At 40.9% G+C, this 144,179-nt stretch overlaps 1 protein-coding gene across 2 annotated transcripts; it reads left to right on the forward strand.

The window, feature by feature from the left end:
• The first annotated feature begins 13,669 nt into the window (after nt 1–13,669).
• Nucleotides 13,670–116,138, forward strand: LOC148020510 (DUF21 domain-containing protein At4g14240-like). 2 transcript variants are annotated; one of them, XM_087698278.1, is made up of 14 exons: nt 13,670–13,856; nt 14,234–14,403; nt 48,005–48,081; nt 48,312–48,395; nt 61,757–61,870; nt 94,882–94,968; nt 95,159–95,230; nt 95,348–95,415; nt 95,533–95,620; nt 95,764–95,837; nt 95,948–96,311; nt 115,079–115,125; nt 115,375–115,435; nt 115,553–116,137. In XM_087698278.1, the coding sequence occupies exons 1-14, from the start codon at nt 13,804–13,806 to the stop codon at nt 115,685–115,687; spliced, it is 1,494 nt and encodes a 497-aa protein (XP_087554404.1). In that variant the 5' UTR covers nt 13,670–13,803; the 3' UTR covers nt 115,688–116,137. The 2 variants fall into 2 exon arrangements, with proteins under 2 accessions (XP_087554404.1, XP_087554405.1); XM_087698279.1 differs by lacking the exon at nt 13,670–13,856 and adding an exon at nt 13,990–14,077 and having other exon boundaries at nt 115,553–116,138.
• The last annotated feature ends 28,041 nt before the right edge of the window (nt 116,139–144,179 follow it).

Genomic DNA, 144,179 nt, shown 5'->3' on the forward strand with positions numbered 1-144,179 from the left:
AAGGGTAAGACACACTCTTCCCCATATACCAACTTGAATGGCGTGTGGCATATTGCTCTCTTAAATGTCGTGTTATAAGCCCAGACAACCACATGAAGTTTCTTATCCCAATCAGCTCACCCCTGGATACTATATTGGATAAAATCCCCACAAACTATTTATTGGTACTCTCTACTTGTCCATTTGCTTAGGGATTATATAGGGTAGTTCTATTGTGTTTAATTTTAGTGCTTCCTTCAAGGCTTCTATAATCTTGTCTAGAAAGGGCTTCCCACGATCAAACACTAACTCTTTTTGTAGACCAAAACGGTAGACAATTTGTTCCATGATAAAACTAGTCGTCTCCTTGGCATTATCCCTCATCATAGCTCGAGATTTAGATCACTTTGTAAAGTAGTTGATTGCCACAATGATATAACACTTCCGCGTAGTGGACAAAGGATGTATAAGTCCAAAAAATTTGATACCCCATTTCTCAATGGTACTATAGCCATGATAGGAGTCAGTGGGTGCTTCATGTTCTCCCTACTATTGTGTCTCTGACATGCATCACATCTCTTGACATACGCAAAAGCATCCTAGAAAATGGACAGTCACCAATATCTAGCTCTCAAAGCTTTCTATGCAATCAACCGTCTAGCAAAGTGCCCTCCACAATCAAATTCATGGCACTCCTCCAAAACAAATAGGACCTCATCAAGCAGGACACATCGGCAATAAACCTCATTGACCCCTTGTTGATATCGTGTTCCTACAATCAAGGAAAATTTCAAGGCTTGTTACCTTATTTTCCTTTTTTCAGGATTTGATAAAGCAACTCCAACCTCTCCAATAATAGATAGATAATGTGTTATGGCAGCATACCAGGATGGGATGGAAGCTGTATCAATTTTGAATAAACTCCCAAGGTCTCTACCTTTAGCCAAGACATCCTTCGGCTCCCCAAAATCCACAAGATATTCAACGATGCCCTACAAATTTTGTGGCTTGCTCCTAATTTCATAGTCAAACTCCTATAAGGTGATCAACCGTTTTGCTAGATCGTCTGATGATTGCATCTTATTCATCAATAGCCTCAGTACCTCCTCCTTTGTATAAAATACCACCTTCTCATAAAGGACATAATGCCTAAACTTCTTTGTCGCAAATACCATCCCAATGCACAACTTCTCCATGTAGATATAATTAATCTCAGATATCCCCAATATACAGCTAGCAAATGCAATTGGATGATACCACTTCTCCTCCCAATTTTGGGCTAAACAGCCAGCTAATGCTATGCATTGTGGCTGCTAAAAATATATGGAAGACCTCACCCCTTTTGGGTGCTTTCAAGATTGGCATTTTTTCGCTAGTTTTTGCATTACATCCTTAAAGGATACTTGACATGGGTCACTCCAAACAAATCAACAGTTAAAGGACAATAGATTTATCAATGGCAATGTCCTCTCTGTTAGTGCATTGTTAATCTTCAATAGTATCCCATTGATGATGACTAAAGACCATGTACTTCTTTAGGAGTACATGACGGACTCATAGCGACAATAGCCTTTATCTTTTCAGGATCAATTGCAATACTAACCAAGCTAACCATATGGCCTAATGGAAATCCATAGGGTACTCCAAAGATGCAATTTCTTGGATTAAGAGCAATATAGAAGTTCCTACAACACTCAAAACATTTTCTTAAAATAATTAGTTGTCTCTCCCTTTTTGCGGTGGCTACTCCGAGATCATCAATAAAGATTTTCAACTTCTATAGGGGAAATATCACCAAAAGACTTATTAGTTGTACGTTGCCAAACAAACTTAGCAGATTGCATAACCCAAATGCCATAACATGATATGCAAAGGTACCAAATACAATAATAAATATTATTTTCAACTTACCTTCCTCTGCAATAGCCATTTGATTATATCTTGCAAAGCCATCCATAAATGAATAAATATCTCTATCCGCTAATAGTTGATCCAAAATTTGGTCAATAAATGGCACGATAGTAATATTTGATCATTTTCTTATTGAGCTCTCTAAAATTTATGTAATGTCGTATTTGATTATTCTTCTTTTTCCTAATAACTATAGATGAAGACCACTTCATGTGTTGTACAAGAAATATCAGGCCAACCTTACACAATTTATGCAACTCCTCAAATAGTCCATTCCTTAGCTCAAAAAGTATAGGCCTCGCTTTTTATCGCATAGGGTGGCCACCTTCCTTCAAGGAAACAGTATGCACATCTAAATTGGGAGGAATACCCCTCAGCTCATCATAGCTCCAAGCAAAAATGTCATGGAATTCTTGGATCAAGGACACATAGTCCTTCCTTTCTTCCAAACTAAGCATATATCCTAATTTAATTGGTCGTGGATCATCCAACGTACTGAGGTCCAACTCAATCACATACGTGTCTCTTATTCTATCTTGAGCCTCTATCAGCTCATTTAGAGTCACTCGGTAGACATCCTCTATAGTGGACCCCTCTTTTGATTTGTCACTTACCGAAGTTCCACTACTAGATGGATCCTCTAATGCATCTTATTCTGACAAAGATAAAGGTAGTCTCTCACTTTGAGGAGATTCAAGATATGCATCCATTATCACACATTAGACACCTCTGCCAAAAATGAAATGACCAGTAGGTATATCAACTTGACAATCGAATTGCAAGATCCATGGCCTTCCTAACAATACTTGATACCTTGGCTACCTTGCAAACCTAATAACCCTAAAGTCCACAATGCATTCCACATCAGCAACAATCACGTGGACTTTGGTAATGCAGCCCTCAAGTTGCCTTAAACTATCATCAGCCATTCGCAGAATTGTGGAGGTATCCTTTTGGATTTCCAGTCCTAATCTTTCTACCAATTATGAACTCATAATACTGACGGAGGATACCATATCCATAATGGCATGTTCCACTAATATGCCATCAACGTATGCTGCTACCCTTGGGCAATGCTTTTCAACATGTTCAAACCAATTATCTCCCACCCAAGCTATTCCCAAGGGTTCAATGATATATCCAATGCAAAGAATCTTCTTGAACTCTTTATACACTCCTGGAGATAACTTGATAAAGTGTAGGAGATTCACATCAGGCTTTACCTCACAAAGAGAGCTTGCTAAATCAAATGCATGATAATTAGCGATGGTTCTCTTTTCCTGCCAAACCATTCTTTCTCTTGGTCGCTAAATAGGCTTCAGTGCCTCTTTCTTAGCTTTTATCTTCTTCCTTGGAAGCACCTTATTGACGTCAACTTTGCCATCGGTAGCTTTTAGAGGACCGGCTTCCACATCTTGGTTAAGGGCTTGTGTCCCCCTTATCATCTAGTTTAGGGTTTATCTCAATAGGTTTTACATTATCCTTGTCACCTTATTTAACCTTTTTTCCTCATGTAATGGCTCGCAATTTGGAACCCTCAATGCATTAATATGCATAGCTTCGATAAGGTTAATACCACTATCACTGGATAGCTCCTCTATGCTAAGTTTTTCCTCTTTGCAGTATTTGTTTTGGTCCTTCATCTCTCTCAAGGTTGTTCTGTTGTACTTGATAATTAATTGAACCTGGCTGCTTACTCCCTTGCTAAAGAGAGATTATCTTACTACTATTTAAATGGCCAGACTTCCAACACATGTCACATTGGGCAGTCTCTCAAAAACTGCTGACCGCCGCACCACTTACAATTGAATCTTGATGGACCACCCTCTTTTAGGGCGTTGACTTCCTATTAATTTTTTTTGCTTCTTTAGGAAATTAACATCCATGATTATTTGTTTGTACTTCTTTGTTATCATATCAATATAATGTGTCATCATGTCCTTGACCTCATCAACATCATTTGATGCACTAAACGCATATAGCTGCGGTTATCTACTTGCCATTCAGTTGATCTACCTAACCAACTAATTAGGGATTGGATGTTGCTACTGTTGGGTACTGATTAATTAGAAGGATATTAGGGTTTATCATTTGGCTTCCATTATTTAGTGGATACATCTAGCTAGGTATCGGCATGGTCACATTAGAAGGAGTTGGTAGCATGGACACACTCTGCATTATGCTTCCTCTCCCATTCAAATTGGTCATGGGTGCCCCTTGACTTCCACCAGTCGATTCCAAATTCTTTCCAAGCCCTAGACTCGAGTTCAAGCCACTTGTAATCTCAAATCTACCTCCTCTCATTGTGTAATAGTAGTATCAATGTTAGCAAGAGCAACACTACTCAACTACACCTAGATATTAAAGTCAAGCCCATGTAAAAAGTACTGCAGTTGAGCAACATCTGGGATGGGAATATAGGTTTGCAATTTATGAAACATGTATTTTAGTTTTTAGTATACACTCAAATATTCTCACGAGGTTCTTGACGTGTTACATTGAGAACACATAGCCAACACTAATCGCCTCTCTCAGCAGCAAACTCTCTTTACAAGGCCACAAAAAATAGATCAATTGTAGTTATGGTTCTAGCTTCTAGGCTATGATACCATACTGTAGATCTTTCTTTCAGAGTCATATTAAAGAACATCATTAGATGTCCCTCGTCTTGGATTTGACAATTGAACATTATTTTTTGGAACTCACTAATGTGAAGCTCCACATCTTCCTTTGCTAAGCCATTAAAAATGGGTAGAGGGAATCCTAAGGTTGGCAGATCCGACATCCCTATAGGGATTGCAATAGGTTGTGCCATGACAACAATCGGATTTACTAAGGGTCTTTGAACTGGTGGAACTACTAACCCACCCAAAGTGGGCTGACCTACTGGGAGAGGGAAAGTGCTAGAGGTTCCTTCTCCTCCTAAAGAATTGCTCATAGAATTAGGGTTGCTAAGGCCCCTCCCTCGTAGGGATATCGGGCCACTGTGTTGAGAAGAATACCTCTTAATGATTTTAGCCCATTGTCTAGCCCTTTCAGCTCTTTCTTGCTTCTGAACCTCAACTTGATGGTCTTTTGGATCTATTTCACTACCTTTTGACATACACTGAACAAGTGGTCCCTTTCAATCAAGATTCAAAAACCGCCACATGTTAGGACCAAAACTAGGTCCAACACTGGCTCTAAGCCTCTAGCTGAGCTTCTATGCTCAGCCAAAACACCCCACGGCCTTATGGCCACCCTAAGAGCATATGGAGGATACACTCTCTAATCTAACTTATACACACGTTTGTACCATTCATAGTCCAACGGATCCCTTCTCAACTCCTCACAGAGAATATCCAAACATAATGGTGCCTAGCACCTCGTAGCACATACACAAGGAGCACCCCTCAACTAATTGTCGCAACCCCACTACGGCTTTCCTATATCTCGAGGATTGGCCCCAATATATGCCTTCCAAACATAAAGCACATACGACACATAGTCCTCTCTTTATAAAAATTGTTCTAGGAGATGAAGTATAATCCTCACTAAATCAATCCCCAAAGAGACGAACATACTAAACCTATAGCTTGGGACTTCTCACGCTCTCAATGTGGGTTACCATTTATGAAACCAAGTACTATGCAATCCAAGAGATATATATGGAATGCAATGCAAAGGTGAATGCCCACGAGCACAGAAACAATTTATTTAATCAAATCAACATGGATGTGCACAACCAATTATTTTCATGAATTTCATACTACTAGCATTTTCGCTTTGTTGCATAGGGGACAACACTAAGCATACTCGTGCTACTAAACCCTTTAACTTTTAAAAATCAATGCATCCTATATGTAAACTGCATTATAGAAATCAAATTTCATCGTATAGTTAGCACTCATGACCCCTCCCCTCCCTACCGTTTAATGTTATACTTGCGGTGGTAGGTGTAGAGAATGTTTTCATTTCATTTTCTTATCTAAAAATTAATAAATCATGTACTATAACATGAAAACGAAGCTAAGTAGAGGCTAGCTATCATGTCTTAGACCCACCATACATACACAAACATATTTATAATTTTGTGTAATTTCTTGGCGCATAAAATCTAAAATTTTCCATGTAAATCCACTTTTCTTGATTTATTTTAAATAAATTGCTATATTTCTCTTGATTTTTTAAAGTCAACAAATTAAGTCACACTCTAATCCATCTTGATATTCAATTTTACCCCACACGAACACAATTTGATTGCCCGAAATGATGAAAACATCATTTTTCCTTTAAAAATAAGCTTTTCGAGTTTTCAAATATTAATGACTCATGATTACGAGTACGAATTCTGAATTTTACAACACACAACCCTCAAACATATTGCAACCAAGCATTAAACAAATTTTTGTTGCACATGAATAAGAATTGCATCATAAATTTTCAAAAAATTATTTAAATTTTCATTGAAAAAGATATTACCGCCTTTTCTTGGGTTTCAAGAACTAAATTTTGCATTTTTGGGGAGCCATCAAAACTTCCATTGATCCTTAAACCATGTCGGCCACCATCATGCCTTAGCATCCACATGATCTCATCATCACGATCTGGTGCAAGTTGGACAACTAGTATTCATTCCAACCTCTTCCCATTTACTTAGGCATGAACCACCTTCAAGAGGAGAGAGAAAGACTAATTTCTATTCTTCTTCTTCAGGACATCATTTCCCGCGCGGAGACAGGTGATTGAGAGCAAACTTTTTGAGAAGGAGATTGGTATGATTAGACAATAGGCTTACTTTTGGCCCCACACCCCCCTCCATGAAGGATCGACATGATGATGACGCCTCTTCTGCTCGTGTTTGTTCCAAAAAAAACACCCCCCCCCCCCCCCCCCCAAGTTGTCTTTTTTTTTTGGGAGGCACCTTGAAAAGTTATGAAAAATCTTGAAAGCAGTTTCAAATTTTTTTGGGAGGCACCCTAAAAAGTTATGAAAAATCTACAACCTTTGCAAAGTTTGGCTTTTGAAGCAATTTGATTTCTCATCTTCCATGGCCACTTAAAATTGTCGGGATCAGCATCCTTCGCTTCCATCGAGCTTTGAATTTCCCCTTAAATTCTCGTCAATTGGCACTTGTTTGGCATGTCCTTAGTGTTTTAATTCTGCTCTCAAATGAAAAAAAATCAAGATTCTTAGTCAATAGAGGCTTAGGCAAAGAATAAATTATGGGATCCCTACATCAATACTTTGCATACATACACAAAACACTTGGTGTATAAATAATCTCATATTCATTCAATTAGCAACCATTGGAATCTAGTAGATCATGTCATATGTATAACTTTTACCACTAAAAAACTCAAAAGCTGGTATTACTGCCATAATAAGTAGTCACCCTAAATGAAGACGTGGTAGTACAACCTTTGTTATAGTCATTGACCTACACTCATTTGCCCTAAATGAGGCCCCCTAAATGAGGTCATGGTGCTATGGTGTTAGTTAATTTTCCTTGAATGAGGCCCCTTGAATCATGTTGTGGTGCTATTCAAAGGAAAGTGACTAAAACCATAGCATCATGACCTCATTTAGGGGGCCTCATTCAAGGCAAATGAGTGCAGGTCTATGACTATAATTAAGGCCCATTAGTAACTAACACTATGGCACCATGACCTCGTTCAAGGGCCTCATTCAGGGAAAACAAGTGTAGGTTGATGACAACAACTAAGGTCGTAGTACCTTGTCTTCATTTAGGGCGGCTACTTGTTGTGGCACCAACACTAGCTTTTGAGTATTTTAGTGGTGAAAGCTATACATATGACATGAACTACTAGCTTCCAATGGGTTGCTAATTGAATGACGATTAGTTGGGCTCACTACAGCACTAGTAAAGCTTAAAGCCTTAATTTATTTTCTTAAAATTAAGAAGAAACATCACAATTAGCATTGCTTAGTTCCCATCATGTGAGCATAGTGGGTTCATCATTAAGGATATGGCGCATATGATACACAATGGAAGGGGAGTGATTGTTGTATCGACGACCTATGTAATGTGCCTAGAGCCTTAATTAAGTTACCAATTTTTAATTAAAAAAACGGCTATCGCTTGTCATGCTGTGTCCACTATTTTCTAACATCTCCTCATGGATGTTACAATGCAAGCTGTGTCATATTGGGGGGGGAGGGGGCGGGGGCAAGGAAGGGGGGGAGAGGGGGCTATGCTCACCCATACATGAGGGGAGATTGTACCCAATCTTGTGGCATGCACTCTTTATCTATTTCCCTTCTCTCTTGCAATTTGTCAGTTCTAGTAGTTTGTTTTTAATTAGTGTTATTATATGACGAAGGACTACAACATTAGTATCAAAGTTTTACTTATTTGTGGAATGGTCATTTTCACCCATTTTATCCCATGCATGAAGCGTGTCATCATCAACATCAAGAAGTATCCTTATGTTTACTTCATTAATAGAATTGGACACTAGTTAGTGGATCAAGGTTTTTTCTCTCTCCTTCAATCACTAGGTGAGTTCTCTTTCTAAATCCCAAAATTATATTCTTCTTCTTCTTTACCACGTACATGTCAAATCACCTTGAAAAGGTTTTGGATCACTCAATTTTACTAATGCTTAAATTAATGATTTAGCCTTCTTCTTGTTATTGTTGATGTGCTCTTCAACAAAGGGGAAGCCATTAATTTTAAGCCTTTAAGGCTTAATTGAAAGTAAGAGGATCAATATAATTCAATGACTCATTACAGCCCTAGTAAATATTAAATCTTTATTTATTTTCTTAAAATTAAAATGAAAACATCACAATTAGCATAGCCTGGTTCCCATCATGTGAGGATAATGGGTCCATCATTAAGGATTTGGCACATATGATACACAATAAAAGGGGAGCACTTGTTGTATTGACACCCCATGTAATGTGCCTAGAGCCTTAATTAAGTAACCAATTTTTAATAATTATATTTTTATTTTTTAAAATTATATGTTTAAAAAAGGGCTATCGCTTGTCATGCTAAGTCCACTATTTTCTGCCATCTCCTCATGGATGTCACAATGAGAGCTATGTCACACTAGGGTGAGCAGTGCTCCCCTAACGCAATTCTGACGCAACCTACCCCCAATAGTTTTGTGCTTGTGCTAGGGTGAGTGGGGGTAGGTCGTGATAAAGATGGCATGTCATCAAGCTATAACCAACACCAGCCTATGAAAGAACACAAATTTCCAAAAAATTGATTGTCTAGAGTCTAGACAATGATCTACAAACTTTTAACTATAAAAAGCCCACCTATTGCCCTACACTCCTCTACCTCTTCTCTCAGTTCACATCGTGTCTGCCAAAACCTACATGCACATCTCTCTCTCTCTCTCTCTCTCTCTCTCTCTCTCTCTCTCTCTCTCTCTCTCTCTCTCTCTCTCTCTCTCTCTCTCTCTCTCTCTCTCTCTCTCTCTCTCTCTCTCTCTCTCTCTCTTCTGATTACTAATTGAGTGAAAGAATTTCCTAAATGTGTGTGCAAGATGTGCATGCTCAATAAGGTCACGGTTTCTCATGCATGTGCATCTAAATTTTTGTTGTGTATAGCCGCAATGAGCCTCATGGCATGCAATGCATAAAGAAGGTGCATTAGTTGCTTCATCCCCCCTTGGTATGAAAGTAAATAAACCCTAGGAAGATAATCCATTACCCTCACATGTAATGAATCGTGACATGCTCCTAAATCCAATTCCTAGTAATGTGCAAGTGAAAGGCAAAGAAAATTTACCTAATCTCCACAATGTTTGGAAGCTACAATGAAGTTCCAAGTTTCTTGAAAAGGCAAACAAAAAAAAAACTACCTAATAAAAAACAAGCCAAAGCAAAGTCAACAACTAAGTTAAGGTCACAACCAAAATTCCTATGACTATGGAAACACAAAGTGAGCAACCACACATGAAAACAAGCACAGTAATCCTTCCTAGGATGTGCAATCCTAGAATCCTAGAGGGTTTTGTGTCTTTGCAATGATTCATAACAAAACTTGTCAATGATTAGTAAGGGCCACATACATGGAACTACAAATGCTTATCTAGATGCTCATGTGGGGTGGTTCCATGTGGCAAGACTCAAACGGAAGTATTCCTTATCATTCTATGATTAGTAAGGGCCACATACATGGAACTACAAATGCTTATCTACATGGCAAAACTTGTCAATGATTAGTAAGGGCCACATACATGGAACTACAAATGCTTATCTAGATGCTCATGTGGGGTGGTTCCATGTGGCAAGACTCAAACGGAAGTATTCCTTATCATTCTATGAAGCTTCAAGATAGCAATGCTTGTGGATCTATCAATCGGGGTGTAATGTCATATTGTGGTAGCCCACTTTAAGTGGTTGCCCATACTACATATATGTGGATTTTCAAAAGCATTATGTGCAAATCACATCTTGGATTCAAATGTTGCACCCATCCCCTCCCCATCCCATTCTAAAGCACATTAAGTTGAACTACATGTTTATTTCAAGGAAATGGGATTCATACTAACAATGCTAAAACAAGTGATCAGATAGAATGGGATGGGACATAATAATCTATGATAGGATATTGTTGTAAAATTACCAAAGTAGAAAGATGAGAGAATGAATGTTCAAACAGACTCCCCCACTCTTCCATTACCTTATTATTTTTAGTTCATGGTGTTGTACATGGGTCTCTCCTTAGAGTGTAACCAACATGCATATTTGTTACATGTAAGTATCCCTTGTGTTGGGCAGTCATTCCTAAGTGTATTAGCCCTTTATGTACATTGATGACGTCAATTAACTTGGGAAATTGGGGAGTCCTCTTCACACTCCCTCCAAGCCCATGTAGCATGGTTTTTGCTTAGGTATAGTGTTGATTTGCATCTTTATGTCATTTTTTCTTTCCTTGCATCTTCATTTCATGCATTGCATCAATCATTATATGTGAAAAGTGTTCCTTGATCATTTTTATATGTTTTATTATTTTTTCTTCACAAGTATTTTCCTTAATCTAATTGTTTTTGTTTAAGTGCGCACGCTATTTTTAAGCTAGTATGGATAACTAATCTTATGGGTAGATCCTTTCATGTTAATTCTAAGTACCAAACCCACTACATCTTTATATTTGTTAGAAATCTCTAATAGCAAGATTTTTGGAGATAAAATTGGATCTTGACCATACATAGCTTTGAAGAGGCTTACTCTAGTTGAAGCTTGTACTACATAGACATCTACAAACATGTCATCCACAAGGGAGAATCTCATCCCAAAATTATTATTAAACTTAAGTATTTCATTAAGCCACTTAGTTAGACCATTTTTTTCAGGGCAGTGTGGGGATGCAAACATGTGTTTCACTTCTACACATTGAATATTCTTTTAATAGCATATGATTTTAATTTGTATCCTTAATGTAGTAAGATATGGGATGCCCATGAATATCAGACTATTACATCTTCTAAAGGAAATTTGGTTTTGAATTAGCCATTGCATTGAATAATGCTTTGACTTCACACCAACCTATTATATATTCTATTAGAACTATAGTATATTTATTTCCTCAATATATATCACATAATGGTCCTATGATATCCCATGCTATTAGTCCAAATGGTATTGTTACTTCCTATGATGAAGAACCACTTGCAGAAGAAGAACCATCAATAGGATCATCGAAGGCAAAAGCCTCATCAAAGATCATGTCCTTGCTCACCTCAATCTCTATTTTCTTTGGGTCATAGAGCCGATGGCCCTTCATGGTTGTGTTGTAGCCCACGAACATAAGCCTCTTAGACTTAGAGTCAAGTTTACTCCCTCTCTTCGTCTTTTCCACATGGACAAAAACATTGCATCCAAAATTGTGAAAATGGGAAACAAAAGACTCTTTGCCAAAGAAAGCCTCATAGGGAGTCATATCTTGTAGCATAGATGTAGGAGACTAGTTGTGGATGTCAATCGTTATAGCCACTGCCTCACCCCAAAGGGAGTGAGGAAGACCCATATGCTCTGGGCCATTTCTAGCACGGTCCTATTGGCACGCTCCACCACACCATTCTCAAATGATGTGTTCAGATGGGACTACTCCATTTGAATGCCATTATCCCTACAAAACTTAGGAAAAATGTTAGAACCCACTATCATGGTTTGCTCGAATGGCTAAAACCTTAAAAGGCATTTGCATTTCTACGAACACTTTCCAATCACAAAATTTGAAGTACATCGCTTTTTTCCTCTTGAAAATAAGGCCACACATATTGGATGTGCCTCCCAATCTTGCCATAGTGCATTCTATTTCACAACCTTATAAGTAGTATACATCGAATTTGTACAACCCTCAAGTTTCTAAGGTGACAACATAACATACATGTATAAGCACCATTGTTTCATTTGTATTTATATATACTTGACAAGGATGTGAAAATGTTACAGAGGCTCAACACAAGACACATTCCATGTTTACTAGAGTTCTAACTTCATCATTAGTCATGAAATGAGAATTGAAAGAGGAACATGTAGTGGACTATGCCTTTCTTTTTAACATGGATGCAAGAAGGTTTCCATCCTTCAATATGAGCTAGATACAAAAGTCCTCTCATGTGAACCTTTATTGTTTGCTTTTGTGCTATAGAAAATAGAAGTGTTTGCACATGACATGCATGCTTTAAAAAAAAGGAAAAACCGATATCTAGGACCCATCAAAGCCTGAATTGACTACTTGGAAGTTCTTGTCCCCACGCACTAAATGACATCAAAACTATAAGTCCACCTTTTGTGGGTTACTTTTGACATGTTACTAGGTCATTTGCTTGATACTAAACCTTCTTTTTCATAAACAGTTTCTCGTGGCATGGGCACTTCCACTCAATTTGAACATTGAAGGGTAACTTTGGATTTCATGTTGAAGCATCTCAAGTAATTTGCTCTATATTAAACCTTTTTTTCATTAACACTTTCTCATGGCATGGACACTTCCATTCAATTTGAACTTTGAAGGGTAACTTTGAATTTCATGGTGAAACATAAGTTTGAGTCGCTCCTCAAGTAGTTATAAACGAAAGCTATCAATGGAATTTTATTGTGCAATGGTCCTTTTGAAGGTAATATTTGTTTTTTAATATGAACAAAATACGTTAGATAAATTGCTATTAGCTTTGAGCTTATTAGGAAGGGTAAAAGCCCCTTCGAGGGCGTTGCAACTTTCTAAGTGCGTGCGAGAAAAATACTATTGTGAAATGTCCACATATCCCATTGGACTCTTCTTAAACTTGCAAATCAAACAAATTGATCATAGGTTTTCAAGCAATTACACCCTATTTTTACAATCTCACGTTAGTTTAATTTTTTTGGACTCTTCTTAAACGTGCAAATCCAACAAATTGAACATACGTTTTCAAGAAATTACACCTTATTTTTACAAGCTCATATTAGTTTGATTGTTTTTTGGGGCTTGCGAAGACTTGCTTGCAAACATCAAAATCAAGCGCTAGAGAGATGCCAATACTTGAGTAAGGTTGAAACTTGAGACTCTCCACGAACCTTAACTAGAGACAGTGAGTCATGTGATTCTCTAACCCTTGTGTGGGTCCAAACCGAGGGCCAAAGTTTTTGGAGACGGTGGTGATGTAGACTCTAGAGTGGATATAATACATATGGAAAGCTGTCTCGAGTGTGAACTCGCCAGGGGCTTAAAGTTCCAAATCAACAGAGGGAAGAAGTGTCCACCTGGGCGGACACTTGGCACGTTTGCACGTGAAACCCCTGCCAGGCAGTGAAGAAGGATGTGCTGAGGCGCCAGCTCCCCGCCCTCGCTCCCTCCTCCTCCCTCCCTCCCCCTCCTTTCCTCCCTCCCTTCCTTTTACCCTTTCTCTGTGAGCCGTATGCGTACGCTGCTCCCCTTGCAGTCATTCCCTCTCCTCGCGCGCCATGATCATTCCAGCGATGGTCGCCACCATGATCAACATCTCTCTGAATCTCCTGTACGTAAGTGCTGTAAAGCACATTTCTTAAAGACTTCATTATCATTTGAGCCCTGCAAAGGCCACCTTCTTTCGCCCCCCCGCCCCCCCCCCCCCCCCCTCCTTTCTTTCTTTCTCTCCTTTGGTTTTTAAATATTAATGTTCTGCTGACCACGAGCTTCCATGAATATAACATAATGGAGCATTTTTAAGCTTGATGAAGAACGGAAGCTGTCTTATAGGTATAGTGGAGCATTTTTAAACTTGGTAATAAATGGAAGTTGTGTCCTTGTCATACATTTCGGGATTTCTCTGGCAATATGGTACAATACTTAGCGTCTTCTGTATTGGCCGTTGGCTTTTCTTCTGATTGAGCTGCAAATGCCTGATGCTCTCAGCAAGCAAGCACGGAGGCAGTCGGGGTCGTTGGAAGACGCATTCATATCGGTGTTTCTGGTCCTATTTGGGGGCTTGATGTCTGGGCTTACCTTAGGGCTTATGTCTCTAGACCTGGTGGAACTCGAAGTCCTTCAACGAAGTGGTTCTCCCAAAGAGCAAAAGCAAGCAGGTATGCCATTCTTTGACACATAAAGTCCCTTCATCCTTGAGAGAGTTGCAAGAAGATATACTGTACATTTTTTTTTACATGATGTAGTGCACCAATCTGAGCAAAATAGTCCCGAGGTAATTACATACAAGAAACCTTCACTTGACATAACAAGAGAAAGACACAAGAAACCTTTGTTCTTGTATGGCCTTTTATTCTTTGTATCATTCGTATCTCTTGCCATAGAAAGCTTCTTATCTAGTAGCACTGAGGAGAGATGCTGGACAGCAGGAGAACCTGTCCATGACTAGTGGCTTACCGTGTTTAGCTTCTTTATTGGAAGAAGTTTTTTTCTTTTTACCATGATTCACAATGCACATTCCCAGGATATTCCACAATCCAGGCATTCAAAACATAGCAAGAAGAGATCAGAGGTGAAGGGTCCCTTGCTGTCCTTCCTAAACCTGTTGGAAGCCCAATTTTGTTTAACTTGAAGATATTCTTCATTTGAAGCAGCGTCAGCATGGCTCTAGTCTAGCAATCAGCTTATAAACAACTTAATTTAGGGATTTCCTTGAACCTGATATAAACTTTCAGGGAGTTAGAGCCTTGTTTTAGCTGGTGCGTTTCACCTTTCATTGGCGACCCTTTATTCAAATTTCTCAAGTATGCTGGATTTAGGCATTCTTCTAGGTGATTTTCACCAAAACTTTGGCATTTTTGTAGCTGAATCATGCTTGAGATTTGGGCACAATTTTGGAATCCATGAAGATGCATTAAATAAATGCATGAACTTGTGCATTGGGCACTAGGCATTCTTCTAGGTGATTTTCACCAAAACTTTGGCATTTTTGTAGCTGAATCATGCTTGAGATTTGGGCACAATTTTGGAATCCATGAAGATGCTTTAAATAAATGCATGAACTTGTGCGCTGGGCACTAGGCATTTTTTTAGGTGATTTTCACCAAAACTTTGGCATTTTTGTAGCTGAATCATGCTTGAGATTTGGGCACAATTTTGGAATCCTTGAAGATGCATTAAATAAATGCATGAACTTGTGCGCTGATTCTAGTGCCTAGGAATATTACACTTTTAATTACAATCCAAGATTAATTTCCCAATTTTGGAAATTTGTGCTATTCTCATGCAATTGATGCCAACCTTGAAAGCTAGACACTTATGGGTGATCTTGGAATCAAGGCATTGTGAAATCCAAATTTGGAGATGCCCTCGGGTCTAGAAAATTGTTTTTGTAAGAATGAAAAGTAAATTTCCAAATTGCTATCTAACATAGGTAGAAAGTTTAGGTATTTTCCGAATTTCAAAACGTGAGGGGAAAAATTAATATGATGGACATTTTGTAGATGCATATGTCGTGAGTAATCAATTAAGCAAGTAAATTAAAGGTTTCAATTAACATCAATTTTGGCTAAATTCAACTCCACAAAAATGTTCCCAAAAAATATCACTTACGAAAGAGAGCATTTATTGGGATAGTAGGACAAATGCCTACAAATCCCTTTATGAGCATGTAATCAATGATATAGTCATTGCGTCTACCAAGGAGACACCATTTGAGATGGTTTATGGTTGGTTGGTTAGCTATACCTTCAATCATATATAGTTTATGGGTGGTAGGTTAGCAATACCTTCAATTGTGTTTTGGAGAATTCTAGTGGGAACCATGAGATAGATCAATTGATTCTGGATATGGATTAGCTGTAACTTATTCAAGCAGGTCCAAGAGAATATCCAGTGGGCATAATATTAGCAAAAGGAGTAGGAGGCTGACAAGCATTGATATGAGTGGATCTATTGGGAAGGTCAGTGGTGATATAGAGGATGTAGTAGCAACATTTTAAAGTAGTTTTGAGAGTCTTCACCCATGCTAGCACCATGGGAAAGAAGGAGCCTTTCTGTATCATTAAGAAGCTAAGTAATATGACTTATGAGTTGGAGGCGTCGTGGTTGGATCATGACCAGCAGATACGCATTCTTCCCTTCTATTCACGCTTGTTGCGAGGACGGATGAAGTGATCTCTTGTTGGTGAACTAATGTCCTCTTGAGATTGGGAGATCCAGAGTCTTCACGGCTAAAGATTAATCAAGGCTGAGCAATGTGAGCATCAGAGGAGCCACACACATGATGGAGACCATTAGGGAGGTGGTCCTTGGGGTGGATTGTGTTAGAGTGCAGCGAATGTGGAAGCGTATGGACAAGATTGAAAGAAAAGCAAACATGAGAGAAAGGGAGAGAAAAGAAATAGAACGCATAAATCTGCAGTCAATGAATGCTGAAATGAAGAGGGTAGATATACAGGGGCTGTAGACGTATCTCCTCGAGCCGTATCTCTCCCATTGGCGCCTGAAAAGCAAGTGAAGAGGTCATGCTGCCAACTGGGATTAAATAGGAGAAAATGATGTGATAAAATAATGTAGTTGGCCAGCAAAAAATTGGCTGACTTGATAAAAAACCTTCCGATTGTTGCACAAATGAATAAAATATGCAGCGATCAGTCCTCCAGCTGTGCCACGTGGCATCATCACCTACCTGATAAATTGCTCGTACACTATGACTGCTGGACATGCCCACAAACTGACAGGAATAATGAATAATGCCCTCCAAGAGTACCTTTGAGAGAATTGATTGCACCAACGGTAACTGGAGAAATGCTAGTCCAGGGGATGACTAATCTCTAACAACAGTAAATGACATCAATGTTCTCATCCAAGATCTTCTGCTGAATGAAATGGTACTGAATCTCAATGTGCTTTGACCTAGTATGAAACACTGGGTTTCATGCCAAAGCAATGCAATTCTCATTGTCGGAATGAAGTGTCGTAGGACTTGTTTGAGGACAATCAAGGTCTCCTAGTAACCTTTGAAGCCATACTGTCTTACATGTGGTAGAAGACGTTGCTCAATACTCCACCTTTGTGTAAGAAAGGGCAACAATGGGTTGCTTCTTGCTACTTCACGAGATAACATTTGCACCCAAAGTAAAACAATATCTTGTCGTTGACCTCGATGGTCAACAACTCCGGTCCAATTTGAATCCGTCGAGCTTGTAAGAATCAAAGGTATACCATCTTGGGTTTACTTATGAACTTGGCTAATAGATCTATAGGAAAGCACAAATCAATTGGAGTGTTTAGAAGCCAAATCAAGGACCCAATCAACTGCCCGTAGTAGTGGGTAGCATCCGTTGCTGGAGAATCTACATGGGCCATAGCCTTCTAGTTCGAATCCATAGGAGTAGAAATGGCCTTACATTCCTCCATCTCAAATGTAGCCAAAAGCTCGTGTACATACTGTAGTTAGGAGAGATGAAAATCCCCTTCAGAGTTTGGTAAATCTCATGGCCTAAAAAAGAAATGAAGGCGGCCCATATGTGTCGTCTCGAACACTTCGTGTAGTGCCGCCTTAGTCTCCTTGACTTTTTGAGCATGGTTACGTGTCCAAATAAGATTATCCACGTAAAGTACGAGCAATGTGCCCTCCAATTGAGGTGTGGACATACAACTGGGGAATTGGAAGAGGAACGGCGATACACCAACTTCCCTTCAAGGAACGAGTCTATCTTCTCATTTCAAGCGTGTGAAGTTTGTTTGAGGTCGTAAAGGACCTTCTTCAGCTTGTACACCTATTCATCTGATGAGGAAAAGCCAAAAGGCTATTCGATATAGATCTTCTCCTTCAAATCACCATTGAGGAAGGCAAACTTCACATCAAGCTGATAAATTGGCCATCTCCTATGGCTAGCCAGGGCAAGAACAGATTTAATGGTAGCCATCCAAGATATAGGTACAAAGGTGTCATGGAAATCCACCCCTGGCTGCTATGCAAAGCCCTTTGCAATGAGCCATGCTTGGTGCTTATCCAAAGTACCATCACTATGATATTTGGTCTTGAAGACCCATTTCACACCAATCACCTTCCTATGAATAGGCCGAGGCACAAGATCCCAAGTTCCATTCCGTCCAATAGCAACCAACTCTTGCTCCATAGCTTTCTTTCAATGATGTGATTGCAAAGCCTCCTTCACGGAGGTGGGTTCCCTATCTTGTATGGCATGGGTCATCAAACAATACTTAGTACAAACAAGCTAAGTAGCACATGCTTGGTTCCTTCGAGAATGCCGCAGTCCATCCTGTGGCTGCCACTCCTCAAGGACTTCCTCAAATCCTTGAATCATGGAGTGTCTCGTGCCCAACGAGAAGGCCAGACAGATGTGCACTATTTGTTGAAGTCCTTGGAACGTCCATCAATGATGGCTCAGTCGGGGAAGCTAGGAGGAAAGTAGTATTCTTATCCGAAGAGGAAGCATCTCCACGAGACGCAGGCTCCAAAGGTACAGTTGCTGGTGCCTAACTATCTCCCAGATCTCACCCTTGGAGTTTTTTTCTATAGATCTGTGTGGAACTATGAGGACGGAGTCCCTTAAGGTGAGCTTGTATTTCATGCTGATTGTGGATGATTGTAGCAAGATGACATGGGCTTATTTTTTGCAGCTAAAGTCGGAGGCTTTCTCCCACTTCAAGGATTGGTTACTCTTTGAGGAGAATCGATCACGCCAGAAGCTAAAGACATTACGATCGGATAAGGGAGGAGAATTCATTTGTAATAATCTTGCTAGGTTTTGTGCAAATCATGGTATCCACCAAGAGTTTGCAAACACAAGCACACCTCAAGTGAATGGCATATTGGAGCGGAAGAACCAAAGTCTGATTGCGATGGCTCGCACCATGATGAAGCATAGACAAACACCTCAGTGTACTTAGCCGAGGTTGTGGCTACTCCAATCCACATTCTTAATCAATCCCCCACTTCAGCCATTGTTGATATGACACCCTATGAGGCATATTTTGGGTCTAAGCTTGATGTTTCTTATTTTAGGATTTCTGGGTGTGACGCCTATGTCCACATCCCGAAGACACACTGTGACAAATTTGAAGCGGCTTCTCGAAAATAGGTGTTTGTGGGCTACAACTCACAATCCTAGGGTTACCGATTGTATGATCCCTTGAAGGGAGATGTCTATACGAGTTGAGATGTTCGGTTCGCAGAGGTTCCAACCTTGGGGGGGGGGGTGAGGAGCACCCTGTGCTTGAAGACCGCCTCGAAGCCTTGTTGGAAATGGCATCACGATGCTATTTTCCACAAATGCAAGATACACACGGTTGCTGGCTCACCACAATGCCTTGCATACCTCAAATAAGCTGTCCCCTAGAAGCCTTCCGAAGGTAATCATAATGGAGGTGGCCAAACCGAGCGTGCCAAAGCTCGGACTCTGTCTAAGAGGTAAGAAGAAGAGAGGTCAAGGTAGGAGAAGACTTGAGCTTGTAGACTCCATTCTTCTTGTAATCGGAAGTAAGTACCTGTCTTGATCCACTATCAAGAATTCAAAAGGAATCCTTTTCAAACCTAACCAAGAGGCCAAGGGCACAAATCTTGTGTACCGAAAGCAAATGGTATAACCCAAGCTTGGCTCATAAAGCACCTCTGAAGTATGGGAACCATTTTGCCCATTTGGAAAAAGTTGCATATTACCCCTCCCTTGAATAGGGACAGAAGAGCTATCGCCGATGAGAATCTGTCCATGCGAAGGCCGCAAATGTGAAACACATGCTGCAAAAGGCGTCGTGTGTTGAGAGGCACCATTGTCAACAATCACTCACAAGGGTGTGGGGTTGTCAATGCAGCATTGGAAGCCCTAAGGGTCGATGCCTCAATTACCTCCAAGTGGAGGAATGTAGTTGATGAGGGAGCAACCATCGCTCTTGAATCCTTTGAAGACTTCTCCTTCTCCTTGTCGGTTCAATCCTTCTTCTAGTGACCTGTCTTGCTACAGATATGGCAAGTGGAATCCTTCTCTTTGTCCTCCTCCTCCTTTTGGTCCTAAGAGGATTGACGTGCCAATCCCTTTGATTTGGAAGCATTTTGTCCTTTCAATTGCTCCTCCTGGTCCAAAACCATAGGAACCAACTCTTTCCCATTGAGTCTTTAACCACCTTGAAGCAATCAAGGCGGGGTAAAATGCACTGAATCGGGGAGGTAACTCAGAAAGAAGAGTTATTGCCATGTCCTCTGAGGTAATCACCTTCCTTGTGTTTTGGACTTGCATTTGCAATTGCCGAAGCTTATTGACATTCTCCCGCATAGAAGAAGACTTGTTAGGACTCACAATCCTCATATGAACCTCGTCATGGTCATCCAATTGAACATTTGATCAAGCTCCAGCCATATATCTTGAGCCATAGTCAAGTGCTCAATGTGAGCGATGACGGTTGGAGTGCAGGAGAGAGAGAGGAAAGAACAGATGCGGGCATTCAGTTTATCTCAATGTGCCTAGGATTTCATCAACTCGGCTTTCTCATCTAAATCTTAGAGGCATCACGAGTTGTAGGATGGTCTATAGCTTTAGTCATGAGCTCCGCCAAATCATAAGACTCTAAGATGGCTAGCATCATTACGTGCCATATGCGATAATTCTCCCCTTCAAGCTTTTGATTTGAAGGAAGAGTAGGTAACACAGGGACCTTACAGTCTATAATAGCTTGAAACTTTGCATCAATTCTAGTTGACATTGTAAAGAGAATGACGTGCACAAAAACAAGGGTAGCCTCCTCTGACTCTGTGCACTATGCTAGTGTCTGTTAGGGCTTCCTCTGCTCGTCCTCAAAGAGTTTCACCCGCAAGAGGTGATGAAAACTCTAAATCTACAGCAGAAGCTTGCCTGAAAACGCAGCCTTTCCTCCTTCATGAACAGCAAGGACCTGCAAGAAACAGCAACTTCGCACCTTCTTTGTGCACAACTTGTTCACTGCAGCCTCCAGAGGCTGAAAACTCAAACTTTTGTTGCGAAGAATCCTCCTGATCAGGTCTGCCCAATCAATCAGCCCTTCTACACTGCTTTGATACCATGTTAGAGTGCATCGAATGCTGAAGTGTATGGACAAGCAAGATTGAAAGAAAAGTGAACACAAGAGAAAGGGAGAGAGAAAAGAGATAGAAGAACGCAGAAATCTGCAATCAATGAATGCTGAAATGAAGAGGGCAGGTATACAAGGGCTGTAGATGTATCTCCTTAAGCCATCTCTCTCCCACCAGCACCTGAAAAGCAAGTGAGGAGGGTGGGCTGCCAGCTGGGCCTAAATAGGAGAACCTAATGCAGTTGGCCAGCAAAAACTGGCTGATCTGATCCAAAACCTGTCGATTGCTGCAAAAATGAATAAAAAATCGGTGATTAGTCTTCCAACCGCCACGTGGCATCATTGCCTGCCCAAGAAACTGCCCCTACACTGCGACAATTGGACATGCCTACAAATTGACAGGAATAATGAAGAATGCACTCCAAGAGTACCTTTAAGAGAATTGATTGCACCAATGGTAACCGAAGAAATGCTAGTCCAGGGGACGACTTATCTCTAAAAGATTGATATTGAGACCTCTTAAGGGTGGATTGGCTCTTTATCAAAGGAGACATTTTTTTTAATGGTGGTGGTTATCACTAAAAGAGGAAGTGTTTAACTTTTCAAAACAAAGTTCCTTTACTTTTTTAGTACTTAAGGATGGTAGACTCAAAGGAGAGGATAGAATCTTAATGTAGTGTAGGGACCTCATCAAGAATGCCAAGGTTTGCCACTAGACAGCGTAACCAGAGAGCCTCCTTGCAAGTCTGAGTGGCTGCAATATGCTCGGCCTCTGTAGTAGATAGGGTTATGTATTTCTGCACCCAAGACATCCAAGAAACAACACCTCCAGCAAAGGTGAAGACATAGCTAGAGGTAGGCTTGGACGTTGCCCCCAGACCCCCGCAAGGGGGCGTTGCCCCTCGGACCCCCCGTTGGGGGCGTTGCCCCCGAACCCCCACCGGGGGCGCTGCCCCCGAACCCCCGCTGGGGGCGTTGTCCCCAGACCCCCACAAGGGGCCGTTGCCCCCAAATCCCCACCGGGGGTTTTGCCCTCGAACCCCCGTTGGGGGCATTGCCCCCAGACCTCCACAAGGGGACACTGCCCCACCCCCCGTTGGGGGCATTGTCCCCAAACCCCCACTGGGGGCACTGCCCCTGGACCCCCACTAGGGCGTTGCCCCCAAAACCCCATCAGGGACACTACCCCCAATCCTCTACTGGGGGTGTCTGCATGTCCTCTGCATAATGAGTCAGTGTATCCCATGACTCCTGTATCCTGGCCACATAACAGATGCACATAGCTGATGTGCCCTTTAGGTACCTTATGATACCCTTGACGGCATACCAATGCGGTCTGCCAGGTGTAGCCATATGGCATGCAACAACTCCCATTGCAAATGCTATGTCAAGGTGAGTAGCCATCATGGCATGCATCGAACTGCCATTGCGACCTTTGTTCATCAACTGCGGACAGTCGGCCTGACTAACCTTCACATGAGAAAGTAAAGGATAACCAATAGGCTTAACATCCTACTGATAAAATCGCTCAAGGATTTTGTAAAAGTACTTAAGGATGTCCCCTTCTTTCAATAGTAAATACGTTGCCAAATTGGGAAGGAGGATATAGATGAGGCTTGAGCAAGGACTAGAGTTATGCCATTGGTGATTCAACATTGGATTATACATGGTATCACATTGATTGGTCAAGGTATCACTCCATCTTTTCTTGTTGACTTTCAGGCAGATTGGAGGATAGCTTTAGACCTAGAAAGATCGCTCTCTTTTTATGGTTATTAGTGCACAAGAGTCTAGTAGTTGGCACTTGGTGTAGTTATCTTAGAGATTTAAGTTGCTTGTGTTAGATGAGGGGGAGCCAGAGGAGATAGAGAGATACATGCCACACTAGTTTTTTCATAGTTAGGGTGGACTTGAGAGGTGCTCTTATATTATTGCTTGGTATATCGGACCACTAGATATAGTCATGCTATAGATCTATTGGATATATCCATTGTAGGGAGAGACTCCAAGATTTGGATAGAGAGATTGTATTCTTTGCAAGGGATGAGAGAGGATCAATGGTGGTTTGGAAGAGGAGTAATACTTTTTGCAAGACCTAGGATATTGATACTTTTTTTCACTTTGAACCACAAATGATTTGGCACTATATAAATCTTCTAATTGGTGATTTACTCATGCCTTGTAATAGACTTTTCCTTTGTTGTATATCTTTTGTTTTGGAAGTCCCTTAGAGGGCTATTATTGTACTTTACTTTGGGAGGCTTTGCTAGGACAGGATTTATTAATCATTCTTCTTTTCTCTTAAAAAGAAAGAGAAAATTTCGGAATCCTTCGACTCCAATCACTCTTGGGCCAATAATGTGAGTTGGCTCCAAAACCAAGTGTAAAACACTAGGTCCTAAGGTGTAGAACTAAAGAAATGAACTTTTTGCTCATGCTCACTTGCAATCTTGGTGTGGAGTCATTGGAGTAGCTCACAATAAATCCACATCGAATTCATCTCCACTCGAAGACTAAAATGATTCTCATATCTTATACAACAATAGTAATAAGGGTATGTACGAGGTATCCATGCGCTATCTAGCACATTCCTACACTCTTGACTATGTAGAGCACATCCTTGCCCAATCCAAGTATGGTCTCTCAATCATTCACAATCAGCCTTTGTTGGGTCTTCGTTGCAAACACTCCAACTTGAGCTCCTTGAACTTTTTGCTCATGCTCACTTGCAATCTTGGTGTGGAGTCATTGGAGTAGCTCACAATAAGTCCACATCGAATTCATCTCCACTCGAAGTCTAGACTCCTTCCATTTGCTGATGTTGATTTGTTGCTTATCTTCAAGGCTGCTCCCAATGAGCATGACACTAATATAACACATCATTTTCTATTTGGCCGACCACTTCAAACAAGAGCAAAGGATGGCTATGGTCTTGCCACATCACGTGGACAAGCATTATGAGCCTTAAAAACAAGAAGTAAAAAATAAAATGTAAGCAAAGAAAAATAAGAAAATTTAGTAAAAATCATTTTTTGAAGGAGGAGAATAAAAATATGAATTATCACCTTTATATATCAGAGCATTCAATGTTAAGCTTACATGTAAGCCTAATGGTTACCATTTTACATGTAATAACCCTCATTGTGAAGCCCTATATGTAAGAGTAATGATTATGATTGTGTTTAGGTATTTCTAAAATAACTAAAATTCCAAGAAGAAACCACGAGTAAATGGAGAAAATTAGCTAAATGAAATTCAAACATGTTTGTGCCATTTTTATGCTGTTTATGTATTCATGTTTAAATTTTAAAGTTTTAACTTTATTTATGTTCATGTTATATAATTTCATATATATGAATTTACAAAAGTTTGGAAAATCTAAGCATCACATATGGTTCAACTGGGGGTAGTGAGCTATACTTATTCCATACTTGCATACTTGATGTGTTTTTTGTATAAAAAGGGCATCCTAGATAATTTCTTGCTATGACAGTTTGAGGCCTAGGAAGATATCCCTCTTCCTATGGCTATTAGCTTGTAGGACCTTAGTAGCTGGTACATGGCTTGGATATGGCAAGGACAGAGTGGCATATGTGAGATGTGGTGAGCTAAAGGAGACACAAACACTGGCTGTGGGATTACCCTAGAGCCTAGGTGGAGGAGAGCCATCAGGATGATATTTCATGGCATAGCAGAGACCATGCTAGTGACTTGGGGGATTGTAGCTTGGGTCATAGACAGATGCCTTACATGTGGATATGAGATTGTTCAAGGGAGTGGCTTTTTTCTCATAATGGGTTGGCATTTGAGTAGAATCCCACTCTAGATTACTTGTTTGTAGAGTGAAGCTAGGGACACTATCATAGATGGGAGATGATTGCTAGTATTATTGCTTGGTACATTTGGGGATGTGAGTTGTAGTTGTGCTTTAGACATTTAGGATGTCTCCATTGGAGAGACTCTTTTGAGGATTTGGACAAAGATCATTTGTACTCTCTGCCTAGCCTTGAAATTGGCATTCTCTTTGAGGGAGATGGGATAGGATGCAGGGTGGCTCTGAGAGGATGAGGAGTAGAGATGCTAGGACTTTGAAACGTTCTTTCATAGATCACTTTAGTTAGTCTGGCATTATAGCGCTTTAGATCAGTTGCTCACATAGCCATTGCATTTGTGATATACTTGGCTAGTCTCTAGAGGGTTCTTTGTTCTATGTGTTTTACCTCACGGGGGTCTTCTCCAAGGTGTAATTATTAGAATATTCTTTTCTTTGGTCCCCTTTTGTTGGAAAATCAATGTATGCTATCTTGCGGCTCATGAAATTGAAAAGACAATACATTGGAATTCTCTATGCAAATCTTTTGTTTTTTTGTTACATTCATAAAGCCTAGCTAGCCTAGGGGGCAGTCCCAAGACTAGTGCCCTTTTTGTGGTGTTGGTAACACAGCTAGTTCATTGCGACATGCTATAATCCAACTATTGTACAAAATCATAAGCTTATGAATGTATGCTTTGAGTTGCTTAATTATAACTTCTTAAGTAAAACCCCAACTAATTATCAGTTTTAATGTTAGGTCACAGATCCATTAATGGAAGTTGTATAGGGTTGTTTCAAAGTCTCATTGTTGTTGTTCTATCCATTTTTCCATTTTGTTTCATGAGCCATTAAGGGCTCATTGCATGTGTAACGGATCCATTAATGGAAGTTGTATAGGGTTGTTTCAAAGTCTCATTGTTGTTGGTCTATCCATTTTTCCATTTTGTTTCATGAGCCATTAAGGGCTCATTGCATGTGTGAAAGTAATCTCATTAAACAATACAAGCTTATTAGTTTTACATGGATCCGCTAAGAATGAAGGTTTGTACAAAGGTCATTTCAAAGGGTCATTCTTGTTGGTCTCTCTATGCACACCATGCTTGCTGGGAATCTGTATTATTGTGTTGAGCTAAAAATGCATTATAAATTGATTAGCTCTTGATTACAGCCCCAAAACTCAAATTAGCAAACTTTTATTAAAAAAGAAATGCATTCCTAGAGAGTCTCTATCCCATAAGTCAAGCCATAATTTGGGAGGACCCATCCATCTGTAAATAGATAGGCTTCTCACCACCCAGTCCAATCCTATTTTCTAGATTGCTGGTGCCTGCCTTTGCTGTCTACGCACTGTTCACGAAGGCTATTTCAGTTCCAGCTGCTGTTTACACGTGGCACTTGCTGCCTAGCTACTTCCACCTGTTGACAACTGTTCTCAGCCAGTCCATATCAGTCAACTGGCTGTGTTTACTGCTGTAGATCACTACCAGCATGCATTTGACCCAGATTTGCTGCCGCCTAGTGCTGATGTCAACTTTCACTGCCGTGTTTACTGTCCAGCCTGGTCTTACAGCCTGCCATGACATAAACAGCTGCATTTTGCAGCTGCAGCTGTCGCTTGATTGTTTCAGACTGTTTCTCACTGTTCGGTTGACACTAATCCAACTTCACACTGCTGCGTTTGCTGCTGTGAGACATCTGTGGAGGTTGTTAGCTGCGATTCGGGATCCGCTAGAGTATGACAGTCTCTCTAGTTCATACTCTTTGCCCCAGTCCTAGAGACAGGTGTTCATTGTCTCTGAGTTACCCTAACCCTAACTTTGTTCTTTATCAGTTTGTGCGTTGTTGTATGATTGTGTTTGTTACTTCTTTACATGGTATCAAAGCTAGGTACTCATTGAAGAAACCTAGGCCTTTGATTGAAGAGCTCGTCATTAGAAACAAATTCACAGAGAAAAGATGACTTTGAAGAATTTTCACCACTTGAGTTTCTTGAATCCTCTATGCAAAGACCTGAGCAAGAGTGGGCTTTACAAATTACTCCACAAGGATGTGACATAGATGGACAGACATTAGACTATCCATAGACCTTACAAGATCACACGAGTAGAGTGCGATCGACTTATGCATTGGGCTTAGCAATTTATTGGAAGGTAAAATTGCTTTATCCCCTTTAGATTTGGTGCACAAATCTAGTGATTTTACATGAAGAACGGACACTCCACTTGGGATTGGTCATCCTATTGGAAAAATCGGCACAAAGTATAAGCCTATCTTTTCTTCTTTTCTATCTCCTTTTGTGTCAACTATGCCTATTTTTGCTTCATCTTCTATTGTCCTACTTCTCTGCAAGTTTTTGGTGATAATTAGGAGGAAGAAGGTATTGTTCAATTAATTCATAATAGCTTAAGTCTCGAAAAAGATCGATATGTGTATGTAAACACACGACGAAGTGCTTATAATAAAAAATCTGTAAATCCTTTTGTAACTTTTTATTCTCCTTCTTTTCCTTCAAGTTTCGATTTTCAAGGTCATTTTGAAGTTGGTGAAACATCTTATTCTTTTTTTTTCCATCTTCATCTACATTTCAATTTAAAAAATTAAATTAAAAGAATCAATTTAAGCTCAATCCATATCATCATCTCACTTTCGATTCTCACTCAATCCATTCACTTTGTTTGCTGCTTCCCGGTTCACATCATTTACATTTGCTTACCATACACCACTGGTGACATTTCACGTCATACCAAGGGGTTCTTTAAACATGGGTATAACCTTTAGGACCTCTACTTTTTCGGGTGGTACATGTGTATCAATGGAGGAGGCTCTCGACCTCCATCTCACATACTTTTCAACTTTATGCATGAGAGATCCTTCCAATCTTTTGTGAGTGGATGAGGTCATATCAGAGTTGGTATATATAACTCTACCTAGTAGACCTATTGGTTATGTTTCTAGTAGACCTACTGATTATGTTCCTATGCTTTAGCCTATAGTCGGCGGGCAGGGCTATCGAGTCTAGTGCCTCGTTTAGCGGCATCTTTTGGGCACTCTCAGTACATTTTTACTTTACTCATCTTATTCTTTCTATTCTTCTTACCCCCCATTATTTGACCCCTCACAATTATTCTTTTTTGTTAGCTAAGCATGCATTCACTGACAATATCCGTTTCAATGGGTCTAACTATACTATTTGATTAACTTGATGAGGCATGTCCTAGACTCACAGAACTTGTGGGACATTGTACAAGTGTTGGAACCCCAACCAGACCCTTCCCTTGTTCATACGAGGTTGTGTGTTTTTGGAAGGCTAGAAACACCTTAGCAATCATTGAGTCGATGTTGGGATTACTCCTAGAGTTTAGGTCAAGTTTGCTGAATATTGGTGATTATTCGCTGATTCCTCTATCACTAGAACACCCAAGTCTCTTGACAATGAGGTCACATTGTTCTCGAACAAGTCCCAAAGAAATATTTTCACTTTATTTAGCAAGTGATTTCACAGCCCATCGTGCCTACGTTCTGTGAATTTGATAACTATTGTGTTATGCTCGGTTATTGACCCATTTTATAGTACGATCAGGAGTGTTGAATCTCGATCAAAGGCAAGAGTCACATAACTAAAATCAACGAATCAAACCCCCATATAGTAACCAAAATCAGGGGCAGTAGAGGACTCAGACCCACATTACCACTGGTGAGCCATCATAGCTAGTTTTGTTCTCAACTCTACAAGGTATGTGTGATTGGTTTGTTGGATCACAGGCCCACCTTGTCTTTGTAGAGATATCAAAGAATGTGATTCTCTCTCTCTCTCTCTCTCTCTCTCTCTTTCTCTCCCGTCCATATTCGCAAGTTCTCTCTTGATGAGGTGGCTGTAGAGGCCTACTATCACAAGGACGTGATATTTTATTGCTTTGCTTAGCATTTGATTAAAAGTTAATCAAATGTGCTAATGTCACTTGGACATGTAAGGTGCAAGCTAATTATTTTGCAGTGTGAGACCCAAGACCTTGAGATATTAGTTGGTGCCAAAGGCAAAAGTTGTAATGAGTTATGCGTGACAAGTACTAGGTGGTACTCGGTGTCAGATTTGGACCTAGATTAATTTATTAGCCACTAATGTAGTGATATTAGAGACTAGGTGTTAATTAATTGATTAATACTAGTCTAAGGATCAATAACTGCTTAGGGATACTTGGAAGACAAATTGGCCTAGTCAATTTAATTATTGGCCAGTGGGCTTATTTTTTTAAGCACTAGAATAATTATTAAATTAAAATTTAGAATTAATATACTAAAAATTAATTTAATAATATGGATAATTCTAAAAAATGAGATTAGAAGGCTGCCACTTGGCAAAACTTTTCTATGCAAAATGGGAAAAACGTTTTTTGAGGTTGGTGGAAGTCTATTCTAGCCATTGTGAGAGAGAGAGATTGTTTTGAGAGCAAGAAGATGCTATTGATGTGATTTAGAGTCACCATGGATCAGTCCTACAGCAGGCAACACTAGTTTTGGAGCCTTCTAGGAGTAGGTGACAACAACCCAAGGTTCTTTGGGTGCAGGTGATAGCATGCAAGAGGGGGCAATAGTCTTTCTGGTAGTCTTAAGTTGTAGGTAATAGCTTCCATGGCTATTTGAGCAGGGTAGCAGTAGTTTTTCAGCATCTCTTGCGACCCAGTCATCTCTCAAGTTATCTCAGCATTTTTTAGTAGTTTGAGCTATGAGAGGAAGAGATTTCAGTCAATCTCTGTAAACCGTAATTTACAACAGAAATTAGGGTTTCATAGCCACCTTGGGATATATGCTTAGAATTGTTGGCTTAGGGTTTAAATTCCAGTAGCCGAAAGTGAGGAATTTCAAGGAGATTTAATAGGCCAGCCGGCCAATATCAGATTTGGGGCTGAATTTGTCTTTCAAGGAGCAGGGTGAAGGTAAATCCCCAAGCAAACCAAGGGCAAATTGATTTGGAGGTTTGTTGGTCAGTTTTGATAGCAAGATGCACTTGGATTACTGGAGTTGTACTCATTCCATTTGCAAGATAAAATAAAGAAATACCTCAAGGGATGCCAATTTTTTGGTCAACAAGGTATCAAATATCTAAGAATAAAGTGGTAGAGTGTGCATTTTCAATTTATGTGGATTTTTATGCTTGCTGTAATGGGTGCTTAATCAGGTTCTTCACTACCCTATTTGAGAAGGAAGGTTGGTTTCATGGTTTCATTGTTGGGATACCATCAATTCCCTTGAATTGGCGGGCCCGAGGCACTTGATTGAAGGTCAGAAGCTTTGCTCTAGTGTTGAAATTGTATTTTGTTGAGCATTACAGCAAGAATCACTAATGCCTTTGGATCTGAAAATTCACAGTGTTGGAAAAAATGCAATGCTTGATCTTGGATAAGGCATGTAGCATGCATAGCAAGCTAATAATGTTGGTTTAGACCAAAATATGGGTCCTTCTAGGACTTTAGAAGCTAATGATCAGCAAGAGGAAGAGGAATTTGATAACCAGTTTAAAGATCAGCTGAGGACAACAACTAAAATGTTTATGCAATTGGTAAATGATTCTCAGTTCATGCACTTTTTGAACCCCTTGAAGGAGAGTGGCAAATGCGAGAAGAGGAAATGGTCTTCAAGAGCTTTGGAACAATAAGATGCACTGAAGGAAGAGCCAATACAACAACATGATGTTCCAAACGTGAGTAGTGAGCATAAGCAAATGATGCTAGTGGGGCAATTGATGCATATCCAAGGCAAACTTGGAAGTGCCAATTCAATGTTTTTTTGAATAGTAGGACATGCATGCAAGTATGGGGCAGTTAGGTTACTTTGGTGGTGATACTAGTTTCCATGCTATGGTGGGATTGGGATTGCATACATGGATGTATAACACAACTCCTTATCATATGTAGCAACTAATACATGGTGTGCAAGGCTCAATGTATGTGGGTATGGTTGGTAATATGGATAACCCCATGTATACCAATGTTGGCATGATGCTGGGGCACAAAGTGGTAAGTTTGGCAATGCATATATGCAGCCCACTATGTTTGGGACTCATGGTATTAATGCTGGTTATGCAAATGTTGCATATAGTGTATTACGAGGAAAAATGCAGCTAGTAATGCATGCAATGTATGGGAAAATGTGTCAACTGGATGCAATGTTGCATATTAGTTAAGTTGGAATTGCAGCAATTGTCATGAGGACATGTATTTTTGAAACCTCACTTAACACGTAGATTAATTTTTAATCACATGATTAAGTAAATGATGCACATGTGAGGTGCAACTGGGGTTAAAGTAAATTTACGAGCCCGGGACTTGAAGAAATCACGGGATGTCAAAGGCACAAGTTGCTATAAGTTATGCCGCATAAGTACTTAGTGGTATCTGGTGCCAGTTGTTGGCCTAGGTCATCCATTTGGCCATAAGTGTCAGTTGGTGACACTAGAGAAGTGGCGTTTAATGGTACCTAACGCCAATCTAATGGTCAAAGATGGTGCAGAGACACTTGGGAATGGAAGTTGCCTAGCCAATTTAATTATTGGCCAGTCAGATTATTTTTCATGGCATCGAAATAATTATTAGATTAATTTTTTGTATTTTAAGACTGAAAATTAATATTTAATTATAAAAAATGCTGGAAAAACCATTTCGGAAGGTTGTCACTTGTCAAAAATGCCCATGCAAGACTGAAAAACGTCTTTGGAGATTCGAGAGAGGCATTTCTATAAATTCAGCCTACAAGAGAGAGGGAGGAGAGGTTACTGGTTTGATTTGCAGCCATTGGAGAATCTTCTGAGGCAGCCAGGGGCAAAAGAAGACCAATCAACAGTAGGAGACAACATCTACAGGCTGTTGAGGCAGGGCAACAGCAATAAATGACTAATTTTCTTCAGTTCTTTGCATCTACATGTTGTTGTGGCAGGGCAGCAGCTGCACTTGATTGATTTTCAGTCATTCTTGGTGACAAAACTCTGAATTTTCTCTCTCTACAGCTTTCCCTCCCATCTCCCAGCCATTTCACAGCCTTGCTTTGAAGATCTTAACATTTGGACCCTTGGAGGCTGAGAAATTGCAAATTTCTTTGTTGTAAACCCTAATTTACAGTAGGAATTAGGGTTTAGTAGCAGCCTTGGGAAGTGTGTTAGAAATTGGAAGCTCCAAGACTTGGATTCAACAAGGCTGAATGTGAATTTCAGTTGAATTCAGGTGGAGGACTAGCCAACCATTGAATTTGGGCATTTCCATTGTCTATGAAGTAGGTGAAGGCCAATCGAGTGCCCGAATCAAGGGGCAAAATAGATTGAAGACTTGCTAGTCACTTTGGACAGCAAGGGGAGTTGAAATTCTGAAAGGGATTAGGAGAATCCCATTGTAAGTCAACTTTTTCTTCAATAAAGCTAAAGAAATATCGAAAGGGGCGACAATTTTGGGGCCAATCGGGTGTGCATTGTCCAAGATCAGTAGGTAAATTTGTATTTTCAGATTTGCATTTATTGTTTATTGCTGTAATTAGGTTGTAATCAGGGATTTACCACCCTATCCGAGGGGAAAGGTTGGTTTCATGGTTCCATTGCCGGGACACCACTCAATCCCTTGATTTGGTGGGCCTGAGGCGCCTGATTGCAAGCCAAAGCTTTGTGCTAGTGCTGATTTTTACTCTTAGCTGAGAAATTACAGCAGTGTATCTTCATATAGTGAGATGGACTCAAGCAATGATGATGCCTCTTAGTATGAACGTTCACATGGGAATGAAGGAAATGCAATGCCTTACCTTGGACAAGGCTCAGATTATGGACAACAAGCTGAAAATGTTGCTGTTGGGCAAGATGCACAGCCTTTAGGGCGTAAGGAGGCTGATGACCAGCAAAGTGAAGAGGAATTTGATGACCAGTTTAAGAATTGGATGAGGACGGCAACAAATCTCTTTGCTGAATTGGCAAACGATCCTCAATTTACCCGATTTTTGAACGCTCCAAAGGACATCAAAGGCAAGAAGAAGAAGACGTCTTCTAGACCTTCGGGATAACAAGATGCATCGAAGATAATGCCAAACCCTTCATTTGAAGCTCCCAAAGATGCTAATAAAATAAAACAATTGGTACCTACGGGGCAAGGAATGCAAATGCAAGGCTATCGCGGAAGTGCCAATCCAATGGATTTTGGACAGCCAAGCATGCATGCTATGATGGGGTAGCCAGGATATTTTGGTGGAAGCACGATTTTTCATGCTATGGTTGGACAAGGATTGCATAGGGAAATGTATGGCACAAATTCCTATGGTATGCAGCAACCAATGCATGGAATGCAAGGCCCAATGTATTCGGGTATGGGTGGAAATATGCAAAACCCTATGTATGGCACCATTGGCTTGATGCCTAGGGCACAAAGTAGCATGTTTGGTATTGCATTTGCACCCCCAAATGCTTATGGGGCTCATGAATGTTGGTCATGCAAATGCTCCGTTTGGCGTTGGTTTTGATGTAAATTCAACAAATGCACCCTTTTTGCAGCAGTCAGTGTATGACAACTTGACACCCAAAGGGGCAGCAAAAGACTATGATGAGGGTGGAAAAGGAGCGAAGTTTGAGTCCTTCAGTGGTGCACAAGATAGGTTGAAAGTTGTAAATGCCCCGAACAACGTAGTATGCTTAACAATTATGATATTCGCTTGTTTTTGAGATTTAATATAAAAGAGAATGAACACTTAAAGCTGAAAATGAAAATTACTCACAAAATTACAGCCATGAAAATGTAAAAGTAATGGGGACAAGATTGAGGGTTGAAGATGGCAAAAACCCCTCCCCCCCCCCCCCTTCCCCCCCCCCCCCCCCCCCCGAAGGAATGTATTTCTGCTCAACCCAAGTCCCTTAGGGAAGAGCTCAGTTACAATCAACCTGAGAGTGAGGAGAAGTAATTCTCAGTCTCACAAGATCATGCAAAGATGTACAAACACACATGCATTATCTATTATGCAATGATAAGAACTGCTTTCTTTACAGTATGAGAGAAGAAAGAGGGGAAATCAGCCTTTCTCCATCGTTGATAGCAGTACATGGATAGGGCTTGCTTCTTGTTGCTAAAATGGAAGAAAGAGCTCGAGAAGGAGGTTCTGTAATGAATTTACAGGCTTGCTGTCCTATAAAACAGCAGTGATAGAAGAGGGAATATGGAGGAATTTGATAATGGAGAAGTGGGGGATGATGATGGGGATGGATGGGGCCAGTTTCTGGCTATCTGTGGGTGCTGTACATGAGTTCACAGCAAAGAAAAATGATGCTGAATGAAGAAAAACGAGCTCTTATTTATAGGAGGGGGAAGAGCTAGTACAAAAGGGGAAAGTGGAGTAGCACAAGACAAGTGTCCAGCCACATGTCATGAGATGTGACAAGTGGTGGGACACTTGGAAACTTGTGTGACAAGTGTCTTGACACTTGTCCTCTTCTCTATGGCCTTCCTTTTTGGGCTGAATACTGTCAAGAAGAGAAACAGCCAAATTTAGTAAGCACAGTCAGAGTACAGAATTTACATTTTTTAGAATGACATCCTTATTTTTTAGGACTAGCATTTTTAGGCTAATTCGAGGCTCCTAAAATTTAGGGACCTCCTAAAATTTAGGGACCCCCCAATATGGGTGCCATATGAAAGCTTTTTCCGTGTACATCGCAAAAACGGTATCAGAATCTTCATGTGACTTTCCTATGCAAAGAAATGTGCAGTTTAAGCTTTTAGCCCACACATGCACATTGTACAAGCATTTCATGATCATGCCATCTGGTTGATTGTAAATGTCTGTTCTGGCGGATCTAGCCCATACTTCAAGGCATCAATCCTTTCTGTGTGCGAGTCTAACCCTGATATGCGTGAGTTCTAGTCACAGGCGCTCAATCGGGCCATATAGGTGGAAGTGTGAACTATCTTTTCTCTAACCCACCGCATGGGTCCACCATAACCTGTGACCACTCATCAGTGGCTAGCTCCAATGCACTTTTCTTTATATCTAATTAGTACAAAGGAAACAAATTTTTAATAAATCATTATATAGACAAATCAGTGAAAAAGGATACAAATTCTGTTTCTATAGAGTTGTGACAGCCCTTTGGCTTTTATTCAGCTGTCCTCAGCTGAAAAGCTTCTTGATATGGCTGAAGAATGTCTGGGTAATCCTTCATGAATTTTTCATCTATCCACTGTGCATCTGTTGTGGGTAGATTTTTGAATTTTAGTAAGAATTTTCGTGTCACAAGGCCACTTCTCGTGGTTCGATCCTTGTGAAACAAAATCTGTTCAGGTTCCAGGAGTTGCTTTGTTTCTTCAACTTCTGGGGGATCTTCAGTAATGGGTTCCTTTGGTTCTGGTCCTATGTAAGGTTTTAGCAAACTTACATGAAAAGCATTGTGTATTTTCCAATGAGCAGGAAGCTCAAGTCGATAAGAAACTTCATTTATTTTCTCAATCACTTTGAAGGGTCCAAAGTATCTACTGGAGAGCTTTGGAAAAGATGAATTTTGACCGGAACCTTGTTTGAGCCTGCTTTTATCAAACTTTAGCAAGACATATTGACCTTTTTCAAAAGCCAAAGGTCTTCGTTTATTTGCTTGCTTCTTTTGTCGCTCTTGGGCAACTTTGATAGTGGCTCGAACTTGATCCATTGCTGTTTTTAAATCTGAAGCAAACTCATCAGCAGCAGCAAAAATCTTATCTTTAGTGCGAATAATTGGAGGAGGAATCACTTTACCCTGTACTATTTCATTTGGAGCTTTCCCTGTGGATGAGTGCACTGTATTGTTGTAAGCAAACTCCAATAATGGAAGATATTTCTCCCATTGTGACTTATGTTCACTAACATAAGCTTTCAATATATCCAAAAGAGTGAGATTCATCACCTCTGTTTGGCCGTCAATTTGAGGATGAAAAGCTGAGGAGAATTTAAAGTGGTTCCCAAATTCTCAAATAAAGCACGCCAAAAGTTACTTGTGAATTTGAAGCTTCTATTTGAAATGATCTCAGAAGGCATACCATGTAATCTGAAGATATGTTGAATGAAAAGTCTTGCAGCTTGTGCGGATTTCAATGTTTTATGATATGGAATAAAATGTGATTGAGGTTGCAACAATCATATCATGACCTTGAGGTGTTATTGGAATACCTGAGATGAAATCCATTGTGATAGATTCCCATGGATCTTTGGGCACTGGAAGAGGTTGCAACAATCCTGGAGTCTTCTGCCTATCATACTTGGATTTTTGGCATACTAGACAAGCCTCAATGAAGTTATGTGTATCTCTTCGTAATGTTGGCCAATAAAAGTAGCGCTCAATTGCACTTAGAGTGGCTGCCCTCCCTCTATGCCCTGCATAAGGGGGTTCATGACTTTCTTTAAGCACCTTTTGTCGAACAGGAAGAGTGATACAAAGGTGATTGTTCATGAGAAGGTAACCGTCTTTGATGGAATAATCTGGATGAGAACCTCCTTGCTGTAAATTTGATCAAATTGCTGCAAAGTCAGTATCTTCATCATAAGTATTCTTCATCCTTTGAAAATCTTCATGATGAGCCACTGTAATAGTTGCAATGCGAGGCACTCTAGAAAGTGCATCAGCAACTACATTTTGTTTTCCTGGAGTGTACATAATTTAAAAATGAAACATAGACAAGAATATTTCCCATCTTGCATGTTTCTCTTGCAAATGCTTTTGAGTCTTGAAATACTTCAAGCTCTGATGATCAGTTTTAATAAGGAATTCATTGCCTAAAAGATAATGTTTTCATATCTTCAAAGCATGAACCACTGCTAAGAGCTCCTTTTCATAAATGTCATACCTTTTCTCCACATCATTTAGACGGTGGCTTTTAAAGGCTACGGCATGGCCTTCTTGATTTAGCACTGCACCAATACAATCACCGCAAGCATCTGCTTCCACCACAAATGGTTTTACCAAATTTGGAATGATAAGAACAGGTCCAAAAGTAAGAGCTATTTTCAGCCTTGTGAAGGCTGCCTTCTCTTTTTCCTTCCATTGGAAAGAGGTCTTCTTCTTTGTAAGGTCATGAAGTGGAGAAGCCATTTGTGCAATATGCTTGATGAAGCGGCGGTAATAAGAGCATAAGCCAAGAAATGATCGCACCTCATGTACATCATGAAGATGAGGCCATTCTTGGATTATCTTGATCCTTTCAGGATCCATCTGAATCCCTTCAGAAGAGATGACATGCCCAAGGTAATTTATTTTATGCATGAAAAATTCACTCTTTTTACCATTTACCAAGAGTTGATTTTGTTGAAGTAATTGTAGAACAATCTCCAAGTGTTGATGATGCTCCTCTTCATTCTTGCTAAAGACAAGAATATCATCAAAGAAAGTACCGACATATTGTCGATGCTCTCTAAAGATGCGCTCCATCATTTGATTAAAGGTGGCTGGTGCATTGGTTAATCCGAAAGGAACCACCAAGAATTCATAAAGACCGTATGAAGTGCGGAAAGCAGTTTTGTGTACATCTTGTGGTATTACCCTAATTTGATGATAACCACTCTTTAGATCAATGTGGCTGAAAACCTTTGAGCCTCCTAGACGATCCAAAATGTCGTCAATTCTGGGAATAGGAAACCGATTCTTCACAGTGATTTTGTTGAGGGCTCGATAATCAATGCACATCCTGAATGTGCCATCTTTCTTTTGAACAAGAAGAACCGGTGAACAAAATGGTGAGCTACTTGGCCTAATTAGCCCACGGTTGAGTAGGTCTTCGACTTGCTTTCTGATTTCTTCTTGTTGAGGACGGCTCACATGGTATGGTGCTATATTAGGAGGAGAACTGTCCGGAATAATATCAATATGATGGTCTTCTGGCCTTTCTGGGGGAAGCTGATAAGGAAGATCTTCCGAAAAACAATCTTTATACTTTTCCAAGAGCTGAAGTCGCTCTTGGTTTTCAGCATTCATATTATCTTTTACATCAGTGACATAAAGCAAACAACATTGAACACAATTCTTAATTGCTCTAGAGACTTGCAAATGGCTTACCATAGGTATGGTGTCTCCAGAAACTCCAGCTTGGATCTCGTACTTCTTGCATTTGTTGGTGAGTTCTACCTTCTTTTTTTGAGAGAAGATGGTTGAATCTACTCTATGATTCCAGGGCATGCCAAGAATTACATCGGAACCATCAAGGTCTCCGATACAGAAGGTATCTTCGTCACTGTAGCCTTGAATTTGAAACTTGAGCTTGCCAATGTAGGGTGTCACAGTCTTCACTGTGTCACCTTCATCGGTATTTGAAGCTTGGCGACCTTCTGCCGGAGTGTCCATCTCTTCATTTTTTAATCCAAGCTCTTTAGCTAATTGCCAGGAAATGACATTTTCATTCGCCCCAAGATCTATCAAGAATAGTGCTTGCTTACCTTGCAACTGTCCCCAAGCTTTTAATAATTTGCATATCTCTGGAGTGTGAGTTGTGTTTGCAACTACATCACTGATAGCATTGATTTTCACTGGTGACTTAGGCTTCTTGTCAGAAACCTTGCTTTGTCCTTTGTTTGGACATTGCTTCGCTATGTGGCCTGTTTGTCCACATTTAAAGCACTTCCCTTCTTTTATGAAGCGTTGCTTTTCTTCTTCGGAAAGTTGCTTTGCTTGTGGGTATAGATTGGAGCGAAATTGAGGAGCATTAGGAGGTGCATAGGGCTTCATCTTCTTTTGATTTGATGGCTGCTTTTGTCGTTGTTTTTGTCCTTCATTTGGGGCTGAATACTCCTCATCATCAGCTACTCTCTTCTTATCATTCTTTTGGAATGATTTGTTGCCATTGTGCTCCATTTCCCATATCTCAGCATGGTCAATGAGTTCCCTGAGACTAGAACAATGATAATGATTAAGAGCAGTACGAAGTTTAAAATGCAAACCTCCTTGAAACTTCCTGAGCTTTTCCGAACTGTTGATCTTCTTGAAATGTTGGACCTTCAAAAGTAGCTCCCAAAATCTCTTGGTATAGTCACCAAGTGACTCATTTTTCCTTTGCCAAAGCCGATCCCATTCCATTTTTACATCTCTTTTGAAATGAACAGGAAGAACAAAATTACAGCCATGAAAATGTAAAAGTAATGGAGACAAGATTGAGGGTTGAAGATGGGCAAAACCACCCCTCCCCCCTCCCCCCCCCTCCGCGAAGGAATGTATTTCTGCTCAACCCAAGTGCCTTAGGGAAGAGCTCAGTTACAATCAACCTGAGAGTGAGGAGAAGTAATTCTCACTCTCACAAGATCATGCAAAGATGTACAAACACACATGCATTATCTATTATGCAACGATAAGAACTGCTTTCTTTACAGTATGAGAGAAGAAAGAGGGGAAATCAGCCTTTCTCCATCGTTGATCAACAGTACATGGATAGGGCTTGCTTCTTGTTGCTAAAATGGAAGAAAGAGCTTGAGAAGGAGGTGCTGTAATGAATTTACAGGCTTGCTGTACTGTAAAACAGCAGTGATAGAAGAGAGAATATGGAGGAATTTGATAATAGAGAAGTGGGGGATGATGATGGGGATGGATGGGGCCAATTTCTGGTTATCTGTGGGTGCTGTACATGAGTTTACAGCAAAGAAAAATGATGCTGAATGAAGAAAAACGAGCTCTTATTTATAGGAGGGGGAAGAGCTAGTACAAAAGGGGAAAGTGGAGTAGCACAAGACAAGTGTCCAGCCACATGTCATGAGATGTGACAAGTGGTGGGACACTTGGAAACTTGTGTGACAAGTGTCTTGACACTTGTCCTCTTCTCTATGGCCTTCCTTTTTGGGCTGAGTACTGTCAAGAATAGAAACAACCAAATTTAGTAAGCACAGTCAGAGTACAGAATTTATTATTTTTAGAATGACATCCCTATTTTTTAGGACTAGCATTTTTAGGCTAATTCGAGGCTCCTAAAATTTAGGAACCTCCTAAAATTTAGGGACCCCCCAATATGGGTGCCATATGAAAGCTTTTTCCGTGTACATCATAAAAACGGTATCAGAATCTTCATGTGACTTTCCTATGCAAAGAAATGTGCAGTTCAAGCTTTCAGCCCACACATGCACATTGTACAAGCATTTCATGATCATGCCATCTTATTGATTGTAAATGTCTGTTCTGGCGGATCTAGCTCACACTTCAAGGCATCAATTCTTTCTGTGTGTGAGTCTAACCTTGATATGCGTGAGTTCTGGTCACAGGCGCCCAATCGGGCCATATAGGTGGAAGTGTGAACTATCTTTTCTCTAACCCACCGCGTGGGTCCACCATAACCTGTGACCACTCATCAGTGGCCAGCTCCAATGCACTTTTCTTTATATCTAATTAGTACAAAGGAAACAAATTTTTAATAAATCATTATATAGACAAATTAGTGAAAAAGGATACAAATTTTGTTTCTATAGAGTTGTGACAAAAGCACTTGTTATTCATTTAGCGGTTTGATGCAGCGTATTGTGGAGGCAACTTCATAGAGGTATCTAAGATACGCAAGGCAGCCACATTTTTGACGGGAAATGCATTGTAGTGGTAGTCTACACTTCTTATTCAAGGGAAGTCACCTACCACTTGGGTCCAGTTCAAGCAAATGTTTGCTTCAAATTTGTTGACAAGTACTTTTGAAGTAGACATTATGACAACTTGGAATTAGTTGAATTCCAAAGATTGCAAGAACTTCGATCAGTATAATAAGAAGTTTTGGGATGCATTGTTGTCGTTTACTTCTTATTGCACATAGTACCCCTCCATGGGCAGGTGGAGAAGTATATTTGTGGTTTGCCAAAGGGTATTCGAGATTTTTGCATTAAGTCCACTGTTTCCAGCATGTCTCAGCTTATAGAAACTGCTACTATAGCTGACACATTGCTGCGTGGAAAGGATGCAGGATTCCACAATGATGATGCCAAGTCACTTGTCAAAGAGGCAAAGGCTGAGAAAAAGGGTAAATCTGAAAATAAAGCTGAAAATCAGGGCTGATTTGAAAAGTAGGGCTAGAAAGAGAAACAGATCGTAGAGAAAGAGTGGGAAAAGTGATGCATTGTTACGTAAACCTCAGTTGTGCGCTGTCAATATGGTTTATCACACTGAGTTGGATCCCATGAAAGAGCAATATGTTGTTGATTCAAACTTTGCTAATGTTTATGATCAGCTTTGCAATGGCCAAAGGCATGAACACTTTGCGCTAAGAGATGGATTTCTGATGATGCATGGACGACTATGTGTCACAAAGCAGTTAAGGCCTAGAGTTATCACTGAAAGTCATGTTCCTCCGTATGTAGGACATAGAGGTATTGATGCCACGGTCAAGGTAGTGGAGCATTTCTTCTATTGGCCAGCTTTGAGGCAAGATGTAGAACAGTTTGTTAAGACATGCATCGTATGCCAGAAGGTAAAGCAAGATAGGCAAAAGATGTTGGGTTTATTGTAGCCCTTGCCTATTCCAGATAGGCCTTGGCAGAGCATTGCAATGGAATTTATTTTTGAGCTTCCTAAGACAGCTATAGGGATTATGGACCATCATTTGCAAGTTTAACAAAAAAGCCCATTTCATTCCGGTAAGGAAGAAAATAAAGGCTGATCATATGGCACGATTGTTTTTGTAGCACATATTTAAGTATCATGGTATGCTAGAGTCGATCATTAGTGATCGAGATCCTCGGATGACCAATTTATTTTGGAAGGGCTTGTTTGGGAATATGGGTACCACGCTGAAATTCTCATCATCCTTCCATCCGTAGACAAATGGTCAGTCTGAGGAAGCAAATTCCAGTGTTAGATCTTTTGAGGTGCTATGTTTCAAACCACAAGACATAGTGGGAGCAGTATTTTCCCGTGGTTGAGTTTGCTTACAACAACACAGTGCACAGTTCTACGGGCAAAGCTCCATTTGAGGTGGTTGAGGGTGGTAAGAAGGTACCACCTATTCTGCAAACAAAGGATAAGATCTTTGAGGCTGATCGTTATGTGGAAAACTTGGATGTAGCCTATGCAAAGATAAAATATGTACTTCAGAGATCACAAGAAAAGCAAAAGAGGGCAGTTGATCGCCTCAGACGTGTTTTGCAGTATGTAGAGAGTGATTATGTATTGCTACGTTTTGAAAAGGCAAGGTTGAAAAAGATGAAAGGAAGAGAGAGATTGTATTCAACGTTGAGTATGAGATACTATGGGCCTTCTAGGTGTTGGAGAAGATCAGCAATGTGGCATATTGGCTGAAATTAACTCCACATTGGCGGATACACAATGCCTTTCATGTGAGCTTGCTTAGACCTTTTCATGGAAATATGCGAGAGGATGTATCTGCTGAAATTCAGCCGAAGGTTTAAGAGCTCGATGAAATACTGGTACCCGAGCAGATTTTGGCACACAAGGAAAGAAAGGTCAAATGTAAAGTTTCAAGGAGATACTTGGAGAAATTTAAGAATTATTCACCAATGTATGTCAAATGGATGGAAGAGGATGACTTGGCAGACCATTCTCAGTTGTTGTAGCTTTACCTAGATGCCTTTTAGTTAGAGCCGACTTTCGTTCGAGCTCCGTTAGGTTCAGCAAAGCAAGGGTCCGGAGTATTGCCTGATGCTCAAGGGGGAGGTAGCATGGGTCATCATATAGGAACTATGAGGAGTGATAGCAGTGGTGAGTTCCACAAGTTTTCAGAGTTCTTATATGAGCATGCCATCTCTTGTATCTCACCTCATCCCTCTTCTCAAAATGCAGTCATAAAGCATAGGAACCGGACAATGATAAACATGGCACATACTATGCTGTTCCAGTCCATCATCAGGCCGTTTTTGGTGTTTTTGACAGTTTGACTGATTTTTTGACTTTGTGCAGCAGATTTTGGCTTATTTTGATCAGATTTTGGGTTATACTACATGTGAACTCTTGTTTTTTGCAGTCTCTGCTCGTGGTTTGGCTGTGTTTCCTCTCCCAATCCCTTCTTTTCTCTACTTCTTTTCTAAATCCTCTCCAGATGGTTCCTCCATGCACATCCACTGATGACAAACTCCATGGACCTGATTATTACATGTGGAGTGCGGTGATGAAGGGTTGGTTTATTCAAAAGCGGTTATGATACGTGGTTAACGGAGCTATGGCACGTCCTCGACAACCTTTTCCAGCTCCATTTGATTTTGATGAAGACAACCATGAGGAGGCTATGCTTACATGGGATTCGGATGATGCCCGTGCTTATTCAGCATTATTTGATGTACGAGGCTCCTTCCACCATGAGGGCCGTTACTCTATATGGTCAGCTCTAGCAACTGAAGTTTGAATCCAAAGATACGATTCAATCCTTCCTACTTCGTGTTACCCAACTCCAGGACTAGCTTCATACTATGCACTCTACCCTATCAAAGGCACATCTTGTTGGTATGGTACTCTACAAGCTTCCTCAGGAGTTTGATGGCGTGGCGAATGCTTTACAGGCGCAGACATCTACGACTCTTGTCAGTTTTGTTCACATGTTCTCCACGCTACTTGAGCATGAGGCTACTTTGCAACTACAGGTTGCGACTATAGGGGAGGCTTGCGTCACATTATGGAGGTTCAGGTGAGGCTTTTGTAGCTTCAGAGAGGGGTTCAAAGATGAAGAAGTCGAAGGCCCAGTGTTACCACTGTGGCAAGAAAGGTCATTTAAGGAAGGACTGCAAAGAGTTAGCGGCTTCTAAGAAGAGAAAGGAGCGGAAGAGGAAGCGGGATGCGGACTCCTCCGACGAGTCATCATGTGCCTCAGATTCCGATTCCGATCCTCCAGCTAAGGCGAAGTCCAAGGTGCGGAAGGGATCCTCTTCCTCGGATCGCGGGAAGGGCTGAGTGGCCCCTTCCTCAGCTGCTTTCTAGTGGTGGTGATGTGGACATCCCTCACGACTCTCCAGTGCCAGAGAGGGAGTGTGAGAGGGTGGTGAGATGGAGCAACCGTGCCTCATCTATATGTCTATACAGATGCACAGGATCCAGAGAGGGACATTCCTTACGCATCGTGCGAAGTCTGGCAGGTACAAATCCTAGAGCTAGGATTGCCATCCAGGTTCATGATGGGCTGGTTACTTGACAGAGAGCGGGAGGCTTTCGTCTGGAGCTCACATGAGGGTACACTTTAGCGGTTTTGGCCGAAGGCGGGGATTCCATGGTCACATGTTTAGAGACATGTCTGGTAGATTGGTCTTGTATGTCCTGCGTGACATAAGTGACATAACACAGAGAGCTACTATGATTCTTCTCTATTTTCAGGTGGTGCTGTTATGATCAACATCGACGTCAAATATTCTCCGAGGTATCTTGGTGGTGGGCTGGCCACTCACTGCTTGGATATCCATGGTTCTTCTGGTGGTTCTATGTTGTATAGTTTTTGATTCCCCATCATTGTACTATTGTGTTGTATCAGCTCACCCCTGATCTGAGAGGTGTTAGCAGATTAGTCAGCTCAGGGTGAGTTTGTGCTGCAAGGCCTGTGGTAGTATTTTTTTTGGCATTTTGTGGTGCCCTTTTTAGGGCTAGGGAGCATTTAATGCTGGCCGACCAGCATTAAATGTTGGCCGACTGCACTTAATGCTCCCCTCATTTTATGCCTATATATTTCTAGGACTTCTCCTCCTCTTGTGTACTTCAGCCATCATTTGTGGATTCTTTTGAGGAGAGAGGAGCCGGTGCCAGGGTGTGCCCACACAGCCAATGACTCACTGTTTTTTGCTGCTGTCTCGTGTTCGATATGGATTCCGTTTCCCGGGCATACATCGAAGTTCTCATCTGTATTTGTGTTTATTTTTTCTCGTCTTGTGTTTCAGCAGTTTATTTCAGCATGTTGTTTATGCTTCTGTTTGCTGCACCACTTTTGACATGTGTAGCTATGGAAAAGAACTTGAGAGCATTGATTGGAATGGAACTTGGACTTTGGTGGATTGCCTCGAAGAAGGTCATTGGGATGAAGTGGATCTTTAGGACCAAATTGAATGTTGATAGGACTTTGGACATATACGAGGATTGCATTGTAGTGCAAGATTCTTGACAAGAACATGGCATTGACTAAGAAGAAACTTTCGCACCCACACCACCGTTTTGTGGAGATGAAGATAGTTTGATTTGGGGATACCGTTTTTGTTTCACAACAGAAGTTATGGTTGTGGTTTGGATTTGTAGGGTTATATCGACTCTGTCCGGGTGCGAGATCCCAACATCTTGTGTTCCCATGGCAGTTAAATCTTCTCTTTGGGTATGGCTCCCATTTCATAGTCCAGCCGTAAGCAGGAGATGGTGGCCATTTCCATGGTTGAAGCAAAGTATTTGACACACTCGATGGCATCACAGAGGTTGTGTACTTGAGGAGCTTATTGGTGGCACTTCATTTCCCATGTGCCACTTCGAGAGTTATTTTTTGCAATAACTAGAGTGCTATTATACTAGTTGGTAATCCCATCATCAATTGGTAGATGAGACATGTTGGCATGTATTACTACTTCACCAGAGAGTAGGTTGAACTAGGCATCATTTGCCTAGAGTTTGTACCATCATTAAAAAACTTTGAAGATATCCTGACTAAGCTGTTCAACAGATCGATTCTCCAGTACGTGTTACCTCGAATCGGTGTGGGTGCTTTCTTTCCTTCTACTTTAGATTGATGGGGGAGAGGGGTTTTCCCTTGGCCTTCCCTTTCAATTTGAGAGGAGGTGGGTTTCTTCTTTTGGTGGTGACATGACTTTGATTATGTTTTGCTTTAGAGAGATTATTATTATTATATATTGTATCATAGTCTGCATCATCAAGATTACATGATTGCAAAAGATGCTTGGGCAAGTGAATAACTCCCATACAAGGGTATTGCCCAAGTTTCACTGTTGTATAGCATTTTGCATGAGCATGCTGTCTTGCATTGCCTTTTGCATTATCCCCTTCATTGACATTTTGTTCTTGTTTATAAACATGATTTTGTGCGCATTTATCCCTTTTTGATTAGAGTGTGGTTGGCTTTGGATCCACCATATTTGCGGCAACTCTACTTGTAGTCACCTAGGGCAGCCTTTCTTGTTTTTTACAACATGCTTTCCATATCTTTTTTTCCGTTATTGATACTCATGAGTGGTTGGTGTCATGGAGACATGAAATTTTGAGATGCTCCAATCTTGCCAATAACATTTGATTAAGATATTAATCAAATGTACAAGGTTGTTTATCACATGTGATGCACATGGCGCTTATTTCATGGTAATAGGCCAAGGACCTCGAGATATTAGTTGGTGTCAAAGGTAAAAGTTATAATGAGTTATGCTTGATAGGTACTAGGTGGTACCCGGTTGTAGATTTGAGCGTAGACCAATTTATTGGCCACTAATGTAGTGACATTAGAGATTAGGCATTAATTAATTAATTAATGCTGATCTAAAGATCAATAATTGCTCAAGGATATTGGGAAGACAAATTGGCCTAAACAATTTAATTATTGGTTAGTGGGATTAATTTTTTGAGCATTAGAATAATTATTAAATTAATTTTTAGAATTAATATGTTAAAAATTTACTTTAATAAGATGGATAATGCTGAAAAATGGGATTAGAAGGCTGCCACTTGACAAAACTTGCCCGTGCAAGTGGAAAAAACGTTTTTAGGGGTTGGTGGAAATCTATTCTAGCCATTGTGTGAGAGAGAGGTTGTTTTGAGAGCAGGGAGATGATGATGTGATTTACAGCCATCGTGGACCAGTCCTACAGCAAGTAGTAGTAGTTTTGGAGCCCTTCAAGAGTAGGTGACAACAGCCCAAGGTGAGCATTTTCGAGCAGTTTGAGCAATCGGTGGAAGAGATTTCAGTCAATCTTTGTTGTAAGCCCAAGGTGAGCATTTTCGAGCAGTTTGAGCCATCAGTGGAAGAGATTTCAGTCAATCTTTGTTGTAAACCCTAATTTACGGTAGAAATTAGGGTTTGACAGCCACCTCGGGATGCATGCTCAGAATTGAGGGCCTAGGACTTGAATTCCAGTAGTTGAAACTAAGGAATTTCAAGGGGATTCAAAAGGCCAGCCAGCCAATATCAGATTTGGGGCTAAATTTGTCGTTGAAGGAGCAGGGTGAAGGCCAATCCAAACCAAGGGGCAAATTGGTTTGGAGGCTTGCTGGTCAATTTTAACAGCAAGAGGCACTTGGACTAGTAGAGGAGGTCAAAGGATCTGAGTTGGATTCCATCCATTTGCAATAAAAGTTAAAGAAATACAGCAAGGGGCACTCATTTTGGGGCTAACAAGTTGTCCAATGTCCAAGATTGTATGCTGAAGTATGCATTTCAGTTTTGTGAATTTGTTAATTGCTGCAATTAAGTGCTCACCCTATCCAAGAAGGAACCCCCATCTGTTTGGGATACTGGTTTTCCTTCACAATGAGTTCCTACAGATTGTCTTGGATATGATGTGCACATGACATCACATCATTGAGAGCCGGTTGGATACACAAGATGCGAAGATTCATGGAGAAGATATTCACCTTCCATAATTAAGATGATCTAAGCTAACCCATAACCCAAATTAAAAAATAAATCAGTGTTACTTTGGAGCGGGACATGTGATTCTGCAATAGTCTAATGTATCATGTATCAAAGCTTTCAGTGTCTAGTGGGCTTTCAGTGTTTGGTGAGTTGACCTTTATAAAGGTAAGTTTGACATTTCAAGTCATTCTCTACTGTGATAATTTGAAGAGGCCCAACTTGATGGGGAAAGTTAAACGGTAGAAGAATGTGTTATCAGCATAAGAGCATTATTCTTGTATTTTCTTTGTCATTCACCTTTGTCTATGAAATTTCAGAATATGAAGGTTTAGTGAATAATTATAGCTGGTACTTCATACAACTTACAAATATTATTACCTTCTGCTGCAGCGGCAATACTTCCAGTTGTGAAAAAACAACATCAACTGTTAGTGACCTTACTGCTGTGCAATGCTATGGCAATGGAGGTGAGGCCTTCTGTCAATCATTGAAAAATTTTTAGATGCCCTCTGCAGCCTATACATGTAAAGTTCTAATATCTTGTTACACAGCATTGTTAATGGGTGTATACAGTTCTATTCTGGCGGTTATACTATAAATTAAGGGAAAACCTATGGCTATTTCTACTTACTTCTCTGTCAGTAGTAGACAACATCAAATGGATTGTACATGTAACAACTGGTTGTGTGCTATGTAGGCTCTTCCGGTTTTCTTGGACAACATGTTTAGCACCTTGGTGGCAGTGGTTCTCTCTGTTACTTTCGTGCTTGCTTTTGGAGAGGTAAGAAAAGACTAATTTACAACTTGAAGTCCTGCTGAAGATTCCATTACAGCATTTAGATTGCACTACATGCAAATTCAGGGAGGCGAACAGGCCATAGTCTCTTATTCTCGTGATCTGTTGTCTTGTGTGTCTCTCCCATTTGTGTGAAAATCCCTTAAGATTGGGTGGTGCATCACATTGTCTAAAAGCATTAAAGTATTGCAGTGCATCCTGGTGGAATACTTTATTCACCTTGTGTTATGATTAGTTTACTAATATACTATAATTATCAGTGCATTTTAGTAGCAAGGTGCCAAAAGAAGTGTTGAAGTCCTCCACCAATGGTGACACTCCACCATTAGGCCTGGAAAGAGAAGGGTAATAAGATTCCGAGGCTGTTTATGCTACAAACTAAAGCTTTCTGTGAGCCATTGTACCATGGAACCATGTAGATAATGCCTTTCTCAGAGATCATAGTTGAGCTGTCAACTATTTCTTGAGTTTTCTTTGTGGAAGCTAGGCAAACTATGAAGACGGTCTCCTCATACTCTTTCGTGACCTGGACTGTTTGTAGTTGTTTCTTCGAAAGAATAATGCACAAGTCAAAATAATTGGATGCAAGGGTGGGTTGTGCTAGTGTGGGACCAGAGGTTTCCATTGCATGCAAATGGATAGTTGTTTTCCTCAATGATGTACTCCTTTCTAGTAAGTCATTGAAGGAACACATTAGTCACTTGCTCATCATGTTATGCCATTTAAGATGAGAGTTTTGCAAAACTATCTAAGGGTGTGTTTTCTACATGGAGCTTTTGTACATGGGACATGTCATCTTCACTCATGGCAGTAGGATTGACCCTAGAAAGGTAAGAGCACTACTTCATTGGCTTGTTCTTTGCAATATTGGGCAAATGAAATCATTTTAAAATTTTAGTTGTTTTTTCTAAAAGTTTGTTAATGACCATGCTAAAATTGTTGAACCTTGGATCCATTTGCTCAACAATATTCAAATTAAGTAGTAGCATATAAGTCTGCTTGTTGTGTGGTCCATAGTAAAAATTTCAATTTTAAATTTTAGTGGGTTTTTCCAGAAGTTTGTTAATGACCATGCTAAAATTGTTGAACCTTGGATCCATTTGCTCAACAATATTCAAATTAAGTGCTAGCATATAAATCTGCTTGTTGTGTGGTCCATAGTAAAACATTGTTTCGGCTTGACCATTGGCCATTTTGAATGCAAACGGAAAGTCTAAAAGGCCATCTTAGCTGGTCCATCCTATGATATATCTTGGTTTGTCAAGAGCTTTTTTTTAAAAACCAACAGTTGCTTGTTGTCCACATTGCTTTTGCTCAGATTGCAGCGTGTGTTTTTGCTCTTGTCTCTCTCTGTGCATCTTGCCCATCCACATCTCTCTCTCTCTTTTTTTTTCGTAAAAGGTAATTGTATTAATTACGAAAAAAGAGTACAAGTTTTCATGATTACAAGATACATGAGGGCTCTAAGCCGACGTGTAAGATCCCAGTACTAAGCCACACAAAAGTTACACAAGTGATGGCAAAGACCCAGAGGAAATTGCCATATGCCAGGTAAGCAAGTCCTCCCGAGGGAGCAAGTCCGAGTGCCGATTGAGATCTATCTGCCAATGCAAGAGACCTTTAAGCCGGGCAATGTGTTTCGGTACATTAGAGGCGGAATCAAAAAGAAAGGCATTCCAAGTGGTCCAATTGTGCCAGCATCCCCAGAATCTGAAGAAGTGAAACAAGATCTTCATATGCGACTGTGGCGGTGTGGGGTATTTTGGTCGCACAAAAACCCAATCGAACGGGGTGAGCGAGGACCCCACCACTGTACGCCAAACCTGTGACAAGAGCGACCAGATCCTCTTGGCCAGCGGGCAAGAAATAAATCGATGCCGGGCCGATTCGACAGTAGTGGTACAGAAGAAACAATTGCCATTCGAGATTCGACGCTTGGAGAGGGCTGAGGCAAGAGGAAGACCACCAATCATCACCCGCCAAAGAAAGACCTTGCACTTGAACGGTGTCTTATTCAACCAGCCCTCCATCACCGTTGCCTTTCACCATGACTGAGATTTCCGCAAACCCCATACAAAATTAGCTTTAACAGCCAGCCATTGATGATCTTTCATCAGAAGATGATACACCTGATTAGCAGAGGCCTTTTCCAGACTCAACCGGCCTGCAAGGTCCCAGTCCTGCCAAGGACGATCCACCGCAAGGGCAGGAAAAGGTTGCCTGGCCTGAAGTACTAGCAAAAGCTGCTCCCATAAGTCATGGTAGCCACGCGGGATTTTGAAAAGTCTCCTGGCCGTACGAAACGATGCGAAGACATTATGACTGGCAAGGGTGGCGTCCGCAACTGAAGTCACCCCCAGACGGGCCATGCGGTTAAATTTTGGTCGAAGCTCATGTTTGTCTTCCCATGAAAGTAATCTTGAGACTGCCAACAATTCCAGTTGAAAGGAGTTAGCATGCAAGCGGTCCTTCGCTGGATGCCAACTCGCCTTTTGGAGCACCGCTTTCTAGGAGCCGACCAAATGCAATAATAGAGAGGAGGCGGAGCTGGAAAACCGAGAGTCTGCATTAAGGACATGCCACCAGGAGCCCCGAATTTGTGTATTGCCATGTCGAAGCCCGTTGTCCTCCAGAAAATAACGGGCTATAATGGTCCACGGGTGATGATCCACGCACATAGCGCGAAAAAGTGACCAACGAAGGGCCAACATATGAGTTTCAGCATCCAAAATAGCCCCACCACCCAAGCGTTTGGGGGTACATGTATGTGACCACGAAATACCTGCGTGCAATGAATCCTTCTTCCATAACATGAAACGAATAGGGCGCGTGAGAGCCTTCAAAGTAGTAGGAGTCCAGGGCAGCAATGGCAAGAAATATGTGAGCATTGGCAGCATAATTGTTTGCGCCACTTTGAGGCGGACATGAAAGGGCCACGCTTGCGACTTCCAATACATAAACTTAGCTGCCAGTTTCTGTGAAATCCACTCCAGTAGCTACTTTGGCCGAACATCAACACCCAATGGGTACCCAAGATGCCTAACAATGGAGCCACGGGGAACAACCTGACCCTGCCAACCCAATGACTGTAAATCCGACTCCGTGCAGTTGAGAATGGCTGATTTGAAGGCATTGATGCGAAGACCCGAAGCATGACCAAAGAGTGTCCAAACATGTAATGCCTTGCGAATGTTGTCCTTGTCTGCACGCAAAATCATAAAGCTATCATCAGCCAAAGATTGGCTAATGAAGTGCTGCCCCAAAGGAAGAGACAAACCGGCCAGCTGATCAGAAGCTGCCATTGAAGATAACATTGAAAGAACCGGGTGAGTCGCCAGGGCAAAGAAGAGAGGACTCAAAGGGCAACCTTGTCTCGCCGCGTGTGCAAGGACAAATGGCTCTGTAACCCCACCATTGAGCATAACACGCGAAGAAGCCTCAGCACTAATGGTGTAGATCAATCGGGACATCCGCGCACCAAAACCCATAGCGGACATAAGTTCGGCAAGAAAGACCAATCTAAATAGTCAAAGGCCTTTCCAGATCCAACTAAATCAATACCACTTCTTGGCTAGAGTGCCTTGCATAGTCAATGGCCATTTGCACATTTAAGATATTATCCAGAATGTTGCGTCCCTTAATGAAACCATATTGAAGAGGATGCACAATAGCTGGAAGGTGCTTGTGGAGCCTATTCGCCAGGACTTTGGAAAAGATTTTATACATCGAGCCCATCAATGAAATTGGTCTCCACTGTTGCAACATTGACGGCGAAGGAACCTTTGGAAGCAATTTGATAAGGCCCTCTTTCCATGAGGAAGGCATGACCCCTGTTTCCCAAACCTGCTGAAACATAGCTACCAATGGCTTCACCAGTTGCGTAGCCGAGCACTCAAAGAATTCATTGGTGAGGCCATCCCAGCCAGAGCTTTTATCCTTGGGCAGATGTAACAAAACATCCATAACCTCCTCCTCACAAATATCTGCCTCCAAGGTAGCTCGCATATCAAGTGGAACCTGATGGCGGACCAGATCATAGAAAACTGAACGTGCATACGTAACCTGGTCAAAAGGCGACAAAGAAGAACCAAGAAGATCCCGAAAATAATTCCTGCACATATCGACAATGGTGTGCGCATCAGTAACCATGCGACCTTCTGAATCCTGAAGTCTGAACATATTTTCTCGAGCAGGAGAAGCATGCAAGGCGCGAAAGAACTTATGAGTCTGGCAAGCATTATCTTGCAAATTGTTAGTCAAATTGTGTAATTTGGCCTGCTGATAGGATTTCAATTGAAATTCTTTAATAAGATCGGCCAAACGCTGCGCCAGTGATAATAGAAAATCATCATCTGGGGTATCCACCAGAAGCGAACGAACCAAAGCCAGTAAGCCTTCCGCTGCATGGCGACGCCGCCGACAAAGAGAGGCATGATATATCCCATACTGGCGAGCGACCCGTTGCACATTAGAGACCAGTCGTTCAAAAGAAACTGTGCCCTCAGAGGCAAAGTCCAATAAAAATCTCTCAATCAATTGCTGCATATAGCCGTGAAAGATTGAATGCTTCAAATAAGAAGAGTTGAAACGTAAAGGGAGTCTATCCAACAACTGCATAAAAGGTGCAATGGGTTGTGCCAGTATCTCAAGTTGGAGAGGGAAATGGTCGGACAAGGCATATTGCTGCAATACTTTCATTTCCAGCATCTCAGGAAGAAAGTCATCATCCTGCATGATGTACATTCGGTCCAACCGCGACCATGTAGATGCATACTGCGCTGAATGAAAAGTAAACCTTGGAGAGGACAGATGTAACCAAGACCATAGATCTTACTTAAGAGCCGCAAGAGCAAAGGCATTCCACGCCGGACTTTCCGGAGCATCCATCACCGAATGCCCTGAAGTGGACTGGGAAGAGTCAACACACATATTGAAATCTCCCATCAAGAAACCCCTTCTGCCAAGTGACATGGAGCTCTGCAAAGTCTTCCAAAGATCCCGGCGAGATAAAGGGTCATTCGGAGCATAGAGGCCCATCAACCATAAGATCTCTTCTTCAAATAAAATTTCAATTACCACAAAGCAGCCCTGCACATCATTTTTAATAAGAATAGGCTGATATTTCTCATGGACAATCATAAGCACTCCAGAATAATGCACAGCATGTGTCCCTGCATAAAATAAGCGAAAACCATGGCAATCCACCACTTTTCCTGCATCACCGTGACTCTTGTGCTCCATCGCACACAAGGCATCCCACTGATTCTCATGCAAGACAGTCCACATGGCATGTTGTCATATATCTGAAAAAAGAAAAATCAGGAAGGAGGCACCGCTTGCCTCGATTTCACCTTGTCTGCTAGAATGTCAAGGACACCATCATCCAGAAAATCAGCTAAGACTGCAAAAGAATTCGGCCGGCCAGCTTTAGAAGTAGATGGGATATCCATTGTCTTAGGGGTGGCGCGGGGATAACGACGATCCCAGGGTGTAATCACATTGCCTTTAGAATCAAATGCTAACTTAGCAGGCCGGCCCTTGGGCCCGTCTGTATATACTTTCCTCGTAGATTGATTACGGGGAGGAGCAGGAGCGATAGTACGTGCAACATGCTGTGAAGAGGCCATTTCTTTCCTGCGCATATACGTGCGCATTGAATCCTGTGACACAGCAGGCCCAGAATCCGGCAAAGCAACATCCAACTTCTTACCTTTTTTGGGACGTGCCTCTATCCATTCATTGTTACGAGAATCCAAACCCAAAACCTGTTGTTTACCTTTATTCAAAACACTGGATGGCTGGGTTTCCTCCTGTGAGGGAGCATCAAGCACCATGTCATCCCTGGGCGGCACAACATGCACATGATCTGAAGACGGTTGCCTCTCTAGGCATTCGGCCATAAAGTGTCCCAATTTACCACACGAAAAGCAGTGTCCCGCAAAGTTACCCCATTTCAAGCGAAAATGTAAAGGATGCATGCCAAAGCAATTAAGGTGCAGCCACGCAGGCCTCTTCCTGGTAGTGTCCCATAACATACACAAACGGTTTCTATTCATTGCCCTTAGGCTTGGGGGGACCAGGACCGTTCCCACTACAGCCATGGCATCATTTAACAATGGCCAATAAACAGCCGGGCAATTTTCCACCTCAACCCACACCGGGCATTCACGTTGAAGCAGGCGCTAAAAGTCTGCCATAGGGCGCCATGGCACGACATGGACCAAGCGGCGATCAAAGAATAATGGTAGTTTGGACAGGAGCTCAGTCCGTCCGAGTTCAGCAGTACCTCATAGAAGCCTCGAAGTCCAACAAAAATCTCCTCAACACACTCCCCTTGCAGTAAATGGTGCAACCACTGGCGAATATGGGAAAGCACTGGGATCCTACCAGTGAAGAAGAGTATAACTGCACAGTCATAAAATACTGAAAAAGAGCGCAGGACCGTTTTCGGATCCACCGTTGCCTCCAGAACCTCTTCAGTTCCCGCGTCAGAAAAAGCTTCATGATTATGCTGGACATAGTCGCCAAGCAACGTATTGGCAAACTCCAGCAAATGCTCCCAGTCAATCTCCTGGGAATCCACAGAATCAGAGGCCACCTGAGCATACGAACGATCCTGATGACCGATTATCTCTTCGGGCGTATGCTTGGAGCGTTTACCCGCAGACTGAAAGTCAGGAGCAGGCGGCATCTCCTCTGTACACGGCACCATATCCTCCGGTTCCTCTGCATCAGAATCCGGACCAAGAGCGGCTACCGTTTGTTCAATAAAAGCCATATCCAGGCCAGCCATTCTTCTCTCTGATCAAAGGCGGGACTGCAAAATCAGTGCACCACCCGGATGCAGCAATCGGACTGCAATGGAGAACCGGACCGACACCCGCAGATGAACCGGGGTGCCGGGCAACGGGTCAACCACAGGTGAGGCTTACACGCGGCTGCGGCAGGCCTGCACGCTGACGCAGAGCAGTCAACGGGGCAGGCGCCAAGGGATCAAGCACAGGCGGTGCAGAGTGGCAGGGCACTGCAGGTACCTGTGACCGTCTCTTTTTTTTTTTCGTAAAAGGTAATTGTATTAATTACGAAAAAAATACAAGATTACTGGATTACCAGATACATGATGACACAAAGCCATCATGTGAAGAGGTTTTCTCTTTCTCTCTCTCTCTCTCTTTTTTCTGATTACAAGATACACGAGGGCCGTGTGGGGAAGCCCCGTAGTAATGCACTGAAAAGGTTACACCAATCATGGCAACGACCTAGAGGCAATCGCCATATGCCACGGATGCAAATCCTCCCGAGGGAGCAAGTCGGAGTGTCGGATGATATCTAGCTGCCAATGCAAGAGCCCTTTAAGCCTGGCAATATGTCGGGGTATATTAGAGGCCGAATCAAAGAGAAAAGCATTGCGCGTGGTCCAAATGTGCCAGCATCCCCAATATCTGAAAAAGTGAAATAAGAGCTTCTCATGCAACTGTGGCGGTGCGGAATACTTCGGGCGCACAAAAACCCAGTCGAAAGGAGTTAGCGAGGACCCCACCACCGCGCGCCAAATGTGCGACAAGAGTGACCAGATATTCTTGGCGAGCGGGCAAGAGAGAAAACGATGTCGGGCCGATTCCGCCGGTGTGGTACAGAAGAAACAATTGCCATTCGAGATGCGACACTTGGCAAGGGCCGAGGCCAGAGGAAGACCACCAATCATCACCCGCCAAAGAAAAACCTTGCATTTGAAAGGTGTCTTATTCAGCCAGCCCTCCATCAGCGTTTTCTGCCACCATGACAGCGATTTCCGCAGTCCCCAAACAGTATTAGCTTTCTCTCCTAGCCATTGGTGATCTTGAACAAGAAGATGATACACTTGATTAGTAGAGGCCTTTTCCAGACTCAGGCGGCCTACAAGGTCCCAGTCCTGCCAAGGGCGGTCCACAGTCAAGGCAGGAAAGGGTTGCCGACCCTGAAGCTCCGACGAAAGCTGCTCCCATAAATCACGGTATCCACGCGGGATCTTGAAGAGTCGCCGAGCAGTCCGAAACGATACGAGGACATTGCGAGTAGCAAGGGTAGCATCCGCAACCTGTGACCGTCTCTCTCTCTCTCTCTCTCTCTCTGTGCAGAATCCGCAGACCTGCAAAACCAGGGCACTGCAAGGCTATAGCCACAGGGCCGCAACTGGGCGCTGGTGCTGAAGCGGACGGACTCGAGCAGGGGGGCCCGAGATCAACAAGGCGGGCGAAAGCGTGAGAGTAGGCGCGGGAGGTAGGCCCCTGCGTCAACAGGACGGGCACGCGCCATGAACCCCTGACCAAGGGTGTGTGAGAGAGCAGCGGGTGGCCGCAGCGCTGCTCAGGCGGCGAGAATCTGAAGGCGCGTACCCATTAGTAGTAGGCGCAGCAACAGCACGTACCCGTCAGTAGGCACAGCGGGCGGAAGGTCCAGGCGATGGTGGGACGCGGACGTCAGGGCTGACGACCTCCACACAGGTTCGGGGGAAGATCCGCCATCGCTTCGTCCGCCTCTCTCTCTCCCACATCTCTCTCTCTCTCTCTCTCTCTCTCTCTCTCTCTCTCTCGCACCATCACAACTCTCCTCCCTCCCTTACGTTCTTCTTCCTCCTCTTCCTCCTGCTCCTCCTCCTTTGCCTTCTACTTCTCCTTCTTCCTTTTCCTTCTTTGTCTCTTGCCTTCTTTTTCTTCTCCTTAGTCTCCTTCTTCTTTTCTTCTTTTTCTTTGTCTACCTTGAAACTTCAAGATTCAGACTTCAAAAAATCTCTTACTCGCTTGAAGCTTATTGTTTGTAACTTGATGTTTTAAGTTATTCAATCTTGTAATGATCATGTATGATGTAACATATGTATGTGACATGAAGGCTTAAAGTTTTGTTTTGAAATTTGAGTAAACTATGTTTTGTGAGTTGTTATATAAAAGTATCTATGTATGGATTTAATTCTAAAATCCAAAACTCCACCCATTCCAAAATTGGATGGAACTTTTACATTTCATTTTTTGCTAGTTTCATTGTTTCATTTTCTGAAATCGGTACTATAATGTAGACTAGTGAGCTCAATCAATGTTTTCAAACATTGAAACAACTAGTCATGATCACATGGTGTTGTAGAACATTGATCGAAATAAACCTTATGAGGTTCATATAGATGCTAGCAATTACACCATAGGTGGTGCCTTATATCGAGACGATCAACCCATTGTGTTTGAGAGTCGTAAGCTCACTGATGCCTAGACACAATACACCATGGTAGTTTTCCATGCACTTAAAATTTAGTGTCATTATTTGTATGGCACTCGATTTTATTTGGATTGATCACTCTCTGAAATTCCTGTGCAATGAGCTTGATCTTTGTGGCAATATGTGGAGATGGATGGAGCACATGCAGGACTTTGATTTTGAGGTTGGGGTACTGTAAGGCCACCCTTAGTTGAATCTACGAGGTGAATGCTTTGTTCTCTATGGAAATCTCTACCTTTCTTTGAAGGGTTATTGCTATGGGGATCTTTACTTTGGTGGAATTGGACAATTAGTTCAAGACAAAAAAATAAACCGAAAAGCTTAAGTGATCTGAATTCCAAATCATTAAAAATGGTTTGTTGTTTAAACAAGGCAAAGTGTGTGCGTTCATGATGAGGATATCTACGGAAAAATGTCAAGTCATAAGACATTTGGCATGGGACACCTTATTATACATATTGGACTTTTATATTGGTTAGTTGATATTTCTATTGGTCGCACGTGAAGGATTTGGTTGAGTTTTATGCACACGAGTGTGTGTAGTGTTAGCTTAATAAAGCTGAATGGCAAAGACGAGCATGGATATTGGCAATTGCATCCCTTATGAAATTTGGATAAGAAGTGGAGTAGTATCTCTAGAAATACTTGTAGTAGGATTGCCTTGCCGAAATTGTGGTCATGATTGATTGATTGACTAAAATGGCTCGATTTTTTTCAATGAAGACAACCATTAAAAGCCATTAGGTTGCTAGTGTCTTTGTTGAGAACCTTTATAAATTTTTTCGTTTTCCTTATGATTCATTAGTATTTGTGATCCCAAGTTCACCGGCCATTCTTGGAAAACAGTCTTCTAGAAATCAAAGACCCAATTATCTATGTGGTCCTTGGGATATCCTAAAACTGATGGACAAACAAAAAGAGTAGATTAGAGCATGAGGCTATACTGCATGCATATCATCTCCTATACACAATTTGATAGGGAGCATTATCTACCATTGATTGTGTTCACTTGTAATACTTAACACTTGGCTATTGAATATAGGTGTTCATACTAATGTATAGTAATGAGCTGAAACAATTGATTGTCATCGAGTTAAAGGGGTGCAGTTGCAAATATGAAGTTGAATTCTTGCATGACATGTGGGACACATTAATGATTGCAAATGAAAACAATTCAAACAGCCTAGGATCGTGCTATGTTTTATCCTTAACCAAAACTATTCCTCGAGAACTCCAAGAGGGCATGTGAATGTACCTTCAAGTAGGATCCCAATTTGATAACTACTGACAACAGCTATGAATTATCTTCATGATATTGTAGACCATTCCAAATTATCAAGAAGAGTTAGTAACATCTCTTACCAATAGGATCTCCGCCCAAACATCCAAATTCATTGTGTTTTGACATTAGTTGCTTAGAAGAACATCTAGGACAAGGAGAATTAATTGTCTTGATCGACAAAGTCCCGCGATGAGTGGAAGATGTATCTCGTTATGTTCCACTCAAATTGAAATTGGTTTTTAATTGTAGGCAAAAAAAACCTTGTAATCCCATTTGTCTTGAGTGTTTTTTCAAGTAGCAAGACAAAACTATCTAGAGGTGGAAGAAAGCTTGGCACTTGATACTCTCATTGAAGTGTTGCTTTCCTCACTTTGCTGATGAGAGTATCATGGAGGATAGCAATAATTCACAAGAGAGGAAGCATTTTATTCTTGGACATTCAAGATGGGTACTTGCAACATTGGTCACAACCTTAGGTCTTGGTGACTTAGTTTCAATGCAGTAAGGGCGCTTTAGGGTTAGAAAAGCTAAGGTCTATTTATACTTTGGGCCCGTGTGTGCACATTCATTATGTGATCACTATGCTTGGATTCAAGGTTTAATGGCTATCGTATTTGTACATTGAAACAATGTGAATTGATGGTATGAGAGGCAAACTCTTTAGATGCAAGTGTGGGATGCAAAGGATGAAACTCCTTCTGTATCTAATTTTCCTTCAGGGTGACCCTTGGTGTGCCCTACATCTAGGACAAGGGTCTAGCCAGAGGGGGAGCAACTCCCTCTCCCCTAAGCAAGTTGCAAAAGATGCACTTGGATGGCCTATAGTGCATGTAATAAGCAAGTACCAAAAGGTTTTGCTATTTTTGAGTTCTACCTATGCAAGGTGAGCGATGACCGCAATGTTGATATTGAGGCTTGGACCCGACTCGGAAAAAGAAAACCTATGGTTTCTATAAATGGTTACTAAATGTGTTGTGTCTTGTGCACAAGTTGGATCCTAGGGGGACGTTTTAGTAGGTGTGCTAATCCATGTGACTCATGAGACACACTAAGCATCCTTTTGGTGCTAGGATGTTTAGTGAATCAAAAAGAGATTCCATTACATGATAAATATAAGAGCTTATTTGAATCCCCATGCTTCTTGTTAAAACATTGAGTTTGCAGTCGGGCAAGATTTATTGATGGATATGATGATATCAAAGGAAGGTGAACGATGTAACAACATCAATGAAGTAAACACCAATGATGTGCTTATGGGAATGTTAGCCTCAAGAGCATCTAATTTAGGGTTTAGATTGGATGAAGGATAACACCCTTGTGGCATAGAAGAAGATTGTAATGGTTTATGTGGTGTTCAAGAAGAGGTTTTGAAGGAATGGGAAGTGGTCTTGATGCTATATTATCCTTGAAAATAAATTTCATACATCCATTCTTCCACAACATAGCCTTTGCTTTCTTGGTCAAATTGATGGCATTACTCCTCTTATCTTTAAGGTGTCCAGAGTCGGTGACCTTGTGAATAGAATGAGAAGAGGAGGGAGTTTCGGAAATCAGTGGGTCCATTTTGATTAGCTCATACAATCAAAGGAAGGGTAACAATGAAGCACGTGTATGGCCCGTGCATTAGTGAGCTTCTTGTCATTACAGTCGGTGAGTTCCAAGCGGAAGATGAGAGAGCCTAAAACACCTTCTGGAAATGATGCATAAAGCAATGCTGAAAGGGGCGTTTTGAATAACTTCAATTTTTGGGCTTTATGGCTAATGCTGTGAGGGAGTGTACTATGTAGACCCATATGATGAATCACACATTGAAGAGTACAAGTTTCTATGGATGAAATGGAAGAGTGCGGTATCTGAGCTTGAAAGTTGAAGTTGAAAGATACAAAGAAAGCCACCTTCTGTTCTAGACTCCTTATCACATGTGCAGGAAGGGGAGCTTCCTCGACTACTTTCTTGGTTTACTATGTGGGTTGTTCTTGTTTCTCTTTTCTGTCTCTCTCTCATTTAATTTATTAGTATTAATAATTAATAATTATTATTATTTTGGGGGTAGGGGAGGGGAGATGTTTCTTGTTAAAAAAACCTGGATATCAAAAATGTTTCAACAATAAGTTTGGCTGTGACAAAGCATTCAAACATGAGGATGCACATGGGAATGTCAAGTACTTTTGCAAATCATATATAATGAATTCCTTATTTTGCACCACGTTAGTTGAGGGAGCTTGCTTTAATCTGGTTTCTTTTGTTTGCCCAACTTTCTTAGCTCACTTCTTTGAGCCCAGTCATTTTGAAGCTCAGTTTCTGTTATTCCTCTCTATAGGTTATTAGTTTCACAACTGGATATTATTCGGGATGTGTTGCATATTACACCATCTTGTCTAATCATTAGTTCATTGACTTATATAAATTTCAGTTTTTCAGAATCAATCCTTGCTTTTCATTTATTATTGAACTGTTCCAAACATGCCATATCAAGTACAGGCATGTTTTCTGTTCATGTAATTGATAACAATCTGTCCTTTTGTAATTTTATGATGAGCTTTGAACCTTGTGGAAAGAAAAATCATATTCAGACTGAATTTTGTTGAATGTGCTTTTGATATGCCATTGATTATCTTGGGCACTGTGGTCATTGGTGCTGCTTTTATGAGTCAGCCCCTTTTTGGCACCCTAGATTTTGCCATTAATTGTGTGCTCATTATAATGTGCAATTTACCTGTCTGTTCTATTTTTCCTTTGGAACTTTAAGACCCTCACTATTTTGAGTTTTGTGGCCTGTGTTGTATTTTCATTCAAATGTGCATGTGTATCTGTGCAGATAATTCCACAAGCAATTTGTTCCAGATATGGACTTGCCATTGGAGCGAATTTAGGCTGGTTGGTGCGAGTCTTAATGCTGGTCTGTTTCCCAGTAGCATTCCCTGTTGGCAAGGTGAGTGCTCATTTGCATTTTTCTATTTATTTGGGCCTGCACATGACTGGTAGAACTAAGATTTTCTTGAGAAGCAACACGTGACACAGAAATTGACTAAATACTTGACCAAATGTGCAATTTGAAGACAATAGGGTCCTGTGGACTTCATTGATTCCATTGCAAGTCATTCATGGATGCTACTAGAATTCATAAACTTGATCTCATGTATAAAGTGTCTTGTTTGGAATAGATTCCTAGAAATGTATTATTTGTTGCACAGTTTTTGATAAAGCAATCAGTTTTTAGGATCAGTAGTACTCTTGAAGTCATAATTAGGTCTTGAAGACTGCATCATAAAAAGGTAGAATGAGAGAGAACTAGTATGACTGGGTACATGGCTTCCACGATCAGGGAGAACTTTCATTTTAACTTGAGTCCAATATTCCAAAACAGAATTATTGATTGGTGTATATAGTTAATGGCTAGTGGTACATTTCTGGATGTTATTCTTTAAACTTGTGAAAGAACTTTATGGGAAGTGAGTTCTAGTATTGAGGATCTTGAAGTGTGAATTATTGTGTAGTACGGATTCATGGGTCTTGAAAATCGCTATCGTGTCATGTGGTTGGAAGAGGAAGATGTGTAAATCATCTCATGGAAAGAGTTATCATATAGTGTTGAGAGTATATGTTATGAGAATTTACATTTATGGAAAGGGTGTAAGGTATCTTGTCTAAAATGTGAATAATGACAAGAATAACTTCTATGTAATATGGAAGATAATAATGTCCTACTGATTACAGAATAGTCCTATATATTATGCACTGTTAAACATAATTGTTTGCAATTTGAATTATGAGGCATAATCCTGTGTAATGTGGAATATGGATCACAAGTTTTAGAGATTGGGTCAAAAATACATGTACTGGAGAGGGTATTCAATTTTTGCATTTGTCCAATGTGAATCAATATGAAAGTGTTCTGTAATTTCCTTTGTAGCTGTTTTAAAAAGTAATGGACATCAGGTGAACTTTACATACGCTAGATTAGGGTTGGCAGTGACGATCAATCAAGACTGCTAGTGATGAATGGATTTTAACTCTGGATTTGTAACTTGACACATTTTATTTGGGTGATGTAGCTGTTTAATATACACTTGATGCACAACCTTTTTAAGAACAGTTCTGACACAATCACTTTTTCTGGTCCAGAAATATCTCAAGTAAAAATAGATTTTTCAAGGGACTTTCCAGGTCTGAAGATTACATGTATTATAGAATATTTTGTGGGCCTTTTCAGATCTGAAGATTATGTCTTAGCTAGAAGCTTCTTGAAAGGATATTAGAGATGTACTTACTAGACATCAATTTGAGACTTTGAAGTTTGTAATCAGGGTTAAAAGCTGAACTAGAAGGCAAAGCTAAGAATGAGAGAGCTAAATTTATACATAAAAGATAAGATGGAGAATAGTTCTAAGGCTTCCAGGATCATTCATGAAACTACAGGCCATGAATTTTTGGGTTAAGAGCTGCCAGGTCCCAATTTTCCTTGTGAGTCATATTCTCTGTCTATATTTTTCATGAAGTTGAGGCTGCACTACTTTATTTTCATGATGTTTGCCTCTGTTATTAGGCAGACATGTTGGCACCAAAATATGACCAAAAAGGAAATCGTACATCGAATGTCTGATAACTAGAGAAGCAAAAGAAGAAAGTCAGCCTGATGTGATTTATTTTCACTGAAGTATGGAGTGCTGAAAGTAATTAAGCATAGTGGGGCTGAGATATCATGGAAGGCCATCTCCTTTGGTGGTTGATGATGGCTTTGGTCTGTCAAAAGGGTCAGGGGATGTAAATGTGGTCCTGTTGGGGTGTGGTTGTCGTGCTTGACACAATGCTATAGCCCTATCCAAAGAAATGCCTCCTGAAGATGACATACTGCATGATGAGCCTGTGGGTGCCTTGGATGTTAGGGGATTCTAGGCCTATGGTATTGCCATTGAAAAAGTTTTTGAGACCTCTTTGCCGGGGGGGGGGGGGGGGGGGGGGGTGGTGTGCTGCTCCCTGTCTTCAAGAATGTCTCTTGTAGTGCCTAAGTTCCAAGTAAGAAGAGGCCCGAACATCTTTGATCCTAGAACTGCATGACCTAATCCATGGGAAGTGAATTGTCGCCAGCAAGCTTCTCAAATAGATGGCCTCTGTGGTGCCATCGTAGAGAGCCTTGTACTCCACCTCCACAATGGAAGAGAATAGGGAGGAGGAAAGAAGAAGATAGAAGGGAAGAGTAGAAGGAGGGGTGAAGGAGGAGGAGGAGGAGATAGGAGAAGTAAAAGGGGGAGGAGGAGGCAAGAAGAGAAGGAAATAAGAAGAAGAGGGGAAAGAGTAGAAGAAGAAGATAGGGGAGGAGGAGATGAAGAGAGGAGGAGGAGGAGGAGAGGTAAAGAGGAAATAGAGGAGGAGAAGAAGAGAAGAAGAAGCAGAGATAAGGAAGGGAAGGAGTAGAGGTAGAGAGAGAGAGTAAGGATAGGAGAAGAAGGGAAAAACATAGAGATTGCCCCTACAAAAGCAAATCATGACCATAGTGTAAACCATTAGAGTAAGTACATCGAACATGTCTCAACACACACAAGCAAGCACTCCAATGTGACATTTTAATGCATTGAAATATTGACTAATCAAAGAAACAAAGTAAGCTAAATCTGCCTGGTATGAATCGATTGAAGAAGTTTTCCTACTACATACCTTTGTTGAGCTAGAAATTCATTTCATACTTATTAGCTCTTTAATTCCATACTTATTAGCTCATTAAAACAGCCCTAGAACATGCAAATTACCAAAAGTACCATTAAATGGGGAGCGGTTCTAGAGAGTTTTTGTGTTCCACATGCAAAATCCTAATTTGGGAGGATCCTTCCACATCTATAAATAGATGCCTATCATTTAGCTTCATCCTTGTGTGTAGGTTTCTCACTCCCACATCCAGATTTCAGCCATGAGCCACCTTCACTTTGCTGTCCAGCTCCTGCTGATTGCGGCATCATTCTCTCCAGCACTTGATGTCTCCATCCCTACTAGTGCCTTGCTTCCTAGGAGCCTCACATTGTTGTGTTTTTAGCTGCTAGATGTCACCTGTGGTTTCCTCATCATTGACACTTGGATCAGCTTCCGTTTACAGCTCTAGACTTGGCGACAAGCTGATCTCCACTTGGTGATTGTATCAGTCTGCGTTTTTGCAGCTGATGTGGCTGTCTGCATCATCCTCCACTTCCTTTGCTATTGCTTGGGTCTTCTATTACCTTGGTGATTAGCGTCTTGCAATTTTCTCACTCCGACAACTCTGATTGATGGTTACAACACTTGAGTTTCGTCTCTGATGGATGTCACAATTTAACACTTACTGCCCTACCCTTGAGCATTCTGTACATTGCTATATTCATTTACTGCATTGATTCATTCACCTCAGATTTTTCTTCTTTTTGTTTGTGTTTGTGTTTTTGTGTTTTGAGTTTTGAGTTTTGTGTGTAGGGTTTGACTTTTGCATGTCGTTGCCTAAGTCTTTGTGTTTTGGTTGTGGTTGTACTTTTTGTGTTTCCTTAGCACAAACCTAGCATATCTTTACACGTTATTAGAGTCGTTGCTCTTGTAAAGAGTGTCCTGCGGATATTGTGGAGGCTTGGTTTTGTGCGAGGTATACAAACGATGTGTAAGTGACTTGAAAATCTCTCAAACACCTTTTCAGGATCCCACGATGTCTTATTTGGCCTCTCTATCATTGGAGGCCTTGAGAAGGCGTTATGGACTCCGTGAGGAAGATGACATCCCACCTTCACCTTTACCTTCTTTTTCTTCTCGTGTTCTCGATTTCAATCACATGAGGAACGAGCTTGAAGAGTACTTGTGTATCACGTATAGTTGAGCTTACACCCATCCTACTAGCTTTGCTACTATATTTGGATTGGTTGTTGAGATTGATCATCTCTTCAATCATGGAGGACGTATGACATTTGAGATGATTAGTGACCCATTTTCTTCATCTTAGCTAGGCCTAGCGTCAAGTTTGTACAACTTGTTTGAGTTATATACATCAAAATACTCTCATGTTTCTCCTTTTGGTGTTCAGGATCTGGATGATTTTCAATATGTAAACTTCAATCAGGCTGTATCATCTTTTGTTTCATTTGAGTATATAAACCACTTTTTTCAAATCCCTCCTTTTCCATCCACTTTTGATCCACACCTTGATTTCCTCTCTTCATCTCAAATTGCACTCCACTTTTGCATTCAATACACTAGGAGTTGGATCCTCCATCTTTGCTTCTAGCACTTTCTCTTTCTCCGCATCATATTCCTATGAAGAAAACTGCTAGGGTTTGCATTGAGGACACACAGAGTGTACGACCATGACAGAAACACAAAGAGACAGACGCAGACATAGAGGGAAAAACTCAAACCCTAAACGCAAAACTCAAAACTCAAAACTCAAACAAAGAAACTCAAACACAAACAGAAGAAGGGTGAGAGAGAACACAACTTTGAAGTGAATGAATGTTGTAAATGAATGTAAGAGTGTACAATGTGCTCAAGGGTAGAGCAATGTCGAAGTGTGATGTCCACTGGAGACGGATTCTGAGTCTATGACCACTAGTCGGAGTGAAAGTAGAGGAATTGCAAAATGATGGTACCAGAGGTTGTTGGAGAACAAAACATAAGTAGTAGAGGATGCAGAGGGAAGAGGGCGGCCCCAGAAAGTTGCAAACGCAGCAGACAGAGTGTTACTTGATGGAGGAGAGCATCAACTTGCAGTTGCCTGGTAGTGGACCAAAATGCAGGGTATTGAAGGTCGCTTGATGGAGAAGGAGGGCTGCCTACTATTGCCAACAGCCAGAAGCTGCAAACATAGAGAGCAGATGAGGGTGGAGGTGCTGGCAATGAGGAACAGGGCCAAACGCAGCAGGAGAGATGGCACTAGGCAGTGGTGGGCGACAGCTGGAAGAAGGCACCAGGGCATTGCGAGGCTAGAGGGAGAGGTGGCAGCAGTCGCGAAGGCTGGACAGCCACGTGGAGGTAGACTGATGGCTGAAATCTGCACTGGAGAGTGTGAAACCTGCACAGACGGAATGAGGTTGAATGGGGGCAGCCTGTCTATTTATAGATGTAGAAGGGTGCCCATAAATTAGGGTTTTTGGGAGAGCATTGAAACTCTCTCGGACTGCTCCCCTTTTTAGGGTTTTTCATTAATTAAGTGTGTTTTGGGGCTGTTTAAGAATGCTAACAAACTAAAAAGCGTGTTTTAGCTCAATAATTCCACCCTTCACTGTCACTTTACACCTTGGTGTATCGTTAGGGGGAATGCTACCTTTTAACATTGTGCCTTTCATATATCCACAAGTGAGCACTTATTTTTAGCTTGGGACGACTGTGATGGGCATCCCTCTCACTTACCTTCGGCCACTCACCTCCTCATTTATCAACCTTCCAGCCACATGGATTTCTGTCCTCTTCTTATGGTGCATCGTCACACACTCCATGGGTCACTCTTACGCAGGGGTTTTAATTTGCTCCTCCACATGTTCTTCTCTCTTCTCCATGGGCTACTTATGTGGTCATCATCCTATGTCGAGTTAGTCCATGTTCGCATTTGGTTCTACTTTGCACACTTCTTGCATGCATGGTGGGCACTTTGGGATTAATTCCCAAGTGTATTCCACTTCCCCCACCCTACCCACATTATCCTTCCTACAGCAATACCATGCTACTATTCCTGTTGCTACAACCAAGAATGCCTTCACGGATAAGACTCGTTTTAACAGGTCAAGTTTCACCCCTTGGTTGAACTTCATGCAACTAGTGCTTGAATCTCAAGGTTTTTGGGACCTAGTTGTTGGTCTAGAGTCTATGTCGGCTCACTGCAATCGCATTCATCAATGGAGAGCCCGCAATGCCACAACCCATGTTGAGCTTATGTAGGGGCTGTTTACCGAGTTCCAGTCTCAGTTGCAACGTTTTTTTCTTGTATTTGAGTGTTGGAGTCATCTCATCGACCGCCATGCGATGCAAGATCGTACTTGACGAATTGTTAGCGACTTTGAGCTTCAAGAGTTTTCCATAAAGGAAGGGGATGATCTGAAAGTCAAGTTGGCAGAATATAAGGAATTATCCCTTGAATTCGCTACTATTGGCTCTTTCAAGTCAGAGGACAATTAGATTATGTTATTTTTGAATAAGCTGGATAAAAAATACTTCCACTTCATTCAACACAGCATCTTGTTGCTCCAATTTCCGACCTACTATGAGTTCGAATGTTGATTCTTGCATTATGCGAAGCTGCATGATCAAGTCCACAAGGAATCCTTCACATATTCTTATTCAAACTGGTGCCTGGTTGCGTCTTCTTCGCAAGGGAAAATTGGTGGTGGCAAGAACTCACAAGATGCGAAGGCAAGCCAAAACAAGAGTGATATCCCTTCCTCCAACAAGAACAAAAGAACCGAAACCCATCTAGCAACAACTTTGTAAGAAAAATAGGTTTTGCACACATTGCTAGAGATCAGGCCATGTGGACGAGGAGTGTCGTACCAAGGCTCAAGGTCTTCCTCCTAAGAATCCTCAGTAGATTGTTGTGATTTCCTTGAGTCTTGTTGGACAATCCAGTGGGGCTATGCCTCCCTTTACTGCCCTATTTATTCCTTCTGCAGCTTGTATCTTTTAGTATTCTTGAAGTATTAGCTGATTGGTCTGCTAGCTCTACCCCCATTGCACTCTTTACATCCATTCTTAGGCCACCCTCTACACCTCCATCTTGGATCACCTCTCCACCTTGTTAGGCGTTTCATTGGCAGTGACTTGTTGATGGCCGTATGTGATGGTGGCCATATCCTTAGTCCTTCCTTTTTTAGTCTTTTGTTGCCTTCACGCATACATACACACTCAATGCATTGTTTTTTTCATTTAGTTTTATTTTTCTATTTAGTTTTATTTTGGAGCATCTCACTACGAATCTCTGTTTTGTCGATGCTGATCTCCCTTTTAGGGTTTTGTATTTCATTGTAGGGTTAACATGTAGGCTTGCATTGGTCCTTCTTGGTGGTTTCAGATTCCTAGGAGATTTTTTTTCCCACCAGCATGGAGGCTTTCCTTCTTGAGATGGATTGTACAACCTCTCTTGATGTTATCATGGCGGTGTCTTTTGTCTTGCTCTTCTAGTCGGGGTGCTCTATTCTCATCTTCATCCATCATTATGGTTCTCAGTACCACATAAGTTCGACATTAGCCTTCTCTTTCTCCTTCGGCCTCGAGATCCAAGGTTGAGAGGGGTTTCCTATCCTTTCTTGATATTCTCCAAGTTTCAGCACTTATTCTTCAACATCGGCCTCCCTTCCTTGTTGTACCTCCTCTTTTGCATTGCATGATTTCATCATCTTTATACTAGGGTGCTTAGGCAAGTGAAGGATTTTTCCATGAGAAACATTGTTGAATTGCCACCTACTGCATGTGCATTCTCATCATGTAGCACACTCCTTTATGCATCTCATTGTGCAAAGCACACCTGGGCGGGGGTCGTGAGCTGTCTCTATCGGTGGTTCTTCACCAACTCACCACCACCTCACCATACTTCACCACTTTCCCTTGTCATTGACATCCTCAAGTAGTTGGGTTAGTTTCTTCATTCTCCCATGGGGCACAACTACTTGATAGGACACAAACCATCTCTTCTACCCCCAAAACAGGAAAAGAAAATTCAATGTGGTTCCATCCACCTTTGGAGGTCTTGGTAGGTCATTGGATAGTCAGCGAGCACCCTTTGTCCGATGCCTTGGCCTCTCTGGGGTGATCACTTGGACTCCTTTGGTAAGATAACAATCACCTTTGTAGTCTTGGTAGACCATTGGGCAGTTGACGTGCATACTTTGTTTGGTGCCTTGGTTGCTTTTGGGGTGGGACGCCTTGGGATAAAAAATGGGCTCGAGCTTTTCTTCCAATCCCTATTTGATTCTAGTTTTGGGCTTAAGAGGGGGTGTTGAGCTAAAAGTTAATTCCATACTAATTAGCTTTTTAAAATAACTCCAAAACATGCAAATTAAATAGATGGGCTAGGAGTGGTACAAGCACATCTTGTGCATACGAGAGATGCTCTATCTAACCAATCCATGAAGCTTGGTTAGCACATGACCAATCCTTATTGTTCTATAGTTACAACTATAGGATCACTTGCTTTCAAGATTGGTTTTATACTATTAGTTGATGAGGTGGACGAGAAACCCTTGCGAAGGGCTTAGGTAAATAGATGGGCTAGGAGTGGTACAAGCATATCTTGTGCATGTGAGAGATGCTTTGCCACTAGTCCATCATGGTCCTATGTGAGACCATGGTGCAATTGGTCTATGACATCTCGGATTATGCTAGCTATGAATAAAGTAGAGTAGTTGGATTGACTTTCAAATAGTTAAGGAAGAGATGGCTATCCAGGTACAAAGATAGAGCAAGGTGGCATAGCTATGCCACACGTCCGATTATTTAATGTGTTTGAGCCCTAGAAGGTAAAAAATGTACCATGCCTCCTTGTTTTCATGTCCTTGGAAAAGATGGTACAACTCATCTACCAACTTTAGTTCGATAAGCTCACTTTTTTCTTTTCACAAGGTGACGAAAGGCCACACATGCTTGGTGATGCATATAGATCCCTTCTACTTCTCTTGGATTAGGTTCACACAAGTTTTCTAGTATTCATCATTATACCAACTCTTTTGTGGGACATTCTTGCTGAGGTACGATCGATGGTCTAGTATGGCCCTTGGGATAATACATGGCACAACTGATGAATGGAATGTTGCATCAGACTATGTTTTAAAGTACTCTAGTGGCACATGGGGTTTCATATCCTGCAAAAAGAAGTATAGATGGCTAACAGAGCTAGGGGCAATCTTCTTGGAAAAGTGCTATTGGGGGTGTCTCTAGGGGTTGTTTGACGTTGGTGCTAGATCAAAGTGAAATGTGATGTTGAAGGAGAGGTATGCATGGTTTGCAGCTACAACAATAGGACATGGGGAAATTATAAAGGAGTGTATGTCTAGCATGAGAGAAGTGGCCCCATTAGGTAGCCCATTGCACCATATCTATCATAGATAATGCTCTTGGTCTCCTATGCTGCACATATTTATGTGAAAATGAAGTGAAAGCTCTTGATCTTAGTCATCTAGTGCAGCCATTGAAAATGGCCAGTCCATGTGCCCCTCCCAAATGCAATAAATGGTCTTCATACTCTAAACCCTCTCTATCTTGGGAGATCTTGCAAGTCCCAACTCCTTTGGCGCTAGATCCTCATATGTGGGCTCCTCACTATCAAGGAAAGGCACCTAAGGATCTTTTATATGTGCATTAAAATCTCCTACCAGCAACACATCCCCAATGCTGAAGTAATGCATGATATCCTTGTATGTAATGAGAGGTATGGTGATTTCTCCTTTGCATGAGTAGCGCATGTGGAGCTGTTAGGCAAAAGTAACATATAACCACACCAATGTCTTGTAGATGGTTGGTGTGTGTGGATCCATGTAAAGTAGTCCTCTCCATCTCTTCTCATAACCTACATGACATGCTTGGGGTGCCTAGGGCCATGCATGTCTTTGTATAAAGTATGACATCTCTCCTTTTGAAGGTTTGCGAAACCTTTCCTACAACCTCCTCATGAGTCTAGCTTGTGATATAGTGTTGAAGGCTTTGTAGAAGTCTGTAAATGAAAAATATATTCTCTTTATGTGCTTATTCCTCCTCTATGAAAGCCTCAAGTGTGAGTACATAATCCAAACTGATTTATTCCTTCTAGTAACCAGCTTGCCCTATAGGTTTGCGTTGGTGTTTCTTTGCCCAATGACGCAACTTATACTCAATAATGGAGCCATATGCTTGGCCAAATAGTAGCGATCATGATGGTGCTAGTCACTAGGGAGCATGGGATATCCACTCTTTAAAGAGTGGTGAACTCTTTAGGAATCCCTCACAAATGGCCCTATTGAACATGTGCACCAAAATAGGGGCCAATGCATCAAGAGAGTATGAAAATTGCTCAGCTGCTTATCCATCATGGTCTTGAGCTTTTCTCGTTTGCAGTCTATCAATGGTCTACACACATTACCTTTTTGTATTGCTGTCAAAATGTTTGAACAAGGTATTGGTGCAATCCTCTTGCCTCATTGGAGAATGTCTATGGGTATGAAAGTGTCAGATGGGAGAGGATCGAGGTGCAGCTGAAGTGCAGTAGACAGTGTGAGAGTGAGAGACAGAGTTGAGCACGACACCCAATGCAATAGTACTGAATAGAGTGTAAACTGAAAGTACAAATGATAACCCTTATACCTTAGAGTTATAAGGGGCTGTTCACACCCGAACACAGTAAGTGCCCGTAAGTATGCACCACAAGCACATACAAAATAGTACACATAATCTGGGGGAAAAAACCTCTCCTACCGAGAGTAAAAAGTGCCCCAGTGTCCTAGTGATCACCCGCACACTCCCATATGAGCGTAGGCGTAAGTAAGGCGTGTGAGATACCCAACAAACCCCCCTGGAGTGAAGAGTGATCAAGTGTACAAGGATCATCCGCCACCAAAGGGCGTCAAATTCAAAGCATCGCGAAATGCTTCAAATTTGTCTCGTGGAAGAGCTTTGGTGAAGATGTCTGCCACATTGCTGGTGGTAGGACAGTAGACAAGGCTGATATCACCTGCATGTAGCCTCTCTCTGACAAAGTGGTAGTGAATCTCTATGTGTTTCGTGCGAGCATGAAACACAGGGTTCCGTGCCACTGCAATGGCACTCTGACTGTCAGTATATAAAGGAGTAGGCTCCGTAACAGATACATCCAAATCAGCAAGTAAACGTCTAAGCCATACGCACTCAACTGCAGTAGTGAAGGCTGCCTTGTACTCAGCTTCACATGACGACGTGGCAACAGTGGATTGTTTCTTGCTAAGCCAAGAAATGCATGACGAGCCAAGAAAGAAACAATTGCCACTAGTGGAGTGACGAGTATCAAAATCACCAGCCCAATCAGAGTCACTGTAAGCATGTAACTGCAGTGGTCCCCCCTTGGCATAAAGCAATCCAAGAGCTCTAGTACCCTGCAAGTAACGAAACACACGCTTCACAGCTTGCCAATGCGACATACGAGGCTGATGCATGTACCTGCTCAAAACTGAAACGGCAAACTGTATGTCTGGCCGAGTGTGGCATAGATAGATGAGACATCCCACTGCTGGAGCATAAGTATGGATATCAAACAAATCACTGTCATCATGTAATGACAGTTTGAGCCCAGGTTCCATGGGTGTACAAACTGGCTTGCAATCCTGTAAGCCAAACTTCTCAAGAAGTTGCCCAATGTACCTTGACTGACATAATCCAATGCCTCTAGCATCATGTACAAACTGGATGCCCAAGTAATAGTGCAAAATACCCAAGTCAGACATGTCAAAAGTTTGCTGTAAATTATTTTTGAATGCTGAAATCTGATCAGCACATGTTCCAGTGAGCAAAAGGTCGTCTACATATAGACACAAAATCAGCATGGATCCCCCCTCTTTATGTACATAAAGGGTAGACTCAGATGGGCTGTTTACAAACCCTTGACTAAGCAAGAAGGCATCTATCTTTGCGTACCAAGCTCGTGGAGCTTGTTTCAAACCATATAGAGCTTTTTTCAGCTTGCATACTAAATTTTCTGAGCCTTCAACTGCAAAACCAATGGGCTGCTGTACATACACTTCTTCCTGAAGTTCCCCATGTAAGAATGCAGTCTTTATATCCAGCTGATGCACTTTCCAACCAAAATGTGCAGCCAAGGCAATCATAGACCGAATGGTCGTCATACGGGAGGTAGGAGCAAAGGTCTCCTCATAGTCAATGCCCTTTTTTTGTGCGTAGCCTTTAGCTACCAGCCGTGCCTTGTACTTATCTATGGATCCATCTGCATTCCTTTTCAATTTGTAGACCCATTTCGTACCAATGGCACGCTTGCCAACTGGCAAAGACACCAAATCCCAAGTATGATTCTTATGAATAGAATCCAATTCAGCTTGCATGGCTGCCATCCAATGCACACTATGTCGTGCATCCTCAAAACATTGAGGCTCCTCATTATCATGAGTACATGCTGCCATAACAAACTCCATGGAATGTGCTGAATCATGCAGTCGAGTTTGCCTTCGAGTACGACCAGCCAAGGGTGTTTCCAAATGACTATCTCTCATAGTCTGCGTGTACCATCTAGGCACCTGTCTTGCTTCCTGACTGTGTACAAGTTCCTGCTGAATTTCAGTTTCAGCAATGTGCTGATTTACTGCATGTTCCATAGGAGCAGCTGGCTGAACATTAGGTTCATTTGCTGAAGTACCAGCTGAATCACCAAATGTGATGGGCAGCAGCCCTTCAAAGACATCACAGGCAGCCTGATATGTATCAAAACCAGCCAAGGATAATTCTGATTTTTCATCAAATACAACATCCCTGCTGACAAAAACCTTCTTGGTCACGGGATCATAGAGTCTGTAGCCTTTGCTTTCGCTGCTATATCCCATAAAGATGCATTTTACAGCCTTGTTGTCCAACTTCTTTCGAAGTACTTGTGGAATATGGGCATATGCAAGACACCCAAAAGTACGGAAGTGGCCAACAGAAGGTTTGCGGCTGTGCCAAGCCTCAAAAGGTGTGACGGTTTTCAAGGCCTTGGTAGGGCATCTGTTCAAAATGTGGCAAGCGCACATGACGGCTTCCATCCAAAAACTATGAGGCAAACTCTTTGCCTTCAGCATACATCTGGCCATCTCCATGAGTGACCGATTTTTCCTCTCTGCTACCTCATTCTGCTGTGGAGTATATGCAGTAGTGTACTGATGGATAATGCCCTTCTGCTGCAAATAAGAATTCAGCATAGAGGACATGTATTCCCCCCCTCGGTCCGAACGGAGAGTCTTAATCTTGCAACCAGACTGAGTTTCCATAAGTGCACTGAAAGCCAAAAATGCATCATACACTTCTGACTTCTTTTTCAAGCAGTAGACCCAGCAAAAACGTGTAAAGTCATCAATAAATGTTACAAAATAGTAACAACCACCCAATGACTGTGTCTGCATGGGCCCACAAACATCCGAATGCACAAGCTGCAATCTGGCTATTGCTCTAAAAGCAACATCATGGGGAAAAGAGAATCGATGCATTTTCCCCAAAATGCAACCCTCGCATAAATGCTCAGGAGGTCTCTCCAAGAGAGGTAATCCATCCAACATCTGAGTACGCTGTAATAGCATCAAGCTGCCATAGTTTACATGCCCCAAACGAGCATGCCATAACTCTGCCTCTAACATAGCAGGAGTAAGAGTGGATGTCAAATATGCAGACTGATCTACCGAAAGAGCATCCAACTCATATAACCCATGACACAGAGAACCTGTCAAGACCAATGTCATGTGTTCCTTGTCACGGACCATGCAACGGTCATCATCAAAGGTGACCTGCAAACCACAACGTGCCATAGAAGAAATGGAAAGCAGATTCTTCTTAATGCCAGGCACATACAAAGCATCCTGTAGGCGGAGAATAGAGCCATCAATGGCTGTAAGCTGAATCTCCCCAATACCACGAACAGGGTATGATGCATTATTAGCACACTGAACAGACTTCCCAACGGGAGGTGCACCAAGAGAAGCAAACAAATCTCTACGAGATGTGATATGCCGTGAAGCACCACTGTCAAAGAACCAAGTGTCAGCATCTTCTGTAGAGCTAAATGCTCTATCAGCCCAAGAGACATCATAACTGCAAGTGTAAAAACAATAGTCCCTGTCTGCAACAAAGGACGCGGACTCACTAGCAGTGGAAGGAGCTGCAGAAACAGACATCCCTAACTCCTTCTTCTTCTCTTTGGCGATGCGCTTCCTGCACTCAGTGATGTAGTGGCCAGGCTTCTTGCAGTAATGGCATTTTCCTTTCTTGGCTTGCGTGCCCCCCTGTTTCTGACTTGTCTGTGAAGTGTTACTACTACCAGAACTCTGCGAAGCATTTTTCCCTTGGCTGTTTTTACCCTTCTGCCTTGACATAAAAGCCTGCTCAGAGGCTATACCATCCACACCACTGTTCCGTCTAGTTTGCTCCTCCTCTAGAAGCAAACTGACAAGCTGAATGAAAGTGATGGGCTCTTTCGAAATCCTCATAGTGAGGTTCAAGGCAGTATGAAAAGCCAAGTAAGAGGGAGGCAGTGAATTCAATGTCGTAGAAATCAGCTGCGCATCTGAGTAGTACTCATCCACATTCATGAGTTGCTCCCGCAAGTCCTGAATTTTGTTGAGATGATCCTGCATAGAATCACCCTCATTCATCTTTAGAGTCTCTAGCTCTTTCTTCAAGAAAGAGATGCGAGTCTCATTCTTTCCTGCAAACATCTGCTCCAATATCAACCAAGCTTCTTGTGAAGAAGCTGCTGAACGAATATGAGGAATGATAGAACGCTGAACTGCCAATGCAATCAGCGACATAGCCTGTGCATCCCGTGTATCCCAAGTTTTCTGAGCTGCAGTTCTTGGGGGAAGTGGCTGAGCGGGGTGAGGTGGAGGGGGCTGAGGTTGCCCTCTTGCACGTCCTCCTGGAGGAGGAGTAGCGGGAGCCACAACTCCCGGTCGTGCTTCCTCTCCACTGACATAATCCCACAAATTTTTTGCCACTAATACATTCTTCATCATGAAAGACCAAAGGGAATAATTGTTCCCATCCAATCGGTCTTCCTTGGACACATAGGTGAATACATCTCCTCCCTGATTTGCCATTATTTCCCAAAAGGCAATAGAGCAATGTCAATGCAGTACGGGCTGGAAATCTGCAAATTTCCAGAAATTGCAGCAAACACAAGTCTGCAATTAATGTGCAAAGGGTACTCTGTCACGAAAACTGTCACTGATGCACGCTTCCCAAGGTGCAATTAGTGCTCAGCAGCAGTAAAACATCAAAAGCCCCAAAATTTTCTGCCCAAAATTTCTGTCACAAATGTCTGTTACAAAAGCCCCAAAATGTGCATTCAATGTGTCACAGACAGACACAGCACGTTTCCCAATGTGCAAACAGTGCAGTGCAACACTGTTATGAATAAATCCCCAAAATTTTGCCAAAATCTCTGTCAAAAACAGTCGGTCTGTGACTGTATCAGCAGTTTAAATGCATCTGTCCTCCAAATACACAAAAGCCCCAAAATTTTCTGACCATTCAGTCAGAAATTTGCATGAAATTTACTTTTCCAGTAAATCTGTGCCAACTGCGTGTGAACCGCCGCTTCCAGAATTTTATTCTGGGCTGGAATGACAATAATTTTGAAAATTTTACCTGGGTGTGCAGAGCAGACTGGCGTGTGGTCAAAACGGTGGTCTGGCGGGCGTCGTTTGACGAAGTGGGCAGGACGTTGACTGGCGGGCCAACGTAGAAGGCAGCGACGTGGACAGGGCAGGAGACGGGCTGCTGACGTGGAGTTTAAAAACGGCGACAGGCGGGCTGTTGTCAGACTTGCGGGCTGCACGTGACGTTGACGGGCGGGCGCAGGTCAGTCGCGTGTGACGGGTGGACTGACGGTGGTCTGACGGACACGCTGGGCAGGTGGCGCTGGGGGCGTCTGCAACCAGCGCGCTGGGCAGAGAAGGCTGCGCCTGGACTGAAGACGTCTGCAGATTTGGACGACTGTTGACGGGCAGGACTGAGCTGCAAGTGACGTGGCTGCTGACGAAGGTACAGGCTGCACGTGCTGTACCAGACAGGTACTGACGAGCTGTCAATGCTGACGCAAGTCCTCGGGAACCGAACAGAGCTGCTGACCAGCTCTGATACCAAATGTCAGATGGGAGAGGATCGAGGTGCAGCTGAAGTGCAGTAGACAGTGTGAGAGTGAGAGACAGAGTTGAGCACGACACCCAGTGCAATAGTACTGAATAGAGTGTAAACTGAAAGTACAAATGATAACCCTTATACCTTAGAGTTATAAGGGGCTGTTCACACCCGAACACAGTAAGTGCCCGTAAGTATGCACCACAAGCACATACAAAATAGTACACATAATCTGGGGGAAAAAACCTCTCCTACCGAGAGTAAAAAGTGCCCCAGTGTCCTAGTGATCACCCGCACACTCCCATATGAGCGTAGGCGTAAGTAAGGCGTGTGAGATACCCAACAGAAAGGAAATTTGATAATAATTTGGTTGGTTGCAGGGGTAACCAATCCATAGGCAGTTTCATCTTGAGCTCAAAGTTGAGGAAAGCCCCTATAGCAATAGCTTCACATCAATTTCTTTTGATTTATGGATGAAAAATGGAGGCAAAAGCAAGTCAAGTTGGAACATATTGGTCTCTCATATCCATTCTTGAGTTTTGGATAAGATGTTGTCTGTGGCCATTTGACAAGTGGAGCATACTTGTCTCTCTCATTTTCTACATTGGATTGGGCTTTGACATATTTGGCAAACATGTGATGCATCCATTTTTGATTCAACATTAGGTGTATGTGGTCATGTGGACATGTTTGAGGGTTGTTATTGTGGCAAGATTTTTTCGTTTATGCGAGTGTGATCCTTGGAGAGGTAGCTACTCCATGGATGGAAATCATTTCAATCACTCCAGTTATACCCACTTCATGTTCCCTTCTCTCGTCATTGTAGCCCTATGCTTTTGTAACCTTTTGGCTTCTTGTGCTGTTTTCTACCTATCTTTGAAGATGCTTGGTTGGCTAGAAGACTCTTTGTAAATCTTTCTATTCATCACACACACACACACACACACACACACACACACACACACACACATATATATATATGTATATATATGTAGATATATATATATATATATATATATATATATATATATATATATATATATATAGAGAGAGAGAGAGAGAGAGAGAGAGAGAGAGAGAGAGAGAGAGAGAGATCCTTGAACATCTGGATAGACGCTAGTAGCATTGATCATAGTGGTCATGAAGTAACTTAGTGGAAATGCTTTAATAGCACTTTAAGATTAGGGTAATGAGACTCCTAGTTCAAATAATGGATCGGGTGTTGTACAAAAACTGATGGTAGATTTTAAGTATATGGATGATTGCCAACAATTCCTTCTCTTGAGTGGTGTAATGTGTTTGGGCATTTGTGAGCTTATGGCTCTCAAATGCAACAGGTTATGTGTCTTGATAAAGAACAACATCTAATCACTTGCATCCCTATGAGCCTCAAAAGGTCATGATGACATGTTTGAGATAACCAAGCTCAATGTGAAAAAATTGCATTTGAATAGCTTTGAAAACAAGCGTTCTCGTCTTAAGAGATGTGATGATACGTATGTAGTTCACATACTCCTCCAATGACCTACTATACATAAGTATGTTATCGAGGAAAACAGCTATTCACTTGCCGAGGTATAGACGAAATAAATTATCTATCTCATCTGCATGAAAGTAGCGGGAGTATTTATTATTCCAAAAGCTAGGACCAAAAACTGAGTGTCCATATTGTGATGAGATATTGTGATGAGATGCTCTAAACACAAAAACACAATACTAATCATATGACAAAGCACAAACTGATAACATAGAACATAGTTAGGGTTAGAGTAACTTAGAGACAATGAACACAGATAATGATGAAATGAATAATTGCTGAATATACAATGCTCCTGTAGCAAACACACTATGCAGAGAGTGAGTACTATACCACAAACTGCTGTATCTTGTGGATTAGGGTAGGGGTAATGAGTTGAAGGGTGTGCCGTACTCTGAACGATCTTGAAACGCAACAAATACACTATGTAGAGAGTGAATACTGTACCACAAACTTTTGTATCTCAAGGATTAGGGCAGGGGTAATGAGTAGAGAGTGTGTTGTACTTTGAACAATCCCGAAACGTAGCAAGGTAGTCTCTGGATGTCGAACACCAATAAACACAGCCAAGGAAGGTTGAATTTGATGCACATAGTAGAGAGAGAGAGAGAGAGAGAGAGAGAGAGAGAGAGAGAGAGAGAGTAAAAACGCAAGTGAGGAGACCAGCAGCAGCAGTTAGTAGGCTGAAATCAGTTCCGAACAGTGTGTGGTAGGTTGGAAACAAGTGCCAGACTGTTGTAGACAGCAATGGCCAGCTTGGACTGCGATGTCCTCCATGTTTGGGGTGTGGGCAGGTGGCTGAAGGACCTGAAATCTACAAAAACGAGATGAAGGGAGAGGGGCGGGCTGCAGACATATTTATAGAAAGTTTGGGGCACCCAAATTAGGGTTTTGCATGTGGGACAGAGTAACTTTTTAGGATCGAGTTTCTTTTTAAAATAAAAGGTTTTCTTCATTAATTAAGTATGTTTTGGGGCTGTTTAAGTCAAGTAATGCATTTTTAACTCAACACTCCCTCTCAAGCCTAAAACAGAGCCATGAGAAGTAAGTCCCTAACATATATAGTCTTTTACATCCCACCCTAAAGCAGCGAGAGCATCAAGCAAAGGGTGAACATTAGTTGCCTAGTGACTTACTAAGACTATAGATGCAAGGTTTATCTTACCAAGGGAGCCCAAGTGATCAACCTAGAGAGGGTAGGGCATTAGACCAAGGGTGTATGTCGGTTGCCTAGGGGTCTACCGAGCCTTGGAAAGGCGGATGGAATCATCAATGGATTTTTTTTTTCTAAAAGGGTGGTTGGTTTGATTTTTCCAAAAGATTTAGCAGTAAGTAAGGGTTTGAAATCAAATTTCGTCCTATTGAGTCACTATGCTCAAAGGACACGAAAAAAAAGGATGGATGGTCCCACTACCATCATACAACAAGCAAAGCAATCCCACGCACTACTAGGATAAGTGCCTAGGGATACTGAAGTGTGTGTATGTGCCAGTCATATGGAGAATATGTGGGGAGCTAAAATGATGATAGTGAGCTTAGCAAGACAAGCAAAGCAAGCAAGCAAGCATGAGGAAACTGCCGTGGAGAATTGCCATGTGCAATGCTACGAATATGTGAATCCAAAGGCGACCACTCATGAAAGATCGAAAAGGGATAAATGTGCACAAATATATGTTTATATGAACAGAATGCCGATGCATGGGGTAATGCAAAGGGGTATGCAAGATTTCATGCTCATGCAGAATGCGATGCAACGGTGCCATTGGATAGTGTCCTCGCAGGGGATTTGTTCACTTGTCCTAGTGCCCTTTTACAATCATGTTATCTTGATAGTGTAGATGAAGTTACAAATGTCCTTAAGTACAATACAAAGAATAAATGTCTAAAATGTCCAAAGCTAAACTGTAAACATCATCATTATCATTGAGCAAGAGATGAAACCGCCCCCTATAAAATGGGAAGGTAAAGCAAGAGAGAAGTACCCTCTCCCCGTCAATCTGAAGAAGTAGAGGAGAGTGAATCCAAGCCAATCCGAGGTAGGATGTACTGTAGGATTGGCGGATTGATTGCTTTGGTCAAAATTTCTACAAAATTGTTGCTTGAAGGCAGAAAAATTCTAGGCAAATGGTGCCTAGCTCAACCTGCTCTCTAGTAAAGTGGAAGTGGACTTCCACATGCCTTCGAGGTGTGATGATCAGGTTGCCCACAAGGGCATTGGCACTCTAGTTGTTGTAGTAGACAACTGTAGGAGAATCACAAGGGAACTGAAGCGTAGCCAGCAAGCTCCTTAGATAGATGGCCTTAGTGGTACCATCAAAGAGAGCCCTATACTCAACCTTTGCCATGGAAGCTGCCACTGTCTCTTGCTTGCAGCTTGACTAAGAAATGGGAGCTGTGCCCAAGGAAAAGAGGTAACCACCATGGGAACATCGGGTGTTAGGATCTCCTATCTAGTTGGAATCGGTGTAACCTTGCAAGCATAAACCATGCCCATAAGTTAGTTCGTAATGAAAAGTACACCCAAATATCTCAACACACGAAGACAAGGAATCCAATGTGATATCCTAGGTGCTGAAAAATACTGACAAAGTATACTAATTGAGTATGCTAAATTTGGCCTAGTATGAATCAACCAAAGAAGCTTTCCTATAACAGATTGATAGGTGTATGCATCAAAGGGATGACCTAGGGTATCCTTTGACAGATGGATAGTGGGATCAAGAGGTGTGGCCATAGGCCGTGTCTGATCTATGCAATATTGTTCCACCAGCTGAAGGGCGTACTTCTGCTGTGAGACACAAATACTTCTCCTAGAACAAAGTATCTCCATCCCCAAGAAATAAGATCGAGGTCAGTCATCTCAAAGGTAGAACAAGGCCCTAATTTCGGCTATGGCAGCAGAATCGAAGCCAGTGATAAGTAAGTCATCGATGTATAATAGGATATAGTTGACCCCTGCGCATGTAGTGTGTACATAGAGATTTGGATCATAGGGGGTAGAATGGTATCCATGAGTCTGTAAGAACTTGTCCATCCTTTAGAACCAAGACCTTAGAGCTTGCTTTAGCCCATAAAGAACTTTCCGCAAATGGAACATCTTATCTAGACGGTCTACAAAAGGAAACTTGGGTGGTTGCTCCACATAGACTTCCTTCTCCAAATTACCATTCAGAAAGGTACTCTTGACATCCATCTGGTATAGCGGCCAATCGTGGTGAGCAGCAAGCACAACTAGCAAACGTAAAGATGCCATCCAAGCAATGGGTGTGAAGGTCTTCTCATAATCAATACCTTGCTTCTAACGAAACCCTTGCACTACAAGACGAGCCTTGTACTTGTCCAGAGTTCCATTAGCCTTTAGCTTGGTCCTAAAAATCCACTTCGTCCCAATGATCTTTTTGTGACTAGGACGATCCACCAAGGTCCGAGTCTCATTTTGGTTAATACTATCCAGTTCCTTCTCCATGGCCTTACGCCACACAGGGTGTTGGAGAGGCTCTTGCCAGCTGTCCAGATCGGAATGTGCAACGTAATCAGCCATAAAGACTGAAGCATATAATATCTTCTAGGGCCCTTTGGAGAGAAATCCGATGGAAGGATCCCCGAATCCCACATAGTTTGTTGGTAGCAACGAGGTAACAGGTCTCGTGAAGGGGGCCTGGGAGCGGAAGAATCTGTAGGAAGGTCAGGAGCGAGTAGTAGACATGGCTCAGAAGGCACAATGTTTGATGATGTGGGTTGAGGTAAGGACTTAGAGTTTGGTGCATAAGACTGCACTATGTCCCTCTCATCAAAGACGACATTCCTCCTAACGATCACCTTGTTTGCTTGAAGATTAAACAAACAATAGGCTTTCGCTTCAGAGGAATAACCCACAAAGATCAATAGATCAGCTCGGGGAGTGAGATTTCCTATCTTGTTGTCAAGTGTGTGCGTGTATGCATGACATTTGAAGACTCAGAAGTGGGAAATAACAAGCCCCTCACCAAACAATGCCTCGCAGGGAGTCCATTGAGGAATTGTTAAGGTTGGGCATCGCTTGGGGATGTACATTGCAGTGCTAACAGCCTTAATCCATAGACGATCGGAAAACTCTGTTGCGAATAGTATAGAGTGTGCCATGTTCAAATTATCCCGTTTCTACGCTCTATAGCTCCATTTTGGGAAAGGGAGTTGGTAGAGGTGACTTGGCGAGAAATGCCATGCTCCTGTAGGAACTTAGAAAACTCTTGGGAGATAAACTCGCCACCGCTATCACTCCTCATGGTACCTACACGATGTTGAGTCGGGTTATGAACTAACAACACCCAAGCACTAAAATAGGTGAAAGCATCAAAATTGTGCTTGAGAAAATACACCCACATGTATTGAGGGAAATCATCCACTATCAAAAAGAAGTAAAGTGCGCCATTTAAGGCGGCAATGGGCGTTGGGCCACAAATATCGACGTGAATCAATCTTAATGGAGCCTTAGCTCTATGAGTGGACTGTTGTGGGAATGGGGTATGGTGTTGCTTATCTAGTTGACATGCTTTACAGACCTCTCGAGATAGCTTTAGGTGAGGAATGCTATCAATCATTTGGCGATGCGACAACTCATAAAGAGAGTCGTATCCAAGATATTCTATGGGGTAATGCTAGGGACACTCAGTGCTCGAGGGCTCTCGTGTAGTGGCTAAAGCCTAGAAGTGGTGGAACTCCGAGTTTTCGGCTGTCGGCACAGTATGAAAGTGTGTCAGGCCATAGAGGCCATTAGGTTGTGCTTTGCTGCGAGCAATGACTAAACCGGTCTTGTCATCAATGACTTTGAGTGCGGTCGATGTGTAAAGAAGATTGCTCGCTCCAATTGACAAATTTGCTGAGTAGACAATAAGTTCACCCCAAGCCAAGGGACATGATAAACGTCCTCTAGCATAGTGTGATCTGGACCCTCATTCACTGGCAAAACTGATGCGATCACAAGCTTGGACCTTGACCGAGGAGCTGTTCCCTACTCTGACTCTCCTAGCTATAGGATATTTGGTGAGAAAAATGTCATCTATAGGGGTCATGTTATGAGTAGCTCCATTGTCCACAATCCAAGTAGGAGCAGAAGTGCTCGGCTATGACAAGTGGGCCTCTGCGACTGTCTTCTGAGAAGACAACTCACATATATGGACGAGACTTGCATCTCATGCCTCTAAAGAGATGATGTGGGCCTCTACAGACCAATTATACAAGCCCTCTAGCATTGAGAACGTTGTTGATTGTGATGGCTGACTGACGGTAGCATGAGACTGAGCTTTCCACGGCCCTTGAGATTGGCTGCCACCACCTTGCTTTTCTTGTTGGGGATTACCCTGTTGGGGTGTGGGGGTCTGAGGCTTGGATTTTGGCTCTGTGTCTCTTGCCTTTGATTGACACTTGTCGTCAAAAAGCCTAGCCTTCTGACAATGTTGACAATGCCTATTTTTCTTAGGTATATTTTGTCACCTTCGTTTAAGAGAGGGTTGGCTGTTCCTTTGGGTCTCACTAGATGAGGTTTGAGTGGAATTTTGAGGTTTCTTACCCTTCCCTTGCTATCCCTTTTGAGAAGTGGCAACAAGAGTCCCCGCTATAAGAGATGCCTCATGGAATTGCTTGAACATCCTAGCATAATGCAAGAGCTGACATCAAATTCATAGAATGTGGGCATAGTGGGCTGTGAGATGACCTGTTGCACAAAGATAAAGTATTTCCTTGGTAGCTTGTTAAGGAACTTCGTGACCTGGTCATCAGGGGACTTAGGAGCCCCTATTGTAGAGAACTCAGCGATTAAGGAGTCATCAATACTCAGACAACTTGACCTTAAGATCTTCCTTATTATTAATGGTGAAAATTTGAAGCTCATGGTCAAGATTAATGCGACGGGTCCTATCTTGAGTCGCATAGGGGTTAGTCAAGTGTGCCCAACGCTCAGACGCTAAGTTGAAATGATGAAGCTGAGAATGAAACTTAGGTAGTAAGCCCTGCATCAGCTTAACTATAGCGGAGTTATTATGAGGCTTCCATGAGTGGACGATCTTGTATGGAACAAGTGTCGAATCAGGTTGGGGTTCCAATCCTTGCACAAGATCCCATATTTTTTGGGAATCTAAGACATGTCTCATCAAATTAGACCAAGTGGTGTAGTTAGACGTGTTGAAATGAGACTTGTCATTGAATGAATTCTTGGTAGATGAGGAGCTAGAACCATGAGGTGTTGTTGGAGGTGGATAAGTGTGATGTGGTGGTGGATAAGATGGTGGAGGATAAGGAGGGGGGTAAGAAATAGGGTAGGCAGAAATAGGTTGCTGATGTCCAATAATGCCAATTACTGCAGAGGCACTAGAACAAAAGTGTTTCCATAAGGTGCCGAAAGTGGAGGTGGAGGCACTGGGACATGGTAGCCTTTTGTCTAAGAGTCAGTTGGGACACAATAGAATGACCAAGTGATCCAGTAGGTAAAGCCATAGAGGCAAATTGTGGTACCAAATGATCCACACTCGAAGAATGCCTTGGAGGGGGAAAACTTAAAAGTGTGTGTGTGGGAGGATGATCTCCCATCACGGATACACCACCCGAATAGGAGAGAGGAGTCCTAAAGGCTGTGCCTAATGGAGGACCCCCCGGTGTGGTGTGTGGTGAATACATAGGTGCACTTAATGGAGCCTGAAAGGAATGTGCAGCGGAAGATGAGAGAGGGATGGGTGGAATCCCAAATGGACTTGTGATGGGTGAAGATGTGGGAAATATCATCGGTTCCTTTTGTCCATTAAATGCAACAAAATGAGATGTACCTACTCTAGATGACCATGAGAAACAAAATTATTTGAAGGAAAAGGAAGAGAAGGGGTACTTACATGTTCTTGCTTCTTTTTCTTGCCTTGTTTGGAAATTTCAAAGAAATATCTATCTTCCTCGTTACTCCCACACCAAAAGATGTTATGAGGAATAGAAGAATTAGATACCATAGAATCAAAAACAATATTGTGCATACGTGGCACTAGAGAAAATAAATAAGATGGAAGTGGTATGTAATCCGTGCCAGTTTCCACTTGAGGATGGCTAGTCCGAAGTGGAGATTCCGACGCACCTGCATGGCCAATAGTTCTATGCACCGAATCTAAGGAGGAAACATTCACACTTTTGTAACCACACATAAACATTGATATTGAAATGCATATAGATATGTATATTGACAAAAGTGTAGATTCAATTTCAAAACATCACATTGATCATAACATTTACTTGAAATAGAATAGAAAGAATAATATAAGAATACTCAAAAGAATTTTGCAAAAATAACTTATTATAATGGACAGAGTCTGATCTAACTCAATATATGATATGAACATGTAGGTATTACAAAAAATTAGTTCTTACAAGGATGATGGCCAAATGACATGCAAATCCAAATGAACAAAGTCTCATTTGACTCAATATATGGTATGAATGATGGACTCCATGGTAGTTCGAAGTATCTTCATCCATGCCAGATCTAGCAGGGGCAAGTTGGGAGGCCCACTCCTGCTCGTTTCTTGACATGATTGGCTGTGGAGTTTGGAGTGGTGTGTCAGTGTTCGAAGTTATTTGAACCTTCTATTGTTCTTGCTTTTGCGAATGAGCTCTCCAATCAAGTCCAAGGTTTCTCAAAGGAGAACTTGGCTCTGATACCATGTGATGAGATTCTCTAAACACAAAAACACAATACCAATCATACAACAAAGCATAAATTGATAACATAGAATAGAGTTAGGATTAGGGTAACTTAGAGACATTGAACAAAGATAATAATGAAATGAATGACTGCTGAATATACAATGCTCATGCAGCAAACACACTATGCAGAGAGTGACTACTATACCACAAACTCCTGTATCTCGAGGATTAGGGCAAGGATAATGAGGTGGAGAGTGTTTCATACTCCGAACGGATCTCGAAATGCAGCAAGGCAGCCTCCGGATGTCAAACACCAGCAAACACAGCCAAGGAAGGTTAGATCTGATGCAGACGGCAATGCATGAGAGAGAGAGAGAGAGAGAGAGAGAGAGAGAGAGAGAGAGAGAGAGAGAGAGACCATGGCAGCATCTGCTCAGCTGGCCGGGCTGTCTCTTCCGTTGGGTCAGCACTTCGTTAGCCAATCTTTGGCTGACGATACCTTTATGATCTTGCAGGCGGACAGGGACAACATTCGAAGGGCATTAGATGTTTGGACACTCTTTGGTCAGGCCTCTGGGCTTCGCATCAATGCCCTTAAGTCAGCCATTCTCAGTTGTACGGAGCCTGATTTGCAGTCCTTAGGCTGGCAAGGCCAGGTGGTTTTCCGTGGCTCCATTGTCAGGCATCTTGGATACCCATTGGGGGTGGATGTACGGCCAAAAGACCTGCTGGAGTGGATTTCACAAAAACTGGCGGCGAAGTTTATGTATTGGAAGTCGCAAGCGTGGCCATTCCATGTCCGCCTCAAAGTGGCCCAGACAATCATGCTTCCGATGCTTACATATTTCCTGCCTTTGTTGCCATGGACGCCTACTACTTTGAAGGCCCTCACTCATCCCATCCGTTTCATGTTGTGGAAGAAGGATTCACTGCAGGCCGGCATTTCCTGGATTTCATGGTCACACGCATGTACCCCTAAGCGCATGGGTGGAGGAGCTATTTTGGATGCACACACTCATATGTTAGCTCTCCGCTGGTCCCTTTTTCGTGCCATGTGTGTGGACCATCACCCATGGACCATCATAGCCCGCTATTTTCTCGAGGACAGCGGGCTCCGCCATGGTAACACACGGCTTCGGGCCTCCTGGTGGCATGTCCTTAATGCGGACTCTCGTGTTTCCAGTCCCTCTTCCTCTTTGTTACTGCACTTGGTCGGCTCTTGGAAAGTGGTGCTCCAAAAGGCCCGTTGGCACCCAGCAGGGGACCGCTTGCAGACTAACTCCTTTCAGCTGGAATTGTTGGCAGTATCGAGACTCCTTTCATGGGAAGATAAACATCAACTCAGACCAAGATTTAATCGCATGGCCCGTTTAGGTGTGACGTCGGTGGCGGATGCTACCCTTGCCACTCGCAATGTTCTCGTATCTTTTCGGACTGCTCGGCGACTCTTCAAGATCCCGCGTGGATACCGTGATTTATGGGAGCAGCTTTCGTCGGAGCTTCAAGGTTGGCAACCCTTTCCTGCCTTGACTGTGGACCGCCCTTGGCAGGACTGGGACCTTGCAGGCCGCCTGAGTTTGGAAAAGGCCTCTACTAATCAGGTGTATCATCTTCTTGTTCAAGATCACCAATGGCTGGGAGAGAAAGCTAACACTGTTTGGAACCTGCGGAAATCGCTGTCATGGTGGCAGAAAACGCTGATGGAGGGCTCTGGCTAAATAAGACACCTTTCAAATGCAAGGTTTTTCTTTGGCGGGTGATGATTGGTGGTCTTCCTCTGGCCTCGGCCCTTGCCAAGCGTCGCATCTCGAATGGCAATTGTTTCTTCTGTACCACACCGGCGGAATCAGCCCGATATCGTTTTCTCTCTTGCCCGCTCGCCAAGAAATCTGGTCACTCTTGTCGCACATTTGGCGCACGGTGGTGGGATCCTCGCTATCTCCTTTCGACTGGGTTTTTGTGCGCCCGAAGTATCCCGCACCGCCACAGTTGCATGAGAAGATCTTATTTCACTTTTTCAGATATTGGGGATGCTGGCACATTTGGACCACGCGCAATGCTTTTCTCTTTGATTCGGCCTCTAATGTACCCCGACATATTGCCAGGCTTAAAGGGCTCTTGCATTGGCAGTTAGATATCATCCGACACTCCGACTTGCTCCCTCGGGAGGATTTGCATCCGTGGCATATGGCAATTGCCTCTGGGTCGTTGCCATGATTGGTGTAACCTTTTCAGTACATTACTACGGGGCTTCCCCACACGTTGGCCTAGGGCCCTCCTGTATCTTGTAATCAGAAAAACAGAGAGAGAGAGAAAGAGAAAACCTCTTCACATGATGGCTTTGTGTCATCATGTATCTTGTAATCCAGTAATCTTGTATTTTTTTTCGTAATTAATATAATTACCTTTTACGAAAAAAAGAGAGAGAGAGAGAGAGAGAGAGAGAGAGAGAATGCAATTGAGGAGACCGGCAGTAATATAGCAATAGTTAGCAGGTTGAAATCAGCTCCAAACAGTTTGTGGTAGGTAGGAAATAGGCGCCAGACTATTGTAGACATCAATGGACAGCTTGGACTGCGATGTGCTCCGCGTCTGGGGTGTAGGTAGCAAGTTGAAAGACTTGAAATCTATAAAAATGAGATGAAGGGAGAGTGGTGGGCTGCATGCATATTTATAGAAAGTTTAGGGTACCCAAATTAGGGTTTTGCATGTGGGACATAGTAACTCTCTAGGATCGTGCTTCTTTTCAAAATAAAAGGTTTTCTTTATTAATTAAGCATGTTTTGGGCTGTTTAAGTCATGCTAATGCATTTTTAGCTCAACACGCATATAAAATGAAGTTTTGGAACATCATTAGGAGCTTTGATCATTGCTTTTGGTTGGAAAGCTAAGGTGAAATTCAAGCTCCTAACCATTGCTTTTGGTTGGAAAGCTAGGGTGAAATTCATCTTAGAGTCTATATTTTTCAATAATGTGACCTAAAAATGATTGCAAAATCTTTCATCACAGTATGCACAAATGACTTTAGAAAATCAGAAAAGGTGGTCTTAATAAAAAACTTGGCAACTTGAGCTGTTGTCAAGGTCTTGTTGCAGGAAACAATATGGACTTATTTACTAAATATATCTACTATAGTTGAGATCATATCATTATGAGAGGACGTAGTTGGTAAACCAATTATAAAGGCAATTGATATTTGTTCTTGTTGTCCATTAGTCACAATGAGTGGTCCATGTATCTAGATCTAAGGTTGATCTTGGTGAAACAATGTGGACCATAAAGTCAATCTATAAGGTCATCCATCTCAAGCAATGGATATTTATTCTTGACAGTCAATTTTCTGAGACCCTTATAATCTATGTAGAAGCGTATTGTGTCATTCTCCTTTTTTGCAAGGAGGAAAGATGTGCCCCATGGAGACTCACTAGGTTCAATAAACTCCTTTGTTAGGTAATTGTGAAGTTGCTTGGCTATCTTGTCTTCCTTTTTTGGGCCAAAGCGATAGGGTTGTTGAGAGATGGGATGGCTAACAAGTAATGTCTCGATTCTACAATCTCATGTATTGCAAGATAGAGAAAGTTTATCAAGTAATTCCAACGGAAAAACATCAGCAAATTCATGTAAGATTGGATTCATATATTTACTCACATCAGTATTTGTACCAACATTATTATGAAAGAAAGAGAATTGCATTGTACCTATTGATCATTGAACTTTGTCGACAAAACAAATATAAGTAACAACATCCAGATCATGGAAACATCTACTGAATTCCAAGGCTGATATCATATGTAGAATAGATTTGGTAATCTTGGAGGGCAGACAGCCCTTGATCACATAGAATCCACCATCAAGCTCAAAAGAAAGTATATGAGTTTTATGGTCAATGTACAATGAGGAAGATCTATCCAAGAACCATCATATGCCAAGGATGACATCAACAGGGTTTGAACTCATCAATCAGAAGTCCAAAGACTTGTGGTATTGTTGGATCAAAAAAATCCAACCTTGGCATCATTTGATTCCATTGATCCACAGTTGAGTCCTCTACATAAGGGGCTCGATATTCCTAGTCAGTTGGTGCCATGTGGGATCGAAGTCTTTGCACTGATTGAGAAGAAAGAAAATTGTGAGTAGAATTGTGCACACTTGCAGGTCTCTAGGTCTTTTGTTTTATATAGAAGGTTCTTGAATTCTTGTGAATATATGTCTAGGGTCTTCTTCCCCATATCCAACTCAAAACAACTTGTAAAAATTTTCAATCCAGTTGTTGCTCACAAACCGCTTCCAAAAAATGGATTGAAAGTCCACCCACGTCTCTAGCTTGGGGCATAGGTCCGCTCAGCAAGCATACACCTTCCCTTGTAACATACAGATCGAAATAGGCCTCCATTTGGCCAACCACAAGTCAACGTGTGTCCCATCACATTCCTTCTCCCCTGTAAAGGATTAGGCTGGAATTGAGGAGGCAACATCCTCATAGTAGTGGGCATAAAGGAAAGTGGGGAGTGTGCAGCTGGACTATCCACCGAACGTCTTTCAATGGTTCTTGCAGAGCTGTCACATGGAACACGCCTACATTTGACATCACGGAAGAACTTCTGGGATGGCACTAGTGGATGTGTTCAGGTTTGGGAGAAGCTGATTGAGCATTCTCAATGTGTGGAGTTTTGCTCATGGTGGTGCATTGGAAGGAAGCCCAACATGAGAAGCCATGGTGTTGACAGAAGAAAGTGGTGCAGAGAATGAATAGAGTTAGAGAGAGTTGAGAGGGTGAGAAATTATTTTACGAAAGAGAGTGTTGGCTTAAAATCTCTAAGAGAGGAAGTATGAGAGATTGTGGCTTGCTGGAATAGAGAAATACTGCAGAATCAGTCTGCATTTAATGCAAAACACCTCCTTTTTTTTCTCATTCTCTTTTTTGCCTCTCCAAGGAAGGGGGGTTAACTTTAAGAGCCAGATTTGGGGTCAGCTTCTAAGATCTAAACAAAACTTTAAAATTTAAGGTTGATTGATTAGTTGCTGGGGTGGGTCGTTTCTAGAGAGACCAAACTGCCTTAAGTTAGTCACCGAAGATCATGGAGGTTAAGCCACAAGCTGCCATGTAGCCTAACATCAGACAAAGTCATGTAGTGTGTCAGACCCATCACTACCATGCAGTCCGTCGAGTTTGCCACCGCCATGTACGGACTTGCCACATGGTTCACCTGTGCCTCCAGCGTGGAGATATACTAGGTTTTGCAAAAGAAAAGACTAGGTGCATGATTGTGATTGAAGTACAGAAAACTCAAACACATGCAAAAATGTAAAGCACGAAATGCAAAACCACAAATAGAGAAGAAAGAGAACTCTGAAGTGAATGAATGCTCTAAATGAAGAAAAGAGTGTACAAAATGCTCGAATGCAAAGCTGCCCAACAATTGATGGCTCTTGTAGGAGTGGATTGAGGGAGTACTTGGAGTATGACATCTATTGGAGATGGACAAATGTAAAACGACAAATAGAGAAGAAAGAGAACTCTAAAGTGAATGAATGCTGTAAATGAAGAAAAGAGTGTACAAGATGCTCAAAGGCAAAGCTGCCCAACAATTGATGGCTCTTGTGGGAGTGGATTGAGGGAGTACTTGGAGTATGACATCTACCGGAGATGGATTACGAGTGCTGTAACCATGAATTGGAGCTGAGATGATGTTGAAAGTGGAAGGGCAGCAGGCTGGAAACCAAGTGTTTTCTGATACTTGAAAGGCACATAGGCTTTGGGGCTGTTTTACCCTTGCAACACTTCTACTTCCTTGCATGCTTTTACAAATAATAATTGGGAAGTATGTTTTGACTTGAGTGTCCACTATTGGAAACTGTCTCTTAAGTGGTGATGCTTGCGTCTCTTGGTTTAGCAAGAAGCGACCTATAGGTTCCACTTTGAGTGAAGCTAAATACAATGCAGCTTTTATGGCCACAATTGAGTGTGTTTGGCTTGGATGCCTTCTATCAGACTTGCATATTACACTTTTGTTAGCTACATGTATCTGTATTGACAATTAGAGCACATTGGTAATTGCACAAAATCCAGTGTTTCATGCATGAACAAAGCACATTGAGGTGCATCATCACTATGTTAGAGACTCCATGTGGAGGAGATTGATTTGGTCTTTGTGTCTACACAAGACAACATGCAGACAAATTCACCAATGCTCTATCTAGAGAAAAGTTTGAAGGTTTTTTGCAAAGCCTTAGGCTCGCTTGCATTTGGGGATTGATATGTTACATCCCTTTTTGGTTCACATCATTCACTCCAGGGGGGGTTTGTTAAATACACCTTGTATTTTACACACTGAGTTGTTTTGGTGTGAATGTACCCTATCCATGAGCTTTTTTTACCCTCTTGCGTGGGAGGGGTTTTTTCCTGTGTGACCATACTTCAGTATGTAGGCATTTACAACCTTAGGGTTATATCTTGTACTCTCTTCTTGTGATCCATTTTAGTGAAGGTACTCTTGCATGCTTTTGTGTGTGTGTCTACTCTCTCCACTCTCTACTCCATGTCTTGTCTATTTAGCTGTCCATTCGATCCAACAAATTTCCCTAGATTTACTCAAAGATCTCTATCATTGGTTAGCCTTTGGAAATAAAGCACATGCTGTTGTTTTAGGGATGTAGTAGGCCAATGTTCTAGAAGAAGTGGAGCCAGCTTTAGCTTTGCATGAAAGGAATTTGTAGTTTTTCATACTATGTTTTGAATAAATTTGAGGAAGGCAAGTTTGGTGGTGTGGAGCATTAATGAAAATATGCTTTTGTTTATGTTTGTGTCACTTTGATCAAGAACATACAGGTCCCCATGAATAGTGGTGAAGCTGCATTACTGGTTCTGGACTTGAGGGCTGAAGTAGGGTCATGTATGCTCACAACCTGATAAGTACAATATTTTCAAATAGACCAAAGATAAACGGTTTTGCTTGAGCATGTATATAAGCATGTGGCATCATTGATAGAGTGGGGCAGAGGATTGTGGGCTTGGAGGGTTGTCTACATAACTCTGCATTTGAGGGTGGTCCTGTAGGCTAAGGCTGACGTATGAGTCTCCATCCTACTTATGTGCTTTTTGACATCCTTTGGAGCAGATGGATGATGATGTGTGCATTATGCTTTATGCTTTTCAGATGTTTTTAAAACATGAGTCCTCAAAACATGTAGCTAGATGTGGGAGAGTCTGGTGTTATGGGACACTAGGTTGGGGCTGCGAAGTTTCATATGCAGTCTGGATCACAAACTTCAAGGTATTTCCAATTCGAACCCTGTGGAAGATCTGCCGGAGGTAACATGGAACATTTTCTAGCAGTTGTATTCCTTGTTATGAGGATTAATTGTGGTGATGGGCATATTCATCCTTGAATTGGGCTGCCTTATTTCCTTGAATATTGCCTAAGTTAGCTTTTTTTTTTTTTGGTTCTTTAATAGGGTTTTGACCAAAGGTGGCTCTTGATGTTTGACAATGCTAGGATTCAAGTCTCTAGTTACACAACCCAGACTATAGAATCAATTGAGGTCCCTAATGACACTATCCAGACTATAGGATTGACAATGCTAGAATTGGGTCTCAGATCTAGAGAGACCTGGGAGTGGGACTAAGACAGGTTGCCAGGTGGGGATGATAACTTGATAAGAGAGTATGTAGGACTTGAGTAAATCTTTCAGGTATAAGTTCTAAGTTATTTTCATGCTGTTGTAAATACCTTTTTCAATTTATAGAGACTGCATGGTCGATTGTCAATGTTTGACATAATCTTTGTTTCTTTCTTTATCAGTCTTGTACTTCTAATTGCTGAAGTGGTAAAGTTGACACTGATTTTTATTTTGTACAATTATTTCATGCACATTTAATGCATCAACATATCTTACCGGTGGATAGTAAACTATTTTGATGTTGGTGATCTTGTCTATCTGAATGTGTTTGGATCATAAACTCCCCTTTTTCACTTCAGCTATTGGATTCGATGCTTGGACATAGTGACACTGGTTTATTTAGAAGAGCTCAACTAAAAGCGTTTGTGTCTATCCATGCAAAGGAGGTATGCACATGAAAGGATGATAAGGCTAATTTAATCGTTACTAATTTCTGCAAGTGTTCTTAGCCTAGTGAGGTTTACTTTTTCAAGTTTTCCCTATAATGTACTTATTTTGAATGCTCATAGTATTTGGAAGTTTGTGGCTTTTAGAATACACTTTATGTTGTGTTCGTTGTTGGCATTTTGAAGATAGGAAGGTAAAGGAGGTGAGCTATCCCTGGATGAAACTACTATAATTAATGGAGCTCTCGATTTGACCTCAAAAGTAAGGCAGCCAGATGATTACATTTCTTCACCTAAATGAATCAAGTCTTCAGTTGCTACATTGCAAAATCAAGGAAGTGCTATTAAATTTATTTGTTCTTTTTGTTAAATTGAGCAGACAGCAGTACAAGCAATGACACCTATTGAGTCAACCTTTTCAATAGATCTGGATTCTAAATTAGATTGGTGTGCTGTTTCTTCCCCTCAAGTTACATACAAATAGAAATGCCAAGAAACAATTGCACATGGTTGGTTTGTTCTTCTCACATAACAAGTTGGCATCTACTATGCTTGTCTCTACAGGGAAGCATTGGGAAAAATTCTGGTCACTGGCCACAGTCGTGTTCCTGTTTATGTTCATGATCGCAAGAATCTCATTGGGATTATTTTGGTAAGCAATAACATTTGATACTTTTATGCTTCCCTGGTCTGTGATTTTCCTTTTTGGTTTCAATAGGGGCACAGGTGGGGGGTAGAGAGGGGGTTTGATACACTTGTCCTGATCATGAAAATCTTCTGGTATCATTGTCGTAGGTTAAGAGTCTCTTAACTGTATATGCTGAGGAGGAGATTCCAGTTAGGTCTATTCCAATCAGGGCAATACCAAGGTAAATGAACCAGTACCAGAGCTGCATCTTTGGACTTCTTATTTTTGGTCGTTGAGATTTATTTTGTTTTGACTCATGTAATGTTTCATTTCTCTGTCCGGGTTTTGTAGAGTGCCTGCAGATATGCCCTTGTATGACATTTTGAATCAGTTCCAGAAAGGACAGAGTCACATGGCAGCTGTTGTGAGAAGACCAAAGGGCACTTCAGCAAGCCAGCTACCATGTGAAATAAAGAGTAATAGTAGTGCAGATGCACAAGAATGTAAAGAAAAAGAAGACTATCTACATAGTGGTCCTGTTTGTCAAGTTGTAGTAGACTCTGATCAGCCTGAGATCTATCCAGACACGGGCAATGAAAATCTTCCTGGAGGTCAAGTTAGAATACAAGAAACCAATAGGAACATGGATAGTTCAGAAGATGGTGAAGTACTTGGGATTATAACCTTGGAAGATGTATTCGAAGAGTTGATTCAAGTAAGTTATGCAATCATCTTTCATCTAGTTGTATCACTTAAAATTTCACTTTCTGGTAGGTGGAGATTTTCTTCATGTGACAATTTTTCTCGTCATAAATTTTTTGGGGGCTAGGAAATACACTTTGTAACAACATTATGGTCAAGCTGTTTGAAAAAATTGTGTTTATCTTGAGAGCTCTGTGTATGTGCAGGTGTGCATGCCGTGCGTGGGTGTGTGCACGTGTAACTGGCCCTTTTGAGTGTGTGCATGCTGTGTGTGGGTGTTTGCACATGTAACTGAGCCTTTTGACAAACAGGTAATCTGGAACGATGAGGAACCTTGAATAGAGCTGACAGGTCACCTAGTCATTCTTGGTGTTTGGGCCTTGTTCTATCACCTTAGCAAATATAACATAGATCTGTTGAGGTTTATCCATTGTAAACCTACTCTGGATCTTCTAGGATAGTGTGGGAGCTGGGAGCTCTTGGACAAACATAGATGGTTTTACTCTTGTGGATCTTTAAAATCTATGATGAGATGTGTCATGAATCACTACTATCAACCATTTTAATCCCTGTTATATTACAATTTACTTAGACGTATAACCCCTAAAGAGGCATCCCCATATACACCACTATATGAGTAGATAATGAGATTTATGAGCATTGGGGATGTTTTACTAGCAAGAGACTTTAATGCATGCATAGGAAGCAACCAATTTGTTTCTTCGACACTAGCAATGAGATGTTTAGAGATATTGCATTAGATGAAGTAGGATTAGTCAAATCAGTCCAAGATATAGACAGAGAACAAAATATGGAACACAGCTACTGGCATTGGGAAGTGCACATGGTTTGGTCATCCTTAATGGGCTGCCATAGTGGCCAAGATCTAATGGTTTCACATCCTAGAATAACAAGAAAGGGTCAAGCATAGTGGACTACTTGATTGAATCATCCAACTTGCTACCCAACATAAAAAACTTTGAAATCTTAGATAGGCCAATTGGATTAGTAGTAGACCATGCGATTCTAGCTTTCACAATGCAATATGGGCATATACATGAGGCACAGTCACACATACTAAAATTACCACACTATGGTTTTGTGGAAGCGACCTCACAGATACACAACACTGTTGTGCGATATGCATTGAGGGAGCTAGACACATGTCTCTTTGGATGAGTTTACAGGATAGTTGGCCGAGATAATACATACATGCTCTAGCAGCCTATGCTTTCCCACACACTACACTGTCAGATAAGCCTCCACGAGGTAATACCCACAGAATAGTTGGTGTGATGATAGAGTGGAGAGAGACACGAGCACATTTTCAGCAAGAGGTGGCACTTGGCATATATACACACAAGCATACTCACACACTCTTCATATGACTGGTATGCAAAAAGAAGTCGGAATACTTGAGCAAACTAGAAACAAAAATGTATTCCATGTTCTTGGGATAGGACAGCAAGAGAGCATGGAAAAGGATGCATGAGAGCCAGCCACCTATACAGATTACTAGACCGGATGATTGCCACGAATATGCTTGCACACTTTATGATGTTCCTTGCCAAGAGCCTATGCCAGTAAATTGCAGATTTTTCACAAAAATAAAAGTGAGGAATGCCATATGGAAACTGAACAATGAGAAAGCCCAAGATCATGATGGCTTAGTAGCAAAACACTTCACACATGCTTGTGATATCTTGGCACTAGCGTTGGCTCACATCTTTAATAGGGCAGTTTGTGAGGGATTTCCAATTAGTTGGTTAGACCATACTATTATGCCACTCTTTAAGAGTGGAGACCCTGAGCTACTTAGTAACTATCGAACTATCATGATTGGAGCCAAAATATATGGCTCTATTGTGGAACAAGCATTGAGTGAATGGGTGGAGATTCATCATGCATGGCCTGAGACCAAAAGGCGAGGTTGGCTTTAGAAGGGGATATTGTAACTGGTCTATGATTCTCACATAAAGCGGTAGTCCCTTCAATTAATACCTGGTCTTTTCACATACACACACAAATAGAGACCTCACTCCCTCGCTCAACACTGGATTGGCCCCAAAGACTGGTGCCCCTCTCGGTATTTCTTTATTAATTAAAAGATGGAAGGTTACAAAAAAAAAAGAAATGTTCCAAAGTACAAAACCTGTGAACAGTTGGCTTTCATCTTTTCTGAGTAAATTTCAGCTGCATAAAGACAGTACAGCATATCCCAAACAACATCCCTTTCTGAGTAAATTTCAGCTGTGTAAGGACAATACAATATATCCAGAATAACATCCCTTTCTGAGTAAATTTCAGGTGCATAAGGACAATACAACATATTCAGAACAACATCCCAAATAGGAAAACACTTTCTGTGAGCGTAACTCAATAATTCAAGTGTAGAATTGCAATCTGCAGACTCTGTATTTACTATTTTTCACTTGTTTCTTGACCTGTTCTGAGCCTTTTTCCATTCCAGATTTGTTCCATTCCAGATGGACTATAAACCCTTTGACCTTGGCATCATTCCAACAGTAAAGTAGTCCCACAAACAACACTAAATCAGAGCTGAAAACCCTGTTTCCGTGTGGTGCGGTCATCTCTTTCTTTAGTTCCTGCATTGGAGAAGCAATCAGCTGCTCCTGAACCTGGATAGTGAGGCTCTTGCCTTAGCAAAAGTGCAAAGAAAACAGAGAACTGTACATTCGATGGAATCAGCCCATCATGCAGAGCATTTCCTCTGAGAATAGAGAGAGAATTGACCAAAGGGAGCAAGCTCTACCTTCGTACATGAGTTAGAGACGAAGAAGTACTCTCCATAGGTGATGTCCTTGCAGCAATTTGCCTTCAGCCCCTGAAACCTTCACTCTTAGATCTGTCCCTTTTGCCTATTACGTTTTTTTTTAGAAAAATGCTCTCTCTTTTGGGAATTTGTGCCCAAATTGTGACACATGGCATACATGTAACAATTTTCCCGTTTAAACCTTTTGGTCTAAAATTCTCCATGATTGGTGCTAAATTTGACCCACAGACCAGAGAATTAATCCTCGTGCAAAAACAAAGATAATGACGCGAATAGATTTTGGGGTTCAAAAATAGTAACTCCCTAAATTTTAGGGATGGTGACCCTTGTATTCCTTAAGTTGTTATGAGCAACTTTTATCATTGCAACCACATCAAAAAGTGTAATGTGGCTCAGTTACGGTGACTTTTATTCTGTGAGTATTCTCACATGTGCATCTTCTGTCTTGGCCAGGCTCGTTTGGCAAAAGCATTTGCAGCCTTAGGTGCATTGGAGAGACAATGTGCTCACATATAGTCTCATGAACCACACACTAAATTGTGGCTTTTTGACACCTTGGTTACACCCACACTCCTATATAGAGTAGCTATTTGGGGTTCGGGTCTCTTTCACACATGAGGAGATAGCCCTTGGGAGATCAGGATGGACCAGAGAAGGAATACTATGACGGGTGGGAGTATATGGAAAGACCGTTGGTCATGATGATCTCACATATGATACCAGTGAAGAGCTTAATCCCACATGAGATTATTAGAGCTGAGTTGGGAGCATCACCCATGGTGGTTGAGGCCTTGGTCTAGGTAGTGACTTTCATACATAGATAATGGGAGCTTCTAGCTAGCAACAGATGGTGACAGACATTGTTGGTATATGCTCAGATGAGGACATGGATTGCCCTACACTTGACCTAAGCTGTCAGACATACTGAGGTTAGATACGGAGAAGACTTGGATCCGACCCCCCTCCCCCCGTTGCATGAGGATGGCACACTACCAGTCCCACTTCCTTCAGGTATTCGAGGATGGTTTTATCATCCGACCCAATTACATGGATACACAACTGCCTTATGGATTGTGCACAGTTATTGGTCAGATCCACATTGCATCCCACCACCTGAGGATTGAGATAGGCAGATGGGAGAGCATACAGACAGAGAAATGCATATGCCCACTATGCGACAGAGAGCCAGAGACAGAGGAACACTACATCTGTTGATACACGGTGTATTATGATATACGAGGCAGATACCACTGTCTGTTTCGAGAGGGTTTCGGACCCTTTGCGATGAATCATGCAGTTTGAGGATCAGAGATGCTTGGGTTTTTTCCTCTTGGAGCTCCAGAGATGTAGAGCAGCTGTTCTTTGAAGTAGGAGGCCCCCACAACTCGGCTCACATAGATAGAGAGCGGTCACTAACTTTTTCATTGCTATACGACTGAGTATGGCACATACCACTACTATTGCCACATAGCCTACAGGAGTACATCATCATTGGACCTCATCTTCTGTAGGTATCCCTTTAGATAGAGTAGTGACACTCAGCTGGTCTAGGTGTCCATGTCCACCCGAACAAAGGCGTAGACATTCACACTCAGATAAATTAGAGCCATCATTGACTGCCACAGGAGACAGATGCTGAGATGCCTTAGCCATGCAGAGATACATCTCCTTAGAGGATAGACATCTCATTGATGTAGAGTGTTCTTTTTCTACTTTCACTTTTAGATCATTGACATGTTTTCTTTTATAGGACACTATTTCACTTTTCAGTCTTATAGGCATGTTTTTCATCTTTTCTCATTCGAGATGAGAAACACACCATCATTGTATATATTGCAACAGTCTCATAGGCCACATTTGCCTTTTAGAGACGTTAATATACTCTCTGTCTCTCTCTCTCTCTTTTTCTCTTGGTATTGTGTGAATCACTAAAAATGCATAATACAAGCAAATTGTATGATTGACAATACAAGAGTCACAATTGAACTATATGGTTGACAATGAGACTGAACGAGCCGTAGCATGCTAAGAAAGCGAATCATCCTTGGAAAGAATGCCTACATGTTGAATGATGCTAAACTGCCAATGAAGAAGCCCTCTCAGGTGGGGAATGTGACTACACACTCTAGAAGCTGAATAAAAATGAAGGCATTTCATATACTCTAGATATGCCAACAGCCCTAGAAACATAGAAAGTGGAAAGCAACCTTCACATGTGGCTGCACAAAATCTCTCAATTTTGGCTTTCCAAAAACCTAGTGTCTTGAACGTATGGCAGGTCCAACCACATGGCACCAAGTAGTAGAAAAAAGGGACCATACCTTTCTTGCTACCTGGCAAGAAAGAAAGTGATAATGAGAGGTCTCTTCATTAGTAAAAAAAGAAGTAAGCCATTGGAAATATTGCAAAGAAAGACTATCCATCCATCATTTTCCAAATTAACACTTTGTATTTGAAAGGGGTTTTGTTAAGCCAGTCCACCATCATCATTGATTTCCACCAAGATTTGTACTTGGGAATACTCTAGCTGCAATTGCCCTTCAGAGCCAATTAATCTTGATCTCTGATAAGCATGAAGTGAGCGATACGCAACTGAGGTGCAACAATCAACAATGGCGATGACAGATAGATAGAAAAAAATGTGAGCAACAGTAGGGAGTAGTAGAGTGAGAGAGATGCACGATGTGTGGGTACAATAGAGTGTACCCCTTCTAGTTTTTTTTGAGATAGATATATGAAAATATTGCTAGGGTGCATTCAAACTCGTGCACATATAAAAGGCACGGTGGCCCTTTATTCCCAACAACCTCCCACCTAAAGGTAGCGTGCCTTAAGGTTGAGGAAAAGAATTTGCTAAGTCTATGCATGTATAAAGCTGAAATATATATATATTATCCAACTCGTGTCATTTGTTGGCAATGAGCAAACCACTCTGCTGGAAGACCCTTCGTGAGAAGATCTACAGGGTTATCATTTGTATGTACTCAATGCTTTTGTTGTCAAGTATATGTATGATAAAGTTATACTTCACTTGTATATGCTTCGTCTTTGCATGAAAGATAGGGTTTTGTGCTAGCATGATAGCACTTTGACTATCACAATGGAGGACAAGGATCTCGGTAATGCAAAGCTCTCCCACCATACGTGAAAGCCATCAAGCCTCCTTGTATCCCTTAGTGACATGCACATACTCTGCCTTTGTAGTAGACAATGCAACACACTTCTGTAGCCTGGACATCCAGGAAACTGCTTCCCTTGTGAAGTACGAATACATACCTTGAAGTAGACTCCTTGTAGTGAGTATGACCAGAATAGTATGCATCCGTAAAGCCAATGATAGATGCCTTTTGCTTTTCAAAGCAGATGCACAAATCCTTTGTGCCCTTAGGATATCTCATGATACCTTTCACTGCTTCCCAATGCTTTTTGCCAGGATGTGCCATATGTATGTGCTAACCACTTTTGTTGCAAGTGCTATGTCAGGACGTGTAGCAACCATAGCATGCATCAAGCTACCCACGGCTAAAGCATATGGAATCTTGGCCATTTCATCCTTTTCATCATTAGATATAGGGCTGTTCTCTGCACTGAGTTTCATATATGGAGGTAATGGTACGCCAATTGCTTTCCCCTCCATATTGAAACATTGCAAAATCTTGGATACATACTCTTGCTTTGACAAATAAAGAAGACCTTTGGATCTGTCCTTGAGTATACGCATGCCAAGAATGTGATTTACCTCAGCAAGATCCTTTATGTCAAAGCTATTGTGGAGGTTCCACTTCAATGTGTCCAAAGCATGAACATCCCTACTAGCAATCAGCATGTCATCAACATACAAAACCAACATAATAAGACTGCCATTTGTTGTCTTCTTGGCATATAAGCAGTGTGGTCCACTGGACTCCTTGTGAATCCTTGAGATGGCATGAATGTATCAAACTTATGATACCATTTATGTGGTACCTATTTCGGCCCATACAAGCTTGAGTTTACATATCATCTTTTTTTTTTCCCTTTGCCACAAAACCTTCTAGCTGTTGCATATACATGTCCTCATGCAAATCACCATGTAAAAAATCAGTCTTTACATCCATTTGTATGAGTTCCATATCCTCACATGCAACCAAGCCCAATATGGTCCACAAAGTAGTCATCTTCCTTGAGATTGCATGAATGTATCAAACTTATGATGCCATTCATACAGTGCCTATTTCAGCCCATACCAGCTTTTGTTGAGTTTTCATACCATCTTTTCCTTCCCCTTTGCCACAAAACCTTTTGGTTGTTGCATATACGCCCTCATGCAAATCACCATGTAAGAAATCAGTCTTTACATCCATCTGTATGAGTTTCATATCCTCACATGCAACCAAGCCTGATATGGTCTGCAAAGTAATCTCGACTACAGGAGAGAAGATCTCATCAAAATCAACCCCATTGTTCTTGTTTATACCCCTTTACAACAAGCTGTGTTTTGTACTTTGGCGAGGATTTAGAAGTGTATCTTCATCTTGTAAACCCATTTGCATGGTAGGACTTTTTACCCGTTCAGCAAATCCCAAGTTCCATTCTTCTTTAGAGATTCCATCTTTGATAGCATGGCTTTATGCCATTTCTTGTTGTCCTCTCTGTCCATTGCTTCCTTAAAGCATGACGGTTCGGCAGAGTTTGTCAACATAATATAATCATCAATATAATTTGCACAAGGAACAAACCTATCCGGCTGTTTTGTATTTCTAGTTGATCTACGTACCCAATGATTAGTGTTTGTTGGTTGTTAAGCCTACAAATTTGCATTAACAACTTGCTGTTTAAATGGTTTAGCATGTTGTCCTGCCTGTTCTGTCTATTCTAACAACACATTTTCTTGCTAAAACCGTGGTATATGGTGGGCGACTTCTTGTTGATCAATTTCTGCATCATTTCTTGCATTTATAGGGTCATTTATAACAGGTATTTGTTGTTGTACAACGGGCCCTCTTTGTTGTTCTATAGGTATCTCTTCTTGGAACACAACCCTTTTGACTTCCTCAGTCTTTTCCAGCTGTTTATGCATGCGATCTTCCTGGAAGATAATGTCATTGTTGCGTTCCTTTTCTTAGGATCCCATAATCTATACCCCATTTCACCCTCGTCACCATATCCTAGGAAAATGCATTTATAGGACTTTGGCTCCAATTTGCTGTATTGTTCCTTGTGTATGTGCACAAATGCCTTGTAGGCAAATACTCTCAAGTGTGCATACAAAGGTGGCTTGCTTGACTCTTGAGAGACTCTATCCCCCCCCACAGACCAGTTGAGTAACCGATTTATTAAGTGTACGGCTGTCATAACAGCCTTTGCCTAAAGTCCATGGAGTAACGAAGCATGAGATAGCATAGTACGGACCTTGTCTTGAATAGTCATATTCATACGCTTTGCAACATCGTTTTGGGGCGGATTATAAGGGGCAATGAGTTCCCTCTTTATCCCTTTGCTGTCACAAAAGGCTTGAAAGGCTTTTGATACATATTCACCACCATTGTGAGAGCAAAGACACTTTAATATCTTGCTCGTCATATTTTCAGCAAGTGTTAGGAAATTTTAAAACTTATCTAATGCCTCGTTTTTATGATGGATTGGATAAACCCATACTTTGTGTGTGATATCATCAATAAACATGGTAAAATAGTCATTTCCCCTCAGAGACAACCTTGGCATCTCACATACATTTGAATGTACCAACTCTAAGGGTGAAGACTGTAACTAAAGAGACTTTTTATGTGACATTTGAGCATGCTTACTAAATATACAGTGATCACAATGGTCAAAATCAGCATACCTCAAACATCGCAAACAACTCAAACAAGGAAGCATTTTCATTCTAGTTTGACTCATATGTCCCAATCGGCCATGCCACAAAGACACACTTAGTTGCTTAGTTATGGCAACATGGTTACACACACTAGATACATGCAATGGATACAGAGTGTCATTCTTATAGCCTTTAGTAACAATCTTAGATCCCTTAACTGAGGTACATGCCTCACATTATGCAAGGTGAACATTGAACAATGTTGAAATGCCAAGTGCACATTGCCAATCCTTGCAATGCCACATGTACACTTGTCCCCCAAGTGGAAACACGATGTCTACCACCACTTGTAGCCAAAAAGCCACTCATGGTGTGGTGTCACATGAAATGAAACACCTGAATCAAGAATCCAAGTGTGAATGTCAGCATTAGAATTTGCAATCAATGATTGTGCACTAAAAGAAGAAGCAAAGAGTACATTATTGCCACTACTACTTTTGTGATTGACTACATTAACTTTCTCTATCTTCACATTGCTCTTCTTTTGCATGTTGGCTGTCCTTTTTTTAATCTTTGCTATCATTAGTGCTTTTGCCCTTGCCCTTGCCCTTTTCTTTCTTCCACTTAAAGCAATCCTGCTTGAAGTGCCCTTTCTTGCCACAATGATGGTACTCTACAGCTTTTTCACGAGACTTGTTGCGTGCTTTGTTTTTAGACTTTCCCTTCTATTGGGATGTGCCTCTAGTATGTAGTGCCTTGCTTGCTGAATTATTTTTTCTATTTAGCTCTTTCATGAGTAAAGAGCTCTCCACATTTGAATATAACAGCATGGCATTGGAGTTACCCATTGCTGTCCTAAAAGTGTTTCAACTTTCAAGCAACCTCCTATGAGAACCCTGTTGGTGGCGGATCTGTAAAGTGCGGAGACCCCGGGAATCCAAGCCTAGGGAAAACCCAACCTCACCATGGTGCCCTCTAGGAAATCCTAGTCCACCCTGTCATAGGCTTTTTCAAATTCCAAGAGTAGTACGGCCAGTCTCTGCCCACTGTGCTGGGCCCACTTTGTCGCCTCAAAGAAGGTGAATACATTGTCAAAGATGCTCCTATCTTGGACGAAGCCTGTCTGTGTGTCATGGATGATGTCTGGAAGCAAGGGGTGTAGGCACCTATCAATCATCTTTGCCAGTGCCTTATAGGCCACTGATAATAAGGTGATCGGTCTCCATTGGGAAAGCTCCAATCAGTCTTCCCCTTTGGGGAGAAGATTGATAAGGCTTGCCGATAGACTCCCTGGCATCTGTCCTGAAGTGAAAATCTCCTGAAAGGCCATCAGTAGGGGGTCCTTCACCACTTGCTAGAAGGTAGTGAAGAAAGCCTTAGAGAGGCTATCCTCTCCCGGGCATTTCTGCCCATCCTGTGTATGGAAAGCCTCCTCTAGTTCCTTCTCTGTGAAGGGGGCTAGGAGGGAGCATCCCATATCCTCTGCGACGAGGGATGGGATGTTATTCGAGATCTGCTGTCTACATCGCTGTCCTCTAGCTGAGGCTGTCTCCTGCTGGAAGAGGCAACTATAGTAGTCGATGGTAATCTCCATCACCTCGTGTGGGCTAGAATGGATCCTCCCATACTGATCTCGGAGGCTGCATATCTGTTCTCTTGAGGTGCGAGGCTGGTGTGGCCTGTATGGCTGCCTCTTGGCAGATTCTACTTGACTCAGCTAGGGCCTCTGCAACCTTCTCTGCGATCTGGCCCCTCCTGTCCTACTCTCTGGTCCAAATCTGCTCTATCTGTCTCGTCATCTCCTCCCTCCTATAGATCAAGTCCAGGATCCGACAAGATCGTGTATCTAGGGTAGATGCTGGGGGATCTAGTGTCAGGAGAACCGGGCAATGATCGTACAATGTGGTGTCCACCAACTGCCCAATCTGTCCTTCCCGAGAGCCTTTCCACTCTCCCACATAAAACCTGTCCAACGGCTCCAGCAGGACTTCACCTAGCCGCCTGTATCCCCAAGAGAAGTCCAGCGACCTCTCCCTCTTGTGGAAGGCAGGGTCTCTCCAGGCATCGTGTGCTCCTACTGCCAGTAGAAAGACCTCCCATGCCTCTTGCTTCTCCCCGGCCATGCCCTGGTGGTCCTCCAAAGCCTCCAGGTTGTTGAAGTGTCCTCCAACAATCTAGGAGTCCACCTTTGGGAGTCCTTCCACAATCTCCACCCAGAAGCTGCTGCGTGCCCTAACCTCCATAGGGGCATAGATATTAAGGACTCCAAGGTACGAGTCTCCAATATCCAATCTGATCCATAGCACCCTTCCTGCCACTATGATCCCATGGTCTCGTACACAAGCGGTAAGACTCGGACCAATAGAGGTTCATATGCCTCCACTCCTACTGTAGGCACCTATGGCGTGCTCCCAGTAAGTGTGTGAGCTGCCTGGGAGTACCTTGCTTACCCGCTGGGCCTAGGTGGGGGTAAGCTTGTGCTCCTATAGAAGTAAGATGTCGATCCGTCCCACAAGGGCAGGCTGCAACTCTTGCCGAACAATCAATTTCTTGGAACCACGTGCCCCACTGTAGTGGAGGCTATTGACATTCCAGGATGCAAGGTGTAAGCTCATGGGAAAACCTATGACTGCTCGAATAAGCATCTGTTCGGTGTGGAGGCTGTTGATGAAGAGGAGGAGCTATGAGGCATGCAGGTATGCTTTGCCGCCGGTTTGGACGGCGAACTCCACTCCCCCATGGTGGCCCTTGGCCGGACCATAGGGGTGATAGAAGTTCCAGGTGGTACTATCAATGCATCTATTAGCCATGCTGAGAGTTGAGACTCTGTGCACTAGTAGAAACGGGCGGCCTGTGCCAGGGGCCACTCGATCACATCCCTCAGAGCTCTCCACTGTGGAGGGGCTCGAAAGATAATGCTCAAGCGAGGGACCTCAGCACCAGCCCACCGGTTAATATCCATCATGCAACCAGGCCATTGCTGTGCAAACAAGTCTAGTCCTTCTCCCATCCACACTGGGAGGTGTGGTCCGCCACCTGACTTATGAACACGAAGATCCCCACCTCTAGAGGTAGTGGGAACTCTCCGCGCTCCGCAACTCTCAAGTAGGACCATTGGCCATTGCGGAAAAGCTCCTGTGGCAACATGTGTGCCTGTCTTGGGAAAGTGTGACGGGCGGCAGGGGTGGATGAGCTGGTGGCTGTATGGGAGGGGGAGGACTATTGGTGCGAAGAGGATGTATGCGTGTGTGGTTCATCACCTCCTGTGGGAGAAGGGGGGGGGGTGGGTTTGGGGGGATCGCTTGAACCAGGTGCGGATTAGGGGGGGTGCTCGGTACAGGGGGTGGTGGGGGGAAGGATGATCGAGGGATGGTGGGATGGACGGAAGTACATGGTGGGTGTGGGGGGGGGCTGGTGGTCCTGGAAATGGGGGGCTGTGGGCCAGGGTCAGTCCGGGGGGGGGGAGGAGGGGATGGGATGTGGAGGGAGGTGTGGGTGTGGGGACTTAGGAGAGGTAGTCTGTGGCGCGGGTAGTGGATGTGGGGAGCTGCGGTCCTGTCGGGTGGAGCGGGCCGGGGGAGGGGGTGTGTGTGGAGTGCTTTGCCGAGAGGACGTCGCACGCCCACTTGCTCCCTGCTGCCGAGGTTGGGTCTGAGACGCTGGCTGCGCCCCCTCGCCGTCTCTTTCTGTGTCATCTCTGGACTTGTGTGAAGCCATCAGCATCCACTTGCGGCCTTGTCGGCGGAGCCACCTTGGCTCCGAAACGTGTGCAACTTGCTGCATGATGCCCAAAGTCGCGGCAGTGCAGACACTGCCCTAGCTACCCCGTCACAATGACCTGCTGCCTAAAGGAGTGCCCGCCTGCCTCAATCTCTAGGAACTGTGGGATATTCTTGACCTCTTTCATTGCCACGCGTACCTTTGGGACTCCTGCAGGGGGAGGGGGGGGGGAGGGGACAGTCGTGTGGGCAAGTGGAATGAAAGGCCTGGCGGGCGGAGGGGAGGGGGGACAAACCTGGAGGCGAGGAGGCAAAGTGGTCAGGTGGGGCGGAAAGTGGTGGGGGCGTAAAACAACCCACGATCTGGGAGGGGCCGCGATCAGGCGGAGCGAGGGGCGTGATCAGACGGAGCGGGGGGTAGAGACCTTTCGACGTGGCGGTGCTGAGCAATTCACTGGTATTTTTGCGATAAGTTCTTAGATAGGCAAGTGATTAATTTATGATCAGATTATGCTTAGTTTTCAATGGTTTACAGTTGGTCCCATGGACAACAACATGTTAGTAAATGCCATTGACAGTTTCAACCATGGTTTATATTGAGAATATGCTTTACTATGGTTTTGAAGTCCTAATAGTTGAGAAACATGAGTTATGGATGCATTCAATGGGTTTCTAGCAATAGTTCTAGACTATTTCTCAATATTATTTGATGTTTATGCAGGTTGAAAATTTTCAATAAGCTTTGGGGCATATAGCATGATTAGACAACAATGGCAAATGTTGCGACTTTGATGCCTTATGAAAATTCCAGTGCAGTATGCTTTTCTTTTGGCACATTGCAGTGCAATCAAGGATGATTGCAGGGATTTCAGGGGGGAGGTCTGTCACGGGGACGTGAAATTTTAAGATGCTTTAATCTTGCCAATAACATTTGATTAAGTTATTAATGAAATGTACAAGGTTGTTTAGCACATGTAATGCACATGGCAGTTATTTCAAGGTAACAAGCCAAGGATCCTGATGATGTAGTGGGTGTCAAAGGCAAAAGTTGTGATAAGTTATGCCAGTTGGGCTTTGGGGGTCAGTTGGTGTCAGTTTTGACCTTAGGATAGTTGTTTGGCTAATAAGTATTAGTGGTAACACTAGGGACTAGCATTAATTAATTAATTCATGCTAGTCTAAGGGTCAACAAGGGTTGGGGATCAGTTTAGGTTGCAAATGGCCTAGCCAATTTAATTATGGATGGGCACCTTTAATTTTTAGCAGATTTAGAAGGGCTAAAATTAAATTTTAAGATTATTTAATTTTGAAAATTAATTAAATGGTTAATGCTAAAAAATGGCTCTAGAAGGTTGCCACTTGGCTAAAATGCCCATGCACTGAATATCAACACCTAAAAGGGTAACCTAGATGCTGCATAAAATTGCCCCATGGAACCGCTTCACCTTGCTACCCCAAGGCCTATAAATATGATTCAATGCAATTGATGAGAGATGATTTAGCAACATTTAATATGGAGACCTGAAGCTCAACCAAACAAGTCCCAAATGTCTAATGACTTGTCTTCGACATCAACCTCTCTCCCCTATTGTATCTCCTTTTGCATTGCATGATTTCATCATCTTTGTAAAGGAAAATTAAGCAAGTGAAGAATTTCCCCACAAGAAACATTGTCCAAGTGGCACCTGCCACATGAGCATCTCACAACATGTAGCATACTCATTGTGCAAAGCACCACTAGACGGATCCTAAGCTATTTCCACCAGTGATTTGTAAATCACACTACCATTTAATGCAATCACCTACTATCAGGCACCTCTCCAAAATGCTGTCACCTCATCAGCAATGTTGTTGCAAGACCTTGGAAGGTGTCTCTGCTGTCCCCTGCTTGTCCACCAGCAATTTGTATATCACACTACCATTTAATGTAGTCACCTACTGCCAAGTACCTCCAAAATGTTGTCACCTAATCAACAATGTTGTTGCAAGCCCTTGGAAGGTGTCTTCTTGCTATACCCTACCTGCTCAGGTCCTCAAATGGCTGTCTTCTGTAGCAAATTATGGTTCTTTGATCAGAAAATGGACCAGTAGCTCCCTCCCTCTCTCTCCCAAACTGTAAACTAACTAAATGGCTAAGACCCAGCTCCCAATACAACTGCTGCAATGGATTTCTTAGAAGTTGGAAGCTAAATTTCTTTATTGAAAGTCTCAAGCATGGCCCTTCTTGTGTGCGTCAGAGTGGCACATACTATTATGCCGCCTATGCTTACCTATTATTTGCCTCTTTTGGCTTGGGCTAGGAGTAGTTCGAGTGAAATTACCCAGCATATCCATTTCATGCTAGGGAAAAAGGATTCTATGCATGCTGATATTTCTTCGATTTCATGGAGCCATGTTTGTACTCCAAAAAGCATGGGTGGTGGGGCCGTTTTGGTTGTTGAGACTCATGTTGTTGCTCGTCATTGGTTATTATTTCAAGCCATGTGTGCTTGTCATCAGCCTTGGGTCTCTATTGTTTGTTTTTTTTCTTGAAGACCAAGGAGTCATGCATGGGAATACTAAAATTCAAGGTTCATCGTGGCACATGCTCAGCATTGACTCGCAGCTCTCGGTTCCTTCTTCTGTTCTCGACCCATTTGGTATGCCCATGAAAGGTTGTCCTTCAGAAGGTGAATTGGCATCTAGCAGAGAAGAGTTTACAAGCTAATTTCTTGCAAATTGAGTTGTTGTCTGTGTCTCGGCTGCCCTCTTGGGAAGGAAACAAGATGATTGCTCCAAGTTCAATCAGATGGCGTGTGTAGGCTTGGTTTTTATTCCAGATGCAACTATGTCGGCTCATAGTGTGTTGCTATCTTTCTGCACAGCTAGAGGTGTTTTCCGGATCCCCCACAGGTACCATGGTTTGTGGGGCATGATCTCAGTGCAATTGTGGGATTGGCAGCCCTTCCCCAACCTTGATTCAGATCATTCTTGAGAGGATTGGAGACCTGCAGGTTGGCTGCATGTGGAGGATGCTTCAGTTAACCAGATTTGTCATCTTCTGATTATAGAGAGTCATTGGTTGGTGAGCAAGGCCGATGCAGTGTGGGGAACCGTGGTGGAAATTGACTACTATGGAAGGGTGGATCAATAAGACCCCATTCAAATGCATAGTCTTTCTTTGGAGAATGCTGATCGGTGGACTGCCCCTTGCCTCAGCCCTTTCCAGGCACCATATTTCTAATGGCAACTGTTTCTTTTGTACCACCAGTGTGGAAGCTTCCTGCCGTAGATTTATTTCATGCCCATTAGCTAGGAAGCACTGGTTCCTCCTCTTTGACATTTGGAGAGCTGTGGCGGGACCTTTGTTGCATCTTGTGGATTTAGTTTCTTGGCATACGACAGTTTCTTCTACAACTCTTGTACTTCTCTTGTGATTGATATAAATTTTCCCATTATGAGAGAGAGAGAGAGAGAGAGAGAGAGAGAGGCAGAGTATCTGATACATATGCATACATGAGATAGATGGTTGGGTTCCCTACCTCCCAAGATGTAGCAGCACTATAGAGATCATTTCCTTAATTCACAGATGATGGGTTTATCAGATGGCCATGTTACATGGATGTGCATGTTCCATACTATGAGGCCAGCCGATCAGAATATCATCACCTTTTTCTGAGATTGAGACAGGTAGAGCAGCATGGGTGCACAGAGAAGGCAATATATGCAGCAGGCTTTGCCAAGGAGAGGTAGAGGTAGAGGAGTATGATATTTGAAGATGCTGGCTATACTAAAACAATGGGAGATGTTTGTTCAGAGTGTGTTTTGGCCCACAGCCAAGTGATAGACTATCATGACTTGAGATGCCTAAGCCTTTTCCTTATGGAGCCAGAGAGGCCCTGAGAGGGGCGGCTTCTATACACGGGCAGAGATCTCAACCTAGGCCCTCCAACGTACCATAACCCCATCCCATGTCATCCACTTAAGGGGCTTATAGAACGGAGAGCCACAGATATCAAGGCAGCTAGATGACCAAGACTACTTGGAAACAGGCCAGCAAGGCCTCGTCAGACACAGATTGATCAGATCATGGCTGACAGAATAGAAGCATGGAAATGATATGATAGAGACTATAACAGGATGTAGTAGCCGCTTTCTCTTTCTCTGATGATGAGGTTACAGGACCTTGGAGTTCCCGATGAGCCACAGTGGGGGTATATGCTCTATGTCAAACTATAGTGGGTAGCTTATAGGGCCTAGGCACCAAAAGGGCTATCAGAGAGAGTAACCAGCACCATGGGGATTAAACAGGATTGCCCACTTTCGAGCATACGGATGAGTTTACATGGGATCAAGATAGATGCTCTTTTGGGTTACAGCCTTGATTGCCCCCACCCTCCACGTAGCCGCTTAGAGTGGATTTAGGCGATTAGTTTTGACATTGTAAGACTAGAGACTGAGAGGACTTCAATGAACCTAGTGCAGCCACTTGGTAGGAAGATGCTACAGTACAATGCACATTTTCTGTTTCTCTTTGAGGATGGTTTTAATAGATGACCAGCATACATGGACACCGACCTTTCACAAGGCATTAGATGCACCCTTGGTCAGCGTTGCACCTCATTACACTAGTTGAGGATAGAGACATGGAGATATGAGAATGTAGCCCCAGAGGACCCAGCTATCTCTTTTGGGGTTTGAGTATGAGGATTGGAGATGTTTGGAACTATTCCTGCCGAAGCTTAGACGATATAGAGAGATGCGCCAATGAGGTAGTGGGTGTAGCCTCCTCGGATACATCTGGACATAGAGCACTCAAAGACTTGCTGTATGGGATAGGAGAGGACTCTCCAGGCCATCACCACCCACCATAGAAGGCATGCACCAAGGGCATGCACCAAGGGACCTCACCCTCAACATGGTGGAGAAGATACCACAGCAGCCCATCAGATGAATATTGGAGGCTAGGCTGTCGTTGTGATGCCACAGTATTAGTCCTTGAGAGAGGATCATATCAGATCCTTTTACTCATCAGTGATCATTTTGCTTCATAGCTTTAGTTTTCATTTTCATTCCATTTTCTTATCGTAAGTTACAGTTTTCATAATGCCCTTTAGACATGAATGTTTTTGACCTTTTGTGTACCCTGTGATGAGATCTCATTACTTGTATTACATGTTTGGATCTCATAGGCCATCCTGGCCTTTTGCTGATGTTAGTGTAACTTTCTCTCTGTCATTTGTTCCCTCTCTTTCTTATCACCCCCACACACCCTCTTTCCCCCAGCCCCCTTTTTCTGTGGTTCTTCCCTCCCTTGTAGTAGTGGAGAATTCTTTCTTATCATCCTTGTGATCTCCCCTCCTGCTGTTCTGTCCCCTTCAAGTTGATTGCAAATCTAAATGTGATGATAATTGGTCAGAAGGCCATTTCCATTCTGTTTCTCGAACCATGGAATCCTTTTGAAAAGATGTTTCCTTGAACCACCACCAAATTTACTAATCAAATGTTTCGTATTCAACAATTCAAGAATAACTGCACATTAAAACATTTGTGCACTGAGTTCTTCCAAATCTCTCCGATGAAATGAACTCCAGACAAACTAGGACAAAGCTGTAAGATGGATTCACAGACCAACTTTATATGCAACAGAGGCTATAGCCCAGACTATATATGTAAAGAAGAGATTGCATGGGGTGACTGCTGACCTGATTCTTCACAGAGAAAGCTCAGGATATGAGGGATTGCTTACTTTCCATGAATTCTCCAGACTGGCTGACTACTGGGATTCAGGGGGTGCTGAGACCCCCTACTCGTTTCTTCATGAGAGAGATCCATTGATGACCAAGAAGTGTGTAATGACCGTTTGTCCTAGGTTGGCTAGAGCTTTCAATTTACTGACAGTTCTGTTCTCAGCAATGCCAGGCATTGGTATGAACAATGAGATAGGGTGTTTAATATTAGGCCTTACCGCACATCCTGAGGAGATTTAAATCTAGTTCGTGCAGGTTTGAAAGTGGGGATGCTACCATTTCATGCTTAGTTTGGCCAGAGCTTGCCATTTACTGACGGTCCTATTCACAGGACGCCAAGTATTGGTATGGAGTATAGTAAACTGCTGCAGATTCTGGAGAGATTAAATCTAGTTCTTGCAGATTTGAAAGTAGGGATGCTACCACTTCAGCCATGTGACCAGACTGATTAAAAACCTTTCTGAGCCACATCTTCAAAGTTCTGGGCCCCTCTTCACTCTGTTTATGCCAAGTGGCTCGATTGCACTATGTAGGAGGCAAACTTGCAGCTCTGATCATGCGGCACATCTATCTCATGATAGCCATTATGGCCCTATGCCTGAATTAATGGAAATTTTGATTTGGGTCTTGTAGCTCTGTGGAGTTCTTTTTAAAGAGGCTATTGGAGTCTGTCATTTTGCTGAGTACCTGTGATGTTCCCTAATTCAAATGAGAACTTAACGAGGCACTCTAATTTTGCAGGAAGAAATTGTGGATGAGACCGATGAGTATGTTGATGTTCATAAGAGGTATGCATAACCTCATAGTTTTCTTGTGTATGGTAGAGCCAAGACTATTGAATTGTTCAATGAGCTTTTTCTACAGAGTTTTGATTTTGAGGAAACTCCACAAAAATGGACTTGAGAGTTGGGAGTGTCATAAGTATCAAAACGGGAATGAAAAGAATTTTAAAAATTTTGGTCAGCTATGGGGTGGCTTATGGTTAAGAAAACTTGTTAGGTGCGTCCTTCAGGTAAGTACATCTCCTTTGACTGCAGGATCAGGGTGGGAACAGGAGACGATAACTCGCCACAGACGCGATCCATAGGTGTTATAGCAGTAAGTATCAATAGTTGCAAAATAATACATCTCTAAGGCTGAGATAAATTCAGATTAATTGCAATTGGAGAAATGTAGAGCCCCAGAAGTCCTTTAATATTACTCTCTCTTTAACAGAAGGAAAAACCGCAACCCAGTGCTGCACCTCGGGGTCAACCAAGTGCTGCGAATACGGGAAACAAGGTAAACAAGTTCTCTTGTTTCCGGAAGACATGCAGTGGTATTGCAGAGCCTTTACTGGATAGAGGATGACATGCCATGTGTGCCTGTATTGGGTAGTTTCAGCACATGCGTGCTTCAAAAAACTTTAAACATCCATACATCCATACGTCAGATGTTCTTGGAGAGTAACGCATCCAAGATCGTTGTAAATTTGAGGAAAAGAAGAGATCGATTGAGAGCTCTGATCTGACAGTATTCTACACTGTTACGGCAACCAATACCATCATCATTTTTTGCAATGATCAAATTCAATGATTATTTGCGCTAGTGTCACATCGAAAGACCTTTGTATCCCTTGTTGGTACTACCGAGTGTCCTTAAAAGTTAACTCTCGCATGTCCCAGTCATGGTAACGTTTCGGTATCTCTAGCTAAATTACCTGCGTTATCGTAAGTTCTTGTGGTGCAAATGAGCTTGCATATGCAGGATATAGAATGAGACAGGAAATTGGCTTAATCACTTAATGTTGCAAATTACAGGAAAGCGTATATTCCTCTTGGAGGGTATATGAAATTCCAAACATATGTTACAAATTGATGAATCTATCTTTTCGATGTGGTAACAAGCGAGCGAGTCCGTAGTTTAGATGGCACAGTCCACTAAAGATTGTAGTCACAAGTATTATCAAAGTTAACAAGTCTGTGGTTAGATGGCACAGTCTACTAAAGATTGAAAGGGGAACTTTCCTTGCTTTTCAAAAATTGAAAAAGGTGATGAAATCACAAATTGCCTCCTAAAAGGAAGGGTTAAAACAGTGGGAAAAGTCAAAGTCGAGAGAATGTTTTGAAGTACAGCTTGATTGTGCTGGAAGTCTGTTTCTACATCTGGTGGACTAGCGTGTTAAACAAAATCTTTAAATGTAAATTTTTATTGCAAGTGTGAGAGGTTTTGTCAACTAGAGTTTTACTGATATTGTGCCTGGCTTGTGGGTGCCCTTAACAGTGCAAGTGAGTGCTTTACTGAAGGGCCATGCTTCTACCATGAAGGCCAAGGAATGGCTTCCTGATTAGTGATGTTTTTGTTATAAAGGCAAAGAAATTTACTTTAAAGGATTTTGCTTTAAAGCCACAAAAATTTCGAACAAAGGAATGGCTTACTGATTAGTGACGTTTCTGTTGTAAAGGCAAATAGATTTATAACAAAGTACTGATTAGTTATGCTTTTGAATCCTCTATAAGCGATAGCATATTTTCAAAGGGAGAAAGATAGGAGTACACAAAATGAAAAGGTAAGATTCTAGAAAAAGAAATCTTAGTAAGAAGAATAAAGGTTTACAAAGGGTTAGCCTAATAGAAGAGAAGAGGGACCAAGGGGAAAAGACGAGGCTCTAAATGAAAGTGTTGTAAGAATGTAATGATGAACATTCTGCATTAGGTTGGTTGCACACGAAGTGACACCCACCCTCTTTGCAAGTTGTGAACTAATCAAAGCTTGAATTTTAGGGGTAGGGGGGAGGATAGGAGAAACAATGAATTCCATTGGAAGGATTCCCTTGTGGCTAGTAGGTATTGTAGCCGGTATATTTGTAATTGGTATAATGAGTATCTTTTTATGGGGCTTATTCCGGATTGGGATCATCCCTTTGATAAGAAATAATATTGAAAATCTATTCTTTGTGGGAATTAGAATTGATCCCAATATGGTGTGAGCACTCGTGTATTGAGGAGTTTGCTCTCTTTTACACCTTAGAGGTGTGATGTGTACTTGCTCAATTGGTAAAATTAGGAGACTTTCCAACACATAAATGCTAGATGAACCTTGTCCTATCTGTGGAGGATGAACACATATATGAATTGTAAAACGATCTCAATTTATCATCTTGAACATTTTCAATGATCAAGGCTTCATTCCCTCCACTAATCTAAATGGAGTTTGAGCTTGCAAAATGGCTAAACATAGAAGGGTTCTTTTAGCCTTGGTTTGCTCGTCTTACCTATATTTCTAGGACGTGAAGGGATCCTTTTCCTTTGATCTCTCACTTCCTCTCTCCTTGCTCATTCATTGCGCACAATCGCACCTTTTAGGACCACCTCAACCTTTCCACTTGGTGATGTGCATGAGATGGAGAAGAATGGAGAAGCAAGAAGATGAAGTGTAGAGCTTTACCATGGATCTCTCTCTCTCTCTATCTCTCTCTATCTCTATCTGTCCGTCTCTCTAGCTTTGGCTATGGTAGAAATAAGAAGAAAATAAGAAAGAAGCAAGAGTTCTCCCGTTTGTTCATATAAGAATGGGTTCTTAATTTATTTTCACACATTTATATAGGGTTTCTTTTTGGGTTGCCATATTGAAACTTTGTGTCCTTGTCCAATTACAAGTTGCGATTTTAGACTAGCCTTCATGGCTTACCCATAGGATATTGAGATGCATGAATGCGATTCTTCTACTTGTCCTACAATTCTTTCATTTTTCGTGTGATGTTTTAATGCATGGGCTCTAGGATAATTAAGCTATAGCAAATAAGACTTTGTAGACAATAAAAAGGGAAGGTTCATGAAAGAAAAGACAATGAAGTATCAACTCATGGTGATAAACTTTAGAACTTCAAATAGAAACTTCAAGAAGGGATAAAGTTGAGTGAACTTGATATATTGACAAAGCTTCAAGCGTTGAAAAGCAAAGGCACACACAAACTACTCATAAAAAGCTCAACAACAACAAAACTTGCAATGGCTCAACAAAAGAAACCCTAGGTCACACAAGTAAACTTTAGAACTTGAGATAGGAACTTCAAGAAGGGATAAAGTTGAGAGAACTCGATATATTGACAAAGCCTAAAGCATTTAAAAGCAAAGTCACACACAAACTACTCAACAAGTTCATTAAGAGTAAAACTTGCAACGGCTCAACAAAAGAAACCCTAGGACACCACATAAGTACTTAATATTACATTCAAAGTTGAAGAGTTTTATGTGGCTCTTTGGAGCCTAACACCCTTGTTGCTAACCTCGCTTTGTGGACTAGAATTTAAGGTCTAAAAGTCCTCAACACTTATCGACCAGTTAAGCCAATGCATTTACGACACGCCAACAAGGAATTGAGAATGTTCCCATCCAACAACTCATTGATAAGCTCATTGAGCTAGCAAGCTAAGAACCAAGCCAAAGGCAACCAACTAGATGATGTCAAAAATATTCAACAAAGTTGACTTAAGATCAATTGTGAGTAGAGCACCACTCACAGGCATCATGATTTTCCTTCATGCAAGGTAGTCATAGCAACTCCCCATTTGGGTCTACAAGGCCTAACATTGGAAAGGTCAAGGCCACAAACATTGATCCCAATGTGGAAGAAATAATATCACCTCCACAACTTAGGTTCAAACTCATTGCCAATATCAAATACTTCTATGATGCTTCTCATTGATGAAGGTTTAGATCTCAACATCTTGACTTGGATAACCCAAGCTTGTGTTGACAAATACAGCTATGGAGCCTTGCAAAGGACCCCATATTTCCTCTTGGAAACTTGTAGATTTTTTATGACCATAGAAATTGAAAGCATGCCAATCGTGTTTTGCATAACTTTGATTTGAGAAAATGTGAAAAATGAAGTCTTGCTTGGGAGAAATTTCAAGCATGCAACCAAATGTGATGATTGTGGAGCATAATGAATATAATTGAGCTTACTAGGCATCAAGATAATCACCACTCTTAGCAAAGACAACTTTGCCTATTCTCAAGGAAAAGGTCTGGCCATGGAGTCAATTATGAACCATAATGAGGATAGCCAGAACATTCTTAAGGAATTGCTTGAGGATTAAGAGAAGAAAAAGGAACACTCAATATAATCCTTTTAGTATGAAAAGGAAAACCAAAGTTTGCAAGAACATTACAATCACTCCTAATACTACTAAGAAAAGAACTCCATCAAGAAGGAATAGGAGACCAAGGGTATACAATCACATCAATGAACATCTAGTTGGAAGCCTTGATGGGTCTCCAAAGCCCTATTGTATACTAAGGATTACTATAAGGGACATCTATGGATATGGTTGCTTAAACCATTTGTACAACCACCTCTACTACCACATTTAAAGTTTGTCCCTAATATCAAGAAAAAGGAGAATTATAGTGAAATTCAAATTTAAGTTTAGGACCAAGTTGATTTAACTCTTGTTTATTAGGAGGAGATCCCAAAGCCTACAAATACTGAAGTGGAATAACATGATGTTATTAGCTAATCCACAAGAGAAATCAACAATAATTGAGGAATCCATTAACTCAATAGGCAGAAACAAAACACCAATATCCTTGTGATGCTGATCAATCCAAAAGAGGACATGCAAAAGGGAGAACAATTGAACCATGTAGTGTTGACACAACCCAAGGGGCGAAAGCATGTGTAGGGTGCTTGTTTTTTGTACTAAAAGTCAAATGGTAATTGTTTTTAGGATGAAGAACCATGTTGTAAAAGAGTCTTCTTAAACTCCATAAAGGGTATGCCATGGAAGGGAAATAAGCCTACATAAGAGGAGCCATGCATTATTAGTCTACGTATAAATTTGGCAACAAAGGCATGTATCAAAACTTGGTCTTTTTTAAAGGTTGGCATAAAATGGAGGTCTTGGCCATTTTGGGAGAACATTTGGGGCAAGGTACAAAGCCCAAAAAATATAGTAAGGCTTCAAGACTATATAGGTATGTATATATATAATTTCTCTATTTGGTAAACATGTATCCAAAACTTGAAAGTTGTAATCTATTATATATCTAGAAAAGATTGTCCATGCAATCTAGATTTTACATACTATTTGAAATCTTGATTATAAAAGCCCTTCATTATTTATATGTATGTCTATTACCACTTACAACTAGTCTAGAACTGGTGAGGGCCTTTTGTGTTGATCCACCACTTATGACTTGAAGCGATGAGGTCTTTTACATGGATCCACCACTTAAAAGTGGCAATGCACCACTTAAAAGTGGTCTTCAACCATAGGAAAGTGGTGCTTCATAACTTTCTAATGGTGCTATACCACTACACTTGTTAAAGCTAGAAGAAAAGTATTCAAAAGTGGTTAAAAACTACATCCTAAATATGAAAAACCCTTGTAAAGTGGTAGGGAGGGACTTTAAAATTGAATAACCACCACTTCAAAGTGGTTCACCACTGCTTTCTCATGGTGAAATATTACGTTGTAGTGGTGATACACCAATGAAAAATGTAGGAGAACAATTTGAAAGTGGTGTACAATCATTGATAGATAGTAAAATAACCATCATTGAAAAATTTATTGCACTTAAAGTGGTTAATACCACCTCTAGAGGTGCATTCAAAAGTGGTGGAGTAGCAAATTTTAAGTGCTTCACTAGTTGAAATATTTCTAGTTCTATCTATCACTCAAAAGTGCTAGAGAACCATTCCAAAAGTGTGTATAACCGCTATTAGAATAGGGTGAAGCAATTTAAAGTTTATTGAAGTGCTTCACCACCACTTGAAAAGTTGTGCTTTGCCACTTCAAAAGTGTTGCTCTAGCACTCCACATTTAGTGGTTGTACACCACTTTTAAGTGTTGGAGAAATTAGAAAGTGGTGGTTTTCCAGTTTATAACTCTCAACACCATTGGCAACTCGTGCATCACCACCTAGTAGTGGTTGTACACTACATTAGAATGGTTCTTCACCACGTGAGTGGTAGAACACCATTATAGTGTTGCATATACTAAAAAGTGAAGCACTCCTTTTTTTTTGCAAGATTTTTAGTTGAGTATGTCTAATTTCATTAACATGATTTTATATTTGGTTTTTGTAGTGAGGTGCTCAACACCATGACTAATGTTATCAATTCAAACAAGATATTTAATGAAGGAAGAATTAGAATTAGAATAATATGGACTAAGATAGCTTGGGTAAGATTCTAAACTTCTTTGTGATGATATTTTAATGGACTCATAATGGTTGGCAATTTGAGCTACATAAACAATATCAAAGGGGGAGAAGGTCCATTTGAAGGTGATAAGGCTAGAATTACTTGAGGATTGTGAATTTTTATACCATAAGGTATATAAAGAAGCACCTCTAAACAATGACGTGAACCTTCATTTTGCAAATGAATTTAGGTGGTAGAAGTGTAAAGGGATAGAAGATATGTGTGCTCTTGTGGCATGGGTACCTTTTACTACGGAGGGCGTAATTAGGAAGATACAATAATAGACCAACTTGGATATGAAATTAAAAAATTTGAGGTTGATATGGCCCAATTCGGGGGGTGGCTTTGGGGAGAATCTTTGTGAAAAATGTGTCTCTTTATAACGATACAATTGTCACAATCTTTGCCTAGCCTAAAGTCTCACATGCATAGATATTTTTGGGATATATTGAGGAAACTTTGAAGAAGCGGGATGCTGGGTCTATGTTGAATATTTCCTTGACCATGTATTTCATACTATCAACTATTGATATAGTAGCATTTTGTAATATGAGGGCTATTGCTATGAAGCTCGACACACAAAGTGCCAATGTCTTTATCCAGCTACATCAAAAAGTAGGAGAGACGAGTAGGTTGATTGGATGCATGGCATTGCCAAGATAATTGAAAAGTTGAAGATATATAGGGTTTCAAATGCAAAAATTTGGGCTAATCCCAAATGTGGATGAAGTGGCAAAGCTTGAGGAGGCGATTTCCATTAGAAAGGACTCCTTAAGAGACATGGGTTTGAGGATACATGCATACTCGACGTCGATCAATTTGGTGAATAGGTGGTGGTAGAGATACATGTTTGCAAGCTTGTTTTTTAATAGCTACTAGTAATATGATATTTTTCTTTAACAGTTCTAGATTGAGCGTGCTATAAAAGTATGCTATGCCATTTTTATCATAGGGTCAACATGACAATATGGTATGCGAAGTGGAGGTGGTAGTAGCACATCTCCGACTTATGGTGAATAACAAAAAAATTTCAATACAAAAATACATATCCTTTCTATTAGATCATCAATTCAATTGGGCATGGACCATAGCAAAACACCATTTGGTTAGTGTGTTTCTTGTGGAATGTGGATAATGTATAGAGTGTTGTTACGGGTGTATACTTGCTTCAAATTTGATACAATATCACTTGCTTTTTTTGTAAATAGTTACCTTTTTCTCCCATTGTTTATTTCATGGTTGTGAGGATCCTTTGAATGATGTATTGACAGTTCTAGCACTTGGTGATATATGTGTAGATGACCATAGTGCATGTAATGCATATGTATACATCTTACAATAAGCTTCTTGTTTCAGTCTTTGAACATTTCTTAAATTTTCCAAGAAAATAAAGTGGAGAGAGTACTAGTTGAAGCAACCTTCATTTAATCATTTATGTATTGGCAATACTTTGAAATTCTATTTTGCATTCTTCTCTTAAAGTGTCAGGAGAACTTAATATTGAGTGCTCTATACTTCCAAGCTGGATCTTCATGAAAAATTGATAGAGCATATGATAGGGGAGGAGATAAAAGTGCATCCCAAAAATAAGTGCATGATACCATGGAGGTTGATGAGAAGCCAAGCCATACAGTAGAGAAATGGGCTAAAAGATTAGTACATCCAATTGTAGGTGGAGAGGATGCATTGAAGGAGCTTGGTTAGGAGCCTCATAATACAATGCTTGAAGTGAGACATCATGTAGATAAAGCTGAAAAGATAAATGAGAAAATGCCATTTGAAGGAAGGATAAATAGTGGAGTTCTTGGATGATGGGGTGGAAACTATTTCACAAGCTTGCACAAAAATTTTGAGGAACAAGAAGAAGAGGAAAACCATTGTGTAGCACATTGCTCCAAAGAAGAAGGCTAAGGTTACTACAAAGTCGGTAGTGCCTCATTCATGAGATAAAAGGATCAACGAGAGCATCCACCTCCTTAGAAGAACAAATAATCTTAGAAGAATAAACAAACTAAAGTCCCAAAAGTAGCCCCATTTGAAACTCTTGATGTTGCTTACAATATAGCCTCTTTATAGCATATGGCCTTGTTGTATCTTCTTCTTTGATGTGTAATTTCAATTCTAATATAATGGAACGACGAATTTATATTTGATCTAGTGTTCATGATTCATTTAAATCCTTTTATTATTGTGTTGCTACTATTTTTTAGGTCATGGTATATATCTCAACTTTGGTTTTTTTCCTCTAGTTCTAAAGGCAAAGGGGAAAGTGTGCTAAAGTGGATTGTCATTGATCTGAAAGTATATGGAATAAATACAATGGATGCTAGTAGGCTAAAAGAAATATGTCTCAATGTCTTTTACAACTCATTTACATCTCGAAAAGAAATAATTTAAATTCATTGGCTTAGTTTAAGGCGTAATTTGATGAAAGTGTTTTCAAGGCTTTGTACAACACATATTTGTATATGGAAAAACTGGTTTAGATAATAAATATCAAATAACCATATGACAAGGTAGATGAACCAATTGATGATAGTAAGATAGATGCTCACATAGGAAGTGATGGAAAATCTAGATGTTGATCATCTTGCGATTGATGAGATTTCACCCCAGATGAAGTGAAGGAAGATCTAGATGTTGATCATCTTGCAATTGATGAAATTCCACATAGCTATATGGGATCACAGTATTTGGCTACAAATATTTGCGAGATCAATAAAATTATTGTTCTTAGTCTTAATTGATTACTTATTAAAAGATATTTCTCAAGAAAAAATAAAAAAACAAGGGTAATTATAAATCCACCATAAGACCAACGAAGTGGTTGTGGATTTATCATAGGTAAGATGTTTAGCAAGTTCTTTGGGATCCAAGGCAAATGGCAGATATCATGATTTGAAGCTCCTACTTTGTGTACAACATTGGCTTCATCATGAAGCCGTATTGGCTAGAGGTTTTCAATGATAGGGGTTACTACTTTCTTGATTTTTTTTTGATTGGCAGTTTGAAAAGTGGAATTACTTTGAGATAATTGTTAATGCTCTAAAGGATATTGCATATACACTTGTGCAATTTAAGCCTCTTTTTTATGACTAGAGAAAGTTCCTTGAATACAACACCAATGACACATTGCTAATTGATGATTGCAAGTATAAATACCTCCTTAATGATTGGGACAATTGCATCACTCCACCTACTTTTGATCCCTTAAATGAGAAGCAAGACCCTTACTACCTCGCCCATACACTTTTTCCATGGTTGAGCCAATGGGTAGTAGCCCCAGATTCCCTACAATATACAAAGAGAAATCCCCTGAACAACCCCAATGATCACTTTTTTACTTTAGTATATAACCACTATCACAAGACGATAAGTGAAACATATTATAATATTTAAATATCATGTAATATACTTCTCTTTTAATATATACACTTTTAAGCTCTTCATGTGTTTTGTTACTATTCATGTTCCTTGAATTCTAAATGTTTAGGACCACTTTTGAGTGGTATGTTGGTATTTTAGAAGTACTTAATATTTAAAATAGCTTTGAAGTAATATAGCATCACTTTTTGGTGGTGTAGCACAAATTCTAAATGGTATTGCACCATTGAAAAGCTATACTATTGTATCACTTTTGATGACTTAGAAGTGATACAATACCACTTTTTAGTAGTGTAACATGAAATCTAGATGGTGCTACACCACTTTAAAGCTATCCTATTATATTGGTTTTCACCACATTAGTAGTACATCACAAATTTTAGATGGTGCTGCGCCACTTGAAAGTGGTCATTTACTATTATTTGTTTAATTGAATGTTACAAAGTTGAGAGTAATTTTTTGGCTTTAAAATTAAGAGTAAGTTTTACAAAGATGCTTCCCAGTGAATGTTGTATATCATATTGATATGATAATGCATCACTTTAAAGTAACATTGTATCACTTTAAAGTGGCAAAAAAAGATGATGAAACTTGATGAAGATAAATAGTTCAAACAATGTTTTTAATCTTGAAAACTCACATAGGACACTATTATATATTGCCTCATGATTTTAAAACAGAAATTAGACTTACTCAAAGGGGTAACCTCATGATCTTTATTAGATAATATAAATATTTTGGCTATACCATCGACTAGTATAGATTTTGTAGGAAACTTTATTATCCAAACATATAAAAGCTATTAGCTTGTTATCCCCTACCTCCTAAAATTTTTCTTATAGAGCTTGATACTAATGACCCCTCTCTATAAGAGTGTGGGCCTCTATCTTGTTTCCTCATGCATTGATTTGCTTCTTAATTATAAGGTCCTTAGCTAGAACACACTTCTAGAAGTTAAGAGCCTCCTCTCACTATTCTCTTCAAATGGAATAACAAAATTGTTTCCAACTTAGATAGAATTGCTCAAGGAATCATAATTAATTGCATAAGTAGCACCTTAGACCTTGTTTTCTGATTTTCCACATTCCATTGAAACCTCAACTACTGGCTCCAAAGTGTTGTATAGCCATATCTCCACATGTGATCTATTTTTGCACCTTCTCCATTGGCTACTCCTATAAGGAAAACTATTGGTCTCAAAATATCCATTCGCATAGTGTATTGCTCTTAAGTTCTTTAATGGTTTGCAATTCCATAGTTGGGATCATTAAACATTGCTATGCTCGGACTCTTAAAAGACCATGTTACCTTCCCCCTTTTTCTTGTCATACATAGCAGCTGCTCTTGTACTAAGGTGCATTTTCAAGAAAGCAATAACTTCACCAACATAGGTCAAGAAAATATTAATTTACTTCAATCGCCTATGAGTTAGAAACCTTTTTATGATTGTCCTAGCCCTTTCATATTCTCAATTCCCATGTCTTGAGCAAAAAAACGTCCAAGTCAATTCCATTCTAGTAAGACCCCAATATCTATCCACAAGTAAAATGGTCTCTTTGCTTTAAATTATGAAGCTACACTATTTGACCAAACCTAGTGTTTTGTAAAGTTGAGCCCTTGATCTCTCAAATCATTAAGCATGTAAGAGAAAAACATATAGCGCAAATAGTGTCTTGCTATTTGTCACTTGAGACAAAAAGTGCATGATCTTCTTTATTACATTCGATGTGATGTAGACCTACATGTGCACAAGTCACCATACAGGTAAGTAAACACACCCCTTTGGAAGAGCACAAGTTGGCTTACAAGACTTTTGTAGATGATCATTTGCAGGATCGAAAACCCATCAACATTGGTGGCCTTTGCAACCTCATCCTTCCATGCTTCATTTTCCTTCTTCTGCTGTGCCATCTGTAATTCTTCATGCAAACACCATCTTCCATCATTGAGCCTCATCTTTTGGACATAATCTACAACATCAATAAGAGCATCATTTTCTTAAGTACCAGGTCTTCATCAGTAAGAATATAACTTATGATCCACAGTTCTTCATTAGCAACCTTTATTTCTCTCCATAAATACTACTTCATCAGGACTGTTTTGAGCATTGCACGTCTACCTTTGATGTGAATGCCATGGGATTGACACTTATCTTGGAGGGGGATAATGTAAACAATATTTTGTGAAGGCTAAAGTCAAAGAAGGTCAAAGAAAAGTGAAAGCATAAGTGTTGGATTTATTTGATGGTGGGTTATTTCAATGATTATTTTTGGGCACTTACACTATTTTTTGTACTTTATGGACATCAGATTATGATGGATGTGCACATTGTATTTATCACATGCAATTGTATTTATTACATGCGTAATTGTTGCATGGGTTGCACACATGTATTTGTGATTAGATTAGCATAAGCTTGGTCTATTTAGACTAAGGTACAAGCATGCTATGAGGATTGACCAGCCTAGATCCCACACAAAGGAGATAGGACGCCCAAAAGTGGATGCAAACCCTAATTCACAATGGTGGAAACCCTAAAACGTAAAAGGGGAACAAACCCTAAAATGCAAAGTGGGATGCAAACACTATCTCTAAAATGTTGTGCCATGCTAGAGAGGTGACCTAACCCTAACCCTAATTTATGTCTATATAAGGGTGGGAGGTCTCAGTTGTATTGACCCTTTTGGAATATTCGTGTGCTGCGGAAGCTCTATCAATGCAACTATTAAAGATTTCTATTCTCTTCTTCTATTCTATGATCTTGCTACCATTATTAAGATTGAATAAGAGAGAGTGAGTGAGCAGTGTGTTGAGTGAGGGACTAAGGGAAGGTGAAGCTCTTTATCATCTTCTTGCTTTTCTCTTCTTCTCTACTAGCTTCTCGACTTGTTGGTGGATGGAAAGGAGTGATGGCATTGGATCATGTTCATTGTGGTCATGGAACTATCTTTGAGCCTTCAAGCTTTTAGACTACAATGTGGGAAGGCAAGTTGGTGAGTTGACTACACCTTGAAGCTAGTTTTGTGTTCTTGCTTTCTTGGGATAGAGAGGAGGATGCTTGGTTAGTGTAGAGCAGAGTGTTGAGAGACAATGTGAGAGATTGTCGCCAAATTGAGTTGCAACTTCTAAAAGAATAGAAGTCCATCCAAATTCCCAATTGTTGTGCGTTTCGCTCAACAATGATTTTAGGATTAAGGCCTAGACTTGATATCTAGGATATTGAGCTAAAGAATATAGTTCTAACTCACTCTCCTATATTAAACTATAGGACTAAGCCCCAAATTGAATGTCTTAAAGCTAAATGCTCCAAATCATCTAAGTATCTTCATCTATGGGCTGGCCTAAAGCCATTGACTACTTATCTATAGTAGTTCATTATATGAATGTGAAAAATGAATTGTGAAATAATAAAATATAGTTGATATAATCAAGCTCTAATGGCATTGCATTAAAATTATACATGTAGAATGATGGGTTGTTGTCATGCTTTTTATAGGCCTAACTCTACCAAAGGAGCACAATCTTCAAAAATTCAATGATTGCTAAAGGTTAGAATCTATCCTTAAATTCAATGTGCTTGCCAAAGGTTAGAATCTATCCTAAAATTTAGATACTTTAAACTCTTCCTTGCAATGTTGTCTAGAACAAAATAGTAACAAATAGTCTGTGCCCTTCTTCAAAATGCATATGGGGGAATGACACTTTTCCCCATAATTGTGAAATGATGAATGGATCTCCCGAGAGAACACTAATAAGAACACAGGGAAAGAACTACAAGAAAATCTATCTTGTCTCACCAAGAAACATGTTGTTCATCTCTTTATGGAACCACATGAAGAAAACAATAGGAACAATAACAAGATCTTCACATAACATCTTATAGAACATCTCCCATGGATTTATCTTCAATTCAGCACATCACATCTTCATGGCATCCATAGTTGTCTTCTCAATATCTCACAATCTCACTCTCAAATACAATGTTTTTGGTATAGAAATGGCTATCTCTTTCACAATATCTCTCTCTCTCTCATACTCTCTATTTAATACAATGGAATGAAACAGAATGAATACACATAATCCTCATTTAGGCATGGAGACATCCTCCAAGAGGTATGGTTTATTTGAAAGGTCACTAGAGCCAATATAGTGACTCTTGATAGTAGAGCAATGACACTGTCACTCCTAGTCATTAGCTTAGCCTTTAACTACTACTTCTTCAATCAATCTTCATATGTTGAGATTTTATTCTCTTGTTTCTAAGGAAGAAATACTTTCCCAAGCTAAGAATCCATCAAACAAAACATATACAAAAGCATATAGAGGATAACAAAAGGCATACATAAGCTCAATAAAACACGATCAAAATTCAATCAAAAGCAACAAAATCGTGTAGGTCAAACCAAATCCATCCCAACCTATCAAAAACCATTATATATATCATCAATCAAATCTTAAGCCACTTATTCACAACCATAATCTCTATAGAACCAAAAATAGAGCTCTACAAACACAAATAAAAAATATCAGGACCAAATAGTCACTCAATAGAAACTATAAAATCTCTTTAAACCAAACCAAATCTTAAATGAACTATCAATACATAACCTAAACCAACACTCTCAAAACCAATCAAACCTATCCAATAAAGCATCAAATCATCCATTCAACTCCAAAAAACAACAAAAAAAAGCTAAAATTTGAGTCTTTTAAGCACATAATGTATTCCCACACTTAGCTTAAGGAGTGTCATGACAACCTTAGAGAGAAAAAAATACAGAACTCTCATACCTAGTCATCATTTCTTCATTCATTAGTCCATCAATATCCTCTAACACAGCCACGACCCCAACATAGCTTCATAAATAACCTAGTTCTAAAAAGAAAAATGAAAGGAAAACATGAAATTGTATGACCCATTCTATTATTAAACAAATAAATCAGCTCAAACTATTAAAGGATATAAGTGTTCATTTCATGTTTGTACACATGTGCCTTCGAATCAACAATAGATATCTTTATCTTAAACCACCATCCAGTTGATTATCTTCAACTGTAATAGCTTTAACACCTCCATTTTGATTAGGATAAGACACACACATCCACACATAGACATATATATCCACATAAGTACTAAAACTCACATACACACACAATACAATAGTTTGAATGGTAAAGGCTCCCAAAAATAGAGAGTAAAAATATACTTTTATTAAAAATTATGATACAACAAAGAGCTATTCATCTTCCTTACACGGATGTAAATACTTCTTCTTAAACTACATACTAAGCTTAAGTCACTCTAGTGCTTTGCTCTCATCCATAAAGTATATGGGAACATATCAAGAAATTTCAGACAACACAATCATTTAATCAAGCTAATAGATCTAGTAGAAAATACAAATGCAAAGTAATATAACACATTCATTTGAGTTGCAAAGACATCCTCATTAAGTTTGATGGTTAAAGATGGGATGGAATTTCAAGTATTCATGTGCGATTATTGCTGCATGAAAACAATATACTAACAAAAATGTGTAATAAGTCTAATAGAAATATCTTTTAATTGAGCATGCACTCTAGCAAACTGAATGTAAGAATTCAAACAAGCTGGTGATTCTCCCAAGGTCCTTGAATGAGAGACCAATTAAAAATTGGTCTTGTCAAGAAACCTTATAAAGTCCATTTCGTTTGACTGAGTATGTTACTATCAAATTGTAATATATCCACAACATATTGAGGAGCAAGATTGATGTATTCAATGGGTTAAGAAAGTAGGATAAGAGTTGAGCAATGAAGGGGTGGATATGACAAATCGTAAAATGAAGATAGTTGAAGAGATAGGGATGTTAGAAAATGAGAGAAATATAACAAAAATATGTGAAGGGATTCTACTAAAGGTAGATGGAATAGGTAGGGCAATTGCAATGGGATTTGAAGGAGAAGGAGAAGACATAGGGCCAACAATAAAAGGGTAAGTAGTGAAAATAGGAATTTGAGGAGCTTTGGAGTGAAATATAAAGTATAAATTATATCTTGACAAGAATTAAAAATAGAAACATAAATAATATGGTGATGGAAAATCACTTGATATGTAAGAACATTGGCAAGATCGAGTGAATAGATGAAACAAATGTAATTAAAGGCTTAAAATAATAGATCAATAAACAAGGGGTTATCAACAGTATGGGTAAGAAATTTAGCATGCAAAGATAGGATATTGAATTTATAAAAAGTATTCCATTATTGGTATTTACCATTACATCCTCATCCAAAGGTGGGTGTGCTAAGAATATCCTCAAAAACCAAGAAGTCCATTTACATTTATGTTTATAACATCATCTCAATAGAATGAACATGTAACACACACACACACACACACACACACACACACACACACACACACACACACACACACACACACACACACACACACACACACACACACACACACACACACACACACACACACACACACACACACACACACACACACACACACACACACACACACACACACACACACACACACACACACACACACACACACACACACACACACACACACACACACACACACACACACACACACACACACACACACACACACACACACACACACACACACACACACACACACACATCCTCCTCATTAGATATTTCAAAAATAACTTTGAGATATATAAATGAGAGTAAGTGCATCTCATGGAAGACAAGAGTATCCATAGCTTGATAAAAAGCCGATTTGAGCAAATCAATCAACCAAGGATTGTGCCATCCATCTTCTAGAGGTTCTAAATCAATAGTGCTCAAAGAGATATACAAAACATAACACTATTGATGATATTTAATCCAAAGAGATAGTGGAGGCGACACAATATTAGCATAATAGAGGAAATTTTCATGTAAACAATCCATGTGCTACTAAAGATGCTCTACATTAGTAGAAAATATATTACAAAGCTTAGCTTACTGATGTAGGCTCTCAAGATCCTCTTTAAAAGATATGACAAACATGAACCACAAGAGTAGGGAGAGAAATGAAAAGTTTACCCAATTTTTTCTCTAACTCATGAATGATTTTCTTCTATGACTCAATAGTAACTCAAGATTGCTATAATTCACTCTCATAGTTACCAAGTTTTGTAGCTAAGGTTGACATATCTGAAAGGGTGGAATCTCTCTCCTTGGTAAAACGGAAACATTAACGTCTTATACAAGAGCTAATTTGGCTTCTAACTCCTTGATGGTGGCGTTTTCTCAATTTAGTAAAGCCATAGCCTTGGTAATTTTCTTATGGACATCACTATGGGCTGCTTTCTCTAAGGCTAAATCCTCCAAGGCTTTACTAAGCTCGCTTGTCAAAAGCAATCCACCTTGTCCTATAAGGATGTGTAAACTCCTATATGCATGGATTGAAGACAGGAGGTAACTATTGTTTCCAAAGTAGACTGGACACTGGAAACCAACTATGAGAATATAGGTCTAGCCAACATCATCTATAAAGATGATGGGATTTGAGAATCAAGCTGACCATCTCTCTGTGTTGCAAATAAATTAGTGTAGGAAAGGATGAGGAAAGGGAACTAACAGAAATAGTAGATGCAAGAGCCTAGGCAGAAGAAATGATAGGAGTAGGAACATGACATGAAGAACCCTATGTACGTGAATGCTTCTTGTGAATAAACCTTGTAGGAGGCTAATTATTATTGGAATATTCTTGAATTGGGAAAGGACAAGGAATGGGAGGTGGAGAAGCAAGATCAATGATAAGGAATCCATTGAGAGGAGGCGTAAAAGTAATCATGCTACAAAGAAAAGCTCGATAAGACACATTACTTAGCTAGCCTTTCTAGAGATTCTAAAAATATTGACCCATTTTACTAAAGAGGAACTAGGTCCAATTAAACTTAGCACCATTGATAATTTTGAAGGAGTCAATGAAAATTTCTTTGAAGGAGGCAGTGAACATTTCTTTTGATAGCAATTTAGGCACTAGTCTACTTGATATAAAGGAGCATTGTAAGAATTAACAGAGATCTTCCATAACGGATAAGAAATAGCAAACATTGACACATCTGCACTACTTATGAATTTTCTTTACATCAATTATATATAAGTTTCATTTTGGAGGACCTTCACAATCTGATCAATTGATAATGGATGGGTACCACTAGGTAGAGATAGAGCAGAGAGAGGTAAAGATAATGCCTCACTAAAGTTGGTAGATGCTAAATGTAAGACACAGTCATATACTAGTCTTGTATGACATTTATAAGATGCTAGAAATGGGTAAGAAAACTTTGCATCCACTGGTGGAAACTTGAGGGCTACAAAGTCATGCAAGTATGCTTGACGAATATAGTCCACATCCAAAAGCAAAGAATAATTGTGCACCAATAATGGAACACAACTAGGACGAAGAGAGGGGAGAATTCATGTAAAAAAACAAACCATAACTGAGAAAGAACAAACTATGGACAAGACTAGATCAGACATTCCTAAAAAATCCACAAACTTACGAAAAAATTTCGACATGACCTATGCACACACGCGATCAAAAGCTTCATGAGATGCATATAATCATGCATCTGGAACCCCGTAATCAAGAACACAAAATAATATAAAATTGCAAGCACACCATATTCCTAACACTAACCAAACCACACAAATAACCACTAACTAAAATATAAAATGGGTAGGAATTGATAAGACGAGACTTCATGAAGAAATCCCATCCCTGTATATGCACATTTTGTCAACCTAATGTGTGGTGGAATAGATAGGTGAAGGCTGATTGGATTCATTTTATTAGGTGATAAATTATTGTGAATTTATTTTTAAGTGAACTTGTTAATGCATAGTGAATTGTGATTAACCTACCCACCCCAACTCAAAGCAGACTTAACAAGGGGTCTCTATAATGCAATTTATTTTTATAATTAGATGAGGTGTTTCGTAAACCACATGCATACATGATGAAAGGGGTTTATTTTAATTACAATTTATTATGTCTATACCTCATATACACGTGCACATGTGAATGGTGGGATTTGTTTTTTAATTGTAAAAGTTATGTGGGTCATTTCTCAACACGCTCGTGCAATGGTAGGGGCCTATTTTATGAGATTAAATGGTTAAATTATGAAGTGCTTTGTATTTGTTTTGTAGTGAAATGGTTGGGTGAATTTATTACAATTAGTGTTGTGCTATTGTACATGTGGAGGAGGGAAAAGTAATGAACTGGGCATGGTGAAGAACACCCTATAAGGCTAGATGGCACTCAATCAGAAGGAGATGTGACTCCGTAGACCCACAGCTTCAAGAAATTTGCAACAAAAGGAACAAATGAATCGTAACAAGTAGTCCATCTCTTGTAGAAAAACCTAAAACAAACATCTTATAAAAAATTCAAAGAAAGGAAGAAAAAAGGTGTGGTTTTTTAAAATAAAAAGATTTATGTGACATATGTGGGAAAGAGTGATTAGAAGTTGGATTGTGTGTATTTGTATTTGTATTTGTTTTTTAAATGTGGTTTGTTTTGGGTTTTTTCTTTTATTTTTAAAATAATAAAGTATATCATTAAGAGTGTATATGCATGTTTGTTGTGTTTATTTTATTTTTCATTTTATTGGTAATTACTTATCATTGGTTTTTGTGTAATTGATAAGTGTATGTATTGATTTTTAATTAATTTTATTTATTATTATTATTTTATTATCTTTTTCATCACCATGTGTATGTGTATGGGTACATGATGTATGTTTTAAATAATTTTTTGTTTTATTCTATTTTTGTTATATATGTGTGTGCATATGTTTGTATCTTTTTTATGTGTTAAAAATTTTATTTAATTTGTGTGTGGTTTTTGTTGTTGTTTTTTCCAAATATATAAAACTCTTTTGGTAATGGTAAATTGTAACAAAAAATGTGTGCATTTATCGACGGAAGAAGCGTCAACTGAGTTGAAAGCACGTGAACACCTACTTCGTGGCATGATCAAGACCACATGTGAGTCCCACACATGAAGAACAATTAAGAAACCATGAGAACTAGTATCAATGAAAACCCATACATGAATAATAGCCAAAGAAGAATCCCAAGCTAGCATATGACCCATCACATCAAACAACATCAAAGAAAGAAATATCCCAAGCAACAAAGCAAGGTGGCATGTAACTAAGAGCTTGCAGGCTAGGTATGCAGGATGTGGTTGTGGGTTGTTTTTGTTTATTTTTTTTCTTGTATACAGGACATGGGGCATATGAGGAGGGCATGGGATGTTGGTTTTTGTTATTTCGTCTTGTTTGCATATGTGGACGTGTAGAAAAGGAGGCCTACGGAGGGAAGTTGTTGTGTGTTGAGGGGGGGTGGGGTGGCAAGGGGGGCTGAAGTAGAACTAGGGGGTTTGGGGAGGTGACCAAGGGTGGGATGGGGTTAGGGAAAATTTGGGTTGGTTGGGGGGGGGGGAGATGGATTTAGATAAATTGGGGTAAAGTTGGAGGGGGTGCTTAAATTTGAAGGTAACAGGAGGGGGGGTTGGTGGGCGGAGATGGAGAAGGAGTGGAGGAAGGAGCACAAGGAGGTTGTTACAGGAGAGGTGGTGGCGATGATAAAAGGGCGGTGGGGGCAAAGGCGACTATCACAGGTGGCGCTAACACAAGGAACTTTAGACACTAAACTGGATGGTAAATAGCCTTATAACTAGTAAATACACAATTTTTTTCTAGTCAGTAACTAGGGTTTTTTAAATTGAAACTAGGTTTTTAATTTTACTAGATAGATGTGAAGCTATAACTAGTAAAATAAGTGTCTATATAGTAAAGCAAGGCAAATTTCTATATATCACCTATAGCCATGCTTATTGAATAAAATTATGAAGCTATGGATCATAGGATAATGTGCATGCATAGTAAATCAAAACAAATTTGTATAGAATATCTAACATAGTCATGCTTATATAGTCATGTTAAGTAATATACATCACAATTGATAGGCCTAACCATCAACCATGTAGTCAATCTCAAATAAGACGATGTCGATACACACTTGTAATGGATATGTTTGTATGCATCCAAAATGTACATGTGCTATAAGATACATTTGTGCATTTTGATAACTTTTAATTCTTACTCACATAGCACAAATAGTTTACACATCCACAAATAAAATATCATTTTTAAAAATATAAATATTTTCTTGTCACATTAAAACAAAGAAGAATCTCATTCAATTCAACTCAATGCCATGGCTCTAAATCTTGAAATTTCCCTCAAATCCCCCTTGAAGTGTAAGATATACCTAGCATCCATACAAGCACAAATAGTTATCAAAAGTTATTTGAGCCCCTTACAAACAAGGAGCATATCCATCCATTAGCAAAATAGAAACAATTCAAATTGTAATAGCCTTTTCCTTAAATGAAAGACATAGAACCTCTTGAGTATGCGAAAACTTGAAGAGGGGAGCTCTCAATAGATAGTCATGGCACATGGTCTATTAACTAGGGTAGTTGTATTAAGTTTATTAAAAAAGAAACATTTCCTACCAACATGTGGCATATACTCCCACTTTCATGCATGTAGCATATTCAGGGGGTGAACAAGGAGTAAGAGATAATGGAACACATAGCACTAACATAAAGCAATATAAGCAAGACAATGGGATGGAGATGGATTATGCTAACATTGTCATTGCTAGCATGAACATGGAAGAGCTAGAGAAGAAGATGTGGGGTGACAAAAAATGTTTCAATGAGAATTAAAAGAGAGTCACAATAGAATTCGGGGAGAAAGTGCTATGTGCATGAGTGGTATCCTTGTTGCCATGCATTCGGCAAAGCAATGCTAAGTATTCTCTATGCAACATGTACATGTATTTTAAGGGAAGGTCCCCCTTGAGGATGAGTTTGCTAGATTGTTTTGGCTCACCTATGGATCAAAGTGGTGCTCACATTGTTTTGCTTGCCATTAGACTTCTTTTGGGTCTTGCTTTCATCTAAAGCAAAAAGAGATTGGGTTTGGGTTCACTTGTAAATTGTCTTAAAGTGAGCCTTATTTACATGCTTCCATGGCATCATGATTTTATTGCTAAGGAGGTCTTGCAAATTGAATGCCCAATATGGGCTAGTTTTCATGGACTTCCTCCTTTGCTAGATGGAGAAATAATGTGCTAGTAGAAGTGCTAGGTAGAGTGCTCTATGTTCTTACAATAATATCAACTAGTGGAGCAAGTGACCTCTCGTACTTTGGGATAAGAGGAAGAAGATCCTTGAGATGCTCTAGATTTTTGATCCTAATGGGATTGAGTTGTTGGTCGATGTCAAATTCTCCCTCTTCTTGGATACATGCTTCAAATGCAAAGAAGATGGGTGCTTTGCAAACGAATGCCCAAAAAGGAATTGAGATAAGAAGAAGCAAAGGAGAAAATAGTAGAGATAAGGAAGATCTTCAAAAGGAGCAAAAAAGAAAAAACATAGGTTGAGAAGGGTAAATTCAAGGAAACAAACAAGCCTCAAAAGGAGGAACCTAAGGAGAAACCTAATTATTAGTCATGATCCTAGAGATGCTGAAGTTAAAGCGGGATGGAAACAAATAATTTCAACCACCAAATTCTTTGAAGTCTAATGGAGGTAAGAAGTAAAAAATTTCCCTTTAAAAGCTTCTTGCAAATGTTTTGTTGACAAGGCTATTTTGCTATTTTGGATTATGGAGGTTCGAACAAAGATATAATGTTAATTAGTTGGCTCACTATAATCTCTTGGAATGTGAGGTGCCTAGGAAATCCATCCAAGAAGGATATGTTTAGTAGGAGAAAGAAATGGAAGCCCCTCTCTTTCAACACCTCCTCTCTAGAAAGGGAAGGATTCAACTTATAGGTAAAGGATGCTTGGAAACAAACCAACAATCCAATGGCTAATCCAATGTAGAACTAGATGAGATCCATTGCTATCATAACTGAGATTACCAATATGTATGGCAAAGATCAAGATTGACTTCAAAGAGGGTTGCATATTAGTAGTTAGCAATGCAGTGAGTATATTATTATGACTCTTTCTAAGTGTTCTAGTAATGGGATGTTTTATCAAATTCTCAAAGAAGTGGAGCATTACATGGAGGATTTGCAAAAATATAAAGGTGAAGTTGCCAAAATCTAGTCTAAGGGAAATGGTATCTTATGGGACTGGTTCTTTGACCAATTAACTTTATGAATTGATGAAGCAAAAGAAGCAACAAGAGTTCATCACTATGATAGATGATGGAGAAGGAATCGTGGAATTTATGTTGGGATGTTTCAATCTCTTTGGAATGTATTTGTAAATGGTCTATGCTTAGGTCCATTTGAGGTAAAGATGTCGATGCCAAAGGGTGTCCCATTGTCCCATTACTCTTTGCCACCATAATCACCAATCCTTTGCTTAGGAATTTGGATTTTAAGGTGCAACATGGAGTAAGCAAGGGGCTTCCTATACCATTAAGAAGACACTTGGTCTCCCAATTCTTTGCCAACAATAACTTACCAATATTGTGCAAGTAGAGAGGCAACTAGTAGATGTATTTGATGAAAGTTTTCTAGAGCTATCTGGGGTTGTGACTAATGTGAGCAAAAGCAAGCTTATTTACCTAAGATTGAATGAGTTAGCAAAGTTGCTAAGGGATCTAGGCTTCCAAGTAGCAAGATTGGAGTTGTAGTTGCTCGATTCTAAAGAATTTGGGTGATTTCAAGATTTGTAGCATCAGACCTTAATTACTGAGCATATGATGGAGGAATTTATTTGATTATCTTGTACATTATGTATGTCATGAGTCACGTAACATGCAATAGTGAAAAAAAATACATGCACAGGAAAGGCCTAATTTTGGCATCATGAATCCAGTGAGATTAATGAAGGTTGAAGATCCATAGCCTAGATTATCATATAAGACACTAGAATTTAAGTAGGACTCTTGTTTCCCTCATTGTAACCAGGGTATACGTGTTAAAAAATACTAGCATTAGACTTTTTATGTTTTGATCATTTATATAATGCCAACATTTTCATTGAAATCACATTTAAGTCAAAATAAAGAATAGGACTTTATGAAATAATAACCAACAACAACCTCACCTCACAAGCATTGCACATTGTAGCACATCAATTACTTAATTATTAATCATTGAAATATATTTTTATGAAATTGGACTTAAAAAAAGAATGCTATTGATTGAAAAGATTATGTCTATGCACACCAAGTTATGGATATGAAATATAAGGATAAGAATGAGCTACCAAGATATGAGCCCCCTCCCATAGATGGCTCAAATAGAATTGCTTCATATTGTTGCTTATTTCCTTAGACCACATGTTTGCGAGGGCATGTGGCAACTCAATTCATTAGATGGTTTATCAACTCCATAGAATATGCACTTAATGGTGGATCTAGGATCATGTGATACTTAATGGAACAAGGATATCTATATTATATAGATAGACCCTTGGTTCTATGCTTGAACATGTGCTAGTATTGACCAAGCCTTTGACTACGACATGGATAAACTAACAACTACTAAAATATGAATTAACTATGACAACTTGGCACATTGTAGTTATTATTTGAGTATATTTGTAACAAAAACTTGAGTGCATCACTAGGGTATGGCAAGTCTTCCAAGTCTTACCTCAATGACAAACAAAAGTTAGAGAAAGTCTATCAACCATTTGTATCCCCAAAGTCAATCTTGTTGCTCATTGGATATTGTAAGTAAATGTCTTGGTATTTTCTTACTTTTTGTGATTTGATTCCCTTCATCTGAGTCAACTAATGGTTGAGGGACACATGTGCCACTCGTGGACTTGGGCAACCAAATCCAATTGTTTCCTTCATAGTAGCCTTGAGCATGCAATAGGGCTTTGGGCACCCATTGTAGCTTGACCATTTGTCGAATTCTATAGCATCAACTTTGTCTTCTAGGCCTAGGGTGTAAGGTTCTAGGATTATGAGTTCATGCGGGTTGGCTCCTAGGTGATTGCGATTGTCATTTGGATGTCCACTTGAGCTACTTCTTAGTGGCTTTGGGTGCGTTTACTAGGGATTGCAGCTTGTTTATTGTGGTGGGTTGAGATAAGTCACGACCCCCCTCCTTAGGCTTGGCACTAAGTTGCTCTATTGGTGACGCTCGAGCTTTCGGATGGCGAGGATATGTAGGTCGCCCTTGGATCCCTGGAGCTCACACCCCTTTCTTTTTTTGTCGCCTGATCTATGTAGACATTTTCTATGTATTAGTGATATCTTGTCATGATTGTACCAATCGCTTTCATTATGCGATCATGTATTTATTTCATGTATCAATGTTATGATTTCAGTATACTTTGTTTTTGTTTGCATGAGCATTGTACACTGTGCAGAAACTATTTTGTATGGCCCAAATAAAGCACACAGTGCTAGCTGCCCTGCCTTAAATTTTTTTTTTCCTATTACCGTCGCTATTAGCGTCGCAAATTTACTGCTCGCATTGTTATTGGCGTCGTTATTATCGTCGCAGACCATCAGTATCAGCGTTGGTATCAGCATCGTTATTGGCATTGGTATCAGCGACGCTGATAACGACGTTGATACCGATGCTGATACCGATTGTTCTATGGCATCGCCAATATTAACGACGCTTTTTGCGACGACGGGGGAAAATTTTGTTATTTACATTTTCGTCGCTTTTAACGTCGGTATAAGGCCTATATCTTGTAGTGGTAGTAGTCTATATATGGTTCAAAAACTTTTGCAAGTAGTGTAGGGAAATGGTATAATGTATGTCAAGGGAATCAATCCTTTGTTTTCAAAATATGAAAGAAGGCCAGTAAAGCCAAATGCAAAAGTATAAGAGATTATCTCTTTAGGTAGCTTTAAGGAACAAACACTTGAAAGTAAAATGTAACTAGGGCTTCTTACACATGCAAGAGAGGCAATTAAAATCATCATGACTCCTTTAAAAGAAGAAGTTATATAATTCAACAAAATATTAACATTCTTTATGAACTAATGGTTGCATAGGATAGATAGACCTATTAAAGCCACGTACAAGTTATTGCAGCAAAAACAAGAGCAAATCTACATCCCATTGCTAAGAAAGAGAATGATAGTGAATTTCCCTTGAAGAGGATAATCTAGAAGTAGCTCTACATCACTTCATAAACCTTTTTAATAAAACACCCTCTTGCTTGGAGAAGCCACATAGAAAAATTTTGAGTCTAGCAAACTAGTTTCCTCACACTCATCTTTTCTTGCATCCTAATTGGAGGTGAGATATTAGGAAACAACTTTTGAAAGCCATTTTGAGTCTAAAGGAATGCAAAAGCCTAGGTATTAATAAGATGCTAGTGTAATTGTTTAAACATTTCAAAGCCCATGTTTCTTGATCATCTCCTTTAGATATGAGTAGAAGTTGTCCAATTCAAACCCCTAACCTACTCTGTTAAAAGAATGAAATGGTAATAAAGTTAACTCACAAAAGGGTTGGGTGAAAAGACCTTTCTAGCTAGAGACTTATAGCACTGCTAATAAATGGTAATTAAGTCTCATAAAAGGAGTGGGAGTAGAGACCTATAACACTGGTAATGATCAGTGGTGATTAAGATAACCAATAAAAGGGGTGGGAGAGAATAACTTTCTAACTAGAGACCTATAACATGTGAGGAGGCACTTAGTATCATAACTATAAGAAGACAAGCACTACTAAATCTAATTGAGTTGAGGTTAACTTGTAATTCCACAATCCCAACCTATAATTCAAGAACATGATTTTCTGCATTATCACCAACCACAAATATCTCCCTTATAAGTCATATCTACATACATCAAATCCATTCTTGACCAATACTGGAATCGTAGTGGCCAACTATCTCAGATGCCGCAATATTTTTGGACCAACCCCATTTTCCTTCATGTAATAAAGTGTATGAGACTCAAAATAACCCACTAATCATCGATATCTCTTTATAACTTTGTCTCCATAAAAAAATATTTGTAACTCCATTCAAAGATTCTAGTTCCATCAATTAACTAACAATTACTACAATAGTACTTCTATCCTACATCCATCAATGGGTAAGGACCATGCTACTTATGATTTTAAGTAATATAACATACTCCTTCCAAACAATAATTGATAAAAACACAAGCATTCACCAACATGATACGCAAAGAAAGCATTTACATTATAGATTTTGAAAGGAAACCTTGTAGCCATAAGCATGGAGAGGTAGAACTTTGAAGGAAATTCCAAACATCAAGTTTTGAAGATAATGTTATTGAGGAAAGATTCTTCTTCTTCCTATTCAATTCTTCAAGTTGGACACATTTTTTGCCATTAAATGAGACCCCAGTCTCTTTCCATCACATATCTTTTGCAATATTGTAGACCTTTTCTAGTCCAAAGCTACTAAATTCCATTTAAAGGAATCAAATGCATGAGTTAACTCCATACAACATCCAACAAATAGAGAAAGAGAATCTTTCCAATGTTGAAGCATTTTCCATTATTGAGGTCTCTTTCTTCATGATAGAATAATTTCATGATCACAAATTACATGTGAAACAAAAATTGGCCAAGTGGGAGACATAGTTGAAGCTCTCCCTAGTCTTAAGGCTTCTACTAAAGTTAGAAATTACAAGCATCATTCTTCTTTCCCCCACTTATTCTATTGTGAGTATGTGGGTTAACTTGCTTATTCCATAATTATAGGGTAAGAGTGATTACAACATTTACATCTCTGCTTACAGTTGGTGCCCTAATCAAGTGTCAAAACTTAGAGTTGACATGGAGATGAACTTGCTTGAACTTGCAAGAAGTCACAGAAGCATAGTATGATTGAGTTACAATAATTTGGAGTAAGCATGACCAAAAGGGGACATGACTAGCCCACTCTACAACTTGTTTTCATACCGGATCATCAAGCATCATTCTTCTTGCCCCCACTTATTCCATTGTCAACATGTGGGTTAACTTGCTTCTTCCATAGGGTAAGGGTGATAACAACATTTACATCTCTACTTCCAGTTGATGCCCTAATCAAGAGTCGAAACTTGGAGTTGACATGAAGATGAACTTGCTTTAACTTGCAAGAAGTCATAGAAACATAGTATGATTGCCTTATAAAAGTTTGGAGTTGGGATTAACAAAAAGGAACATGATTGGCCTACTCCAAAACTTGTTTTTATATTGCATTGGATCATCAAATTGAGAACTGTAAGTCGTCCAACTAATCTTATGAGCGTGTGATGAGGGTCCAACATTGTGTGCTTGGTCTGAGGTTGATGGTTATCATCATCTTGTGATGAGGGCCCTAACATCGTGTGCCAATTGGTCTAGTGGTTGACGGGGGTGGCTTTTGATCTGCGCTAGGTACTCGGAGGATCGCTCCCTGGCTTGACACGTGACGGCTACTTTGCAAAGGGTATGAGGGGTCCTCATGGTGTACTTTTGCTCCCTCCTACATCTAGGAAACATTATTCAGCTAAATGTATTTGCATCAAAAACGATTTATGGTGAGAGTGATGAAATGACATGGTCGGCCCCAGAGGCGAGTGTATACAAAACAGAAAGCGCACTCTTTTGGTATGGGATACCAGCAGAGGAAGGAGAAACAATCGTTACATGACTTTGGTTATTCATTGCTGCTTTCCCCCGTTTTTTCATTGGAATTACTCCAAAGCTAGCTCATCCATCCACTACTTTGGATGGTCAAGTAGTGGCTTCAAGCTTGGTGATAAGTTGCGGCACCGATTTCAGAAACAGCCTTATGAATAGCTCCCCATGCGACACGAAAGGGACACAACTGATTGCCCTTGCAATTAATGTGTGTGCCGCACATTGAGTGTCTGAGTGCTATCTAGAAGGTAAACTGCTGACACTCGTAAAAATGATTATTGGGTGAGTGATTATTGTGTGCATGGAAGATCATGACATGGAATAGGCAGCTCTACTCTATATTCAACTGACACGAATTAGTTCTTCCATTTAATTAAGAGAGAACGGTTTCGTTGAACGGTGGATACACATGTTCTACAATCCATCACCTAATTTGGATGAGGTCAAATGATTATCTTTGGATGAGCTCAAGGGTCTCGTGAATCATACATAATCAGATTTCTGATTTTCGGGCGAAGTTTGTTCGTCCTGGAAGTATGTAATTTCAACCCCAATCGTTAACGATTAACGATGCAGATCAGAGCCCTTATTAAATTAGTACCCATCATTCCGATCCAGGGGCTTGATGATCTCCCTTCCAGAATCC

The sequence above is a fragment of the Lygodium microphyllum genome, chromosome 18 (assembly GCF_053477565.2).
Source record: "Lygodium microphyllum isolate KBCC chromosome 18, Lygodium_microphyllum_v1.1.10, whole genome shotgun sequence".
Classification (NCBI taxonomy): Eukaryota; Viridiplantae; Streptophyta; class Polypodiopsida; order Schizaeales; family Lygodiaceae; genus Lygodium; species Lygodium microphyllum.

Coding starts and splice junctions, on each gene's coding strand:
- LOC148020510 (XM_087698278.1), top strand. CDS start 13,804: ATGATCATTCCAGCGATGGTCGCCACCATGATCAACATCTCTCTGAAT. Junction 13,857..14,233: donor AACATCTCTCTGAATCTCCT/GTACGTAAGTGC, acceptor TGATGCTCTCAG/CAAGCAAGCACGGAGGCAGT. Junction 95,838..95,947: donor CCAATCAGGGCAATACCAAG/GTAAATGAACCA, acceptor CGGGTTTTGTAG/AGTGCCTGCAGATATGCCCT.